The sequence below is a fragment of the Saccostrea echinata genome, unplaced genomic scaffold, assembly GCF_033153115.1.
Source record: "Saccostrea echinata isolate AGI-Se365-2 ecotype Australia unplaced genomic scaffold, CSIRO_AGI_Sech_v1 ptg000012l, whole genome shotgun sequence".
NCBI lineage: Eukaryota > Metazoa > Mollusca > Bivalvia > Ostreida > Ostreidae > Saccostrea > Saccostrea echinata.
This window is the reverse complement of record NW_026889761.1, coordinates 14586132-14730310: the sequence shown is the minus strand read 5'-3', so window position 1 is coordinate 14730310 and position 144179 is coordinate 14586132. Positions and strand designations below refer to the sequence as shown.

At 33.2% G+C, this 144179-nt stretch overlaps 6 protein-coding genes and 1 long non-coding RNA gene across 10 annotated transcripts; 3 read left to right on the top strand and 4 right to left on the bottom strand.

The window, feature by feature from the left end:
• Window positions 1-4227: 4227 nt before the first annotated feature.
• Window positions 4228-10146, top strand: LOC133185411 (uncharacterized). Its single transcript, XM_061320597.1, has 8 exons — window positions 4228-4311; window positions 4689-5538; window positions 5975-6103; window positions 6782-6969; window positions 7791-7849; window positions 8226-8416; window positions 8833-8948; window positions 9692-10146. Exons 2-8 carry the CDS (start codon window positions 4750-4752, stop codon window positions 9813-9815), a joined length of 1596 nt encoding a protein of 531 aa, XP_061176581.1. The 5' UTR covers window positions 4228-4311; window positions 4689-4749; the 3' UTR covers window positions 9816-10146.
• Window positions 10147-10686: 540 nt separating this feature from the next.
• LOC133185410 (uncharacterized) lies at window positions 10687-31383 on the bottom strand. 3 transcript variants are annotated; one of them, XM_061320594.1, is made up of 6 exons: window positions 31297-31383; window positions 23686-26087; window positions 18901-19017; window positions 17882-18094; window positions 14904-15080; window positions 10687-11760 (listed from the first exon to the last, which is right to left on the bottom strand). In XM_061320594.1, exons 2-6 carry the CDS (start codon window positions 26035-26037, stop codon window positions 11626-11628), a joined length of 2994 nt encoding a protein of 997 aa, XP_061176578.1. In that variant the 5' UTR covers window positions 26038-26087; window positions 31297-31383; the 3' UTR covers window positions 10687-11625. The 3 variants fall into 3 exon arrangements, with proteins under 3 accessions (XP_061176578.1, XP_061176579.1, XP_061176577.1); XM_061320595.1 differs by lacking the exon at window positions 31297-31383 and adding an exon at window positions 30607-30772; XM_061320593.1 differs by lacking the exon at window positions 31297-31383 and adding an exon at window positions 27003-27048.
• Window positions 31384-42675: 11292 nt separating this feature from the next.
• Window positions 42676-44433, top strand: LOC133185409 (soma ferritin-like). Its single transcript, XM_061320592.1, has 4 exons — window positions 42676-42894; window positions 43300-43446; window positions 43681-43806; window positions 44102-44433. The coding sequence occupies exons 1-4, from the start codon at window positions 42694-42696 to the stop codon at window positions 44237-44239; spliced, it is 612 nt and encodes a 203-aa protein (XP_061176576.1). The 5' UTR covers window positions 42676-42693; the 3' UTR covers window positions 44240-44433.
• Window positions 44434-50897: 6464 nt separating this feature from the next.
• On the bottom strand, window positions 50898-55059 carry LOC133185996 (uncharacterized). Its single transcript, XR_009720988.1, has 4 exons — window positions 54910-55059; window positions 54674-54784; window positions 53213-53307; window positions 50898-51001 (listed from the first exon to the last, which is right to left on the bottom strand). It is a non-coding gene; the product is annotated as an uncharacterized LOC133185996 (long non-coding RNA).
• A 1268-nt stretch (window positions 55060-56327) lies between these two features.
• On the bottom strand, window positions 56328-57497 carry LOC133185049 (uncharacterized). Its single transcript, XM_061320113.1, has one exon. The coding sequence runs from the start codon at window positions 57495-57497 to the stop codon at window positions 56328-56330; it is 1170 nt and encodes a 389-aa protein (XP_061176097.1).
• Window positions 57498-64365: 6868 nt separating this feature from the next.
• On the top strand, window positions 64366-125355 carry LOC133185407 (tyrosine-protein phosphatase 10D-like). The gene is made up of 25 exons (XM_061320589.1): window positions 64366-64508; window positions 72429-72462; window positions 72702-73091; window positions 74024-74287; window positions 74417-74689; window positions 78316-78537; window positions 85955-86047; window positions 86527-86711; window positions 89018-89210; window positions 93316-93486; window positions 93596-93736; window positions 101891-102021; window positions 102210-102317; window positions 103106-103181; window positions 107427-107535; window positions 113101-113187; window positions 114309-114390; window positions 114623-114725; window positions 115867-115943; window positions 116344-116478; window positions 118324-118449; window positions 120850-121001; window positions 121354-121498; window positions 121819-121942; window positions 123577-125355. The coding sequence occupies exons 1-25, from the start codon at window positions 64464-64466 to the stop codon at window positions 123690-123692; spliced, it is 3582 nt and encodes a 1193-aa protein (XP_061176573.1). The 5' UTR covers window positions 64366-64463; the 3' UTR covers window positions 123693-125355.
• A 5698-nt stretch (window positions 125356-131053) lies between these two features.
• Window positions 131054-139537, bottom strand: LOC133185408 (uncharacterized). 2 transcript variants are annotated; one of them, XM_061320591.1, is made up of 2 exons: window positions 139520-139537; window positions 131054-132613 (listed from the first exon to the last, which is right to left on the bottom strand). In XM_061320591.1, exon 2 carries the CDS (start codon window positions 132563-132565, stop codon window positions 131093-131095), a length of 1473 nt encoding a protein of 490 aa, XP_061176575.1. In that variant the 5' UTR covers window positions 132566-132613; window positions 139520-139537; the 3' UTR covers window positions 131054-131092. The 2 variants fall into 2 exon arrangements, with proteins under 2 accessions (XP_061176575.1, XP_061176574.1); XM_061320590.1 differs by lacking the exon at window positions 139520-139537 and adding an exon at window positions 137076-137099.
• Between the last annotated feature and the right edge of the window lie 4642 nt (window positions 139538-144179).

Here is a 144179-nt window from a genome sequence, read left to right as displayed (position 1 = left end):
TATCTTGACTTAAAGTGCCTTACTTAAGAGTCTGTAGTTGCATCTGTCTACCGCTGGTAGATTTCCAAACACACTCTGTGCTTGACCTCTCAAAGCAACGTCTAAGTACATCCCCCTCTCAGCCAGAGTCCATCTGTTCAGTTCTGCACAGACATCAAAGTGAGACTTAAAATCAGCCCATGACGAACTTCCATCAAATTTATCTGGTTTCACCATGGCGTTTTTCCGTTTGTCAGCCTGTGTAATATTCTCAGGGCGGCGTGTTGTAATGTTTGTCTCATTCAGCAAGGGAAACTCGTGCCTGGATGTACTAGCATGGTATGGTGTGCTCGTGATAGAAATCCTTTCTGGCTCGCCATTAACAGCTCTTCTTAAATCGCTAAGATTGTCAGGCCTAGTATACATATTTGGTAGGGTGCTCGTCCTAACAGTTTTTGGTCTTGCGCCCTTACTCGTGTAATCTTGGTCATCAATGGTAGTCCGCCTACTTTCAGGCAGTCCAGAATCTCTGGCGGCTGTCCTTGCTTGACCTTTATTAATACTAGTCTGAAGCCTACTTATTTCCTGCTCTAAGGCAGTCATCTCAGCATTCATGTCACTCTCAGACATATCAATAATTTTCAAAAATAAATTACTCGTCAAAAATCAACAAAGACAAAAAGATAACATATATAAACTTTAATGATTGAATGCAACCCCAAATCCCACCGCTGACACCAAATTTTTGTAACGTATTTACATTAATCACAGAGATCGTACCTGGTCAATTCCAGGGTTTGGGGTGTTCAACATTAACTGATTAAAAACTGATTGGTATAATTTAAGTGGACTGCCGAAATATACAAATATGTCCTAACCTTATCTAGGTAAACAATAATCAAATGGTGAATCAATATAACAATCGGAGGCAAGCAATGGTAGTCCTAACCTAACACTAATTAAAATAGAGCCCAGTCGCCCTCAGACTACCGCATATACTGTAGGATGCCTTATTCAGGACGGACAGTATATGTGATAGCCCTTCAACCACTACACTCACTGTAGGATGCCTTATTCAGGACGGACAATGAGTATAGCAGCCTGGACGGACTGGTCAGCCAATGCAGACGAGATCCAACAAACTATGGTTAGCCTCCATACTGGAGGTCAACCTCGTTTGTGGCAGGCCTCAACTGGTTTGGCCTTCCAATTCTCTCTCTAACTGTAAAACAGGCGAGGAATATTTAATGTGAATACTTCATTCACGGCACTCGTCTTCTAACCTTGGCTACGTCCGAAGAACAACTCCAGACGACTGCAGAGTCTCGGTATTTATGGGAAAAGAGTACCAATTATTTTCCCATAGAACTCTATACAAACCTTCTGCTCTCTCAGTACTCTACTAATTCAATTTCAGACAAATCCTTGGCACCATTTGAAACTTTATTCTGAGTGCACATAAAAAAGCCCGGAAAAAATACAGGGTCCCATGGCGTTTATAGGTCAAAATTGCAGTTGTTTACAACTTATAGCGATCGGCAGTAAATGACACTATGCCAAAAATATCAACCCCCACTCCTACAATCTCCCCTGGTATTTCTATATTTTCTGTAATATTCCTACATTCCATCATTTATTTCAAACATTAATATTTTTACTTTAAAATGAAAATAATTATATACCTGAATTCAGCCAATCGGGTAACACACACTATTCAGTACTCTATACTACTTTGTGTAACAAACAAAACCACGTGTACATCCGGGGATTTGGTACTCTCATTCCTATATGGATATACACGATTGATGTCACGTGATGTCATCAGTGACTAATTGAGAACTCTGCATGGTCGTATCTGAAAATTCCGGAATCATTACAGTTTTCTTTCAAGGTCAACATATCTTTCGTCACAACTTGAACATCTTTTACCAAGGCCATTCTGTTTAAAGTCTCTTGATTCAGAAGTTGATGAAAAATTCGACGTTTTGTGCATCCATTCTGCCAATGTCTGTGAAATTGCGTTCGTTCTTGTCTGTGAGTGGTGAGAAAGACTCAACATCATCAATGGTGACAAACAACAACAAAAGGAAACAGGATGTATTCATTGTATCACCCAAGTCGTATTACTGAATTTAATTCACACAGCCAGTTTTTACACTAAAATGTCTAAGTTGGCATTAAATATATATAATATTCTCCCTCTTGAGATAATAAAAATAAGCTTGCATAATCTGTGACTCGCCGAAAACGGTTATCACTACATGGTACAATGTCAGAATATGAAATCTCCACAACTGAGATCATATTTTATTGAAGAATAGAAATTAAGACCCTTTTAACCATTTTCCTGATAAATCGTGTTTAGATACTTTATTTATATTAAGTTGTCAGTAGTATTTTTGCACTTAATTGTCAATTTGAAAGACGTTAGAATGGTATTTCTATCGATATAATGCAAGGGAATTTAAACAAAATTTTAATTAGAAGTACCATTTTGATATACTTTAAGTATCCAACCCTTTACAAATCTGCTCTCAAGTGCTTTAATTGGCCATTTATAAATAGAACAGGACTGGTACTCTTTGTAAGTAGGTGGTATTGGTTAGAACATTACTTATAAACACTTATAAACAGTTTTCCCCTTTAAAATCCGGCCAGTTTATGCCCCTGTTTAGGAAGTTCGGCTTTTAGGATACTCTTTTTCTGCATGTGTGCGAAAAACTATCAAACTTAAAATTCTGGTTATCATTTTCAATTTTTTATTTGAAATATATACTGTTGTATAAGTATATTGGGATATTGAATTTTTAATACCTTATCGATCATACCAGCACACATGCGTTAATGTTTTTATCATAATACAGCTTCCAAGTACTGGAATAACATTGCCTTGAGGAATTTGGAAATAGATAATCTGTCCTCGAAAATGTTGAAAATAAATAAACTGTCCTCAACTGGAAAGAAAAATAAATACAATACAATATTTATTGGCGCAAACACAATCACAATAATTGGCAAAGACAAAATATATAAGAATCATCAATTGTTCACATATTTGATATTTTTTTCCTTGAAAAAAAAATCATCAAGTTCCTTTCAAAAGTTAACATATGATTATTGTATTTTTGGCAGTTGAATAGAAAATGAAATTCATCTTCAGTCTCTTAGACTGTTGCAGTGTTGCAAATATTATACACCTATTTACTGGCTATGAGGACAATAGCAAGTTTATCGTTCCCCAAGACAGCAACTATTTCCCGAGGCGCAGCCGAGGGAAATAGTTGCTGTCGAGGGGGGCGATAAACTTGCTATTGTCCTCATAGCCAGTAAATAGGTGTTTTATTATACCGAAGCCGACTTTACTTGTGTTACATCACAATCTGGATAAAACCAGAAGAGCTCTGAAATGAAAAGCGAGGGAAACGGAATGCTGCCGGTGAATAGTTTGATGACTAAATGTATTTCACCATGGGCTAATAGCACAAAAACTGTTCCACGGTTTAAAAAAAATAGCAGGTTTATTCGCCATATTTTTATATAGAAAAAATTCATAGAGGTATAATAATATTTAATATTTGCAACACTGCAACACATCTAAGAGACTGAAGATGAAACCGTGGAATAGTTTTTGAGCAAGTAAATAAGTAAATAGGTGTATAATATATGTCCTTACCTTGTGCTACGTACGTAACCAACCCCCCCCCCCCCCCTTCACGAAATAGAGCTTTGTAGTTGTGTGTTTTTTGGTTTTTGGTTTTTTTTGGATGAAAAAGAAAATAAATAATCTGTGTCTGATTATCTTGGAAATAAATATAAATAATCCGTCCTTCGATCACTGGCAGGAACATAAATAATCTGACTCGACAAAATTTGCCAGCCCCCACCCCCATGAATCAAATGGTCGCCCCCCTTAAGGACAGTAAGGCTGATTTTACTTGTGTTATTTTTTTTTACAATAAATTGAAAGAAATATCGACAAATAAAACTGTATATATTTTTTTTAAAGTCAAATGTCAATCTTTTATAAAACATTGTCGGCATGTTTGTCTTGAGGTATTATTTCGTGTAAAAAAAAATATCTACATTCGAGACTTGTAATTTAAGACTTTTTATTACACTAAAGCCCCAAACATGAGGTATGTTAGTATGTACAAAAATTTAATAAACATGTGGTTCGTTTTCTAATTAAAGTTATCCAACTTGAAGGAACTCTTCTATGTCTCCATAACTACTTGAAACAAAGGGGATTCATCCGATTCTTAGCACTATAACTATTTTTTTTCATGATATTTGGAAGTATTTACGGCTGAACTACAATGTAATAACGAAAAGGTGTGTTACTACATTGACAGTTTTATACGTTGAGGAAATATCATTTACTTTTTTTGCAAAAATCAAATGTTTACGTGATGTCCGAATTTCCTCTGCAATTTAATTTTTGCAGCATATATTAACTTGTAAATCTATAATATACAAAGTAACGATTAGAAAATTAATATTTTTAAGCTCGAACGATTTTGTTTTGTTTTTTTAAAGAGATTTTGTAAAAGATGTTACTCAAATTAATGAAAATATAGGCCTAGTCATAGGAAAGTTTAATAAATTTGATTCATTAGCCTATATTTTATTTAAATGTATTAAATCTATTATTAGCAGTTACTATCGTGATCACAATTTTTACTTTAATTGATGTTTACTTTATTTTTCAGATACATAACTACACCTGTAAATGAATTCATTCATTGAATTAAATTAAATTCTTTCTCGTGAATGATGACAGCGTATAATTTTACTTCACGTAAACAGCTGAAAAATCTACTGAATGATGTGGAAGGTGTTCAGAAACATGATATTCATTCATATGCAGGAGGTCACTTGAATGAAGCTTTTTTGTATAAACCACCCTCATCATGGGCAAGTAGCAAGTGGACTGCTGGGAAGGGTAAGAGAATATCACTTGTTGAAAAAAGCACAATCCCAGTTGCTAATGTAAGAAAATCTACCCAGAGAGAGGCCAAAATGAAGGAGACATTGTATGACTTCAGTGTGGGAACGACAGGTAGTTTACCCCTATATCCCAGTGAGATAAACATGGCTTCACAAATACGATACAAAAATGTGAAGACCCCAGTTAGTACGATTGGGACCACTATAGGAACCACAGATGACCGTCCTGAGTCCACAAAGAGGAATCCAAGTGCCGCATCTAAGAAGTCTATTTACACAGAACTCCAAGATGGTGTTTTAGTGGAAGAGCTCAAAGCTGAGGAAGTAATGTTGCCTGGGAACAGTCGGCGATCAAAAAGGCTACCCCCTATGGAAGAAGAAAATGAAGAATATGATGTTATGGAAAACATTCAGAAAAGTCTTCAGATGGACAACTTGTTAACCTTCAGACACCAGTTTTTGCCCACTCATCATATTGGGGTTACCAAAAGGGATCAATATGAAAAACTAAAATCAATGGAAGATCAAGTCATTGGATTAAAAGATGCATCTGAACAGCATGTACTATCTGGTGTGAAAGCTGTGAAACACTTAGAAAAAAGGCTACAGGAGGTAATTAGATTTTATGTAAAACACTTTAAAAGCTTTATGTAATAGAACTGTTAATGACCATCAATATTAACAATAGTAATAAGTACAATGTAATGGATAAACATGATTAACTGAAGTCCGGGACACATCTACATGTAACACGCAAAACAAAAAAATCTGTCATCATTAACTTAACTACGTCAGTCTCTGGGTTTTGAATTTGTAATTCTAAATACCATATAATGGTTATTTTCTGCAGTTATAACATTATGTAAATTACAAATTCTTGTGGAACATGTCCCTTTTTTTATTAAATTTCCAAAATAAATGCACTGTAGAATACATGATACATTATGATTTAATCATTATAATTTTCTCAGATTTTCAAACTGATTTGATAGATGTTTGATTACATGATGTACTTACGTCTGTCTCAATCTCTTTTATGTTTTTACAGGAGCTTGAGACACTTGACTTCATTGATGATCACAGACCCAACTTTCACAAACTCCAAGTTTATAGTAATGTTTTAGAGGATTTAATAGAAGAGAGTCCAACATTTTCATATATACTAAGGGATATAAAGGTACATAAACTTTTAATTAGTCTAGTTTTCTTTAAAATTTTCTAAACAGTATTAGTTTATGAAGAAGCATGAATCAGTTATGAAATATATGATGTTTATATCAACATATTTACATTACCAATACATTTTCCTTATGATTCTTTGCAAATTAGAGGACTGTTCATTTTCTCATGAACTACCATGGATTAGCATGAATATCTCTATTGTTACGTCATAATACCGTACTCGTAGTTCATGTCCTCATGAATCTTCAAAAATTAAATTCATTTCTTAAAAATATAAAATAGATTCTTATGAATTTTTGGGATAAACATCTGTATTATTACAGGTATATATAATCATTATACTTATATCTTAAAAAAACTCTACTCATAGATATGTTAAACTTTATCCTTTATTTTTTTTATTTTTTTTTCTTGTAAATGTGGGAAGATTACTATGTACAGTTTCCATTTGAAAAAGTGATCCAGTGGTGGATCCAGAAATTTCAGAATGGGAGGGTGCAGTACCTGGGGTGCCTTGAGCCTCCAGGTACTGCAGGGCAAAACCCTGATAGGTGCCCATGGGAGGAAGGGGGCAATGCCTCTGAAAGCTGCTGAATTTTGACAAAAGACATTAATATTTTAGTTTCTGAAGTTAATTGTGATTTCATAAATTTGCTTTAAAAATCTCTTTCAGACTGAATATGACAATTATATCTCCAAACTCCTTGACCAACAGTCCCCAGATCACACCAAGAAACTCCGAACACAGGTAGAGCTGATGGTGTTCCGTGGGACCTCACGCCCCAAAGAGCTGGAGGAAGCTGAAAACAAAGTGGTGAAGTTAGAAGATAAAGCCAAGTCCTTGTTAGAAAATAATGAGAGGTGGGGTAACATTGAAGCGCACAAAATGTATAATATATACCGGTATTTAACAGAATATTGGAATATGCTTTGTACTTTGCTTTGTTCAGGATCAGCTCACACTTACATTCACATGTAGATTCCTTAATGTATGAAGCAATATGTTTATTGAGTATTCAAGCAAAATGAAGAACGGTCTTTAGTAGAATTAAATTACTGAGAAAGTATGTTACTTGTTATATGCACCATATGACAATGCTGATTCAATTATTTCTCAATCATTAATTCATGTCACCTTCATCACGTTCATAAATTGTTCATAATTTATTTTTGGTGTAAAGTAATCACATTCGATTTTATACATGTCTGACTATTTTCTGGTTTTCTAATCAGTGCTTGAAGGAAGATTTAAATTTATTCCAAGTTTTGGCTCATACACATGGATACTATGTGTGTGTGTTGGGGGGGGGGGGGACTTTAAAAAATTAATTAAGATATTTGAACAGCATTTACAGTCTGCTTATGCATCAGTTTTTGCAACACTTGAATTTTTAAAAGTGTTTTACAAGTGATCTAAGTATTTTCATGCAAATTGATACAGACTAGTGATTTCACAGAAATATAGTAATCACAAAATAGAAGGAAACAACAACACTTAAATGGACACCTTTCATGAAGAAATCTATTCAATTAAAAAAAGAAAGCAAATTATATTTGTTAAATCAATGTCAATGTCAAATTCTTTATAAACCTTGTAATACCAATAAAGGAAGCAATTATAAACTTTCTTTGTTTAGGAAAGCTGACTTTGGTGACTTATCAGAATGTAAATGTAATTTTAGGTTAAGAAAAGCCTTACTGGAGGAGGAGGAACTGTTAGCTCGGGAGCCAAGTGAGCCAGGTAATAATCCCTCTCTCTTTCTCCCTCTCTCTCTCTCTAAGTTTATACATGTATTGGTATTTCCTCACTATAAATGTAACATGATTCAGCAAGAGTTGCAGAACTTGTTATTATACAACATTAAAGAAAACATTTAAAAAAAACTTTGTGTTATAACATTGTTTGAATGCATGAATAATACCTTTCAAGAGATAAATTTCAAGAACACTATTTTCACAATTATTTTCTTTCATAATGTTCTTTAGCACAAACCAGAACACTTAACATTGAATAAATTAAGTTGATCTCAATGAACCTAACCCTTCTCCTATGTAAAATGTTTCAGGGAAAAAAAGTCTACTTTTTTAAATTGAATTTTTAAAGTTATGCTTTATAGAACCAAGAATACAACTAGCCAGTGCTTACCATGAAGAACCCACAGCTGAACTTGCAGATGAAATAGAACATGTTAAAGCACTAATCCTCGAAAAGTTGGATGACCTGAATGCACTCCGCACAAAGTTACGAGAAGAGTATGTCCCCCTGACTGTGTGCACTCATTTGGAACAATGTATTAAAGAAACTGAGGTATGCACCACCCTATTAATAATTTGTTCAGGCATTTTATTGTACATGCAGGTGTAAAATATTTGAAAACTGTACCATTTCAAAATGCATGCCAAAATCATGATAGATAAACATCTTTGCTAGTTTTAAATTTTATATGAATGTGTGAACTGTTAAAGAATTGTACAGTCCTTCTTGTTGACATTTTTTAAGTTTGAAAAACTTTGCATCATATTGTACATGTTATGACTTTTTTTAATGTAAATTTAAGAAGTCATGTATAAATAAAGTTTACAATACGAGGTAAACTTTCATATAGCTCTGTCAATGTGAAAGAATTAGTCTGTCTCCTTGTCCTAGACAATGAAATACTGGTAAATGTTAAAACTGGTAAAAGTAAAGCTGAGGTTTGAAAATGGATTGTTTCTTTATAACAGGTAGAGGTTCAGAAGCTGCTAAAACAGAATGAATACCTGGAGAGGAGTATATCAGAAATGGAGACAGATTTACGGGAGGCTATTCAGGATGCCGACACCAGTGAAAGAGACGCTAGGTAAGGAATATAAAGTCAAACCTCTCGAACTCAATGGGACCGAGAAAAAACTTCAAGATACCTGAGAGTTCGAGATATCAAGGGTAAAATACTTAAAAAATACATGATAAGAACTTCCCAATCACTTTGAAATATCCATGGTATTCGAGATATCCGTGTTCGAGATACTGAAGTTCTCAACTGTATTTGCACAACCTCCTTAGAGAGGAGTAGCTGAAAAAAGTCTGGGTTCAACAGCCCAAAAGTTCATTTTCAGTTATCTTTTAGTTAAGGCTATTTTGTGATATATGCAGTTGAACTCAGTATCTCGAACTTTGATATCTCGAATACCATAGATATGTCGAAGTCATTTGAAAGTCCCATGCTTGAGGTATTTTACCCTCAAGATCTTGAACCCTCAGATATCTGGAAGTTTTTTCTCAGTCCAGTTGAGTTCAAGATAACAAGGTGTGACTGTTAGTAGAAATTAACTGTCTTTTTGTGTGGCTTAGTCCTGGTCATGTGTTTGGACAGTTACTTGGCCATAATGCAGCGTAACATATAAAATATCCACATCTCTGAAGATCCTTTGCTAGATACAGTGACTTTTGAACATGATTGTATTCATATTTTCAAGCTGGGCCATGAATAAAATATCATTAAATCATATTATGCATGAGAAAGCTTTTAAAAAATGTATATTTTTTTAAAAGAATTTCATATGATGTTGTTTGCTATCATTTGCACTTTGTTATTTTCTTCAGGCGCATATGGAGGAAAGTGAACTCTCGGAAAGGTCTGCCGCACATGCCCAATGAAAAGAACGGAACAACAGAAAGTGATGATGACGATGATGATGAAAGCAAGTGGAACTGGTACATTTCATAATACAGAACTTTGTCACAGAATTCATCTATCTAAGTGGTGTCACAAACTGCAGAAAGTCTAGTCGGAATAAATGTTTAATAGATTTTTAATCTGTTCATGTTAAAGATGCTTAATACATGTAAATGTAGCAGTACAACTTCCAGAACTGTCTCCACAGCATTATAACACCAGTTGTCAAAACCAAGTGACCTTTTAAGTATGTTTTACTTCATACTGCTGAATGCAATTATTTTATATAGATACTTTAAATGTGATATATTTCTGTAATTATTTTGTTTGTTATTGTACTGTTTATATTGAACTGTTGATTGATTGAAGATGAATAATTTATAATAAATATTTACAACTGACCATTTGTCTATTCAGTGTTCCTTTGTCAACAGAGCAAAGCAGTGGCGGATTCAGAAATTTCATAACGGGGGAAGGGGGGGGGGGGGGGGCAGTAGTATCATTTTATCAATATATGTACTAAACTGGACTAAACCGAAGGTAAATGCTTGTTATACAAACAAAAACAACATTTAAAAAAATTCAAACGGGGGGGGGGGGGGGGGGGCGCTGGCTCCGCCTTTGCAAAATGTACAAATGTACGTGCAGTAAATATTTAAATATTAATATGAACTAGGTAGTACATGTACATGTATCTAGTAATGATACCATGGACTCGGTGATATAACAGTAACTTAGTTCAATATTTTTAATACTTTTAATTAACTTTTTAATTCACACAATTTCATTGCATTTCTCTCATTGAAAATGCATGAAATTTTAACAATGTAACGATGAATATACATGATAATACTAATAATTAAGATAATTCCAATACTAAATTCAGTATCGATGTTATACAGTGGTTTAAATAAATGACAAATCATCAGAGAGAATTTATTGCACTTTCCACAGCAGATAATCTGGAAGTTTTTTAAATGGTCAATCTTCTCTTTATATCATTTACTTAGATTGTCAGGTACATAATAAAATATACTTCTTAGTAGAAGACAGTTGTAGACTGTCTGATCAGAAATGAAGTTTCTTTTGTAAAATACAAATACATCGTACATCAAATTACAGACAATGACATACACTCTTGTGCTTTGTAACAAACCAGTAACTCTATATATATTTTATATTTCTACCCTCAAAATTAAAAAAAAAATGTTATAAATTGAGTTTTAATCATCCTATCAATTGATATTTTTCCCTCAGTTAAATTACTAACATTCATCGATTAAGGATACATAACACAAACAAAAATTTGATGCATGGATTGATATATATATATTTTTTGACTGATTTTGAAAGAAAATGACATAAATAACAAATCCCTAAAATATTAAGAAATTGTAAGTTTTGTTTAAATTGATGCTTAAATATGCGACTCTGTTTCGTTTCTATGTAATTCTATACACATTTTTGCACCCATTTTTAACATTGTGACAAAATCTTACTATAAATTCCCCCACTTTATCTGGCAAACATTATTCAGACAACCTATCTAAATAGAAATCTATGAGAAAAATTTGCTGATTTCTGAAAAAAGTTTGTGTTATTTATCTTTAAGTTACAAATGATGCTACAGTATATTTACTTATCTAGAAAGATTATTGAATTGTTACCATGGTTACTTCAAGAAAATAAAACTTTTAGATCTTGGAGTATAATTGTGGTGTTGAGCACATGAACGTCTGTACACATTTACCTACGAAAACCCTATTCTACATGATGTATAGGATAATGTCTTAGGAATCACAATTCTACGAACAGAAGGTGCTATAAATAGAATCCCGTCACGCTTGATCAACTGAGTGTTTCAAAACGTCCTCATTTTCCTCTCTACTGAAGGCGAGGAAGCATATTCCAAGATTTCAAACTGTTTGGGTTGCTCCGACAACTGTCTTCTGTGCTGTCTTCCGATCTGTGAAATTCCATCCATTCTGAAGGAGGCCTGAAAATATAAACATTTAAAATGTGACAATAAACAAGCCATTTTTTCAGTTGAACACTGATAATTATGCATATCGAATTGTGTTCAAACAAAGGTTTGTATAATGTTTTATGTGTGACTTATTTTTGCCCACTTCAGTTCCCTCTCCATGCTCGGCGTGTGTGATGGAGGAAACTACCTAAACTGCTTCATAATTAATGTCGTGTTTTCTCGATCCTAATTAAGTTGTTACAGTAATTAGGTACATTTTTACTCCAGTGAAGGAAAATTTATACGTCACAGAATCCAGATGGAGTTAAGAGTCACAGTAGGGTGGTCGAAGACGGGGAGGTGCGTTGGGTGCAATTGCATGCCCTTTATTAAAGCTCAAAAATATAATTTTGAAACACAGTATATATTCATCTGTTAAAAACTTAAAAGTAATAGGCCTATTACTATTTATATGAAAAATGACTTTCAGAATGCACCAGACCTAAGTGATACCATGCATTTATAAAATTTTCCGACTTTGGGGAGAAAGTACCCCCACCGCACCCCCTTTCAAGAAACCTGATGACGGCCGAGATCGACTGTCTGTGATATTTCATGATGGTCGGAATCGAATGGCAAATACATCGTGATTAATGTAATGACATGACCATATTTGGTTAAATTTCTGAACGATATAGAATCGACTGTCATGACAACTGCTTTTAATTAAGACGCTAGTCAATTTACTCAATTAACAACCCTGTTAAGCCCTTTTTAAAATGCTGAAATATTGTGACACGAACTGTCATGCGATGACTATCAGAACGATACAAAATACTCTTGAGTGAAAATTCCGTGTACAAATAACAGAAATGTTGGACCCGCGCCTGAAAGAAAGGCCAATCGATAGATTTATGACCCCGAATAGAAGTCGAAAACACAAAAACAAGTCGTGCATAAAACAGATTCAAACAGAATTTCATATTTCATTGTGTAGAATATTCTGAACATGACTGACAAGGTTGCTTTTCCAGACATAAAGTATCCATTCGGCAGTAATTGGTTTCTCCTTTGCCTGATTTTATTACACTATGCAGTAAGCTACAAATAAGTAAGAGGTCCTTGGGCTATAATACTCACATGAATCAGCTAACCTTTCTGACAAATAAACGAATAAATTAAACCCATTCATACAGTCCTCTTTTTAATAATTTCAGTGACATCAGCAGTTTTATTCTCAATAGTAGTATATTCAATCGTGTAGTTTAGCTAACAAAAGTCCTGCGATTCATACAGACCTTTCAAATACATTTGATAATTTTTACCATAGGGTGTCCTAAAAAAATATGATATGATACACACTAAATGGTGATACAGGCATATATCAATATGACTGTGATACTACTGCGGTGCTGTTCATCCAGTGTAAAAAATTGACACCCCTATTGTGGCTCACTGTAGCCAAAAAGACCATGTCAAATGTGATTAAATTCGAATCTTCACTACCTTAAGTTTGTTTGCATATTAATATGAATGACTTGAGCACAGGTGTAAATTACGAGGATTAAAAAAATCAACATCATCGTTTACAGTAAATGCCAACCCCCTTTTGTGGCCTCACCATTGGCCTAGCTGGTCCATGATTTGAAAATTAAATCTAAACTCAGAAAGAAAGCAAAAAATCAAGTGTTGACTTTTCTGCTTCAGTGGTTCTTGAGAAAAGGAATTTTAAATGACCAAACACCGGACAACAGAAAATATATAATGCCAAACTGCTCTAATTAGACACGTAGGAAAGAGTTACAAGTCCATATTTACTGTACTCAGTGGATTTACATCATAAATCGACCTTTGACATTAGAATGAATCAACCAATTGGCTAATTCCTCATTGACAACATCTATGTAGTCTTTGAAGACCAGAACTGGTCTTCCAACAATCAGTTGGAATTTCAATGGGCATTAATTGTGCTCCTTAATTAGCCAATCTGTTTTTATATTCCTATGAAGCAGAATTTATTCAAAAACTTCTACATGAGAAGAAGAAAACACTTGCCCTCAACTCGACATTGAGATGTACTGATGAAGTTTTATTAATCAACAATAATTACTTCCATTCATATGTTGACTCGATATATATATCCCAGTGAACTCGAATTAAAAGACACCACATACATGTATACTAGTCTGCCTCATCTGTTTCATATTTGGACGATTTAACTAAAGATGATAAAGGCCAACTAACAACTAAACTGTATGACAAACGAGATGACTTCAGCTTTTCCATCGTCAGTTTTTCTTATTTATGTAGTAATCTTCCACTATCATTTGAATATGGTGTTTATGTCTCCCAACTTATATTCGATACCCAAGACTGCTGAGTACGATCAATTTTTAACCGAGGCAGGTTATTGTAAAATAAGTGATGTTACAGGGATTTCAACAACTCCGTTTAAAGTCAGCATTTTGTAAATTATACATTCGTTATGATGACCTTATTAGCAAATGCAACCTTTTATTGGATCGCATTTTGACTGAAATGTTTCCATACTAATTGTTAGGCCTTTGCTTTTATATTAAATTTGACTACGGAATATTCCGTCTACCTGATCAATACATAGAGCACACGGCGGATGGGACCAGTTGACAGGGGATGCTTACTCCTGGCCACCTGACCCCACCTCTGGAATTTCCTGGGGTTCATGTTTTATGCCCTGTTTACAGATTTGCACTGTTTGTACTAGGTTTTTTGATATCGATCATTGTTAACGTTCCTTATCTTTAACTTTTTCTTTTTGTCTAAATTGAAGAACCGGTCGAGGTAGCCTAGTGGTAGGGCGTTCTCTTTGTGATGCCCAAGTTCGATTCTCGCTCACCACCCGCGTCAAACCTATAAGACGTAATACGGTGACATCTTCATATGAGGGAAAAATTCCCGAATGGGATGTTAAACAACATACAATCAATCAATCTACATCGAAGATAAAATTAGGATAGCTGGTCAATCTTGACGAAAGTCTACAACTCCAAAACATTTTTTTTGGCAATATGAATTAATTTAATATAATAAATTTCATACGTAAATGGTATACATGTATTCAAAAAAAAATGTTCGAGTTCTTCATAATTAAAAAGTCTATAATATGGCCACATTAAAACATATTTTTTACTTACTTCTGATTCGGAATCTATCTCCGAACTGAGATCGAATTGAACTGTAGGATTGGCCGCTAGAGGGCGAACTGTTGAGGACTGTGACACCGTTGAAAGACGAGACATCCGGGAGCTTATAGATAATGTCCTTCGGCGAAATGGTCGTTTTGGTTCTCCATCCTCATCAAAATCTTCATCCTACAACATAATTTATTTTGCGAACGCATATAAAGCAAGAATTGGGAGTTAAGTGACCTTAAGTGACATAAATGGATTCGCCATAAATAATTTTTTTTTTTTTTTTTTTTTTTAACTTTTAGTTATAATTAAGTCTTTCTATCATATTTTTCAATGGAGCATAAAATCTAAAGGCATATTAAATGATAAATACCAGGGATGATAATAATAAAATAATATCTGGAAAATGCAGAATCGTATGCATGATATTGTTCCTTACAAGTATGTCAGTTATTACGAATTCATCTGATCAAAATGATCTGATGCCTTAATATCAAATTTGTAAAAAATTCAAAGCTATTTAAAATTATTTTTTAAATCATTTAAAAATGTCATTTTACAACTGAATATTTAAAGCTAAGTGTTGCTAATATCTTACTAAAGAACATATGTACTGTAACATTATGAAATAAATATGCTAAGTGTAAATATAAATATGAAATACATAATAATTAACACCACTTTTGTGAAATAATTTTGTTTTACAACAGATAAACAGTTTTTATGAATAAATTATTCTTTCTTGCAAAGAAATGTTCTGTCTACTTAAATTCAATACAAAATAGAATATTTTATATCTAATTAAACATATCGTGATATATATCGCATCGTGACTCAAATACTGTGATACGTATCGATATAGAAAAAGTTGTATCGTCCCGGCCCTATATGATAAGTCCCTGATTTGTTTATAGAATAGAATTGCATTATGCCCGAAATTAAAGAATTGCAATAACATATTAATCAAGTATGTTATTGTAATTCTTCAAATTTTAAGCATACAATTGTGAGGAAATTCAGTCTTGTACAGAGACCGTATCATATTTTAATCTAATTCTAACCTCAGTATAAGCCTTCTGGGAGTGAAATGAAAAGAAAATACTTTTCACCTCTAAATTTCATTTGAATATATTTGTCAGTTGTCATGATCCACTCACTTAAGGCGCCATCTTTCATGGAATTTAAAAAAAATATCTGATCAGATGTCTAGATGTTGAAAACTTGATCTAAGATTTAACTGAAACCTTCCCAACCCTCCACCCACTGTCTACGTGGAAATTCAAGAAAAAGTTGAAGTGTTTTGTACAATCTTCAGACGGACAGTGCACATCCTGCCCTTAATTCATGGTGTGAACATTTTCATTTATCTTAATTGTTGATATGCTTTTCAACACAAGAAAGATAATTTTCTGGTGATCTAACTTACCTATAGTTTAAGAATTTTACACTACTTTCAATCAATCAATCAAGTGAGTTTTGTCTTGTTTGTTTGTATGTTGTTTAACGTCCCTCTCGAAAATTCTTCACTCATATGGAGACGCCACCACTTGCCGGTAGAGAGCTGCAAATTTTGACCTATACTCGGCGTTCAGGGCCATTGAGCAGTGGGGGATGTTTTTCGTGCCAGCACTTACTGCGACACGGGACCTCGGTTTATACGGTCTCATCCGAAGGACCGGTCTCCACGTCCCACTCAATCAATCTTGAGAGAGAGAGGAACAAGAGAAAAAAAGTGTCCCTTTACTTTTATAGCAATATTAATAAGCCTCTTTGATATTTTCATAATAAACAAAAGGATGGTGTGTGTGTGTGTGTGGGGGGGGGGGGGGGTCATTTGTACGTTTTATTTTTTTAACTGCATACAAATGTTAAAGGGGGGTTGTCTTTTATATTGTAACGAAAAAGCACAACAAAACAAAAAAATAAATGATTCCGTAGACTTTGAACTTTCTTAGTTTGTCACAGAAGATGTGTGGTGTTTGCTTACTGACAATATTGGTATGAGAACAAACACATGTAGGCCCTACTTTGTTTTAGGCAGAAACATCATGTTGGAAGGTTTTGTATACGTGCATATGTACATAGGACAATTAAGGACCAGACACGCTGTGCACAATATACTCCTTATATCCATAGATTTCAATTCGCGCAAACTAAATTAACCCTCTCCCTGAAAGCTAAAGAGATATTTTGTTTTACTAATTTCATGTTTCCTTATTAAATATTACTCTTCCTTTTCCATGTTAGATCAAAAACCTTAATCAAGTATCTATCTTCCGTTCTTTTATAATTAGAATTTAAAATCCAATCAGTACGATCATAATAGTGTATATCGACCACATGAAATATAACCTTTAGATACCATTTCTAGGGTTAATTCTTTTACATTCTTCTGACTACTCTTTAAGGTTTCTTCTCATTACGTGTAATTTAATCTTTTCATTATACGTGTACTTTTTACAATATACGGATGATATGCTGTAATTTCATTCTGTACTTTCATCTTGTACTGTTCACGTATTATTTATTACTATTGAAAATTATTTATATATTTTCAGTGTTTTCTCCTTGTCCATAGTGCACTAAATAAATCTGTTTATTATCATCTATGAAAATCATGTAAAATTGTTAAGTATGTTCAATTAAAACAAGCATGCTATCTGCAGTGGGTTAGACATTGAATGAAAAAAACGGTAAGATTTTTTAAAATGGTCAACAACATGTATCACAATATCAGACTTTAATCTATGACCTTAACCTTGATTTTCAACTTTTTTATCTAAGACTGTAACCTTGACTTTGGGGTTCATGCTTTGAAAAGATCAATACGCTTACAACTCTTATAACCAGCTACTAACATTTTTCTGGTTTTTATGATAGAGGATATCAAGTCAATTTTCCGGTTTTAACAGACCAACACATACATACAAGTATGTTCCCTACATCTTTTCCAATTTTTAGTTAATGACGGATATATATACCGGATCATCCTCGGAAAGTATCATTGCGTTTTCCTGTTCCGCTGCTCGGCGCTGACGTGACTCCACAAGCAGTTCCCTGAACTGTTCCTTAAGAAAGTCAATTTTCCTGATAATTTTGGTTTCGCCTGCTACATGTTTGTGTTTTCCCTCAGATTCTAACTGAATTTTCAGATCTTGAAGCTCTTGTTGAATAAGCGACATCTTATGTTGAATCTTGTACGAGAAAAAAAAGTTTATGATTTTAATGGTCCTCGCTTGAAACCTGCCAGTTTTCCTATAACCATTTCTCACAAACAGAAATAATTTTTACAACATTATTATGTCATATCATTGATAAATGTGTTTTATATTCTTTAGATAATCAAGACAAACAAACGTCAGAATGTTATGAATCGAATTATTTACTGCCTTTTATCTTCTCACAATAATGTACAGCCGCCAAGAACAAACGAATTTTTCACTGATGTAGACTAATTCAAAGGAAAATACAGTATAAAAAACAAATGGCTAATAACAGAAGAAATGCCTTATACATCACAATCAAGTTTGTAATGACTTTTTAATGTCTACCCTACAGGAAAAGGCTTATAAAATGTCTCAAAAATTAGTGTCAAGGCAATGTTAGCAACTCTAACTCTTGATTAAAATTGTTATAATCCTTAGTGCATGTGTGTTGCGGCATTTGTCGCGATTTTAACTCATAGTTTTGTCTCAACTTGAAGAATATAATGACCTTGAATCGAGGTCTTACTGTAAAGGACAATGAGATGAATTCAAACTGGTGTACATTTACTTAAAAATGTGCTAGTTATGAAACTGAGTGGTAAAAAAAAATAACTTGAGCAGATAACGGTTTATCAAATCCCTTATTTTGTTAACAACTGATTCAGAGAGTTTTTATATACATGTATATTTATTGCAGTTCTTTCTATTATACGTGATAACGAAGCAAGGTATTCGTATTTACATGTACCACTTAAAGATAGAATTGGCAAATCATGAAACATTTATCTTTATACCTGTTCCACTGTTGGTTCTGCGTGGATTTCAGAGTCCAACTCAACTGGCTCAGTTCGTTTGGTCACCTGATCTCCAGGAATTCTCCGATTGGCCAAAAGTTCAGCAATGCAAGACATCTAAAAAAGAACATACGGCTTCATGAAAAAAGAAATGCCTTGAATTATTAATTATAACATTTTTTTTTTTTTAGAATTTGAGTAACAAAACATAACACCCTCCAAAGGAATAGGTCTAACTTGCTTAACGACTACTGTTTTCTTTCGCGGTCGCATCAAATTCTATTGATACTGGAAATGATGTAATCGGCACTCTGCACAAACTTACTGTAAGGATTCTTATTGATTTCAATAACTATGTCATCTTTTCTTCTTATTTTTATCTAATTATTACAATAACTTCATATAACAAGTATCTAGAAAAGGCTTAGCAATTACTACAATTTATAATATACTGCAAAAGTTCTTTGCTGAAGGGGAAATGAAAAAATGTAGACTACTACGTCTTAGATTTAATTACGAGCATACTAATTTTGAAACAATAAAACTAAATGCTATGAAGGGCGTTTTCTTGTTCTAGTTCAGCACAATGTCTTGAGTCTAAATCAGTGTTCCAATACAGTAAATAATCCAAACAATTGCTGGTTCCGCTTAATGTAAACCTGGGTGAAAGAATTTTGGGTCTACATGTAATCATGTATTTATCATCTCCCCTTCAGCAAAGATGATTATTTTTGCAAACAGAAAGGGCATAAATGCAAAAGGAATCCGAGTTTTCTATCCAAGACAATAAATGACACTAGGGCTGATGTCATTGGAGGCAACATGTGATGGATTTAATTAATTTAATTACTCCCTGTTTTGCAGACGTAGCTGGAGACGGGTTAGGAAGCTTCAGGATTGTGAATTTCCAATAAATCAAAACGACAAGTGCCAGAGTACTTGAAGTGCATTGTATTTCAAATAGATGTTAAAATCTTGATCAGAGAAATTTGCACCACATATATATCTTCAAAAAAAAATCCATCCCATCCAAGTATTTGGATTATAAAGAGCACACTTTATATGTCACCTCTACTGAAATTTAGAAACCATTACATAATGATTGAAATTCTTTTGATTGTTCAAGAAAAAAAGTATGAAAACCCAAGCGCTTTAGGATGGCGTGATTCTGATAATTTGTCACCTTTCACGTTTATAATTCAATACATAGCTTTCTATCACGTCAAGGATGAATTACTTTCACAAATACGTGGTTCACTGATAGATTAAACGTAGCTGTCAATCTAGACCCTCTAATTGACAACAGATTAATTACTGGTTACTCTTTACGTTGTTGTTTGGACTTCGTGATTCTATAAATAATATCAGGTAACAATTCTCAATTTGGTACCTTTTCTTATTTCAAACCAAGAAATCAAAATAAAAGGCCAGTTTTTTCGCTGGAAATTAAAATGCTGGATGGCGACTAGATAGCAAAAATAAATCCGACGGTTTTCACACGGTATTTTGAAAAGGCGGAATTTAAGATGCAACATTTGAAGAATCTTTTTTTTGTACCAATAACTGAAAATAGTCCTGGACGAATTCTTTGGACATAAGTTTTTGACAGGTGGTCGATGTCATGTAAATTTCTTTCAAATATTGCTTCTATTATAGAATTCAGTTACGTTGTTCAAGGAAACAATAAACTTCCCAATGTTGAATGCATGATGGAAGCCTGACTAAGGTGCAATAGAAAATAAGCGTCGGTGTCAGGTATCTGAACGATAACCAGAAACACAACTCAGAATCAGTCTAAGACTGGTACACTGACATTATGATAGCAATCGCTCTTCTGGATTGCCAATGTCTCCCTCTAGCGACAAAATTGTGAATCAAAAGTACAGTACCAGGCTAGTGTTTTCAATTTGTTTATGAAAACAATTCTTGATCTAAACCGATTTGTGCGCATTTTCTTCTCCGTTAATCATCCAGTAGAATGGAAAAAACATGTTGAGTTTAAGCAAATCAAAATAATTGTATACATAAACATATCGCTTAATTTGTTTGATACCCATCACGAACATTTGGCCTTGCCTTTTGAAAGAATTCGTAAAAATTGACATGCTTTGGAATCAAAAATGTTATTATCATCAACGTCGGTAACACAGGCGCTTGTTTGACTTTCTGTAATTTTTTTTAACCCATAGTATTATAATAATAACACAAGGTATCTAACTCCGATTTTCATGGAGTATCCCCCTCCCAGAATCGCAGTCATTTACGTATTATAATACACTTTCAGAGAAAATGCACTGGCAAACTGCTTATTACCATCGTCTTCTATGATAATTTATCTGCACAACCATATATGGCTTGTTTGTCTTTATTTTCTTCATAAACAGCGTCAAAACTCTGCTCGAAGACGGGAAAATTTTTTCACGCCAAGGAGTGGTATGTACTAATCTCTGGCGGAATATTTTCTTGGAATTTGATTGACTAAAAATTTGTTTCTAAAATTACATCGGAAAAAATCTTGTAATATTTTTCAAGAAAATAAAACGTAAACAAATTTTCTTTATTCACTGCAATATCTTAACACTGGAATTGAATTGTTAAACCCACTCATTTTTTAATTTGCTCTCTGCTCGAGATTAATGCATACCTTTTCAAGGTAGTAGTCGAATTTTTCAGTCGGCGAGCAGAGTTTTGACGCGGTTTTCGGAAATAAAAGAAGATGAAGACAAACATGTCATATACTGTTGTGTAGATAAATTACCGTACAAGACAGTTGTAATGAACAATTTGCCAGTGCATTTTTCTGAAAGTGTAAATGACTGCAATTCAGGGGAAGGGGTATTCCATGTAATTTGGAGTTAGATACCTTGTGTTATTATTACATGTATACTATGGGTTAAAAAATAATTACAGAAACAAGTACCTGTGGTCGGTAAGCATGATTATTCATCATGATGAAACAGTATTATTTGATTGGATATAGCACAGGAACTTGTTTCGTATATGGGGGTCACCCCCTTCTTTTTCTTTCCACAAGGTACCTAACTCAGTTTTAGGCATCCCCGCTTCAAGCTCGTATTTTGTTAATATATCAATCATTAACCTACTTTAAAATGACATCGTTCGCTTCGAGACGTTTTTTTTGTTTATTCCTCGACAATCATCTCGATATATTTTAACTTTTAAGACTTCAGATAGGATAAAAATTTCTGGTTGGAGTTATTCATGTAGGATAAAACCAGAGAGTTCCGAGTTTTCCATTCTTAGGTCTCTGGTTTTATCCTACATTTATAACCCCAACCTGAAGTTTTGTATCCTGTCTAAAGTATTAAAATATATCGAGGTAATTTTCGAGGAATAAATGAGTGGTTTACAATAAAGAGGCTCGACCAGAGATGTCTGAAAAAAGTCTCGAAGCGAACGGTGTCATTTTAAAGTAGGTTAAGGCCCGTAGGAAGCAATTTTAGTTTGGGGGGGGGGGGGGGGCACAGCCATACATTTTTCAGTTGACAGTTGAGGGGGCACTACCAAAAATAATTAATTTCCTGACAAGCAAAACCAAAAGGTCATCAACTACCAAAAATTCCTTGACAAGCAAAATTAAAAAAAAAAAAAAGAAAAAAGGTCATCAGACGTTTTTATTGAGGGGGCACAAGCATATAGTATCTATGTTTACTATAGTAATCTATATATCGGCAAATTTATTGGGGGGGGCACGGCCCCCCGTGCCCCCCTCCCCCGGTTCCTACGGCCATGAGGTTTATGATTGATATATTAACAAAATACGAACTTGAAGCGGGTGTGCCTGAAATTGAGTTAGGTACCTTGTGGAAAGAAATAGAAGGAACGACCCAATATACGAAACAAGCGCCTATGGGATGTAGTCTTTTAGCTTCTACGAATTTTTAAACGTTTATGGACTCTAACTTTTAGCTATTTCGTAGGTACTCAGCATTTCCACTTTCCTATTACCGGTATCTCCACAAATGTTCAGTTTGGAAGGTACAAGACTGTGGAAGATTCATCAAAATATTTCAAACAGAAAAACCTTCTTGCGTGTTTGCAGAAGATAGTTATATATCACATAATTAAATTTTTGTTTACACAAATACTATATATATAGCACCAGATGTATGGTGCTCAAGAAGTATTGGCAGTTTAGAGCAATACGCGGATTTGTGTTAACAAGTTCCTTCCTTTAAAAGTATCCAAACTGTTATAAAAGTATCTAAACTGTTATATATTTATCTTCATAACATCTCAATAGCATTACGAAATGAGTTAGGATTTCCTGTTTTTTTTCTTTCAGCGGGTTTTAGACAATCGATAAAAACAAATTCAGATGATGTATTTGCCATCAGGACCGCACTGGTATCGATTTAATATCAACTCAATTCTAAGTTGAAATGTTGATGATTTTTATGATTAAATGATGTCTAGAATGTAGTTCCCAAATGTAGCATTTCCTCTTGCAGTAATATCCACTGTAATTAATTCGCTGGGATTTATTTAGTGTTGCTGTTATAAATATTCATGCATTTTATATCGTGAACGTCCGGTATGTTATATTCTGTAGACAATTATTAATTGGTCCCCGCAAAGGAATCTATCTGTGAAATAAAGTTTACATATTCGAAGGAAAGACTACAGGTTCGACCATTCCTCAAAAGAGTACTCATTTTGTACCCAATTTATCAATTTTAATTTAATTTTTGAGCTAATCAAATACAGTATTATGTCTACATTCATTAAATATATACTAGTAGGTATTAAAATGTACGATCTTACCTGATAGGTAAAGTGTTTTGTGATAAGCTCTGGATTGGGTAAAACCAAGGGATCCGACATGACTGTCATCTTTATATGATCATCAAATGAGATGAAATTTATTGAAACACACACATCATCTAGTGGTGGGTTCCAAACCACCAATTCCTTGATCAGTCTTGACCCAAATCGTATTGGACCTTCGGGCCCAGGGAGATTGGAAATGATACACGTGCATTTATTCCGAACACGTTTCCAAAGACGATTGTAAAGAATACTTGGGAGGGTATATAGGGTCACAAATCTGATCCATCTAATGACTGAGAACAATGCATTATGATTCACCTCCTTCATGAAAGACTTCATTTTCCATAACCTTGGAATAGCACCTTCAATATTTGTCGGGATCGGAATCACCAAAAATGTATTTTGATTATTGTCGATTGAGTATTCTGAAAAACCTGACCGATAATGTACTGGAATGAGGCTGTGCATGTTATAAGGGTTCTCTACTCCGTTCAGTTGGAGATAGGACCTCAAAGATCCCGCAGCCACGGAGACAAGAACCTCATTTAAAGAAGACCGAGTTACTTGGCAAATTCTACGAGCATTTTCTAACAGAAATGGTTCCGACCATGATACAACTCTTTTACTTGAGCGAATCGTGTGCCGCCCATGGAGTAAATTAAAGTCCGATTTTGCAAATAAACACTCCTTTAGGAAAATAAGTGGGCCACAGAAGAATGATTTTACAGCTTTGTAAAATTTCCCACGCGTAGAATATTTTGGCACTGAGTATGTAATCGAATCCAAATCAGTCAATGAAGCTAAGACGCAATGAGCAAGAGATATTCCATCTGACAAAATAGGATGTACACGTACTAGCAGGATTGTGTCTTTATGATCCCCGTAGTTTTTCACCACTTGTATTTCCCACAGTGGTGAGTTTAGCGAAAGTGGTTTGGATGACGATTCAGAAACGAATTCAAGTAAATCCTCTTGATTCTCTACTCGACAAGGAGAAGAATATACATGGTTGTTGATTGTAAAGCTATGATCTGGAATCCACACCATTCCTGCACAAGATGGAGCAAGCTTTTTGGTAAATTTCGGGTATAATTTTCTCTTTAATTTATCTTCTGCGCATATAAGTCTTGCAGTTATTAAATCTCGTATACGATGAAGATCAAGACCGAATTCGATTATTAACAATGCTTGGTATATTGTTGTACTGTCATTTAGACTGTCCTGCCAAGCTCGCTCCTTCCTGGACAACTTAATACCACATTCACAACAAGTATTACAAGTACAACCACACGAAAACAGGGACGTTTTGATTAGGAAAGAGACAGGAAATATCACAATTAACAAAGCTGCCGTGGGGCAAAATAAAAGAAAAGCACCAATACTAAAAAACAGAGATCCTAGAACAGCCACACATATATTTTTATGATTCATTTGTTTTATACGTTTATAAGGGGCACTAGGAAAACCATGTTTTAGACCGTGTTTACTATATCCTTCCAATGCTTGGAATGAATAGTCACAGGATCCATCCATATCCACAGTTGTATCTGCGGACACACCATTGCGAACACAAGAAGCGTGACTACCGTTCTTGAAACCTGTCCTGAGAGGTATAGACGCTTCACTGCTATCTTCATCCGAGTAAAAATATTTCTGGTGGCGGGAAAACTTTCTGATAGACGGTTTGTTTTCAACATTTTGCATGTCATAAAACGTTCTAAAATGTTGCATGGATTTTGTTTTTCTTTTAGAAACCAATCTGGTGGTATCTGTATGCATGATTTGAGATTCGTCTGACGATATCGGTGAGTATTCACTGGTTGAATGTGATTGCTTGGATTTTTGATATGATAAATCTGATTTACTTCTTGTAAACTTTGATTGTGCGTCACCTTCCGACCGGTGTCTATTTCTGGAAGACGTCGATCTTTTCCCCGAAGAGATTCTTGTGCTTTCGTTGACGTTTCTAGGAGAAACATCATCCTTAGTTTTGACGTGCAATTGCTTGGGTGTTTTACGTCCACTGATTTCTTCTCTGGACAAGGATTTTGAATTTTCATATTTAAGTTTGTCCCTTTCTCTGGGTAAAGACGTTGAGCGACCTTTGTGGTTTTGAAAGTTTTGTTTTTCTTCATACTTAGGTCCGGATGCGACCTTGTATTCATTCGACTTCCCTCTACTTTCAATGCCTGCTCTAGACTCTGCCTTTTTTGTACTGTGTCGTTCTTTAACGGCGATCTGCCTTTGGTTAGTCGACCGGATGTTGTTGATTTCTATGGATCTTTGCTCAAAATTGTATTCTCTTTGACGGTTGCCATGGATACTTCTGGTTGTATATTCGTCCATTGATTTGTATTCTACATAGTGTCTGGATATATCTCGTCTCTGGACATCTTCTGCAAGATAGATTTAGGTATTGTATACTAAACTTGAATACAAAATAACAAAATTCTACAAGACCTACTGATAATTCTATCAATGAGTACTGATATTCCTATCAGTAAGTCGCAAACATTTTAACTGAGATGTTTGCTGGCGTATCACTCGAAAAAATAGTTATGTATTTCAATATTAAATGGCTAGTCGATAATAAACCAGTTTTAACTGGCAAAAAGCTCAATATGTCATCCGCAGCTTGATAAACTTCTTAAGTTATCAATGCAATAAATTAATGCCAATTTGTACTTATTTTGATCATTTAAATTCAAATAAATACTTATATAATAATAATTGGTTTTACTCGTAAATCACGATGTGTACCTTAAACGCACATGCAATAAAACTGTCAATATAATTAAACTTGCTAATAGAATACAGAGATTACACTGCGATGAAAATTATCTTACAAATAAGCCTATCCTTTCATAGAAACAAATCATAATTTTTAGGTACTGATATGTTACAGACCTGGAGATCGTTTGGTTTCAAGTATTATCCACACAACAAAGGCAAATTAAACTTGTAATACTACTGAGGGGAGAGGGTTCTGAAAAGTTTTTTTTTTCCCCATCAACAGTGCGGTGCATGTGCACCAATGTATACTTCTCTGTAGTACACGAATTAAACACTGCATGTAGACCAATGCACATAAAACTTTATATATAAGCATCACATTTTCTTAAAACTTAAATGTTCAAAGGATTGGTTCAAATTATAAACCATTTACCATCAGCAGTAAACACATTATTCACTTTATATTACATGTATTGAACACAAGATGCATCGACACATCCTTATACTCAGTTCTGAATTAAAATAGGAACACAATGAGTAAAAAAAAACGGTTGAACTTTTCAAGAATGGTAACATACCCACCACAAATGGAAAAATCCGGTTAGACATTAAAACTCCGTGCCTAGCTGACGAGTGAACATCTAACTTGTAACTATTGCTGGTTATTAGCAAACAATCTTTGAAATAGCGCTAATTTACTCTAGCAATAACAAGCCTAACTGCAGTACGACTATTGATTTTATGGGGTGTTTTGAAGAACTAAGCATAGAAGGCGGGGGGAATCCCTCTGGCTCAGTAGATGTATTCCACCGCCATATCGATTAATGGAACCATCGCTATATTTTTTTTTCACTCTGGAATGTCATCTTTGTTCTTTCTTTCGTTGCACTGGAAGTTTCATTGTTCTAAATGCGATGTTATTGTAGTTTTTCAAGTGATGTCATTCAATATTTCCTGTCAATATCTCGATTCAAAGAACTACTGCAATCATTCAAAAAAGACCCCCTCCCCAAGGTTTCAGTTACCATAAGATACAGTTGGAACTTTTTCACTGCATCTTGATTATTTATAAAAGTTTCCCTTGTGACTGAAAAAGAAAATACGTTTAACAAGTTATCAACAGCATAAAAGATGTCATAAATTTACAACTCCAAGCATGCTAAATGATAAAAGTAACCTTCAGCATTGTTGTTTAATATGTACAGTGCCAAGGCTGTTAAAAAAGCAAACAAAAAAAATGCAAAATTAAACTTCATTTAGGAAATAAATAAATGTGAAGGGCTTTTTTAAGATCCTATACCTCTCTCGGCGGCACTTACACTAAAGCCAACTAAAAATCCAATAGGCTTTCGTGTTTTTAAAGACTTCTTCGTGGTAAATCTTAATAATCCTTTAGAGTAATTCTCAGTCTTATACTATTTTTCCACTTTGAATTTCAAATATGTTTAATCATGTGCCAAGTATGGCTTTTTAAATACACACACAGGTAAGGAATCGAAGATGTTCATAGCGATGCTCCACTAAATTCTTCTGCGAACATTTGCCACTTTCTGCACTACATGTACATGTAGATGCCAATCAGGACACGCTTATAGACGGTTCAATCAAACAAGCATCCAAACACATTGCAATTATTGGATCCTTTCCCAAATGCCTCCTCAGACACCTGAGGTATTCACGTGGAAAATAATTTCCTAATGGGAAAAAGTGCACGTTTGCACTTTATTGTGATTGCAATAAAATCCTGCGAATCGCGATCAACTGCTGCTTCATACTCAAAAAGCTGAGTTTGTTTAATTTGAAATTCCTTAGTATAAAAATGATATTAGCAAGACAATCTATCTAGTTTAAGATTCCATTATAATAGGTTGACTTTAAAATAAAACCAAGAAAAAGACACGGAATCACAAAATTGCTTTTAAATTGACACACACCCTTTTTTACTTACTTCAGACTCAATACTAAATTTTTCTTAAAAAAAAAAAAACAAACAAACAAAACAAGCAACATAAAGCATTGAAAAAAGTTTTCTTCAGCTATATTTCAGGACAAGAGGACTCCTAGGACAAATATATTGAAAATTGGTAAATTGTGCAAAATATTATTGAGTTGTGGTAAAAACAAACATTACTCTGGAGTAGTTTTTAGAACATGTATACTCACACGTTCTTGAATTAAATCAGTGAACATATGTGTTGCTTAATTAATGACGTACGTATTGACACATTTAAATTCCAGACCACATTGCGAGTGTGTTCGTGAGTAAAACGTACATTGTCTTGATATTCATAAGTGTTAGGGTATCTGTTGGAAAATCTTGCGATATAAATGCTCTTCTCATCCTTTTGTGTAATATTCAGTGTGTAATATAATGTAGATTTAACTTCTAATCAAGACAGCAAATATTTTTGAATCGTTAAGTTGTTAAGGAGAGCCTCTTGCTATTTATGGGCAATTTATGAAGAAGCATTCTCAAACGACAACAACGGGTCGGTATATAGTCAGTCTCATCAACGGAGAATACCCCCACCTCCAGCCTTTCCCGGCCTAATATCACAAAGAAGAAAAAAGACGTAGAAAAAAATCACCACCCTTTTAAGTTCACACCACACAGAGAAAGATAAATTGATGAATATAAATATTTTTTCTATTCCTAATCGTGAATGAAAACATCAATCAAACCTTCTAGCTACATGCTATTTTATTTTCCCTCTCGACAATGAAACGCCAGACCACAGCGTGTGTTGCAGTATCTTAGAACTGATGGAAGTCGTTTCGATATACCGAGAATGTGTGTTATCACTTTCCAAAACGTATATTTCTCGTAATATCCATATAAACACCTTCCTATACATAGACACACTTTAATATATATGAATGAATTAGTATATCTTTTCTTTTTGACATGAAAACACGTGATGGCAGTTTTCCCGAAACGTTTGAATATACGCCTGTTTCTGATTACAAACTAGAATACATCTATCAAACCAACCGGAAATAGCAATTCTCAAGTAGGAGAGTACCACTTATCCAATACGGTACATTTGGTACCCTTCTATTCCCTTTGTAGAAGACGTCGATCTCTACAAGAAAACAGCTCAACATAGCACAATCAAAATCAAAAGCAATGCCCAAATTAATTTTATAACACTCATTCAGAAGAAAAAAGTATGAAAATTGTATAAATAGATAAAGATGAAGCTGAGAAGTCGGATTATGTTGGTGGGGAGGGGACATTTAATGCTCGATCGTGTGCAGGTGTGAAGATGTACACACAGTTTCAAAGATACCTATAAATCAATAGTGTGTGACCACCACGACATGATGATGAAATGATGAAGCTGATTGTAATCTTCAGACCTCATATAAGTATAGGAAATTACAAGTATAACTTCTTATTATGCCCCCGTATCGAAGATTCGGGGGTATATAGTTTTTGCCCTGTCCCTCCGTCTGTCTGTCTGTCTGTCCGCAAAAAACTTTAACATTGGCCATATCTTTTGATTGGTTGGAGCTATGGCGTTCATATTTCACATGTGCATTCCTTGTGACAAGACCTTTCTTTGGATACCACCATATTTGACCTTGACCTTGGAGTTTGACCCAGTTTTGCAAAATTTTACCCAACTTTAACCTTGGTCATAACTTTTGAACAGTCGGTGCTAGGACTTTAATACTTCACATGTATAATCTTTGTGACAAGACCTTACATTGGATACCAACAATTTTGACCCTTTCGCCGTGACCTTGGAGTTTGACCTACTTTTGGAAAACTTTAACCTTGGCTATTACTTTTGAATAGTTGGTGCTAGGGCATTCATATTTCATATTTGTATTTCTTGTGAGAAAGCCTTTCCTTGGGCACCATTATTTTTTACCATTTGACCTTGACCTGATGTTTGACTTACTTTTGAAAAACTTTAATCTTTTCCATATCTTTTCAATGGTTGCTGCTAGAGCTTTCATATTTCACATGTATATTCCTTGGTACAAGACCTTACTTTGGGTACCAACATATTTGATTTGCATTTGAGAAAGTTTAACCTTCGCTATAAGTTGCCATACGGGGGCATCAGTGTTTCACAAACACATCTTGTTCTTCAGTTCTTTTAGTTCATTTCCTCTCTTTTTCATGATTGAGAAATCTTTAACAATTATCATTGATCATCAGAAAATACTTACATCCACTGAATATTATTTCCTTTATTTCTTGAGAAAACCATTGTCGTTTAATATCAGTCAGTAAACACCGCTGAGCATATCACCTCTACAGATTTACTGAGCATTGGCTCTTCCATCAATGAAACGTACATTTACGTACATATCAATAATGCAATATTTTATCTACTTAATCTTTTTTTAAATGATTATTTGTACAGATAGAAATATAAACAATAAAATATTTTTCTTTGTGAGTACGGGAATTAACGTTGCAGCTACGCGGGTTATGCATTTTTTCTGCAACAGCTGCAACATTAACTCCCGTACTAACAACCGAAGAAAGCATTTTATTGTTCAAATGAGGCACCATTTCAACCAATGAAATAAATGAAACATCTTGCATTTTCTACCAATCACAAAAGAGAGAAGTTGCACAGTCCGCATTCTTCAAAGAAGACGGAAGCAATGACAACGGTTTACATTTATGTTTCTTGAGAAGTATGCGAATTTATGACATCATCAAAATATTTATTATACCATTTGGCATTCAAGGCAGGATTTTTAACTGCACTTTTGGGCATACAAGGATAAAATACAAATAATAATGGTTGTTCTATTTATACTGAATTTGATATACCCCCAGAATGTAGATTTTTTATATCTCGGGGAAAATTATCTACACACAGGTACCAATAATAAAAAAAAGGTTACCTTTCTGCCTGAATCTTACGTACTAGATTAATTCCGTTTGTTATTTGTAATACATATTCTCTCTAGATCTACTCCAGCTTCTAACAACACAATTTCATGTATCAGCGTTAAATATTGTTGATATTATATATAGTCATGCATAAAAAAGTGGGGGTCTGTCTACCATGTGTCTTGACAATTATATCTCCAAGATAACGGAAGAATATGTCGCTGACGTCAACGGAGTTATAGGTTTTCACTTGGATGAAAAGTTATGAAGGATAATGTTATTTATTAACTCCATGTATTAATTACAAATGTAGTGATTACCGGGAACGCTTTAGTGAATATGATATAATTTCTTACAAATTATACTTATTTAACTATCTAACCACTACTTGTAGTTGCAGTTACATGTTTATTTACTGAAATGATATTTTTAAGACAACTGGTATGCTATTCTATACGATAGGGGGTTATTCGTATCAGCACTCTTATACTTACAGAAGATGCGATATTTATAGATAAATAGCAAACTAAACAGATGAGAAGAGCCTTTTGCATTAATGGAGAATTTGCGCCTTTATGTGAATTAATAGTGTGATCAGGAAAAATCTCTACTTATTTTCATTTTTGGATAAATGGTTGACGTCACTTATGTCAAGTGACATAAGAAGTAAAGTTATTTGTGGCTTCTCATGACAGAAATTTCTAGGTAATGATGGCAATACCGTCCAACAATGCTACATTATATTCTTATATCATTACCAGCCCTTTATCAATATGTGATTTTTTCGAAAATCCTCAAAGTTTAAATTATATAATTATTTTCATCTCCTCATTTACATACATTTCCTATGATATGTTGATCAGTCCTCTTACATAGTCATTACAGACTACGAATTGCTTCTGAAATTACTACTATATTCTACAAAAATATTGGTTTTTGTAATGTATATCCGTGTACATGTAATTTCTATCTTTGGACAGTCCGTCTCTCTGTATGTCTGCATTATGTGTACATCGGATTCAGTCGAAAGGAGATTTTTTTAGAAATAGAAGAAAAAAAAAACATGTAATTTTTTTAAAGACCGACAGCCCGCAGTTCTGTTAAGGCCTAGATCACTCAATACCGATGAAGAACTTCCATTACTATTGCTTTTTTGATGTGTATTATGAGAAGTTTTCAATCCAGGAAATCATCTTCTTTACATTTCAGATTGTACACCTCAATTTCAGAAATGAAACAGGCTTTTCTAACAGGTACTATTCCTGTGCCCGACCATCTGTCAATCTCTGTGTGTAACAGCATATGCTACTGCCACTGACCTTCTGATTGGTTCTACGTAGGGGTCATAAGAGGTCATGAAGCACCACTGTCTAACATGCACCAGAAAAAAAGACATCTGACAGAAAGATCGCGGACTTCTCATTCACAAATGATTTTAATTCGGGTATATTCAACTTAAGCATGTAAAATTATCACAACGTTTATCGTCGATTTCAAAGTCAGTGCAAAGTGGTTCACTTTAGAACAACATGTTAATTAAGCGCAGACCTATAACCGTTGCTCGTCCTAAAGAAACCTGCCAATTACTAGATCATTATTCAAGCAAACATCCCTCAGTCGTGCGATGGTTCATCTCCTCTGCGAAAGCATTTACCGACAGACTCACAAGCCAAACAATACCTAATTATTTTATCATGTCTTAGTGTTCACATTCGTGTCTTCAATTAAGAAGTGATTCAGTCCGTAAAACATAATAATTTTCGTAAGCGCATTATGCTTATTTTTAGTCTGAAACGAAGTATCCAACACGGTTCGTTAATAAACACAAGTTCTTCCGATCCGGAGGCTTAGGTATTACCGAGTCGTATCAGTTTCAAAGATGCGTTTGTAAACCACAACTTTTCATCCTGATTGTTAGAGGGCTCAAGTATTATACACGTATCTTGTTTTATTAACTTTCTATTTCATTCCCTCCAGCATTTGAATTATTGGTAGTCGTACCGCTTTATTGTTACGAAGTATCATGTTTCTGGGTTTTTTTGCAAAATATAAACATTTGTTGTTCAGAGATTGTGTGCGTATGCAGTGTCGTTTCTGATAGACATTTTGTTTTGCCAAATATAAATCCGCAATACTCTGCGAAATAAAAAATCTGCAATATCGCTGTTTTGTAAACACAGAGAATAATGACAAATGCGTAGTCACGTTTGTTTGAAGAAAATAAAATACAATTGCTTTTCCAGTGAAAAGACATCTATCTAGTAAATTAATTATCTGCTTTTTATGATAGTGGAATAAACAAACAACACATATTTACCTTTAACAGATGGCCAGCGTTTTAACAAAGCGATTGTTGACTTTCCAAATGACAACACTCTGATTGAAACTAACAGCGAAAAGCTACTCACGTGTTCCGCAACATACAACCACTCGCTATAAGAATGCAATACCGATAGACATTGCTTGTTTTCATGGGAAACAACAAGCGCGTGTGCCAAGGGTAATATAGGCTTCGGTATCTATCATATCTGTTATCTCCAAGTATTTATGATACACGGTTAGGTTTTATCGAAGCCTGCGTTTTTTGCAAATATGAGCGATTTTTCCCCTTAGGAGACTAGTAGATTGAAAAGGAAGCAATTTTTGTGGAATCATGTCATTGGTTGATTTGTAGTTTAAACCCTTTTTTCAAGCTTCATAAGCCACAGCACTGTTGTTTACTAGTAAGAATTAATGAAATACTACGTTGTTTTTTTTTTGTGTACACAAAATTGTTGCAAGAACTGACAGGAAGGCTTCATTGAAAATTAACAGTAACGTGAAAGTGTTTGTGCCATGTGTCACGAATTAAAAAAAGATATAACCAATGCTAATCTGAAAGTTTTGTTTATTTTTTTGTCTGTTTGTTTATAGTAATGTATGCATATATATATATATATATATATATATATATATATATATATATATATATATATATATATATATATATATATATATATATATATATATGATGTACTGTACATATACCTATAAAACAAGTCTTATGTTCATATAAAATATTTTGGGTATTCCCCTACTTGTGTGTCTTTTCTATCAATCAAGCAATTCTTTCCCTCTTATGTATATGTATATTGTATTTCGTGTGTATGATCATAATCATTATATACATTTTAACAATGTACTTTCATTTTGCCCCATGAGGGCCCTTAATTGGTCAATAAACGAATTGAATTGAATTGTTTAACGTCTCTCTCGAGAATTTTTCACTCATATGGAGACGCCACCACTTGCCGGTGGGAAGCTGCAAATTTTGACCTATAATCGGCACTCAGGCCATTGAGCAGTGAGGGATCTTTTTCGTGCCATCACCTTTTGCGACACGGGACCTCGGTTTCATCGGTCTCCGCGTCCCACAGTAGGATTCGAACCCGCGCCTTTACTAAGGATCCTTACGTACTCCGCGACTGTTCTAGAGCGAACGCTCTAACCACTGCGCAACGCGGGCGACGTTTTTGTATACATGTATTTAATTTGTTTTGTATATTTAATTCAATTAAGAACAGGATTGCTTTAGTGCAATGTTCAAAATTATTTATAGGCAGCATAAAAGAATATGTTCACTAATCATAATTTGGACAGCAATGGAAAGACATTACACCCCAATTCAGATACTAGAGATTTATATTTATGAGGTAAATACGAATGTGAAAAGAGCTGTAAAGATCTTAGTTATATGTTAGTTAAAATGATGCCTTATCATCCAAAATAACTTCCTGTGCACTATATACTTACCACAAAATTTCTCTTTATCTGATTAACGTAAATCTATAATCTAACCCCCCCCCCCCAAAAAAAAAAAAACAAACAAACAAACAAACAAAAAACATATAACACATTCTGTGTCGTGGAATCCACGAACAGAAGAATATATACATCTCCAAGACAATTGCAGTTCGTGCATTACTACCATTTGCTGATCGAGCGATTTTTCATCACGTGATTCGTTACCACAATACCAAAGGTTTTACCTAATCTACCGTAATCTACCGTCGATTGACATCAAAACACATAATTATCTATTCCAAGAATCAATCCAAATATTCATAGCCACTAAGAATTGACTGACACGAAATCCATGCGTGTATATATAAAGGGTGTCCTTCCGGTGTATTCTGGCGATTATCTTAGCGTTCTGCTTCCTATCGCTGTCAGTCGAATCTTCCGCGGTTTAGAATGCGATATGAACCACCAGCAAATATGACAATAAGCCTGCATGTTGAAGCATTGGATTTCGCGAATTAATGCTACCCCCAAGAGAGTTATATCAAGTAATGACAGATATGTCATGATGTTTAACAACCCCTCATACATGATCTTTTCATTTGATTTACTAAGTTTTTCGTATATCCTATTTTTGTTCACTACACTTTGAATGATATAATCAAAGCTTCAGAGTTTTCACAGATGAGCCAATATGCATATCACACAATTTTATGTTCATAGAAAAATGGGGTGTGCCTCAAGACGGTGTCTATAAATGTTGTAACTCTTGAGAGGTAGAGGGGGAAAACATACATGTAAGTATCCACCTAGCAACAGAATAAAGAAAAACGAGGCAAAGAGCTTGTCACAAAGATAAACCTTGTTCAGTCAAAACTGTATCAGGCGATCTCTCTTGGGACATTTCAATGAGGCGGTACTTAACACGTGACAATATATTTCAAAATTTAGGTTTTCACTCTGATTAAGGAATATCATTTTTTTTGAATGGCGCAATTTGAAATGGTCAATGTACAACAAATTTTATTAAAAGACATAGAAAGGGTTAAATATACGGGGGGGGGGGCACAATTATGTATAATATAATTATTTTAATGCACTGAAATTGGTCAGTTCCGCTAAAAATCGAGACTAGCGAGTTGTTGTTTTGTGCAATATTAAAATTAGTAACAACTTACAGCGAGAGGCGTGGGTATGTATCAATATGTTTTTATGGCTTATACATGGCATCCCTGTCATACCTCACGAGGATTTTTTTTTTTTTTCATTTAATTGAATGGCTGGTGATCGTCGTATAATTGGCTCTCAGAGACATTCTTTATTCTAAAATCAATGGTAATTATACAGACCACGGAATTTTATGAATAATCAAATACATTATTGTCAACAGATGTTTCTAACGATACCGATTGCTGCATTTACATACACTTTTGGTACCAAAATGTTCCTTCATATATGTGAATGAATTACATATATTATGCCAGTCGATGTTCGTTTTTTTTTTTACTTCCTTCCTTTACAAGCAATAAATCTCAATTATTGACCTCATAACTATTTCATGCTTGAAATGAAAGAACAAAGTATTCAACAATTAATTATCGTGTGATTTCAATATAAACGATAATAATTTATTCTCTGTTTCTATATTTGTTCAAAGATAATTCAAATAATTCATACAAATGAACATAACTTGATAAGGATTAAAATAATTTCTTGCTAAACTTTCTAGACCCTTTGATCTTATTAAACAAAATTGTCAAACATATGGTATAAAACCATCATTGACGATGAAGAAACAAGGAATTGCAATGTTGTCAAAAGTCTACAAGTAACTAGAAAAGTCACAAAGAAGTACCTATACCACGTTGTCACACTAAAATATCTTTTAAATAGTGTAAAATGTTTATCTACAATTTCAAATACTGCATGCTTAATTCTTAAGCTAACAATACCCTGTCCTCTGCTTGTAAGGGGTCCCCTACTCCATTTCTGAATATGCAAGAATCTTTAAAATCTATAGTACTTTAATTTGGCTGCAAAAACCCAACCCTGTTCGTTTTTTTCCCGAATTTAATACCAAGGGCATCTATTTTGGCAATCAACGCATTGTAGAAACAACCATTAAAAAGGTCTGTAGGCCTACATGTTGTAGAAAATTTACATGATACTACTAAGGAAAAAGAGTTCAGTTTGTTTTGCAGTTTTTACAATATTATTAATGCACTTCTGCCGACTAATATGTGTGTATAATTATTTACATATTCTAACTGACATTGCAGAGGTACATCTTGTAGCATGTATAAAAAAGTGAGCATGGCTGCTTCTATACTTATTATGCCACTAAGATTTAATTTCTTTAATCGGTCTGATACTGGTCTGGGGAGGGGGGGGGGGGCGGCTAATAATAAATTAGGAATCCTGGTCATACATGTAAATCAAAATTTTCTTAAGTGAACTGCATGACATCCAATGATTGCATGTTACGTATCGCCAGAGGATGCATTCACACCTATGTATTCCTAAGGATTTTTCTTTTACACAAAAACATTAATGCCGCGAGACTTTAACGCGGTTTTGGTAATTAGTGAAGTTAATCAAGAATTATAAATGTCCTTGAGATAAAAGCGATGGTGTTTCTCCGAGTTTTCCTCCAATCAGGCAATGATAACTGAGCAGAAATAGTTTTAGGAGTATATTATATCTGCACAAGTCGTGAACACAAACACGTGTGCCAGTTACCTAGGGTTAGCTGATCTGTTCAGTTTCCGAAACATAATATCACTGCAAGCGCACTTAAAAATAAAAATTATCTGGAGGTTTTTAGGCAAGTGTCGATAATGATTTTATTGCCAATCTTAGATCATAAATCATTTGTATACAGAGATTTTCGCATTAGAAGTTTACAGACAATTGCGAATAATAAAAAAAAAATTAAGCGACCAAAGGGGAAATCTTTAAAAATGAAAAAAGCCGACTATTGCTCTACGAGCACTGCATTGGCCCGGCTGAAAAATGACCGCATTAAGAAATTACAAGAATGGGTTGATCATAATTATCTTGCTGTGTTTTAATGCACAAATGATATTGGATTCAATTTCAGTACTTAAAGACGTACAACACACTGGGGGAGATAACTCTTGCAATTTCAATTAAACGTTTAACTTGACGTCAAATTTGACGTTTATTATAAAGCGTCAAAATGACGACCGAATTGATCCCGACGTAATTAAAAGAAAATGGGATTAGGGACTTGATGTGGTTTCTTTAGAAATACCAAATCGCATCTTTGATTGTTTGCGCTTTTGATGTAAAACCCACCCCTCCTTCCATAAAAAGGGAAGAAAAGAAATTTCTTTAATTTTATAAGAAACTCGTATCCGTGATCAATATTAGCAGAACAATATTCTTTATTTTTTTATGATAAATTGCTTTCTTTTGTTACAGTTGGCTATGTAACATTCGCATTACCAGATCACGGGCCTATCTTAAAATTAAGAATTAGCCATATAAATACTCTTTTGTTCTCCTTTTAAGAAAAAAAAAGTTTTACGACCCGTTTCCAAAAGTTCACTGGTCAAAGAGGAACAACTCTAAAAATTTGGGAGATTTTCCCCTTCCCATCTTGAGTTATTTACTCCTGTTTGCCGATCAGTTATGAAGACACATTTACAATGAATTCTGATGAACTCAGGAACTGAAAACTATAATATATACTAAGTAAGTACCGAAAATGCAACAGAATTGTTTACTGAAATGGTCCGAATTAATGAATATCTTATATGCGGCAAACTGGCCATATCCGACCATCTAGATCTACGATCTACCTCTGTAAACAATTCTTATGGTGCAGATAATAATTTACATGAAGCACAACAATATACATTATTTAAATATCGATCATTAAACACTTACAGTAAATGGATACAAGTACTGAATTGCAGCTTTATAAAATCCTTCAGCTTCTCTGTAAAATCTCCACGAATAATGTCAAGATATTATTTTTTTCTTTCTTTAGCGGTTGACTCATTACAAGGTAGAAGGAGTGAATATATAATTATAACCATTTTAACATCAGGCTGTCTCACTCAGACATATAATATAATATATCCACACTATAATTATGCATGTCCTTACTACATAACAAAGTAAAAAAAAAAAAAAACAAGATGTGTTTGTGAAAAATTGATGCCCCCGTATGGCAGTCCAGGGGAAAGTTTAAAGTTTCTTGAATGCAAGTCAAATTCCAAGGCCAAGGTCAAAAGGTCGAACTTGTTGGGACCCAAAGAAAGATCTTGTCACAAGGAATACATCTCTGAAATATGAGAGACCTTGCATCAACCATTTAAAAATTTTAGTTTCAAATAATTTAGAAACATGCGATAAGTCCTTTAAAGTTGTTCAAATGTAGGTGAAACTCTAAACTCTAACTGTAAAGTATATGAAAAGCCCTAGCTTCAACCGATTTAAAGTGTTGGGCAAGTTTAAAGTTTTTGCGGACAGACAGACTGACTGACAGACAGGCGGTTGGATTGAGCAAAAACTATTTATATATGCCCCAAATTTTCGATTACGGGGGCATAAAACTGCTGATTACATAGATACAATATCCAAGATACATGTTGTAAAGCATGCATAAAACACAAGCGATGTAAAGAAAGATAATCCTGATAACCAAAACATGTTGTGGAAGGTTTTTTTTGCATGTATATACGTACAATGGCGTATATAAAGTGCCATATCAATTTTGCAGAAAAAAATAATATAAAATAAAAACCGTGTGAATTTTTTTTAATTCGTTGAACGATTTTTTAATTCGTTTGAACGATTTAATAAATCTTTTGAACGATTTAATAAATCGTTTGACGATTTAATAAATCGTTTTGTAAGATTCAGAAATTCTTTTGTACGATTTAGAAAATCGTTTGAACGATTTAGAAATCTCAGATAGGCAAGCTTGTGCTTTCTGTTTCCCGAAGTGAAAAGTATCTGGAATGTGACGAATTAAATTCCACCAGAAATGAGGAGATTCGATCGGTAAAATGTCTTACGTTGGCACCCTCAAGTGGCCCTGTGTACATGTATGCTTTGAATCAAATTTTGTGCTGATTTTACAAGCACTATTTAAAGTTTTTAACTGAAAACTATCACAATTTTAATTTCAATTGTGTTTTGATTTTTATATCAAATAAGGAGACAAATTCGGTTGTAACCATTCCATGTCCTTTGGTTGAGGGATCAATGCTTTTTACAATTATACAAACAGTTTGAGTGCTTGATTTCCAGGAGTAAAGAAGATCTTTAAAGATTGCATTATTATTTATGGTTTTAGTCCCACCCTTCAGGCCTCAGCGGAACGGGAACCATGAAATTCAAAAATTTTGTTTTACTTTCAGCGGTTCCAGAGAAGAAACTGAAAATGTCCAAATGTTAACGCACGACACACGATACACTGTAACCGATGAAAACAGATAGCAATGGGTCACTTGAGACAATCATGCGACCTAATAAGTAATAATAGGTGGCATCATTTGAAAACAGTTTCAAGAACCGCTGGGCCAGAAAAGACAAAATTTATCTGAAATGTTTCCGTATATAGTGTACATTCAAGTTTGTTCAAATTATATGGCGTACCTCTGGGGCTAAAGTGCATGGAACCACATTTAATCTATTTCTATATATATAGTAATAGAAACTTAAGATCTTAATGAGTTAGCAGTAGGCGCAAAAAAGGCCCTTAGCACTTAACGTAGTTTTTGAAAATAGGCCTGCGGCACAAAGAATGCATATTTTTCCCGTACTTTTGGCAAAATAATACAATAACAAAGAAATAAATGTGACTCACAACGCGGATCCTGGCATTTGGTCACATGAAATTCTGTCGTTTCTTTAAAGAGGACTTAGTGAGAATTCGTCTATATATATATATATATATATATATATATATATATATATATATATATATATATATATATATATATATATATATATATATATATACCCCCGGTATATATATAGATTGATTGATTGATTGATTGTATAAGTTTTATTTTTCGTATAGTGTGAAATTGAATAGGTTTGTAAAAATCATGGCCTTTGGCATTAGAATAGGTAGACAGGGGGTACGGGGGTATTGACATGGGAATATATGTCATTAAAAATCATCCTAAGAACACTTCAGATAATGTAGAAATCATGGTCCCTTGGTCTCGGGTGGGGCCACAAAGAGCGAACAGTTTTGCTTCTTCTATAAATTATATATATATAATTAATTGTGAGGAAGAATTTAAAATAAAAAGAAAAAATGAAATCTGGAATGTTGAAATCAGTAGGCAATATGCATTACATATACTTCTCAAGGAAATATTAATGTACATGTATAAAATTTACATAAATCAGCTTTATCTCTGGGTTAATTCCGTTCAATTCACGGTTTCTGTGTCAGATATATATTATACATATACATAGATATATATACACCAAATATGAAACAGAAACTATATATAAAATAATTCAACGACCATGCTTCACCAGTGCCTGTATATCTAAATATACATCGAACTTCCTGTATAATCATACAATACATGTACGTAAATACTTGTATAAATACATGTTATTGATCATCTCTCCCAATAGTATTTACAACTGCATGATGGAACCCTGAATCTATATGTTTTGATACTGTGGGATTCTTTAACTGCATGGCCCTAGAGATTTTAGTCTGGATACACCTTTTCATAGAATTCTTGTTATTTGTATGCCATATATAAATATTTTTTATTTCAAAATATCGCGTGAGAGAATGACATTTTAATCCTCGAATCACCATGCCAGGGTCATAATTTAGAACATACGTCACACTGTTCGGTTTAAAGTGAATTCGCTACCAGTAATTTGTGTGCAGAGAAAAAATCATTTCATTTACCACTTATTGAGCTTGAACATAAAAATATTTAGGGGATCAGATTGTATTATTATTGAGAGACCGTATAATTAATTGTAAAGCATTATGTAAGGGTAGATTAATGTGATTATTTTATTTATGTGCAATTCCATCTTTCTTTGTAGTCGACCATTGCACGATTAGTAAAAGTATTAATTGTTACAAATAAATATTTGAACCTGCTATACCTTTGCCTATTCAATGATTGTAAAAAATGTTGAAAAATAAATTTTAAAAAATTGAATAAAAAATAAAAATTTAAAAAGAGTATTTTGACAGTTTAGGTGTTTTGTTTTATTTTGTTTTTGTTTTGTTTTGTTTTGTTTTTGTTTTTGTTTTTCTTTTGTTTTGTTTTGTTTTTCTTGTAATATCAATTTCCCTCTCTTCCCTATTTTTGGGTAGTTTTTTTTTTTTTTTGGTTTTGTTTTGTTTTGTTTTTTTTTTTTTTTGCTTGTCGGATTTTTTGGGAGGTCGACCCCCCCCCCCCTTTCAATTTTGAAACCGTTGCTACAGGCCTGTGTGTTTTGGGTTCGGTGGTAACCTGTTTAGAGAAACTGGTTTAAAAAGTCCGGAGAAAATGTTTACTAGTAACGATTTCACATGGACGAATAAGTCATGTGGAACAGGGTCATTATGACGTCACCATTGAATATATAAACACCTCGGCCGGAAATACCGGCCATTATTGATGATTCCTGTGTTGCTGCGTCAGTGTACGTACGGACGGGTTTGTCAGCCAAGTCTTTCTAGGTCTTTTTTCCTCAAATTTTACACAGCTAGAACAATGTCTCAAAGTCAGCCTCGTCAAAACTTTCATGAGGAAAGTGAAGCAGGGATTAACCGCCAGATAAACATGGAACTCTACGCCTCGTACACTTACCAGTCTATGGTGAGTAATGCCCGGATGTTGATAATAATTTTAACACGCAATAGGTCTATTTGTTTTATTTTGGAAATGTTATGCCATGGAATGTAACAAGTTTCGTGTTAAATCCCCTTTTCATATGTTTCAACGAATCAGTTGTTTTGAATAGTTGTGTAACTTTGCTAATTGTAGTTCATGTTTGTACACGTGACTTCAGAATATCACGTGTTTGTACAAAGTCGTAACACAGCTATAGATTGTCTTACTTACGAATGGAATCTATGAATTTGAAATATATAATAAAAATAAATGATAGGTTTTGTCTTTGGAAAATACCTGCTTGCTCTCGAGATAATGGGAATTTATTAGAATTAATGAATTCAAAGTCCACAAGTTTATAATTTAAATGTGACTTTCTATTATCTGTAGGCAATGTACTTTGATCGGGATGATGTAGCCTTGCCAGGTTTCTCCAAGTTCTTTAGTGATTCGTCCAGTGAAGAGCGCGAGCATGCTGAGAAGCTAATGAAATATCAGAACAAAAGAGGAGGGCGTATTGTGCTGCAAGACATCAAGGTTTGTCAATATTTGTATAAACTTTTATTTGGGGGTCAGTGCCACTCATTGCTGCATGAATAGCTTGGATCTCGTCTGATTGTTTCAAATTTAACAGCAGAATATAAAGTCAACAAGTTGACTTGTTGAAATAAATAGATAAGAAATAGCTAACCTTAGTTGTTCTAAATGAGGCATTAATAAGTTTGTTATGGAATTTCATTTAGCATTAAAATGAAGTTTTGAATTGTATAGAAACCTGACCGAGATGAGTGGGGAACAGGTCTTGATGCCATGCAGGTAGCACTTCAGTTGGAGAAGAGTGTTAACCAATCCCTGCTTGACCTTCACAAAGTTGCAGACAGTCACTCAGATGCGCAGGTATCATTGATTTTTAGTTGCTTTAATCCTCTTATAAAAATGTCTTAAGGAATAACTATATGGCATGCGTTTGAATAATTACCATGGAGAAAGATGTTAATACAAATGATGATTATCACTTTCTCAAGGTTGTTAATACAAGTTAGGATTAGAGCTGTCTCGCAATTTTGAATTGTTGCATTGAAAGTAACAAACTGTTCAATTAAACTAAAAAATTTTGAAATTAAAAGAAAAGAAAAGAAAGGAATAGTCATGATATTAATTTTCTTAAAGCATTTGTTTTGTATTTATCCAGATGACTGATTTCATTGAGTCGAATTATCTTGAGGAGCAAGTCAATGCCATCAAGGAAATCTCGGATCACATTACTCAACTGAAGCGTGTCGGTGCTGGTCTGGGAGAGTACATGTATGACAAACAACTCCAGAGCTAAAATCTCCACACAAAGCCAGTCTCTACAAACAGATGTGTTATTTTATGATTTTTTTCTTCTGGACTAACATGATTTTTTTAATATGGAAATTTGAATATTTTTCTTTGTATTATTTAAATTTTATTAGGAGTTTTTGATATTTGACTGGCTCATACTTTGAAAAAAAAAATTCATTAAAAAAAGCAAAATTCTTATTTTAAGTTTTCTTTGTTTTCACTTATAAAGAATTGGTTACATTTAATGAAACCAACAAAAAAAATTGACCTGTCAGATATATTTTATGTTAGCTAGTGTTGAATTGGGAGTCAATCTCTTTATTGACCCAGAAAATTATCCAGAAGGCCTATTTGAAAACCATACGGAAGTATTTCTAAAATTGAGCAACGGGTGTTGGAAATGAGGAACGTTGTATAATGACTTGCACATTCTATACTACAGGAAGTAAAAATTTTTAAGCATGTTGTGAAAGGTAGTATTCCCTATTGGTAGTCCACAAGGTGAAAGGAACTGAGTTGGTTAAGTCAAATAATATCTGCTTAGAAGAGGAAGCTATCCTCTGTCAACAAAGTTGATAAAATGGGTATTATTACTGGCTTGTATGTGGCATGCTTAAAATCGAGCAATTTAAAAGATACATTTGACGTATATGACTTGAAAACAATTTCCAACTGGTACATGTATAATTTAGCGTAACCATTCCTCTGACCCGGCGGACTAGGGATGGTGCGAAAAATCGTAAAAAATGGATGCGAATTTCAAGCATTTTCTTCACTCTTCGTTCCTTGGCACTAAGAGGCTTCATTACAAGGGACAATAACCACCAATGTCCCGGCGTCCATTGTTTTTGTCCTAGGTTTGAACAATAAGCTTCATAACTTTAAAGTATTGAAATGCATTTAATTATTTACATGGAAATAGGATAAATGGATCGCACAATCTTATTTTATTATTTAAAACAGTAAGCCCTTAAACAAAACTGTGAAATTCATGACACCCTGAACTTCACCTAAAACATAATTGGATTTCGTTAGTCGCGTACAATGAAAATATAAATTATGTCGTTGATACAATCTTTTTTTTTTCATTATTTGACATGAACCGGTCAAACCGGAAATTATGAGATAGCCGATTCATGACCTTAAGGAATTTACTTGACATTTATCATATGTTTTTCATGACTCTACATCCAAGTTTCAAGTTTCCTTCCTTAAGCCAACTAGCTCATCATAGTAATAAGTACATACAGAGAGAGTGAACTTAAAATACATGCATAAAAACTGTGTTATACATCAATATTGTTTTTCCTGACAGTGTGGCAGTATTAAAAAAAATTGCCCAAATTAAAAAGATCTTTAACATTGTTAGTATTTCTCAATTGAATTAATTTAAAGACACTAGGGTAAGTATAATAAAACTTTTTTTCAAAAATCCATTTAAATACATTTCAGCACATATGGATGAAGTACTTAGACAGGGCAAGCATGTTCCTAGGACCGCTATTCATATAAACCAGTACCGGCAAATACGAGTACATTATATACTAGTAAATAAATCATCATATCCCTCTATTTATCTAATATGATTGCATATTTCTGCCCGCTTCATATGTACGATATTTTTTCTACAGATTATGTTGACACACAAAATAAATATGTCAGCATGCAACATTATACAATTATTGTTGTTTTTGAGGTCGATGCCATGATTTAGTCACCTTATAGGAGTACAAAATTCACCGAGCTCGAAGGGCGAGGTGAATATTGTACCTCGAAGGCGGCCATTAAAAAAAAAAACAAAAAACAAAACAATGATTCAATGTTGAATAAATGATACAAACTATAGTTAAGCAAACCATGTCATCTTTTTTGTTTATGTTTATTAAGGATGCGCGATTTTATCGGTATACCGGTATATCGCGATTTTTTATTGCGTGATACGTATCGTGATACGGAGACTAAAATACCGGTATTTGGTACATAACTATAAATTCCGGAAATTATTCATTTATTTGTTAAAACTATTGAATGACAATAACAGGAAGTGTAAAAAATGTTGAAAGCAGTTAAACAACGGCATCTAAAAATGCTTTATATTAAATAAATCAAAATTTAAAAAGTAAATATATGTCTTTAAAGCATATTTTTAAGAAATATTATGGAAATTCATTTGAAATTGTAGTAAAAATTATGTGTAAAAATATCACGATTTATCGTGATATTTTTGGGAAAAAATTCGTGATATATCACGATACGAAATTTTTGCCGATACCCATCCCTAATGTTTATGATTTGATTTGAACATATTTTATGGATCGGAAACAAGTTCTTCTCCAGGTGTTCGTAAAGTAAATACAGTTAGTACAATTGTCATAATAATAACATATAGTAAATAATATTGGCAAATGGCATAAATAAATTGAAATGTTAATCAAATCTTCCAGATTCATTAATGAATTTGTGAACTGATGAAAAAATAAAGCAGTTCATATCATAAGACAAACTGTCACTACCCCATAGCAACAGATGTGTGTCTGATAGGATTGTTTCTTTCAGTCTAAAAGGTTTGTCAAAAAGATTTTTTCCTGTTTTTATATATCTCTTATAAACAAAGGAAAAATGATAAACATCCTCATACTGACCACAATTACAATTAGGAGAATTTAGGAGAAGTAAAAATATTTCGTCCATAAAGATCATAATTTTGCAAACAGTTGTGTCTTAATTTGGTGTGAATACTATTGATAGTACGTATATCAAACGAGGAATATTTCGGAGGTTTAGTAATTATTTCTGTGATATTTTTCTTGAATGTATTGAGAGAAGTTGCTTCTCTGACTTCTAATTTCAGTGAGTTCCATTTTCGATTAGTGTCGGGTACAAAAGATTTTTTGTAATGTTCTAATCTGCTGATATTGGAACCTTGTAATCTTCACTGTTTCGTGTATCATCCAAAAAAACATTTTTTTTTTAATTTTAGGAGAAAAGATACTGCTTAATTGATTAGTGTGAACTCTGAACATAGTTATAAACTTAGCAGTATGATATGAGGCGCCGTTTTGGTATTTACTGCCAAAAAGTGATATCACCTATTCGAATAGGTGATATCACCTATTCAATTGGTGATATCACTTATTCGAATAAGTGATATCACCTATTCAGCTTCTGAATAGGTGATATCACCTATTCGAATAGGTGATATCACCTATTCGAATAAGTGATATCACCTATTCGAATAGGTGATATCACCTATTTGATTTGAATTGGTGATATCACCTATTCGAATAGGTGATATCACTTATTCGAATAGGTGATATCACCAATTCGAATAGGTGATATCACCCATTCGAATAGGTGATATCACTTATTCCTTTTGAATAGGTGATATCACTTATTCGAATAGGTGATATCACCTATTCAAATCAAATAGGTGATATCACCTATTCGAATAGGTGATATCACTTATTCGAATAGGTGATATCACTTAATCATTTTGAATAGGTGATATCACTTATTCGAATAGGTGATATCACCTATTCAAATTATTTATGAAATAACAACTGCTCCCAAGACTATAGCCTTTAATTCTCATTTACTTTCACTTTCGTTTTATAACTTACCATTCTTGCAGACAATGGATTACAGCTTCGCATTTAGTTTTAAGCACCCCAGTAGAATTTGTTTTTTTTTTTTCTTACAAATTATATTTCTTACACTTATCTATCATGTATACTATAGGAAAATTCAAAGGTTCTGTAAGTCTCGTTGACTTTCACTTTCGTTTTACAACTCCCGGGTACCTGAGCGTTCTTGGAGACAATGGATTACTTAAGTTGTAAGCATCGCAGTGGAATTATTAAACTTGTAGTTTGTTTTGATCCCCGATTGTTGCAAAGAAGAGGAGAAAGTGGATTGATAGATGCAGGTAAATAGCGTTTAATTGCTTTATTTTTTCATTACATAACGTAAACACAAGCTATTCCGAGGGGGCCAAGATTAGCCAACATACTTAAGCAAAAAGGGAAAATTAAATCGTTTTTATGCTAAAATCGTCTGTATTCAAAAGGTACGCTTATCTACAGATTGGTTTCATAAATTTAAAGCATTGACTTAGCTTACAGTGGTATAATTTGGAGTATTGGACAGGTATACATGAGTTTGGGATATTGAATGCGATGTCATTGAAAGCAAATAAAAAAAAATAGATGTACCCAAATGCATCGACCATGGGAATACAAAGTTGAATACCACGTCTATAACATATGATCTTTGTAGAAAACACATTCTTTTTTTTTTTTAATTTAATTACTACAATAAATAAAAATGGTCAGCTCATTCTGTAGGCTATAAGCTACCCTGTCTATTCGGAAATAAAAATGGTCACACACACTCAAAAAATAATCATTTTTTATTCTACAAAGAAGAAGGCATTTTTTCATTTACACATACAAACTGTATTAACCGCCAAGTTTCATGACCCCCCCCCCCTTCCCAATACTCCTACAATTATGAGACAGACTTTTTTTTTTCTTGAAATAGGCATTTTTCTCCATTTGTCATTATATATTACAGGGCTGCACAAGGTACTGAAAAAGGGACAGTGCTTTGAGTGAATGTGTTATCCATCTGCAAATGAAGCAGATCCCCCAGTTATTATACTCATGAAGAGTGTGACAACTTCCAACTTCCAAGTTGTTAATGACAGAACTCCATTTAAATCAGGTACAAGTTAAAGTTTAGGCTGCACAATTCTTTTTTACAATATTCAAAACTTAATAATTCAGGATCAAGTTCACACAAGCTCACATTCCATGGTTACTTACAGCACCATTATGCTAGATAAATTTGACGTTATGATACACTCATGTTAAATAGTCAAATTTGATTGGTTTAAAAAACATTTGTTAACAAGTACTATTACCATACTGTATGCCAAACATTACATCCCAATGGTTGAAAATGCATGACTACGGGTAACAGTATATACAGTAATAAAAAATGTTAGCTGTGCAGAATGTTTGCACATTCGTTTCACCTTGATGTTTTCTTTAAAATGCATTTTATGACAAGAAAAATATTACCTGTTTATTTTGGGAGATGTAAAACTCTTACCCCTTAAAAACCATTGCTGACCGAGGCGAGGTCAGCGATGGTTTTTGTGGTATAACAATTTCACGTTATCCTCCTAAACATGTAATATTTTTATGTTATATGTACTTCTATTTGTAAATGTTAATGACTGTGAAAAACATAAATATTTATAAATTAGTAAAATCAATTTAATGCACTATAAATACATAAAAGGACAAATTTGTACATAATTCTCTATGATTAGGTTAATTAGTTTATATAAAGGATGTAAATGGGCATGATATATCATTGTTAATATTCAAGAAAGTGTTAACTGTTTTTCTTGTAGATGCTCCTTTCCATCTGATGTTTTACAGGTTTTTGTGAAAAGTTTTCTTAAAAATGGCACCATTCAACCACAAATACTATGCCAGTGGAACTGTGATATCAATCAACTGCTTATGACACTGTTAATTGGCAGAGAAATTATTTTTTTTTTATTTGGGACAAGCAATCTGTTTCAAACATTTTATGCCTGCAAATTGGTACATGTACTTCATGAAATGCTTGAAGGATGCTAAAGGCTACTGAAATTCCAAGCCAGATGAAATTCAAAAGGATTGATACAAAAGTCATTTGAAGTTTTCTATTCTTAGTGATGAGTGTTTTTCAGGATGCCCTCTGATATCATAGCTACAACTGGTCACTGTCCTTTGTTAGTTACACATGCAGACATCTTATTAAGGCAGTGATATAAGTAGCTCGAAGTGGATGCTTTTTTGTTTTCCTCAGATTTATAACCTGGATTGATCTCTGATACAGTAATTTAAAGCCACGTCTTTTCACTGTCACAAAGTACTGAAATAAAAATAATTTTGATTAAAATATTTTTTTAAATTCATATCATTAAATTTTTAAGCTACAGAAATTCAAATTAATTACCTATTAGTAAATAGAAATCTTTAATTGATTAGCAAGCCTTTGCATTGTCAGATCCTTTTCTGAAAGGACCATTTACCTTTAACAATGTCAGGACAGGTGAGGCAACTGGCTGGTCTTCATGCTGGAAGTGCGTGTTAACTCTGTAATCTTTTTAAACAAAACCATCCAGTGATGTCCTAAGATTGCCAGATGAGCAGACATATACCTGTATTTAAGAAAGATTCTGTAACATGATATAGAATTTTTGCACAGCTTGACACACAACTGATGGTAACTTAGGTGCCTGCAAAATAATAAATCTGACACATATTTATTTATTTGATACAAATCAGAACAAAATTTGTCCTTTTACAGAACAAATTATTTTCATTATAAAGAAAAGAGAAATGCATATGTACTGTGTTAATATATATAACCTGTATAATTGGATATTTTTACCCCATTCTAATTTTTAAAATATTCACTCTTTCACCCTTGAAAACAATTTTGCCCTTTTCAAATTTGATCAGACACATTTGTGTTTAAAAGATATATGCTGCCTTCTTAGAATTTGTCCCGTTTTAAATTCACCTACTTGTAAGGAGGGCAGAATGAGAAAAATAAAACTGGGGCGAAAAATTTCCAGAACAAAGTACCATTACTCGCCTGCCTGTTGTACTATAACTCCTCCAGCCTTATAATATTCTATAATCATTGCTTTCATGCGATACCCCCCAGTGGATTGATGGTCTCTTTTCCAAATTATATGCACTTTCTAAAAAGAATGAATTTGTCAATTTATAAAATTTAGTATTACAAGTTAATAAAGACAGTAAAACAATGTTATCAACATTTATATGCAAATGAACCTCTGTATAAATCACTAATAAATGATTGACAACTTGTATGGAATATATCGAATACCCTTAATTTTGCATTTGGAAACTCAGCATTAAGGCCAAACAAAAAAATGTGTGGTTCCGGTTACACCTCCAAAAAAATAGGGTAGGTAGGGATTTTTTATTTTTTTTTTCTAGTACAAAATGATTTTCTAAATTTTTCTAAATAATACCTATTTCTTTTCGTTAGCATAAGTGAACTATTTTATGTGTAGAGTGTTAGATATGTTTTCTCTTAAGCATTTGTATTAGATATGTGCTTAAATGTGTGAATAAAATGTCTTGGGTATTTAAACAGTTGTTTGCTGATTCTATTCATTCGAGTTCATACTCATCTAGAAAATACAATGTTTGAAGAAAATCAGCATGAGCAAATTGAATTATTTAACTGTTATTTGGATATTATATTTTCTTTTTTAAGAATGTTAAGTGATTACGAAGATGATATGTGCTATCCTTGTTTTTAAAGGATTATATTAATTTCAGAATTGTATATTATAAGTAAAATTAATGGATATCTTAAGCATTATACATTAAATCTTAAATATAGATCATGATTTCTCTATTGGAATCTGCTGCGGAAGTCTTTATACAGGTATATAAAATCTAAAATTGTAGATTATAGAATGCGAAAAAACAGAAATATTTTGTGAAGAGCTGAGTATATAACTCATAACTAATAAATGTTTTGTTTATTTTGAATTCAGTCTTTTCCAACTATGGTTCAGAAAAGAAATGTTTTATTTGTGAATGAACAGAGTGAAGGAGAAAATAAGTGGCATTTCGATGTGGCGTTAAATATACTAGTCAACATTGGCAGGGAGCACCCTAGTTATGAATATGAAACATATTTTTAAATCAAAAATAATGAAAACACAATCTTTTCTTTTTGTAAAAAATAAAGTCCAAGGTGAACATCCTTTTTTTAAAATCAGTGTTTATAAATGAAATTAATTAATTACTTTTATCCAGAACAGTTCTTATTTTACTTAATAATAAATTCTGAACTATAAACTAGAAAACGGACATGAGAGTTCTGCTAAGAGCTGTCAGAGGAAAAGAATGTGACACCTACATTTTGTACAGTAATGTTTAAAACAAAATAAATCACCTAAGCAAGATGACATAGAATCATTCAAATTTGTCAGAATTACAAATATTTAATATTATTAAAATTTTAAATCCTTTCTTGAAACCTTTTTGCCTCATTGAAGACTTCATACTTCCAAGCTCATTTCTCTTATATATTGGTGTTTTGCAAGTTGACTTTATTCATGTAAAATCAGCAGTCTTCTTTTTCACTTTTCCTCATGAACTGTTTTTTTTTCTACTTTCGGTTTAAAAGAAATGATCCTGATATAAATTATTTAATAGTTTACAAGTTAATCTATCTTACACATTGGGCTAATTCTTGCGTAATCAATGCAATCAAATAAATGTGTTCTCATGTTATCTTCCCCCTAACTCCAAAAAACGTTACCTGGTCAGCTGTCTGTGTGCTTTCAAGCGAGAAGTGATTTCCTATCCTGACTTCACACCTTTGCGTGCATTAAATAATAAAGGGGCTAATCAGCATGCACTTGTTATAAACCAGCTGTAAACAGAGCAACTAACTGAATCTCGCCACTCTTGGGCATATTTATTTAATTTTGGCAACCAAAAAACAAACAAACAAAAAAACATGGCGCTGGAAAAAGGTATACTGCCACGCCATGCTAGCTTGCTTTAGATTTAACACCATCAAACACTTGCACTACGTGTTGAAACGATTTTTGCATGGAGGCCGCCATTGCTGGAACTAAAACTAATACCGAAGTGGATGACGGAAATCGCGGAAAATTCCGGAAAATAAATATGAATATTGCCGAAAAAAAGTTTAGGGTCAGGGATCTAAAATAGGGACGGTCAGGTAATGGGAACCACACATATTTTTTTATTTGGCCTAATAATATTCCATACATGATTGAGCTGTCACCTGATGAACCTTTAATTCTTTTCTATTTTTATTTTTTATATGCTTTATATGTATATGAATTATAAGAGTAAATGTAAGTCCAAAAACTTATTTTGTGACATCAATTTCATACCTGTATTTGAGTTGCCTTTTTGAGGATATACCGGGTAGATTATTCAAAGTCGATGTACATGTAGTCTTAGATGCTGCAGTTCTCTTGTACTTTAGCTATAAAATAAATCTTAATGTATACAATTGTATAAGATGAAAGAATATTTCAAACACTGCATGAAACAGACCAAAACTTTAACCAAAAAATCCTCTATAACATGCTCTCTAAACTGAAGAATATGGTCATATAATTGCAGTCATATGAATTTTGTTCAATGATAAATGCAGAGAGAATTTGCAGAATATATAAAGAAAGTTTTATCGTTGGGATTGGGAAATAAGCAGGTCTAGTACAATCTCTTAATTTAGCTATATAGCTTGAAATAGCTATTTAGCTTTATTAAGCTATTCAAAATAGCTTGATTTAGCTATTTATATGCAGTTTTTTCACAAAAATTATTTTGATAAGAAGTAGACAAAAAGTTGCATGTATTTGACTATTCATATAATAATATGTGCTATGGGCTATCGAAACAACAAGCAAAATCAAAGATAGCTCCAACTTTGCAACTTTTGATTACTTTTAAGCAAAAGATTAATTTCTATTATTTGAGTAACTGTCCACTACCTTGTGTGCATTGAGGCATGGATAAGTATGATTGCTTCTCATTGAATGTACTGAATTAATCAATTATCTTGTTGACCACAATTGGCCTCCTTTATAAATTCATTGAAGAAGTAACTGTATCAATTGCATATGTAGCCCAAAAACTTTTAGAACTTTGAGTACAAAGTCTCTTTTGTTTCTATTTTCCTAATTATCTTCCCTTGTTTAAGGGTCACAACCCTAGTTTTAGTATAAACAGAAGCCCTTGGCCCAAGGATACCCTGTGACAAATTTGACAATAATGGCCAAAGGGTTCTTGAGTTATGGCCCATATCCTAAAAAGTTTACGCACACCGCACAAATGGCCACAGCATTAGCTCTTTGGGCCTTTGGCTCAGAAGAGCTTAAAAAATGAACCTCTTACATTGATTTTTGGTCAATATTTTTTACTGTTTTTTGTATAGTTTTTTGATGAACAATGTACAGTATTTTCACCCAAATTCCTGTATTTTGAGGACTGCTGTACAGTATTTGGGCCTAAAAATTATCACATGTATGCAAGGAGATTTTAATGAGTGAGTTTTAAATGCATCAATTTCAGATGAGTTCAAGGTTGAGTATCATCACTGCACCAAGGTGCGACTTTTTGTGCATGCTGAGAAAAGTATACATTTAAGAAAAAGTGTGATAAAATAGCTAAATTAATTAAGCTATTCTGAACAGCTTAATAAAGCTATATATATAGCTAAATCAAAAGATTGTACTGGACCTGATAAGTGCTTTCAAACATTGAATACTTAAAAAAACTAGACCTACTGACATGCAACAGCTAAATTTTTGTTGATAAATGAAGCGTATTCTGAACAAATTATTTACCCATACAAAGGTGGTGCTGTCACAAGATGACGTTCGTACCCATCTGACACTTACACTACTCCTCCTTAATCAGCTGGTAATAACATCATTATCCTCGAATTCAAGAAAAATCTGTTAATAAATTAGTTGGAATGATGATAACAAAACTATTCTAATCAGATACAAATGTATAATATAAGACTTCTATTTCACCCAAGAATATCCAAGAAGCAGGTGACATTCTCGGACTTGTTTACCTGTACTTCGATCGAAATTCTCCTCCTACTTGCTCGCACCCAAGCTTTTATGACACTCAATTTATCCATCGTAAGTCGGAGAACCCTTCAGCTTTGTACAACTGCTTAAACTTTCCTTATACGCTTTGTGTAAACCATAAACATGCATAACCCAATACACATCATATTCATTTCGAATAGGTGATATCACCTATTCGAATAAGTGATATCACCTATTCGAATAAGTGATATCACCTATTCGAATAGGTGATATCACCTATTCGAATAGGTGATATCACCTATTCAATTTGAATGAGTGATATCACCTATTCGAATAGGTGATATCACCTATTCGAATAGGTGATATCACTTATTCGAATAGGTGATATCACTTTTTGGCAGTAAATACCAAAACGGCGCCTCATAGTATGACGACAATTGACACGAGGTTCCCACCCTGTCTCTAAGTAGAATGATTCTTTTGATGCTAAAGTTGGTAAACCTGTAACAATTCGTGCGACACTTAACTGAACTTTTTCTAGCCTATCCATGTCAAATAAAGTACAACCGTCCCACAGTACAGAAGCATATTCAAGAACTGGTCTAATAAATGTGATACACATTTTAGATAGTTTTTTTCTGCCAAGGGTGAATTTGAGTTTATTTAGGAGACCTAATTTTTTGTACGCACTGCTTACATCATTACTGATATATTCAGAAAAGCCCAATTCTACAGAAAATAGTAGAACAAGATGACGACGAGTCGAAACATAATCCAGTTGACTTTCTTGGAAATATAATTCAGGATATTCTTCTATATATTTCTTTGTGAAAAAAAAACCCATTTTTATCTTAGACGGATTAAATTTCAATAACCATTTATCTGACCAGTCACTGAGTATTTTTAAATCATGATTCAAGAAAATTGCAATATCTATAATGTACTAATCAGAGTGTTGTAATGAATTGTCGTCAGCGAACAGTCAAAGTAAGCTCAAACGTTCCGTTCAAACGGATTTTATTCCCCACTTCAATGCTCTTTATTGTACCTGCTCAAGAGATAAATGTACATGTGAATAACTGGTAAATGTAAACTTTACACAGAAAGGGGCTGCTGTTTGAAAGTGATAGGCTGGTGAACCGTTTTGATCACTGTGCCTGTACAAGGTACAACTGTACATTCCATAGAAAGTGAATGATCGCAGCTTATATAATCAGAATGAGTGAAAGGTCAAGGTAGAGGCTATAGCTTTATAGGATTATATAGTATAGGATACAGAATAGTGTAACTAAGGGAAGTTATTTTCACTGGGGAATCTCCTACTAAATTCACCTTTAGAATTATTTTTACTTTTGCCGTATACTTTCAGAATTTTATGGTATGAATAAATTCAAACGGTCAGCTTCCACGCAAAAATAAATAAATAAAAATATAATAATTAGGAATTGGGAAAATAATTAACATATTCTCCCCTTTTAATTGATCCTATACCATTTACTATAAATTGGCAAAGGTGTGATTTATAATTAAACAGTCTAGCAAGTATTATTCCAATCACTGATTGATCAAATCTGTGACAAGCACCAAATCTCTTTTTCCTCAAGGGACATCCGAGAAAAGATTTTGAATTTTTAAAATCCATACATCCGTATTGTAAAGCACATGATACCAACGGCCTCATAACCGCAGTAAGAGTAAATTCGGACCGCACAAATGCCATCCAGGTTGCTTCAAACTCTGGATAATCAAACAAGCACATTTCCTCCCCAAGAGCTGTGAATGTGCGTTGATTTGTTCGTACGGCAATGGAGCCCCAACCAGGTATAGCTTGGACCCCGACCTCTTTAGCGCCCTGAAAAAGTTTATCAAGGGGTCTTCCATTAAATCGAACTGAGGCATCTGTCCACATGACGAAATCGAATTCTTGCAACAGAAGTTGTATTATAAGCGGCTTCCAACCATATCCGCTTAAAATTCGAATATGATCCGGGAAAATATGGAATGGAAATTTCCTAACCTCACACCGGCAATGCTTTTTCATCAGTTTTAATTGCTTAGCATTCAGTCCCAAGTCGAACAATATTAATTTCATATCCGGGTAAATAGGTAAAAGATTTCTGTGGTAATCTCGAATCAATCCTTGTATTTCATGGAAGTGGTTAGATGACGCAGCAGCGGCGATTACTGGATAGGGTGAATTCGAATCGCTTTCTGTTAGATTTTTTATTCCAGCATCATCCAAATTTAACATTTCTAAATACTTCTTCGGTACATTAAAAGAGTAATTTAACACTTTGTAAAGATTTTCCTTAAAAGATGGATAGAAATCTTCACAATCGCCAGCACTGGTGTTCTGTCTGACAAAGGGGTCTTTTTCAAAGTTTTCCGTGGGAGCATTTTCAAACAAATGAATCATGTGATGCACCCAGTCTGAATCAACTGAAGTTTCCCTGAGTATTTTATTTTCTTTGTAATTCGGGGAAGGACTGTGATATTTATGGCTCTCTGTAAAACGGTCACTGTATTGATCATTTAATCCACGTTTCTCGAAATCTTTCCTGTCAATATGTCCAAAATCAACGTAATGCGCAATGTCTTCTTCGCGCATTAAGTGTGCATTTGAATTAATCACATTCAAACTTCTGTCATATTTATAAACCAATTCACAAAAATTTATCATCATTACAACAAAAATTATTGCACATATTATCGAAAATTGGTTCCTTCGACAAGTTAGTGACATATCTGAAGTGTTGTCCTCTCTGTTAAAGATAAAAAAAATCTCTTAAAACAGGAAGGCTGGCAACAGATGTAAACTGGAAAGGAAATAAAAACAATCGGATTACAAAGTGAAACGAACTTATAACAACATCTTCGTACTTATATAAATCAAGATTATACTAAATTGTTATAGCGGGAGCATGTTTGAATGTTTTACCTAGGTCTTTTTACTCAGTAAATGTTTTACTTAGGCACGTGTTTTTTTTTGGGGGGGGGGGGTTGCTTTCCCCATTTCTTTTTCCAAACAAAATATTTTACTGTTGAAAATGTTCACAGAAAGGCCGGCGGCACTCCCCCTTTTTCTTCCAGTATAGTGAAATCGACCCAGAAAATGTATTTAATAAAATTTGCTTGTGGAAAAAGTTGGAATTTAACCCCCACCTCCCCCAAAAAGCAAAATAGTACTATTTGAGTTTGGAATTTTTCAATTGTCCTCTTTTTTTCCTAGTGTCCTTTCTGACATATTTCATTTTATTTGACAAAATGAAATATGTCAGAAATGACACTAGTCAAAGATTTTTCAAGTAAGCCGTCATTTTTTTCTGACAACCCTCCATCCCCTCCCCTTGCAAAGAAATCACACAGCTCCTGTTGATGATACACTTAATACTTGATGAATAAAATCAATTTCTTTGCTGACATAAAGAAATCATACGAATAGATATTGTTTTATTCTTATATCTTATCTATTGCTGAATTTAAAATCACATTATTATTTCTTCTTTTGCGTCAGTTCATTTGTTATTTTTAAATCATGCACATTTGGATGACGATGATGAACAAACAATTTTTGTCAAACCTGAAATTATTTTAATTGTGATTACTAATTTCAATTACTCAAACTATAAGTCTTAAATAGTATTTACACGGAAATCGAATATCCAAGATGAAAATAACTTTAGCACTTACCTTTCACTAGTCCAAGTGTATAATTAGATTAAGGAATTTTCTCAGTGGTAAATGACTTCCTCATCAATAAATACCCGGTTATGTAGGAAAAAGGATGTCTACATACAGGGTGGCCCTAAGGCTCCATCGCCACAACTCTTACGTTCTGTTACCATCTTTGTAATTACTATGGCGATTGGGTAACGGTATCCAAACGCTATGAAACACGGTTACCCAAAAAAGGAGAAAATTGAAAAAAAAAAGTTTATTAATTTTTTGGCAGGTCTCAGGAAAATTTAATATTCGATTACTGAAAGTATTTGGTTTTATAAAATCACAGGTCTCAGGAATTAATTAAAATAATGAAAAGTTTCGATATGCTCCAAATAAAATCATGAATATTCATAACGCTGCTCAGTTAAAGTTACATTTATAAGGAGGTGGGCATAATAAACAGAATATCACTTGCAGATTCATGTATTCTATAGACCATCAATTCAAATGCAATACTTTCTATTGAATTTATTCATTTATTTTGTCTACATTCTGGGTAACCGATATTTCCATTGACACCTTATAACAGCACTGCGTATGAAATAGAATTGCAAAACTTTATGATATAACTGTAATAATTTTTTTGTGTCGGTATAATAAAACATTTAAAGTTTATCATTGAGGGAGTCAGCAAGATTCCAGTTCCCCTTGGCGCCTTGCCTTTGGAAATAGGCTTGCTATTGGGAATTATAGTCTTCCTGACCCCCTCAATGATATACTTTTACAGTATACTGACATATGCTGATACTCTAAAAAAAGTGGTAAGAAAATCTGCTATAAAATTTATTTTAAATAGAAATTTTATGATATTAATGAAACTTCAGGACACACGGTGGAGCCTCTTGATATAAGCAATATCGTCCAATTTAAACAGAATGTTTTCCATATCTCTGGAGAAGAGCCTCGTTATGATGATCCCCAACACTGATTGGTCAAATCTGTGACACGAGCCATATAACCAACTTTTCTTCTCAGGACACGTTATTTTTTTCAGCGCGAAATCAAAATCCATACAATTATATTGTATTGCACAAGAAACCCAAGGAAGCATTATGCTAGTCAAAGTGAAGTGATTTCTGAATATTGAAATAAAATGGCTCTCTAATTCGGGTCTATAAAACATGCATGGTTTTTCACCCAGTGCTCTGAAAGTAACAGTGTTTGTTCGTAATGCTATAGATCCTCCACCTTCAATTACTTGTATTCCATGGGCCACTGTTCTATGTATTAAATTGTCAAGAGGTTTTCCGAGGAATCGTACTGAAGAGTCTGCCCATATAACGATGTGGAATTCCGAGAGCAGGAGCTGAATGAGAACAGGCTTCCAAGTATTTGTTCGAACAATCCCGAGGTGATCAGGGAAATCTTTGAATGGAAATTTCTTTAACCGACAATTGCAATATTTCTTGATATGGCGAGCCTCTGATTTTTTCAAACCAACATCAAATATGATGAATTCCAAGTCAGAGAATTGTGGAGCCACATGGGCTTCCACGTTGCTAATAAAGCCTTGAATTTCTAAATAATTAAAGGAGCTTGCAGCAGATGTAAGGACAGTCTGTGTATCTGGTGTGTGATTAAGATTGGACTTTATTCCATTTTCATCAAGATTCAATCTTCTTTTGACAGTTTCTGAAATGTTCAAGGAGTAATTTCCAACCACATTAAGATTTTCTTCAAATGTTGAAGGGAAGAATGGGCATCTTTCAAAAACTCTAAAGATTGTTTTTGCCACTCTTGTCGGAAGATCAGGTACTTTAAAATGTAAAATACCTATTGTTATGCTTGAAGTGCAAACGAAGAAGATCGTTAATCGAATACGAAAATAACAAACTCGAGGACGACGAAGTCGTTTCATTTCTGATTTGAATTAATTTTCGAAAATCAAGACGGCATTGTTTCTAAAGAGATGATGATGGCACTGTCTACAAAAAAAAAAATGAAGTAAATAATGTTACAGAGGAAAAAAAAATCAATATCTAAAAAAAAAAAATATATATATACTTTGACAAGAACTTTACGACATAAAAACGTTCTGTATTTATGTAATGCAGGAAATCTCACGATTTTTTTTCTGCATTAATAACTAAAAATGTATGCCAAAACCTGTTAACTATCATCTCTAGTTTAGGGCCCTCTATAGCATACACACTATAACTCGTACCTTATGTTGAAAATAAAGCAGAAAAACTCAACATCTCTACATTATACAATAGATAACTTACTCAATGTCTGAGAAAGATTTTACATTAGTGTATAGAGAGTACTTAATTAATGGACTGAAATATTATGTCAATTTTGCTTCAAGCACTTAATAAAGATCGGATAAAAGGCTTAACTGTTTCTCCTTCAATAAGGCCTTAGGTATAAAGAACAATGTAAAGTATGTGTCGTTACATGTAAAATAACACAGTCCAAAAGTTTAGTTTGTGAGTACAGAATTCTAAAGACTATTCTATGTAATGTTTGGATATATACACATGCATTCGAATGCTTTCTTGTACTATCAGAATAAAACATGAATATTAGCTTTTGCTTGTATTCACTGATATTTTCTTCCCCGTTTTTTATATACTGTCTATTTGTTAAAAATTAATATATATATATATATATATATATATATATATATATATATATATATATATATATATATATATATATATATATATATGCAAAATTTAATGCAGGCATACTTTTCCAATGTACAGTGACATGTATATCGACTTCTAATTAATAGTTCATTCTTGTTCCCTTTTTCCTTTTACATATTTATTTGAGTTTTTGTCGTCGTGGACTAAATGGTATTTATATCATCGTTCTATAAATCATTCGCGAAGTGGATGAAACGTTAATGGATCTTCACGTTACAAAGATGAAAGAGGTAAATAACAGTTAACCATCAACCCTTTTTCCATACTTGGAGTTATTTCCATATTTGGAAGTTAGAGTCAAATTTTTCTTTGTAACTGTCAATCGCAACTTCTCGAGAAGCGGTATTTATGATATAAATTACGAGGACGTTTACTCTATCAGGGCCACCGATTAATTCACTTGGGAAAGGGGAATTTTCCCAGCTATCAAAATTTAACTTTAGGACTTGTTTGTGAGTTTTTCCATTGCTTTCATAATTTGCATACAAAAAATAATTAAGTTCCAGGGGTTAAACTAGTAAAAACAGAACAAACAAGCAAAATTCTTGAAGTCTTCATACCTTTTCAAGTTAATCCACCACTAAATGAGAGGTTACATTGAAATTTTGGTTTGTAGTAAATATACCCTGTCAGAATTATCTGTCTTCTTATCAAAGTATTTAAAGTTAAATGCCTCATCTGTCTTTCTCGTGTCTTAAAGATTTGATCAGGTCTAGCTAATTAGGAAACAATAGTATTTTTAAACATTTTTAAAAAAAATCTTTAGTGGGTTCAGAGAGGGACCTCTTCTGTCAAAGTACATGTATAATGCAATTTGAAGAAAATATAATTTATATACACACATGAATAGCAACATCCAAGGAAATCATTTCAATTGCAATAATTTACACGTTAGGAATTATCTGCAGAAAAAAGTCCTATTTTTCGATGTAAAGTGGTGATTCAATTTGTTTTACTGGTTTGTGAATACATTAATATAAATAATTCTAAATATAAAAGCAATCAAATAAAAAACATGTGTTTTCGTAAGTTGTTGAAATTGACTCTTGAATAAAAAAATCTCCTTTTTCCGGATGATTGAAAATTGTACAAGAAACAAAAAGAGAATCCTGTTTCAGCTATGATTTACCACTGTCAAGGGCAAATAACTTTTCCTTGAACTTGTCCACTGGTAGTATGGCGTCAATTGATCTCAAAACTTTGATGCACTAAGTAATATTAACCAATATGTCACAAAAAATTAAAGTGCTCTAGCACTTTAATGGCAAACGTTCTAGTTCAATATATATACCTTGTGAACACTATGAACAATCTCCAACACCTTTGTTACCTGCATGCTACTTGTGTTTCCTGTTACTGTTCAAATTAAATTAAAAAAAAATACTGTACAACAGTTATCAGTTTATCCACCTATATAAACGCCTTTATCTACTTTTTACTGACAGTTTCATGTAAATTTTATCTTAACGTTTTATGAACTCTGAGACGCCAACATTAATGTGCGCAAGAATTTCATTCAATCGCGAAAAAGAACAGGGGAGATCACTTTGTCACATATCAGCAATATGTGCTGTCGGTACTGTCTGGATCTCTCCTTATCTATGTTTACGAAATACTTTTGTTATGTTTTGTTTTAATTTGTATCCAGATCACTGATATGACATAAATGTACATGTATGCGTACAAGTAACAACTTACCCCTAGTGTTGCAAGCAGGTGTATTTGCTTATTTTGAATCAGGCTATAGCGAGAGAATTCATAAACTTTTCTTGCAATATCAAGCACAATTACATCTTCATTAGTGGTCATGACAATATTTCTAAAAATGAAATACATGTATTAAAGTGACCTTCAAGTACACTAGTACAAAATTTGGCAGGTATTTTTGTTGGGGGGGGGGAGGGGGGGGGGAGAGAAACAATGGATATGAAGTATTCATCTATTCTACTGGAAAAATAAAAGTGGCAAAGGGCATAAATCACATAAATCTTCCTATATTTTTCATATGATTGAAATGATGAATGATAAATGTTAACAGCTGCAACAAACAGCAAATGTGACATAACTGGTGTTTGAACTTTCTTCCTTCACCCATTAACACTTTACGTTATGGCTCTATATTTGGCAACAAGTTGATAAAACCGTGTTCTGTGACTGATTCAGAAAATAGTTTCAATTGTCAATTTGCAAGGAATGTATTATTTTTTCATTTAGTGCTGTTAGATATTTTCTAAAGGTATCTTTAAATTCAGCAAACCGATAAAATAGTGAAATGTTCATAGATCAATTTCTGTTAGTGATATGTTGAATATATGTTCATAAATACATTGTATATCTTGCATATCGAGAATTCGTGCTATACTCATGATTAATAACGACCATACCAGTAAAATCGGGTTTATACCTTCATAACCCCACTTCTTCCTGCTTACATGATTTATATGTCTTTCTTCTATGTTTATATTTTTGATTTCTTTGATTTTTTATCCAAATATTTATTATACCCCGGTATATTTGTATTAATTATTTCAATACTGCGAATTTGCTGGCTGGACAATCTTTCTGTGCTTTATAAACCACCAAATAGTAGTCCAAATTCTTTATTATGGCTGTAAAGTATACTTTCAATAAATTACTTAACCTTAATGACTGTATGTTATTTTGGTCAGTTAGTAACTACAGCGTTAGAGATGAATATTTATTAAAAAGAGATGACATCTGTACGTTAACAATCACATACATGTACTTGAGTCCTTTTTCCTTCTAAAAACTGGAGGAAAAAAAACTTTTCACAGCTTTGAAGAAAGCAATTTATCTGGGAAAGTAATAGTTCCTTTCATAGTCGTATTTTATCAACAAATACCGCGTATATGTGATCCGTAAGTATGTTCCGGTTTCCTCAAGTGAAGTATATACAATGTTAACGGCTGTCTTATCAAAAAATTGATGTGAAATATGATGGCCGAAATCACGGTGTAGAGAACTGTTGCAAATTATACCCCTCATAAATTATTGAAGTGTGTCCTACTAACACAATGCAAACAAGCAGACTATATTTTCAGTTATAAGTATATCTATTGAATATGAAAGTTCCATGAAACCACGTGAGCGAGGGCGGAAGTCAAATCCCGGGATAACAGGAAAATGAAGAAGAGGGGATTATGATTGTACATGACATGGAGTGAAACAGTACATTAACAATGTGGACTTTACGACAAGTTTTACTTTTGGTTATATTTTGTGGGGTGAGTATAACATTTAAATCTTTTCTCCATCATTGCAGCTCCGTGCAGTCCGGATCCAAATTTCAATTATTTTTAAACGACGCGCCCCGCGTTTCCTGTTTCGATAAGCCGGTCATTTTATTGAGAGTCATACATAATTTGTTTACAAAAAAATCAAGTACGGTAAAAAAGAAAACTAAAAATAGATAATGGACCAATGCAAATTTCACAGCCTAAGTTGAAAAGGCTCATTTTACATTCATTTTTCTAAACAGGAGGGAAAATGAATATGTAATTTTAACTTGACTTCGTCACTTTACATTGAGTCACCAGGAAATAACGAATGTAGCATACTGTTTTCATTGTACATATATGTGCAAAAAAACCTCTAAAACTCAATTTTCAATCTATATGCCTTACTCTCCAAATACTTGAAGATTCGTAAGTGTAATATTTACTGCTTTTGAGAATTTACGACGCATCCTTATTTTCGAAAGGTCATACACAAAATCTATTACAATGCAAAGCCCCAATTGAAGCGCATAAACACAATAATTATGTGCCCAAATGCTAAAGAGCATTTTTATTTCCCTCTTTTTTAAACTTTAATATAAAACATGGAAAACTAATCAACTATTTTACAAACAGCTGTTTGAGAACAGTCAGATTTAAATGGCTTTAAAAGAAAGGAAGGTAGAAATAAATGCATACCGACAGGGAAGTATTCTCATTACACCTTTTGTTTGTTGAGGAAGCGCAAGGAAAAAAACATATTATGTAAACGATTATCAAGACGATCTTTTACTTTTAAAGACCAATGATGGGAAGTCAGGAGACAATGTCAACATTCTTATCATGCAATATAAAGTAAATTGTCAAATTACACATTTCAACAGATTTGCAAGCAGAACAAATATTTGATAACGCCTAGCTGTGCAAAAATTTTAATGTTCTGTATTAAATTCATTGTTTAAATCAACCCTCCAATACCATATAAAGGACATAAGATGGTAAAATCAAAACTGCAAAATTATCGGGATTGGAGGGGGGGGGGGGGACTAATCTTGTACTTAAAACAATCTTGTTGAGCTTTTCTTCCCGACAATTGTAGAAATTAATATTCTTTATATCATTTGTAACTATACTATTTAAAATTTTTTATTGAAATGTAATTCTTTTTGATTACATGCATCTGACATACTTTCCATCAAAAACAAGGTGTCATTTACGACACGGAATTTACCGTATAAAGTTAAAAAGTGAATATTCAATTTGAAGAAGAAAACCATATTTAACAAGAAAGCTGTACCTATTTGCTGCAGAACTAATATTTAGAAGTTAAAGCTGTTTTTTAGTTGTTCTAGTAAAAAAGGGAAAGGGATAATATTTATTATACCACAACGAGGAAAAAGATTCAGAGTGTGCCACAATATCCACTTATAATTAGGAAGAACTTAATGCGCTATTTAATACATGATCACAATTGAAAATTTCCATTCTATTTATTAGACAGTCCTAAAAGTAGCATTTTCTTTTTTTCAATTACAGCTGTGTAAATAAAATATTTCATTTAAATATTCCTCTTCTTTTTCTAAAAAAGATGCTTCTACGGTATTTTTTACAAAGCTGCATATTTAATCATTTTATAAAACAAACGAGTGTTATGATATTTTCACGTATTTAAATGTATACAGAACCAGGCAACGAAATTGATTTTTTAGCAATTGTAACTACTCCTTCCCTCCCCCTCTTTCCGAGCGATATTTTCCCACGATGTTGACACGAACATGTATTGCTTCACGTATACATGTCTTTATACAGTGACACTAAACAATCCATTTCTTTTTAAAAGATGCCATACATAGAATGTAAAATTTCCCCTATATATATATATATATATATATATATATATATATATATATATATATATATATATATATATATATATATATATATATATCCAAAGTCTCTTCTTTGTAATAGAACAAAAACACTTTAAAACACTTTTTGAAATATTTCAAACGTGTTACCGGCCTTCATCAGTCGTGTTTATTTAAATGCATAGCAATTGAATATTCACTTTACATATATATATATAGTTTAACAGAGGATTTTCCTTTTTCCTCAGTTTCCTTAGAGTAGATAATAAAACTTTCTGCATGAAATTTCTGAATATACATCTAGTTACATCTTTTTAACACGTTTCAATACCCATACTTCCTAAGGAATGAATAAGCTTTATGTAAAAAAAAATAATTGTTTTTCTCTTTAAGTAGATGCAAATGTCATTTGATTTAGAGAAGCATAGAAACATGTTGATATAGGCTTTCTTCCTTAATGAGAAAAAACCTAGATCTTGACTGATATCAGCTACTTCTGATCAGGAACATTTATTACTTGTATATAAAAACAAATTGAGAGCATAAGTATGTTAAAAAAAGAAAAATAGTTTGTGTAATATAAGCCTAAAAACGTTGTCAATCCAGGGATTATATATACAGGATATTCCTACTTTTCTGGGCTTCATGTTTTACCCTATTCATGACTGTCTTGTGTTTGTATAGGGTTTTGGAGATTGATCATTGTTCGTTAACTTCACTTTTCATTGAATGTAATAGTGTTAAGCTTTGTGAGAATCTGTATTGAATTTTGTCTGAGAAAATGATGTATTTTTTTGAAAAGAATACATTTCCTCATTTAGGTCGCCCCTTTTCAATGAAGTTCGAAGGTGGTCCTTCTGTCTATTGTCTGCAAGATTTTTAAGAGTGCTGTGGACATATTTCTATTATTTAAACTGAAGGAAAAGTCTTACATTTAAAAAGTCATTATACCGGTATTTTAAGATGGATGAATAAAATTACTCATACTATACAATTTCTCTTCTATAGCCCATGCTCAATACTTCCAATGTAACATTTGATATATGTTGTAACAGTAAAATCACTCTCGTATAGCCCATGCTCGATACTTCCAATGTGAACGTTTGCTTTATATTGTAACAGACAAAATAACTCTCCTACAGCCTCCAATGTATGGTGTAACAGTAAAATCACTCTCGTGGAGCCCATGTTGATCCTTCCAATGTATGTTGTAACAGTAAAATCACTCTCGTATAGCCCATGTTCGATACTTCCAATGTGAACGTTTGATTTATGTTGTAACAGCAAAATTACTCTCCTATAGCCCATGATAATCCTTCCAATGTATTTTGTAACAATAAACATCACTTTACTATAGCCAGTGCTCGATACTTCCAATGTGAACGTTTGATTTATGTTGTAACAGCAAAATTACTCTTCTATAGCCTATGATAATCCTTCCAATGTATTTTGTAACAATAAAAATCACTTTACTATAGCCAGTGCTCGATACTTCCAATGTGAACTTTTGATTTATGTTGTAACAGTAAAATTACTCTCCTATAGCCCATTCTCGATACTTCCAATGTGAAAGTTTGATTTTTGTTGTAACAGTAAAATTACCCTCCTATAGCCAATGTTGATCCTTCCAATGTACTGTACGTGTACATAAATTGGCGCATTCAAAATTTAGCGCAGTCAAGGGGTATGGGGTTGTTTGCGTAATCATGAATTAGCGCTACACATGTCCGTGCCGTGTATTGTATTAGTAAATGATTTTTTAGCGGTATTCATGAATTAGCGCATCGTTGTAAACGCCAAAGCCGCTAAAATATGAAGCCTACTTTTTTAAATACACATACAACATGTTGTAACAGCACAACCACTCTCCTATAGCCCATGTTCGATATTTCCAATGTGAACGTTTGCTTTATGTTGTAACAGTAAAATTAATCTTCTTTAGCCCATGTTGATCCATCCAATGTATGTTGTAACAGTAAAATCACTCTCATATAGCTCATACTTCCAATGTGAACGTTTGATTTATGTTGTAACAGTAAAATTACTCTCCTATAATAATATCCCATGCTCGATACTTCCAATGTGAACAATTGATTTATATTGTAACAGTAAAATCACTCTCTTATAACCCATGCTCGATACTTCCAATGTGAATGTTTAATTTACGTTGTAACAATAAAATCTCTCTCCTACAGACATGCTTGCTCCTTCCAATATGAAAATTTGATTTCAGTAAAATAACTGTTCTAGAGCCCATGCTCTCTCCCTCCAGTATGAATGTTTGCTGTATATTGTAAGAATAAACTTACTCTAAATGCTCCATATTTGAAATTTAAACGTTTGACTTATGTTGTAACAGTAAAATCACTCTCTTATTCTCGATCCTTATTGTGTGGTCGTTTTCTTTACGTTGTTATTCTTATAACGCTTTTGAGGCACGCAATCAAAGGTAATGCCATCTAACTGACCGGTTGGCAGGGGATGTTCACTCCTCCTTGGCACCTGATCCCACCTCTGATGTTTTAGAGGTCCGTGTTTGCTCTGCTCTTGATTCGTATTGTTTGAATGGACTTTTGAGCTGGAATACTGTTCGTTATCTCCATATACTTCATCTTATTGAAGGTTACAGTATGTCATTGAAAAGTAGATGAAAGAACGTTTTGGGAAGAAAAGTAAAAATCAAATTATTGATCTGTAATCTATTTAGTCTTAAGCTAACATATTTATTTCTAAGGTTGCTGAATTCCATTTCTTTGAAAATATGATACTTGCAAAACTATGTCAAATTGGGTCAACAAGGATAAGCAACAATTCAAAATATAATTATTAAGCTACTATGCAAATATAATACTAGTATTCCCAATATAGAAGTTTTTGTTTTAGTTACTGAGAGGTTTGTTATGATCATAGTTACGAAAATACCCTACTTTTATCACTTTGCAGTTATCTATTTCTGATACCTATTTTTAACACAACAGGAGAAAAGAAACCTATTTTGACACAAGACTAATTCTAATTTTCCTGTCCTTCTTTCTTATTTCAAAGACTGACTACAACATTTGTCACGAAAGCTAACGAAACTAGTAATCTTTTTTTTTGTTTTTTTTGTACTTTATTTACCTGGTAAATCCCCAGGTTAATGCCAGTAAGAAGACCCTTTATAATGCTACCATATAGGTGAACACACATGAGCAATATAATTTGACCTAATTACTGTTTGTTTGTTTAACCTCCCTTTCGAGAATTTTTCACTCATTTTGGGACACCACCATTGCCAGTGGAGGGCTGCAAATTTTAGAGCTATACTCGGCACTTAGGGCCATTGAGCAGTAAGGGAATTTTTCGTTCCAGCACTTTCTGCGACACAGGACCTCGGTTTATACGGTCTCATCCGAAGGACCGGTCTCCACGTCCCGCAGTGGGATTGGAACCTGCAACATAAGGATCAACTCCACGCGAGCGATGACATTATTACAGGATCCTGAAACATCTTTAATTTACATTTACAAAGCAATGGTCTACCATAAAAGTGCAATAGAAGTTGTTATATACCATCGTGTTCGTAATATACATGTATCTAATTATTATACATGAAAGTCGACAGAAAATTTGAATTAAGCATGTTGGAAAGAGCATACGCCAAAAGAAGAAATATTGCAGAAGCACTTATACTTCACTAATGATTCACCACACCTTTCACTATCGTGGAAAATAAAAGTGTTTGAAATGAAAACTTCTTTAATCACTTTTAAGAGGCTCTAAATGTGCTTCATGTAAACTCATCAAGCAAATTAATAGTGATAGTTAGGGGTTAGTCATTCATCAAGGATTATAAGATGCACTTGAATCACGGTGATACAGACACGACATATCTATATGTATGTTTAATGGGGTTTCCGTTACTTAGTGTAACCATTCAGGGAAATAAGAAACAAACAAGGAGAAGATTAAGAAATTTCTACCACGAAAAACCCTGACATCTTTATGATCAAATTAAATACACAGCAAATTCTTATCTAAAATTTGTACTTTCAAATAAGTGCAAGAGAAGTTTCCTTATTTAGACGTCTACATAACTTAAAACTGAAGTACATACGAAATATCTTTGAAAGAAAGAAAAATCCTATCTATAAGGTATATTGTTCAAGTTCGCAGTATAAATAGCTTAAATTGCTGAAAAAAAGCTAAAAGAAATCTCTGATTTGATAGGAGGGTGAATCATACTGTGTAGGCCATCAATGATTAAGCAGGATGATACTAATTTGTAATATAGACTGTGCTGAGGCTGACGTATCTTACATCTTCCTCTCAAGTTATGTATATTTATTGCTTCCTTCGTCAATGTTCCATGTTAAATACAAAACAATTTCTGTTTTCCGTGACACAAAAGTGTTTATTATACTTCTGTTAAAATGTTTCCTATATAAAGTTAAGAAGGTAAAATAACTATCTTTATAGTCTCAAAATTTCCACACATAGCAAAGCTATACCCCGGGGTATAGTTTTTGCTATCCACCCCTCGGAAAATTTTCATGCAATTTTTGCCGCCAATTTTGATTTCCTGTAATCAATCTATAGACTTATGATGTCATCCTGACTTCAGTATCATTGTGACGTCATGTTTTTACTATCGAACTGTAGTATCAGGTAAACCCAACCCTCAGAAATTATGATATACATCAGTATAATAAAACGCTTATCCACTGGCTTTGACTGGGATAGCTCTTTCATCAAACCCTTGACAGGAACTATTCCCCTCGGGCAAGCCCTCGGGGAATAGTTCCTGTCGCGGGTTTGATAAAAGAGCTATCCCACTCACAGCCAGTGGATAAGTGTATATTATTATAGATAAATGGGGCTTGGATTTCGAAAAATCATTTTCTAAACAAAATTCACGTTTACTCTGTTTTTAAATTCTTTTTTCCTGCCTCATTTATGGTTTACATGTATTCATTCCGTATTTTGATACATGAATGGTGAAGATAACGAACAGTGATCAAGCTCAAAAGTCCATCTAAACAATACAAATTATGAGCAGAGCCAACATGGACTTAGCCTCCCCTGTCGACCTGTGACACCTTTCGTATTTTGATACATAGCGTTATTCTGCCTTGAAAAACTAGGAAACGTTTAACTGCAAGAATTATTGAACTAAACACAATACCCTTATACCAATATACTTATACATAAGTATATGTGAGTATTGTATAAGGAATACTGAGTCCATCAATATCATTGAAGTGTAAACTTGAGCAATACTTAACTCATCAGGACTGACTCACATACCAAAACATCAGCTCAACATTGCAAGCATTTTTATTTTAAGAATAAATACTTAATATAACTATTTGTTTCAAAGAGCAATTGTCAACCTTTTTCAAATTTTTTTCCAAGGCAGTTAAAGAAAAAAAAATTGTTCATGAAAGGCATTCATGATGAAAACGTTATATACTGTACAATTATGGAGTCCTTAATTGTTTTATTATATAGTCAGGATTTGAATAAATAAGACATTGAAGGCTGCATGACGACTCTATTTTCATTAACGAACTTCTGTCGTAGGAAAAAAAAAAATGTCCAGATTATAACTTCCGTGTTTTCCTTTTGCTGTGTGTAAGACAACGAAATGTTTGGAAAATAATCCTACGAGAAATTTGCCTAGAAGTTTTCCTGCTTAGATATACAGCATATACAGCTGGCTCCGGCCGTTGCAACCATTGTTTTCAACTTTGTTTTAGGTATTGATTGTGACGTCACAATGCCGCTGCACGCGCACTGACCCTCCGGTAAATACGGCTTCAAATCCAGTGAATATGTAGTATTATGAAGTGTTTGCGTTTGTATAGATTATGTAGGGACTATTTATAGACTATATAATAATATGCTTTATTTCCCCTACCTATGAAACATTCCATTGCATACTAGTTATTTAATATTAATATAACTTCATTTGCACATATTGCACTTTCCAGTGATGAACAAGCAAAATCATATAGGTGATGGCGGACAAATATTATTTGTTTTTATGCAGCATCATTTTATTATAACTTCTTAATTTTAGTGCCTCCCGTGTGGTTACAGCGAAACAACAGAAGGTAATTTCTTAGTTATTTTACTTAGATTTCTAATTTTATTATTCTTTATAACATCCTAATATTGAAATTAAATTCATAATGTTTAAATATAAAAAAATTATTAAATAACTGGTTTATACCACACTTCAGCTTTTTGTTAAGTTATGGTAGATTTTAATCAAGATCGTGTTAGACACAAATATTATGCTATGCCTATTGATTTGAGAAGGAATTACTTTTTAATTGAATAATCATTACAGGTAAAAACTCCACAGTTTCTATTACAACCGCTATGTCAAACTCCACAGTTCCTACCCATATGTCAAACTCCACAGTTCCTATGACAACTGAATCAGAGAGTGACGAACAAACAACAGACGTTTCTATGACAACAACACAAACAAATTCAACGAATATCACTACTGTATCACCCACCACAATGAAAATAACTACCATGGAAACTACCATGACAACGATGATGGAAACGACAACGATGTATGTTTCTACCACTCCACTTCTGCCAATTGTTCTAACTAATTGCTCCAGTAACGCTAACTGTACATTCCCGAATTCTGTGTGCAATACATCCGATGGGGTTTGCCAATGCAATTCAAGTTTTGTTCTTGTTGGAGAAAAATTATGCCAGTCAGGTTTGCAAAACATTTGTTAAACTTCAATATTTTTTTTTATAAATAAAAGAGATCTTAACCAATTATAAGTATGATACATGTTTGTTTAAAATCAAAATGCATGTCAAACGTCCTGAGATGGAAATCTGGAGAAAGTAACTGGTACTCTTTTTTCAATGGAGATGAAATTCCATGAGAAGGGCTCAGTCACTTCTTACCAAATAGCCCTAACGGACGTCAAACGGATGAAAAAGGCTGGCTAAGCGCAATTTGCTATTGATACGTTGATGAAAGTCGTCCCTCGCCACTTTTCGATGCTATTGCAATCAATGCATGAAGCGTATAAAACGGATAAAAACTGAACGGCTATCAGTAATATACCATATAAGAAACGATCAACTAACGGAATTCATCGTTTCAATAACGAAGGAACGAATGCGAAACTGACAAAACGGTTTTCGAACGGAAGACTAACGGTCGTGTGTGGCCATTTTCCTCGACCAGTAATTGCCCTGTTTTTACTCTTGTACAACGGGCATCAACGTACAGGAGAAGAAGCGCATGAGTTCCGTAAAAAAAGACCTACCGTACTTTAAGCGGACGTGTTGTTCGTTCCAAGTTTTGAACATGCTCAAAACTTAACGCTAGATAAATCGAACTTCACCGGACATGTCATGACGTGGAACTATTCACTAAATAAGAAACGGGCAAGAAACGTACTCGAACGGACGAACGGATTGAAAAATTTGCCATCCGTTTGATGTCCGTTAGCGCTATCCGGTAAATTGTGATTGAGCCTTAATGTGGAACCTCGTCCATTTCCAACGCTGATAACTGAAAAATACTGCTATATTTATATTGTGTTTTCCCTAATCCATTTAATCCATTTTTTAAAGCTCAATTGTGTTCTATATGACAAGTAAAAACACTGATTAAGATCATTTTCTTTTCAGTAAATGATTTTAAGGCCAACATAAGTGTTGAGAATGTTACAGAAACGTCAATATTAATATCATGGAATACGAAAAGCATTCCGGGTGTTGAAGTGTATTTTACCATTACATTTAACGATACAATGGTCAGTAACATAAGTACTCCTCACTTAATCGGGAAATTGACAGATGGAGAGGTGCATTCTATTCAAATCACATCAAATGTAACAGGGAGAGACATGAGAATGGAGTCTGTAATTTCAAAAGTAGAATATGTTAGAACAGGTAAGGTAACCGTAAATTAATGCAAAAGTGAATCAATTTTAGATATATTTCTTTGATGTCTTTTAATTTTAAAAACTTGTATACAACAATTAACATTTGCAATGCACATGAAAATTACACTTTTTACAGTTCCTATGCAACCAGACATTATTGATGATTCGCCATACAGCGCACCGAATGTGACGATTAGGTGGAGTCCAAGAAATATCGATTTCAGAGTGTTTTATATATATCTCATGGGCCCTGAAACTCCTATTGTTATCTCCACAATGGAAAAAAATACAACATTCACTGATTTAAAGCCTGGTACCAACTACCACTTTAAAATTCTTCAAGAAACTTTTGGTCCATTTGAAAGGAACAGTTCAGTTTTGATTAAAACTTTTCGAACAAATTCTACAGGTAAATCTTTTTCACTCTACGAAAATGAGATTGTAGTGCATAAAATACCAATATTATTCCAATGTCATATCAAGAACAATATTTACTCCTTAATCTTTCTACTGTGACGCATTTGAATAAATCAAAAGTTTTACTGTTTACAATGAGGATAAAAGAACGTTTTTCATAATTTACAGTTAACTTTCCCACAGGCTTAACAATTAGCAAAGTGTTCGGAGAGGACTATCTGCTGACTTATGAAACTATATTTTCTTTTAGCGAACCATTTAGGGGAAGGGTTGATTTGGTCAGGCATGGGATAATCGTAATCGAGTAATCGTAATCGATTGTAATGATAACTTTTTTCCAAGTAATCGACTGTAATCTGTAATCGAAGAGATTTTCGATTACTTGTAATCGTAATTTAATCGAGTACAGCTAAAATTTTCAATGTAATTATAGTTACTTTTTCAATTACTTTCGATTACTTTATACATAAATGAATGTTATTTTGGAGAATTATTAACAGTCAGTCACTGTTAGATATATTTAAAAAAAGTCACCCAGTGATATGTGTTGATTTCCAAACTTTTATTATGATGATCAAAAGTTTGATAATGTTCACAATAAAATTTCCATTACAGGCCTACTGGTCTAGTATTAAATAATTCAGAAGTATATTTCAACCATTTATTAATAAAATATACATATTTTTGTGTGTGCATTTTACATTTGACTCACTGTCCTCTTGGTGTATGTCCTTTTTCGTATTTCAGATGTTAAAAAACTTTGTCTTGTCATAAAAATATATTAAATAGCAAAAACAGATTTAAAGTGCTGTATTAGATATAAATAATATGGTAAAAAAAAAACTACATTGTATTTGGAAAAAAGAGGATGAAAATAATTAATATTCATATCTGTTTTGTTGTGCTTTAAGTAACTTTAAAATTTTAGAATCATTCTCATGTTTTCATTCAAAATTGTAAGGTTACTTGTTTTGTCAGTGAAAGGTTGTAAGTGTCTGTATTTTTAAAGACAGGGGGTAAGAGTCACTGTGTTTGTTTTTCTTGACTAATTGTCTGGGACATTCTTGACATGCAGATAATGAGGTGTGAGCTTTGACCTACCTATTGTTTAACTTTTATAATTGATAGTTCCATTGAAGACAAACAATATTATAAGAACAATTAATAGCTCTCAAAACACTAAAATATTTCAACATAGAATGCAATTGTGCTATTAGTTTTACTTAAAGGCACATTTAATTTACATGTTTATTAATAAGAGTTCTAAACTTATTTTTTCGAGAGAAGACAGGAATGTTTGATGTCTACTGCCAGGGATGGGCACGATTACTGAAAAAAGTAATCGATTAATAATCGATTACTTAGAGGAGTTTTGTGTAATCGATTATTAATCTATTACACTCATTTTGGTCCTGTAATCGATTGTAATCGATTACTTTGGAAGATGTAATCGATTAATAATCGATTACTTCAAAGTTTTTATCCCTTCAAATATCAAAGCAATATTTTAATGGTAAATGTTGATGTTATCAACTGAAGTTTGAATGTGTTCCTGCATCTTCAGTGCAGATTCTTTTAAAGTTTTATTCTGGCTAACATTCTCATTAAATGCCCAAATGAAGGATTCTCTACCATGGAAAGTGGAGACATGATTCCTACAATAAAATATGCCAAGGAATTAATTATTCCTTTTAACCTTGGATTTGAACCTCCATATTTATTGACTTGTTGCAAAAATTATTTCATATTTTATTGTGAATTACTTCATTAGAAGTATTTGGGCTGCCCGTATGTTGACAGTACACATTAAACATTCCTGTACGTGTCTTTTTTCAAAAATAATAAGTAAATTAGAACTCTTAGTGATAAACATGTACATTAAATGTATTTTTAAGTAATTAAACTAATAGCACAATTTCATTCTGTATTGAAATAAGTGTTTTGAGAGCTATTAATTGTTTTAATAATATTGTCTGTCTTCAATGGAATGAAAGTTAAACACTAGGTAGTTCACAGTTTACACCTCATTATCTGCAAATCAGGGATGTCTCAGTCAATCAATTAGCCAATTAAGATAAGCAAACACAGTGACACTCTCCCTCTCTTACAGACACGTATAACCTCTCACTGATATAAAAGTAACCTTACAATTTTGAATGGAAACATGAGAATCAGATTTTGCAAATTTTAAAGTTACTAAAACACAAGTTTGAAGTTGTTTACACATTTTCAGATATGAATAAGTATTTCCATCTTCTTCTTTTTTTTCGAGTACAATGAAGTTTATTTACCAAATTATTTATATTAGATACAGCACTTAAATCTGTTTTTGCCATTTATGATTTTCTATTACAAGACAAAGTTTTTCAACATCTGAAATATGAAAAAGGACATGCAGCAAGAGGACAGTGGGTCAAATGTAAAATGCACACGAAAAATCTGTATATTTTATTAATATTAAATGGTTGAAATACACCTCTGAATTATCTAATACTAGACCAATAATGCAAATTTATTGAGAATATTATTAAACTTATGATAATAAAAGTTAGGAAATCCAAACATTACACTAGGTGGTTTATATTTGATATTTATGTGTGACTGACTGCAAATAATTCTCCAAAATAACATCCATTTATGTATAAAATAATCGAAAGTAATCGAAAAAGTAATTATAATTACATTGAAAATTTTAGCTGTAATCGATTAAATTACGATTACAAGTAATCGAAAATCTCTTCGATTACAGATTACTGTCGATTACTTGAAAAAAAGTAATCATTACAATCGATTACGATTACTCGATTACGATTACCCCATCCCTGTCTACTGCCATCATGCAGGCAGTCCAAATCCTCCAAAACACAATAAAATATTAAATCATTTCTACAACCAAAGTCAATAAATATGGAGGTACAGATCCAGTGTCGAAAGTAATAATTTATTCCTCTCATGCTTTATAGCAGGAACCATGTCTCCACTGTCCATGCTAGAGAATCCCTCATTTGTGCATTTAGTGAAAACGTTAGGTCTAAAATATGAAATGAAACCAGAATAAAACCTTAGAGGAATCTGCACTGAATCTGCAGAAACACATTCAAACTTAGTGGATATCATCAACATTACCATATAACTTTAAATAATTTAATTTGAGGGGATAAAAACTTGGAAGTAATCGATTATTAATCGATTACATCTTCCAAAGTAATCAATTACAATCGATTACAAGACAAAAATGAATGTAATCGATTAATAATCGATTACACAAATTCCTCTCAGTAATCGAGTATTAATCATATGGCAAATGGTCAAATACCTTAGAGTGATTTGTGTTATATCATTTCGTCATTTACTGCTACGTTACGTGATCTTATGAATTGTTTTGACTATTCCTATTATGCCGTAGTTGCTGCTTGTTTTCAGATTTTTCTTATTTGTAATTGTAGTATATATGATTGAACAAGATTGATATATTATTATCATAAATAACTTTACATTTGTGCTCTATATAATTTTTGCATAAAATTCCTTGTTTGAATAAACTGATTAGTAAAGTTTTCAAATTACAGTAGGACATTATGTATGAAGCCAACATTTATATCGGTTCATTTTTTCTAGTACCGAATTCACCACTATATGTTGGTGCCACAGCTGGACAACGTAATATAACAGTAAATATCACTGACACTGATATGCCTAATGGAGATATCGTCCAGTATATCTTCAAACTTACTTACAAAGTCTATAACGACGAGGCAGTTCGACAGGACTTGACCATTCTGAAGAAGCGCGAGTCAGGCATATATATACTAAATTCACAGAATGCAAACATTGTTCCAGGTGAGAATTTATAGAATTAGTCAATAAGCCTTAGTTTAGAACACTTAAAATTCTAATAACAAACTATGAGAAAAATTGATCAATAGTAGGTTTCGACCATTTTAAAAGCTATATATGGTGAATCTGAGCTAAAAAATAAAATAAGATTGAGTGTAAATGAACATGCTATTTGTTATATACGTTCAAATTAAAATTTTCTCCGTTTTTGAACTTTTCTACAGATAAATTGACTTCAAACTGTGTCTGATATTTAAATGCGGAGTCGGTAAATAAATCGGTTATTGTTTTAAATGTCTAATATCTATGAAACGTGATTGATTTAAATTTTGTTATTTACAGGAAAGTCCTATCTTTATATAAAGTAATAAAACAAATAGAAAGATCTTCTTAATATGACTTAGTCAAAACTTATCAAAAATACGCCATATATGACTTTAAGTCATCCCATCAATTTAGAAAAAAATGAAGCAGTTGAAAGAGGAATATTAATACATGAATAAGGAACGTTGATGATAGACAAGCGGAGTTGTCCTACAGGTTTGTTGTTAGTTGGACATTATCGTCTATAACCAATAAAAACAGATGTTGTAATAAAGAAGACACAGACTTTAAAATTAAAATTAAAAAAACTAGTTTTTAATTTAAGTTGAATTGGATCGAAATGAAAAAAAGCGACTTTTCATTGTCAGTATCTAGTAAGCATAGGTGAAAAATACATTACGTATTTAATACTTACATCTTCATTCTGTGGGTCCTCATACAAGGACGTCAGTTACACACGTTTTTCAAACAAATGCTTGACAGATTTCGATAATGAGATACATCTGTATGATGTTCCGCATCAGGAAATGATTTTTTAATTTTTTCTTTGTACACATGTAGGCTATTCAGAGATCTTTGAGCAACATAAAGATTGTCTCTTTGCGATTTCTTAAAGCCAGGGGAAGTCGATGTAATTGTTACTGGAAGATCATAAAGCGCTTGTTGTGCGATGAAAAATTTGGATATCTGCACGTTTCATGGCGAATTGTTGAGATCACCAGCGATCTAGCATACACTAAAAGATGAAGTACAACCAAGAGTATAGACGATGTACTTCTGTAAAACAGAAAAAAGACCAATGAGAGATCATAGGCGTTCAAAACACGTTGATCACTAAGAGATCATTAGCAGTTCCAAAGGATCTTTGAACAATCTTTTTAGGCATTCTTTGATAGACCTTTTACCTTTGCGATCGTTAATAGGATGTTTTGGGTAGAGTTTTGGCTTTCAGAACCCATGGAGACTATGAATTCCCTTTTGAAATTAGTGAGAAATCAAAGCATTGGCTAGACGACCGTTTCAAAATATTTGAGAGATCTAGCAAATTTTGAATTGCACAGCAGTCTTTCAACAGCTAGTCGCCATCTCTGTGTAAGATGGATTTATGGTTAGTCAGTCTCTCAAAAAGAACGCCCATTGGTCTTTTTCTGTTTTACAAAAACGCAAACTGTTTTGAACGCTTGAGGATCGCCACCTCTATGTGAAGAGGGTTTATTGAAAGACTGGCTTAATGAAAAAAGTAAAAAATAACGAACAGTTATTGATTTAAAAAAATCAAACAAAACAAATGTGTGAACAGGACATAAAACACCATGGAACTCCAGGGGTGGGATCAGGTGCCTATGAGAAATAAACATCCCCTGCCCACCCTTGCTGTAGAGTGAGTTTTCCCCGTTAGTCAGACTTTCCCCCGAAAAACATGATCTGGAGAGAAACTTCCCCTGCCGGTCTGGCTCTACAGTGATAGTTCCGCCTGGGGGTAGTCTAACTTCTAACAAAGTCTAACAAAGTAGGTGAACCTCCGGGGAAGATTCACTTACCTGCAGGAAGACATACTCTACTTGCTGTAGAATCAGACATCCCCCATAGAAGGCCTTGCTCCTTCATTTACCCGTCCTTTTACTTGTACTACAATAAATTTACAATAAACATGATTAGGTGCATTAATTGATTTTTATTTAGCTAATTTAAAATGAGACAATAGAAAAAAAAACCTATCCAAAATGGCGTAAGTTTTTTAATTGGTACAGAGACAAAATGATTAGAATATAGTCTTGCTGTGGCCTTCAAGTCGACATTAAGATATATCGACAAAGTTTTATCAATTAACAATAGTTACTTTCATTCATTTGTGGACTCGATACATTCCAGTGAACTCGAAATAAGAGACACTACAGAGTCTGCCACATTTGTTTCATATTTGGATGTTTTATTGAGTATAAACGATTAAGGTCAACCAGTAACTAAGCTGTATGACAAACGGGATGACTTCTGCCTTCCCATCGTCTACTTTTCTTATTTATGTAGTTATACTCCAACATCACCTGCATATGGTGTTATGTCAACCAAATTATTTGATATATGAAATTATGATATCTGATAAAAGAGGAAGACGTCTAAAGTTATATACGTATTATAGAAAACTCTAACAAATAAAACGTGTACATATAGTTCATTTTTTAGCTCACCTGATCCGAAGGCTGAAGTGAGCTTTTCTGATCACATTTTGTCTTTTGTCCGTATCTCCATCCGTCTGTCTGTAAACTTTTTACATTTTCAACTCCCCCAGAACTTCAACCGAACTTGACACAAAGCATCCTTGGGTAAAGTGGATTCAATTTTGTTCAAATGAAGGGCCACGCCTTTTTTAAAGGGGAAATAATAACGAATTAACGAAAAAATAATGATATTTAAAAGAAATCTTCTTCTCAGAACCACTGGACTAGAAAAGAAAAAACCTCTCAAGACCAGCAAAGCCATGATTGATCATATTTATATGAAAGCATCCTCAGGTTGTTTAGATTCAAGTTTGTTCAGATTATGACCTCCATGTGTAGGGTAGGACCACAATGGGTGATCAAAGTTTTATGTAAGAATATATAGGAAATATCTGTAATAATCTTATTCTCAAGAACAGCAAAACCATACTTATAGTTATATAAATAGAGAAGCATCCTCGAGTAATGTAAATTGAAATTTGTTCAAATCATGACCCCTGTGAGTAGCATGGGACCACAAAAGGGGGTCAAAGTTATTCATGGGAATAAATAGGAAATAAATTTTAAAATCTTCTCTTCAAGAACAGCAAATCCATAACATTATTATTTATTATTATTAGTATCATTATTAATTAAGATAGTGTAGATTATTTGTTTTTCAAATCATGACCCCCGGTGGTAGGGCGGGACACAACTGGGGATTAAAGTTATACATTGGAATATATAGAATTTTTTTTTTTGAAATATGTTATCAAGAACGGCAAAGTCAAGACCAGTTATACATATATTTTAAATATTGACGCACCCTCACATAAAGTAGTGTAGATTCTATATTATTCAATCATGGCCCTCAGGGTTTGTTGAGGGGCCACAACAGGGGATCAAAGTTATACATAAAAGTATATAGGAAAAAATCATTTGAAATCTCAAGAACAGCAAAGCCATGATTAGTCATACGAATACAGTCATATTAATACATCTTCGGGTTGCTAAGATTCAAGTTCTGACTTGTAATTTACACGCACATGTACGTGTACACTTGAGTTTGCTAGACTTCTCTATTATCTCTTTCGAACTACATAATATTTTCCAACATAAGATGGAAAATATTTGCATATCCTAAATATACCACCATAAGGACATGTAATATGAAATGCTTCCATGCAAAGCATTTTTTCTTTAACAAACTTTCCTAAAACGCCTGACCCGTTGGACTCATTTCTTTTTTTTAGGTCATTCATTACTATCTGTTTTTGTCTTTGTCGAGCATTAGCATTGAACTTTTTTAGATTCTTCTCTGGAACCGCTGAACCGATTTCAACCAATTTCGGCACATAGAATCTATTGTTAAAGGGGAATAAAAATGACAAATTTCATGGTCCCTGAGGGCTGGGTATAAAAACGTTTAAAATTAATGTAATGTTTCTTTACTCCTGGGCATGAAACAAACTGTTGGCATGATTCTAATAAGCATTGGCTCCTGGCTGAAGGATTCTGGAGTCAAGGCGAGGCTCTATTGATCATATTGTGAAAATGCTTTCATTCTTTGAAAATCTTCCTCTCTGCTTCTGGTTATTTAGCAGAAAAACTAAGCTCATGCTTATAATGATCACGGGTGCCTAGTCCACAATTGGGAAATTCGTGGCCCCTGTGTAAGGGGTTCTGGTGTAAGGGCAGGACACTATCGGTCATAATATTGAAATGCTCTCACTCTTCTATGCTCTTAGGTACTTAGAATACAGACTAAATGCATGATTACAGTGTATGATTAGCAAGTGATTCTTAGAAAAATTTGAAATTCAATGCTCCTGGGTCAGGGATTTTTGAGTTAGGACAGGGTTCCTTTGATTTTATAGTAAAAAAATTCTTTGAAAAATCATTTTCTCTGCTCTTGAATAACTGTGTGGACGTTTATAATGAAAAATATTTTTTTTTAAATTGCGAAATTCATCGCCTGTGATACAGGTGTTCTGGAGTTAGTGTGAGGCTAGGGCATATATTCCTCTACTATTCGAGAAGTAATTCCCTTTATTTTTCACTTAATAGCATTGAACCAATATAAATGATGTAATTGATAGCCTAGGTAAATTGATTGATTGATTGATTGTATTTTGTTTTACGTCCCATTCGGGAATATTTCACTCATATAGAGACGTCACCATATACCGGTGAAGAGCTTCAAATTTTGAACTGTACATGGCACTCAGGGTGATTGAGCAGTGAGGGATCTTTATCGTGCCAACGGGGCCTCGGTTTTTACTTTCACTTCAAAGTGCCGAGCGCATGGCGAAGGAACAGTTGCTACTCATTTTTTATCGACTTAGGTCAGTCGCGGCCGAGTTTCGAACTCACGACCTCCCGATCACGGAGCGAGCGCTCTACCGACGGAGGTAAATTGAATAAAAATTAAGCTAATTTGTTTTTATAGATAGTGTAAAAAGTACTTTCAAAGATCTTAATAGTCAAGTAGATTTGTAAATAATGAGTGAATAAAAAGAGACATATACGAGGGTTGTCCCAAAATTCCATAGACAGAGCTCATATCTTTAACAAAATTAAACGTATCTCTCTAAAATTTTCTGGGTGGATGAAGTGTGTTATTGGTTGGTAAATTACTAACTTTTAACATGATTGCTTAAAGCCAATTCGAGTAATTACAATTTCAGTATTACTGTTTCTTAACACCCGGAGCAATCTCCGATGTCAAAAAAGATGCACTTAACGTCACCAATTTTGATTGAAGTGGTTTCACTAATAAAAGGAATCATTTTTTTTTAATTTATCATAAACATTATAGAAATAAAGCAAAAATATCTTAATTGCTGTGATGCGATTGGACATTAGAAAATACAAAGTATGCACATGCATATGTATCCAATAATAACGATTTTAAAAACCTCATGTCTCTAAGGGTTTTGATTTCTGTGCCTTCTCAAATGGAGTTGCAAAACGTCACTTTGACCACGATTCCGTGCCCTTTTCTTTGGGCGGTCTCTTATTTAGTTTCGCTTTTTCACAAACTTGGACAATTTTGATACACTAAGGACCGAAAGACATTTCCATGCGTACCAAACATTTATGATTTCTGCGTTTCTGTAAGAGTGAATTAAAGTTCAGAACATTTGATCACAGTCCAGTGCGCCGCCTGTGTCGACACAGGCGCCATTTTTCAGCTGGTCAGATTTCAAATTGGTGCATATAAAACGTTATAAAGTTCATATTAATCAAGGAATATACAATAAAATTGGAAGAAAGGTAGTTTACATTGCAATTTGAATAATATTAATTTCTTTTTTCGAAATTCTGAGTATTAAATACTTTTTCTTAAAATTCTAAATATCACATACCGATTTTAAATTGCAATTTTTGGGTACTGCGCCGCCTTCTTACATAAGACACTGTTTAAATGTATAATTTCTCAATTTTTGCCCATAAATGTATTAGATATTATCAGTTTTATATATGTACAAACTTTCATTGATTTATGACACCGGGTTCCTACAAAACTACGCTTGTCTACGGAATTTTGGGACAACCCTCGTATATATATATATATATATATATATATATATATATATATATATATATATATATATATATATATATATATATATATATAATTCAACGAAAATGAGAGGCCAATGTTCAGGGGGTGTACTCTGGGAACATTGTGTTTTATACCTAAGCACTATTGTAATGTTTGGTGATAGTGATGGAATGTAGATAGCACTGACAAAATACAGGCAAATTTCTGAGATTTTTCTGATTACCAGACTAACTAATGTGTTGAGCCCTGGTCATCCTTTTTCGTAGAGTTTATTTTGTATTATTGTATACATGTATTTAATTACCATGGATTCTTTACAGGGTTGTTTTTTATGTACTTAGTTGACCGTTAAGGTCCCTGAACCGCTTGTTTTAATTTGGTTATACTAGTGAACTCCAATTTGTACAAACTTGGTTATACCGTTTGGTACCATCAATACTAAAGAATGGCGATTCCCAACAAAACGAAACCAACAAGCTGATGCATCTCTTCCTCTAGTGTACTAGTGTCTAGTGTACTAGTGTCTAGTGTACTAATGTCTCGTGTACTAGTGTCTAGTGTACTAGTGTCTAGTGTACTAGTGTCTAGTGTACTAGTGTCTAGTGTACTAGTGTCTAGTGTACTAATGTCTAGTGTACTAGTGTCTAGTGTACTAATGTCTCGTGTACTAGTGTCTAGTGTACTAATGTCTAGTGTACTAGTGTCTAGTGTACTAATGTCTCGTGTACTAGTGTCTAGTGTACTAGTGTCTAGTGTACTAGTGTCTAGTGTACTAGTGTCTTCTAGTGTTGAAGCAAAAAGTCATGTAAGAGTGAGAAGAAGTTTGTAAAACATCAAAGGCATTTAACATAATTGAGGATCTCTTAAACTGTTCAATTAACTGGAAAACACTGAAAGCCTTTATATATACACCAGACGTAATGCCTGAAAGAATTGGCTGTTTTAGAAACTAAGCAAGTGATTGATGGTTAAATGAAATAACTTAATATTCGCCTTACAGTTTTATACAATTTTCTGAAAAGACAGGATGTACGGATTCAAATATTTCTATAAATATTACTTATATTGCTCTCTTACCTTTCTCTCTTAAATCTATACTCATTCAAAGACTAGTATTTTATTCTAATTATCGTAAATTTTACTTTAAGAATAACATGCCGATGACAGTTTCATCATCTAATATTTTGGTACAATGGACAATGCTAAATGTTTTGCTGTTACTGAAATCAATATCTTTGGTTATGGTGCATAGTTTAATGAAGTTTTTGTAAACCATCACAAACCTTCTTTGATATATTAATTAGATATTTTCAATGTTTCCTTTGTTCAGGTGTCGAGTACAACATATCTGTTTTCACAGTAAATGACCGTTTTAACAGTTCTTACAGTACCGATGTCACCGGAATAGAAACTCTTCCTGGCGGTAAGTAAGAATTATTGATATTATAACTATCTGACATTTATATAATGACTAACAGTAAAAATAAGTTAATGCATCTGCAACTACATGTATATGTTTCATGTAACGAAGATTAATGAATCAAAGAACCATGCTTCTTATACGAGCTGTTATCACTACAATTAAAAAATACGGATTCTTCAATGATTGATATGTGTTTAACATTAAAATAAAAAATAGATATCTTATTTTAGAAGAAATTTGCATATACACATGTACAAAAAGGTATATGTTCAGAATTGAATTATTTCTGATTTATTAATTCAAATAAATATTTTTAAAGAATTACATAAATAATTTAAAATTATATACATTCATGTCTTGAATATAAACAATTTCACATTTCCTGAACTAGTTCACAATTACAGTATAATACAAATATTGTGAAAATTAATATTGAATTGATTGTCAAATCTTGATGAAATTTGGAATTTATTTTTCAGTGCCAGGAAAAGTTAATGACTTACAACCTGCAGTATATAACCAGACCACAACTAGCAGTTTTATTCGCTGGGGTAGACCACTCATGCCAAATGGAGACATGGTTGCATATAGAGCTGTACTTAAAGAGGGTCCCGATATAACACAATGTCGGATATACTATTTCTGTGTTGACATATGTAATAATGTGAGTAACTACATTTCATAAAGAGTTAACATTTTGCATTCACTAAGATATACATCTGTGGTATTTCTATGTGACATATAATATAAGAAATACAAAAATATTTTGATTACTCAAAGTAATGTAACATTTGCACTTTTATATGTACACTTGTCAAAAGGGGTTAACCGACAAAACAAGAATCTTTCTGAATAATTTTGAATGACATAATATATACATGTTATATAAAAAGTGAAACTAATCAATTGCAAGAATTTGGATTCTCTATCCTTGCTAAATGAATATTACTAGAAACCCTTTTCAGTGATCATAAACTTTAGTTGTCCAACAATGCAGAAAACTGTCAAGGTATAAAAAAAAATCAGAAATTTACAGCCTCATCGAACATTATGTACCAGGGTTGTCCACAAAGTTTGTAGACAATTGCTACAATTTCTGAACGATGACCAATACAATACAGACCATGATTTAGTAAAATTAGTATATGTAGAATAAATTAAAAAAATAAACAATATTTTACGAACGTTATAGATGAAAATACTTTTACGAGGACTATTCGGAAATTATTAAGACATTTACTTTTACGCCAAAGAGAAAAGATGTCAATTCATGAAAATTTTAAAACATTAATTTTTTCAAGAACAAATAAAACAGATGTGCAAATTTTCTAGTTAATAGGATCATAGATAAGTCGTGATGAAACTTGCAGGTCAACGTCATTTAGTCCGTTATAACTGAATGTCTTTTGGCTCTCTGGTTGAATTATTTGTGAGAAAAACTATTAGCCGAAGGCTCAAGTGAGCTTTTCTGATCACATTTTGTCCAGTGTCAGTCTGTCGGTAAACCTTTCACATTTTCGACTTCTTCTCAAGAACCGCTGGGTGAAGGGATTTAAGTTTGTTAAAATGAAGGGCCATTCCCTCTTCCAAGGGGAGATAATTACAAATTAATGAAAAATTAATAACATCTTTTAAAAATCTTCTTCTCAAGAACAGCAAAGCCATGATTGGTTATATATATATATATATATATATATATATATATATATATATATATATATATATATATATATATATATATGGAAGCATCCTCAGGTAGTATAGATTCAAGTTTGAACAAATCATGACCTCCGGGGGTAGGGTGGAGCCACAATGGGAGATCAAAGTTTTACATAGGAATACTAGTACATAGAAAATAATTAAAAATCTTTTTCTCAAGAACAGCAGAGTCATGATTGGTCATATTTATAAGGAAGCATCCTCAGGTAGTGTAGATTCAAGTTTGTAAAAATCATGACCCCCCGAGGGTAGGGTGAGACCACAATAGGGGATCAAAGTTTTACACAGGAAAACATAAGAAAAATCTTCAAAAATCTTCTCGAGAACAGCAAAGCTGTGATTGGTCATATTTATATGGAGGCATCTCAGGTAGTGTAGATTCAAGTTTGTTTAAATCATGACCCCCAGGGGTAGGGTAGGGGCACAATGGAGGATCAAAGTTTACATAGGAATACATAGGGCAAATCTTTCAAAAATCTTCTTTTCAAGAACAGCAAAGCTATAATTAGATGTATTTATATGAAAGCATCCTCAGGTAGTGTAGCTTCAAGTTTGTACAAATCATGACCCCCCGAGGGTAGACTGGGGCCACAATAGGTGATCAAATTTTTACATAGGAATACATTGGAAAAATCTTTAAAATTTTTCACAGGAAGAGCAAAATCATGATTAGTCATAATAATATAAAAGCATCGTCAGGTAATGTAGATTTAAATTTGTTCAAATTATGACCACCAGGAGAATAGAGGGGCCATAACTGGGGAACATATTTATACAAAGGAATATAAAGGATATATCAATAAAAATTTTCATCTTTAGAACAGCAAAGTCATTATGTATCATATCAATTTAAAAGCATCCTCAGGAAGTATAGATTCAAGTTTATTCAAATCATACTCCCCCTCCCTTTCCAAACCACTTTTATATTTAAACTTTCCAATACTGAACTGTTTTCTGCTTTTTCCTAATCAAAGTTCTCAGGTGAGCGATGTGGCCACTGGGCCTCTTGTTCTCGTTGATATATCGCACAAAGCTTGCATTAGAGTACAGCTTAATTTGTCAAATCTTTACTATATTTATATTTTGAATAAAATTTTCGACTAATGATACATAGTCCTAAATGAAATGCATGAGTTTTGTTTCGCTGTCTTTACTTAGCGTAGAAATTTAAAATTCATATAAAGGGGTTAAAATTTGTGAAAAAGTTGTACCTAGTTTGTTTTTTAACAATTTAACGTTATCTTATTGTAGACACTTCTAGGTTCTCCAAATAACACTTGTCGTATACAAAACGACACTAGTCTTGAGGTAAACCAAAGAGAAATGTCCTTAGAGGTAATGAATCTCAGGCTTGGAACCACATACACAATCATTGTGATAGGATATACAACAGTCGGCCCCGGGGAAGATCCAGTTGAAATAACTGTGAAAACTCTGAGTAAAGGTAAGTTTTTTTATCCCCTCGCAACAGAGTTGGAGGGATATAGTAACGCAATTGTGTTTGTTGATGGGTAAGTTTACGAAAGTGACGTAATTTGCAGCGGGATCAAATGTTGCCTTGATATATGTATATTTTTAATTTATTCATCTATTGTTTGATCCTCTCATATTCCAATCACATAAATAAAACTGAACGAGGGGATAGTAAAATATAACATACAGTGTTTTACTTTTCGAAGTGTAAATTGTAATGAGTTGTGTGTAATCGGGTTCAATTTTTGTTAACATCATATTTAAAGCTACGTAGCTTGATTTTCCTACGTGCCGTGAAGTCATCAATTACAGGTTTACGTAGCCACGACTACTGTCGGCAATTCATTTACTTCTTTTCGCCCGCGTGGCGCAGTGGTAAGAGCGTCTACTCTAGAGTCGCTGAGTAAGGAGTTGATCCTTACGTCGCGGGTTCAAATCCCACTGAGGGACGTGGAGACCGGTCCTTCTGGTGAGACCGTACGAACCGAGGTCCCATGTGGCAGTAGGCGTTGGCACGACAAAGATCCCTCACTGCTCAATGGCCCTTTGAATTTGAATTGATTTTTCTGTCTGTAATCAGTAACAGAATTTCGAAAATCAATATTTACCTTTTTGTTCATTGAAGCAAGTCAAAAGTTGTAGTTAAACAATACTAGTTGTAAAGTATGGCACTTGAATTCGCTTATAACGTCGCCCGCGTGGCGCAGTGGTTAGAGCGTCTGCCTAAAGTCGCGGAGTAAGGAGCTGATCCTTACGTTGCGGGTTCGAATTCCACTGCGGAACGTGGAGACCGGTCCTTAAGATGAACCGCGATCCCGTGAAAATGTAAAAGTAAAAACCTGCCCCACACGATTAATATGTAATAAGAATAGCAGTTTTTGCTTTGATTTTGAGAGAAATTCTATATAATGACTTGGAATTTTATGTAGGAGCTGTGGCACGCAAAGTCTCAGAATTTCTCCAAACTCTTTATGATGAAAGCCTTTGATACCGTTATCTCAAATCAGGCAAAAATTGGTTGCTACGGGTCATGGTTACCATGGCAACATACCATTAAATTTGAAAAAATGGCATTTTTCAACATGTTCAGAATCTTATAGTTAACGTTTGCAGCAGTGCAAACAACAGGCAATGACTGTTTCCAAAAGTTGAAGGTCTGGTGTCTTATATGCATGATAAACATATTTGGGAAATCAACGATTATATACATTTCTATGGAAACAAAGTATTCAAAAGTAATAGCTTTATTCATTAATTTATTTTAAGTCATACACTCAAAAATAGCAAAAAAAATAGTTTGAAATGCAACCAAATGGTAGACAAGGATCTTTGTAACACATACCAAAGACGAAATGTGATATTTCTTATTAGTTGGCAATGGTCGGCATGGTTTTGATACCGCAAAGGGTATTAAAATTTATCCTCTGTATGGTTTAATCTGATCCTTTCTTTTTAAAAAACAGATTTCGATATAACTGGTGATCATTTTTAAAGGTATTGGTGTTGTCCTAATTTTCACATTTCAAAAAAAAATCAATTTAAATTCTTTGAATAGAGCATTGCTATGGAAATAAGCAGAAAAAATACAAATGAATCTATAAAAAGCTGAAAAATATTTTGTTTCCTTGGATACGTCATCTTGTATGTAGATTCCAAAAACTTTTATGATTGATATTTATGAATTTCAATTTCGACTACCACACAATCTCTAACTGGATGCAAGAAGCTACCAAATGGAGTTTAATATTGCTGTAAAGTGAGCAAAATCGAACATTTTCCCTTCTTGGTAACCAAAGTAACAGTGTTATTTTCTTCATCATACTTCAGCAATATATGATATTCAACTTTAATTCTATCAGATAAGTACTATTCAAGATAAGTCAAATAATATGTTTCTTGGTTAAAAGGTAACTAAATTCCTAAAGCTACAAAAATATCACTTTAAACCACTGGTACGTTGTTTCCATGGTTACTCTGCAAAGTAGCAATTAAACCCAATTTTCCTTATGTTGTCTGTGTTATTAGGTCCTAACGATGTACATATTTGACAGTCTTGAATTCCCATGTTTTTCCTTAGGATAGTAGCATTAACCAAAACTTAGCAACAAATTTTGTATGGCTAGAGTGTGTTACCATGGCAACCATGAAAGTTATTTTTAGAAAAATATTGTCAATACCTAATTGCTTAAGGTCAAATATTTTTATAGTTTTTCTTGAGTTTCTAATCGCGTTTGATCATGTTACACCTATCATTAGTGAATATTGACTATTTTTCAGCATTTCTCTCCATCTCAAATGTATTCCAAATATACCTATGGTTACCATTTACTTAGAGATATATTCTAAATATTTTCTTTGTAGCATAAGTGGCAACAAGGTTTCTTGTTTTTGTGAGAATGGTTTGTTTGTGTTTCTTAGCCTTGATTAGGGCTCAGTAAAGATTCAAAGTAGCTGAAATATCATTTTTTCAAACTTTTCTGGCTGTTACCATGGCAGCCAACACACATAGCAACCAAATTTTATTTGATATATGTTTCTGGTGTCAAGTTGTAATAATGGGCAAAGTTTCATTAAAATCGGTGACCATGCGTGGCAAAGATGTTTAAGTGGTTATAGAGAATAGCTTTTAATCATCATATCAAGACACACAAATAAAAAAAACCTACTGACAATACACTGAATATCATTCTGAATCTGTGCCATATCAACCGTTTGCACTCAAACAGTATGAACGATCGAGGAGAGCCGCTTATCTGTTTCTGATGTTGGTGAACCACTGATGTAATGAAGGTCATTAAAGGGCACGCGATGGAAATTTTTCTCTTTATATATTTCGCATTTCCGTTTATATATATATATACGAGGGGTTATCAAAAAGTTCGAGGACTGACGCGATAAAATTAATAATATATAGTCTTTGCTTACAAAATTTAAGCGGAACATAAAACAACAAAAGTTTAAGAAATGTTGAAAATTTTAGCTTGATACGTTGATAATTTGCCAAATTATTCTAAAATTAAAAAGACTTTATGTGATCACCCGGCGCTGTCGCCGTTTTGTGTCAACGTCCGCTGAACGTTATTGTTTCTTAATGTCCGCTCTCTCTACCTCAAACACTTATCTTGATGAGATTACCTGGAGTTAAGTAAGGACTTAAACCCGTCTTATTTATATGAATTTACAATGTCATGAGCAGCTGTTTTCAATGCATATAATATTGTAAATGGATCTTTATATGGGGAAAGATCCTCACTTGATTATGCCAGAATACTTAGCTTGTTGGAGTTCAATTTCTACCACACATGATCAACGTCACTTTTCGACGTGACTGACTTTTGACACCCTGACTACAAATCGACACTAACTGTGCATATTTCATCTCTCTGAATCTTTTTGGGCATTAAAAAACAAGTACTCTGAATGCATTTTATTTTTCTGTAGCCAGTTTAAACATTCCTTAGGTCAATATCAGTATATATTTCGCATTTCCGTTTATATATATATATATTTATCTCGAGGTTTTTTATATTTCTCACATATTTTATATATGTCGAGGTTTGTTTTTTCATATTTCGCATTTCCTTTATATATTTCGAGGTTTTGTTTTAACATTCCGATATCCATTATATACTGAGGTTTGCCGTATACATATAGATTTTCCTTTATATATTATATATATACAGATTGGCACAAATGGACTTTCGTGCATATATAATAAATGGGTATTGGATATTAGAGGAATACTGAAGGAACACAAATAAGATTGGCAATCGATTGCAATTTAGAAAAAAAATGAATTTAATATTATGTTCATCTGAAAGGTGGATGCAAATAAATTAACTTGTATTTACTTGGAAAGTCTCCTGCAGGTGAACATAGCTAAGTTTGATTTCTACAATGTAGAATGTCAGACTATTAAATAGCTAGGAATTATTCAGTTATAGAATAAAAGGTTTTAGTCATATAGTTCATGATATTTGACTGTAGCAAAAGCATATAAATTTCTCAGAGACTTATCTATATGATTACAAATGAATCAAAATCTCCTTAATTATATACATGTTTATATCTTTTAGTACCGGAAGTTGTAGATGATCGTTCCATTGTTGTCAGTTACCCTTATGATAACAGCGTATTTAATATTACCTGGAGTCCTCCAGAATTCCCTGGAGAAGACTTGGAGTATTCTGTAGTACTTAGAGATGAAATTAAAGGTCTAACACTAGAGCAGAAGTCAAACCTCAAAGGTAATATACTTTCAATATTATTATTTTTTTGAGTTTGATCTGAAAACTCTGCATTATAACCATTTATGACTTCAGGTTTTATGATAATTCTTTTTTTAAATACATTTAGTTCCATATTATCAGCCGGAATATGCGATTAGGAATCAACTTTACCATAACTACAACTACAGTGTCACAATTACACCAAAAACTTCAGCGGGAGAGTCAAAACGCGGTTCATCACTTTCCTTCCTAACTCCTCCACGTGGACGTAAGTAAATAAGTAAAAACGTATTAGTATACGATTAAGAGCAACGTCTTGTTTCCAAAGTATTCACCTTTCGCACACTGCATGTAAAAATTCTTAAATGAAATTACAAATTTATAATTTACAGTATATTTCAAGAAATTCACATATACATGAAAGAGTTATAATCACTCACGAATATTTGTATCAAACAGTTTTTGACTTGTTAAACAACATTAACATGGTCTTGTGTAAATTTCTTTGCATTATATATGGGAGTATTCTGAGAGGGAGGAGAGCTTGAAGTTCTGCAACATTGATAAGAGAGGAAAAATGTGAAGTAAAGCATTTAAAGGGAATTAATATACTTAGTATGAGTAGAATATTTGTGTTATCTTGAAATGACAATTTAAATAGAAGGTAGAATCAAAGCTTTGAGAAATGCAAGCTGTTCGTGTTGTTCCATTATTTATTACGTTAGAGAGCGTTATTTTTTTTCATAAATCACATTTTGGAAAATACTTAACCCGATAAGTTAATATTTTCAATGAGAGTACTATTAGAGAGAGGAGAGCTTGAATGCAACTGTCCTTTTATGTGAAAAGCAAACGTAGATGTGGTTAAAGAACTTCAAAACAAGCTCTTCATTGATTTTTAGACATTAATTTGAAACGAGCCGTATTTCTTATGCATAGAATCATCTTCATTCATACTTCTGTTATAGAGAGATTAAAGTAACAATAATATTTTACTTATTCGTCACTAGCTTTCATAAAATTATATGTCTCAGAACCTAAATTATCTACTGCACTTTTATGACGAAAAATTATTATTGTTTGGCCCAATACGAAAATATTTCTTCACTGCAAAAGTGCGCAGGAAACATAATCAAGTAACCCTGGTTAGACTTTAAACTTTGACAGAGTCTTTGAAAGATTATCAAAAAATATTCATACATTTTGCGTACTCCGATTCAATGTTGTTCACGATTTTTTCACCATAAATAAAATTCAGTGACGCTAACACAGACAAAAACAAAGATGCAGAAGATACAACTTTTGTCTTTTTCTCTCCTGGCAATTATACTGCACTCTTAGCTTCCATTAAACAGCAGCTTAATTTTTTTCAAAACTGTTTTCTTCATATTATTAATATAATGTTTTGGATTAATGATATAAATATCATCAAAAAATATCTTCTGATTTTTAACTCGCTATGTCTCCTTAGCTGATAAATTATTATTCATGTAAAGAGAAAAAATCTCCTGTAATTAATATATATATATATATATATATATATATATATATATATATATATATATATATATATATATATATATATATATATATATTATTGATGACAATTTCTAACAAACCGGTTAACCGATTACTTGGTCGGAACGATGTATCATGTTGTAAATTTTGAATTTACTAGGGGGAGGTAAATGCAAAATTTACAACATGATAACTGTTATCATGTTGTTAATTTTGCATTTACCCCCCCCCCCCCCCCCCAGTAAATTCAAAATTTACAACATGATAGATGGCAATCAGATAGAAAATCTGTAATCGGTTAGTCAAAAAAAATTAATTAAAATATATATAAATTTTTAAGGCAGTCTTCTTAAAATTCAATTCTAAAAAAGAAATTCCTACTTAAACGTTAATAATTTAGCGTTTTCATATATTTATTAGGCTGATTGGGAGGTAATTATGGCTAACCAGATTAAAATTTTGGGGTGATAGGTCAGTCTGAGATGTGTTAATTACTGTTAAAACATGTCTTTACCCACGACTGTCCTGTAATTCTTTAATGATAATAATCACCGTTGGTAAATTGGTATGTTTATCTTTTTCAGTTATAGATCTATCAAATTAAATTATGAAACAAACATTGTAAATTAAGTGATACAGTGTAGACTTAGTTTTAATTATGGTGACAATGAAGAATGAACGGTGTGTTCCCGTTTTGCACACATTTGATAATTAGATATAGAACAATAGGTGTGAAATATGTTTTGACAACAATTATAGTCTGATCTCTAACTGAGATTTACCTGGAATTACCTGTATTTTACCAATGTATTATACATGTAATATATATTTAAAAGAATAATCTTTAAAATTTAATTTGTTCAACCCAAATGAAGATGAAGTTGATAATTTAGACAGATATCGTTACATGTGTATCGCAGTTCAACCTGTTTTTTTTTTAATTTCATGAAGATATAATGAATGAGTAAATGAATTCAATCTTGATTAATAAGCACAGAAAAAGAGATATCATATGAATATAATTATAGATTTAACTAGTAATTTTTGATATTTTGATATTTTTAATGTTTTAACATAGTTTTTTTTTCCTATTATGAAATTACAAATATAAATCAAAATATCAAATGCAAAATTTAATCATTTTTCTTCCTATTCTTTCCGTAGATTCTCTTTCTCCTAATTCACAACTACATGCATATGTATGGTATAGGCTATAGCAATTAAGTAATTATCTTACTTGGACAAATTCCCGTTTTGCACACATTTTTTCAATACCTATAAAATTCAAATGTGTGCAAAACGGGAACAAACCGAATGAACTTGTCTGACATCCGCTCTGGAAAATTACCCACGATATATCGGGCATGTTTCATGGTTTTCTGAATTTTTTTCTTGTCCGTTGAAATAAAAATTATATGCATGTAGTATTCTGATCACGAATAAAGACAGATAGAATGTTTTTGACCTCTTACATCTACTTTAAAACTTATAGTGCATAGGGATAGAGCACGTGAAATAAATTCAAGAAAATGTGTAGTTTGATACGATTAACCGTTTAATCGATCAGAACGTTTTGCAGTTAACCGATTAGCAATTCTGTATTCGATTGCCATCCCTAATATATATACGACATTTTGTAATGATTCGAGTGTTTGATATATATATATATATATATATATATATATATATATATATATATATATATATATATATATATATATAAGCACTAAAAACCAACAACACTGTATATCCGAAGTGTCGGATCTACTAAGTAGATACAAGGTCACGGATGGAAATTTATATAAAGCACTAAAAATGACCAACGACACGAACAATAATAATTGTCAAATTTTCGGGACAACCTGTCCCTTCCTCAGGACAAAGAAAAAAGTTAAGAAGTCATAAAAACAAAGGAAATAGAGAAGCAAAAACAACTAGCACTACTACTAAACTACCAAACACTAAATATTTACAAGGTTACATGTTTAATTTGGAGTTTATAAACAGTTGTGAACAAAGAAATCCGGAGCGCTATGAATTGCGTCCGGTCTATCGGGTGTACTCGGTGAAGTGTGATTTACATAATTGAACGAATTAATTATCGCTAATTAATTACGGCCAACAGTAAATCGTACATTGTCTTATTCTCTCAAAATAGCGTAACTCTACATGATAAAAATAAATTAAAGAAAGATAATATGGAAGGATAATTTTGAAATATGAATTTGGATATATTATAAATTTGGAAATCGGAAAAAAGAAATAAACAAAAATGTGAGCTGTAAATATTTGGGTAGGTTGTTCCAGGATTATTAATACGAATTAACGGTAAAGTTTACGCTATATAGAGAGAATGAACTTGTTTGTTACAATTCGGGATTGGGTCTAGTTCACGTTCATCCTGGTGAAGTCATTAAGTTTGTTAATACCATTAGGGCGGAATGACTTCAGCCTGTGCATCCAGAACTTTTCCTTGCCTTTTCTCTGCGCGTCTGTCCATCTTGGATTATGGTCAATAACCACTACTGTCATGTCCTCCCATTTGTGACCTTCAAGGTTGAAATGTTCCCCAACGGGTTCATTGAGTTTTTTGGTCCTAATGGTAGAACGGTGATTATTGACTCTCCTGCGGAGATCTCCTGTTTCACCAACATACTGTTTGGAGCAAACTTTGCAGCTGATGAGATAAATGCAGTTGTCTGTTTGACAGGACAAATTCCCTAGTATTTTGTAGCTGCGGCCTGTAACGGGGCTGTTAAAACTGTCTGTGTCAGAGCTGTACTTACAGAGAAGACATCTTCTGTCAGAGCAAGTTTTAAAGCCCCCGTTAGGTAATGGATTGTCCAATCTGGTTCTTACTACCATGTCCTTCAGGTTCCTCGGGCGCCTGTATGCAGCCAATGGGGGCTCCTTAAAGACCTCTGCCATTCGTTTATTTGAGTGGAGAATTGGCAGATTCTTTTGAAGGATACCGCTGAGGTTCTTAAGGACGGGATGGTATGTGGTTACCAGAGGGACCCTGCCGCTATTGTCTTTTTCCTTGTAGCGTAATAGGTTTTGCCTGTCATGTCCCGCCATCTCATCAATAGCAGTTTGTACGGTGCGGGCATTGTAGCCTCTCTTGCATAAGTGGGACTTAAGGAGACCGCTTTGTTCTTGATATAAGGCAGGGGATGAACAGATGCGTCGAATTCTGGTGGCTAGACCCTTAGGCACACCCTTAAATGTGTGTGGGGGATGACAGCTAGTTGGCATAAGATACAGATGGGAATCTGTGGGTTTCGTGTGGAGACTGAACTCGATTTCACCATCAGTCAGGGTAGATGTAGTATCTAGGAATATGTTTTTCGAATTAGATACGTCTACTGTAAATTTGATAGACTGATGAAAGGTGTTGGCGAACGAAATGAATGCCTCGAGGCTCTCGCGACATTCCACCCACTTCATCTCACGCCTAACATAGGGCCGATCTCCAAACGCTTTCAAGAACGTTGGGAAGATATTACAAAGAGGTGTTCTAAACAATTGATGTCACTCTGTCTTTCTTGGGATATCCACAAGTTAGGACAATTTGAGAGTGATATCACTTCCTTAGAATCATCCCTCACTGATAGCATGTCCCAAGCTGATCTTGATGAAGCCCATAATATTATTGACACCTATAATATGGCCCTAACAAATGAACTCAACAAGACTCAAAGAAAGAAATTTCTCCGAGACAGTGTTCCACAGACCAGGAACAACCGATCAGAGGTCCGAGTTAACAAAACACGTAAACCCCGCTCGAGACGCTTCAAGCGCTTAACGACAATCGCGAGGGACGGACCCTCACAAACTCCTGACGTCTGCCCAGTGCTCAATAGATCTAGTGTTCCTCTCTCCGAATCGGAGACCTCACTTCTTTCCAAGGGGCTAAATTTCTGTCCCACGCCACATGAGGTCGACGAAAAACAAGTCAGAGAGGACACCCGAGCTTTCTTTCGGAGACTTCGGTTGAAGGAGCATTTTTCTAGAAAAAACTCCGAAGTTGACTCATATGACTCTTCTCAGCCACAATTGCACGAGCTAGAGGAACACAAACTCTATCGGCCAAAAAGTGACTGGGAACCTGCACCGGGCAAATGCGGAGCCCTTGAGTCGTATATTGACGCCGTGGAGTCAGACATAGAGAAACTCCTTTCAATGCCAGACAAGGCTCCCGACAATTTGAGTAAGGAAGAGAGATCCGCCTTACAATCATTAAAGAATCGGGATGACATTGTAATCAAGAAAGCAGACAAAGGCTCTACAGTAGTAGTGCTTGACAAAGAGACGTACATGGCGGAGGCCCATAGACAACTCTCAGACGAACGTTTCTATAAGAAACTGGACTCTGACCCCACTAAAGAATTCTCCACCGCCATCACCAAAACTCTTGACGAAATGTTTGAGAAAAACGAGATTGGTATCAACGTCTATGAGACACTCAATCCTATTGACTGTAGACCAGGACAATTTTATCTGCTTCCTAAGATACACAAAGAAGGTATGCCAGGTCGCCCTATAGTTAGCGCTATTGGACACCCCACGGAGAAAATTTCTGAATACATCGATTTACATCTCCGTCCACACGTAGAGAATTTGCCATCCTATCTCAAGGACACCACGGACTACATCAACAAGACGCCCTCTACTGGCCTTCCAGATCATACCCTTCTCGTGACTATGGACGTCACATCTTTGTACACCAATATTCCGCACGATGAGGGTATCGAAGCCTGTAGAGAAGTCTGGGATAGTAGATCCATACAAATTCCTTCTACCGAGTCCCTTGCCAAGCTCCTTGAACATGTTCTCAAGTATAACAACTTCATGTTTAATGGAGAACATTACCTGCAGGTTAATGGCACTGCTATGGGTACGAAAATGGCACCATCTTATGCCAATATTTTCATGGGCAGACTGGAACGCAACTTGCTCTTTCAAGCACCATTTAGGCCCCTTAGCTGGTTGCGTTTCATTGACGATATAGAGATGAAGTGGGTGGAATGTCGCGAGAGCCTCGAGGCATTCATTTCGTTCGCCAACACCTTTCATCAGTCTATCAAATTTACAGTAGACGTATCTAATTCGAAAAACATATTCCTAGATACTACATCTACCCTGACTGATGGTGAAATCGAGTTCAGTCTCCACACGAAACCCACAGATTCCCATCTGTATCTTATGCCAACTAGCTGTCATCCCCCACACACATTTAAGGGTGTGCCTAAGGGTCTAGCCACCAGAATTCGGCGCATCTGTTCATCCCCTGCCTTATATCAAGAACAAAGCGGTCTCCTTAAGTCCCACTTATGCAAGAGAGGCTACAATGCCCGCACCGTACAAACTGCTATTGATGAGATGGCGGGACATGACAGGCAAAACCTATTACGCTACAAGGAAAAAGACAATAGCGGCAGGGTCCCTCTGGTAACCACATACCATCCCGTCCTTAAGAACCTCAGCGGTATCCTTCAAAAGAATCTGCCAATTCTCCACTCAAATAAACGAATGGCAGAGGTCTTTAAGGAGCCCCCATTGGCTGCATACAGGCGCCCGAGGAACCTGAAGGACATGGTAGTAAGAACCAGATTGGACAATCCATTACCTAACGGGGGCTTTAAAACTTGCTCTGACAGAAGATGTCTTCTCTGTAAGTACAGCTCTGACACAGACAGTTTTAACAGCCCCGTTACAGGCCGCAGCTACAAAATACTAGGGAATTTGTCCTGTCAAACAGACAACTGCATTTATCTCATCAGCTGCAAAGTTTGCTCCAAACAGTATGTTGGTGAAACAGGAGATCTCCGCAGGAGAGTCAATAATCACCGTTCTACCATTAGGACCAAAAAACTCAATGAACCCGTTGGGGAACATTTCAACCTTGAAGGTCACAAATGGGAGGACATGACAGTAGTGGTTATTGACCATAATCCAAGATGGACAGACGCGCAGAGAAAAGGCAAGGAAAAGTTCTGGATGCACAGGCTGAAGTCATTCCGCCCTAATGGTATTAACAAACTTAATGACTTCACCAGGATGAACGTGAACTAGACCCAATCCCGAATTGTAACAAACAAGTTCATTCTCTCTATATAGCGTAAACTTTACCGTTAATTCGTATTAATAATCCTGGAACAACCTACCCAAATATTTACAGCTCACATTTTTGTTTATTTCTTTTTTCCGATTTCCAAATTTATAATATATCCAAATTCATATTTCAAAATTGTCCTTCCATATTATCTTTCTTTAATTTATTTTTATCATGTAGAGTTACGCTATTTTGAGAGAATAAGACAATGTACGATTTACTGTTGGCCGTAATTAATTAGCGATAATTAATTCGTTCAATTATGTAAATCACACTTCACCGAGTACACCCGATAGACCGGACGCAATTCATAGCGCTCCGGATTTCTTTGTTCACAACTGTTTATAAACTCCAAATTAAACATGTAACCTTGTAAATATTTAGTGTTTGGTAGTTTAGTAGTAGTGCTAGTTGTTTTTGCTTCTCTATTTCCTTTGTTTTTATGACTTCTTAACTTTTTTCTTTGTCCTGAGGAAGGGACAGGTTGTCCCGAAAATTTGACAATTATTATTGTTCGTGTCGTTGGTCATTTTTAGTGCTTATATATATATATATATATATATATATATATATATATATATATATATATATATATATATATATATATATATATATATATATATATCAAACAGTCGCATCATTACAGAATGTCGTTTTCAGTGAGAAATTGAACTGGTAGGAAATAACAATAAATAATAAATTCTTTTTCAAGGGTTATCCAGTAGGGTTACAAAATACAAATAATAGTTTTGAAACAAATTACAGATTCTATATAACAATCATTTTCAGAACTTGGTAGACCGCAGAATCTTAAAATAAAGATTTTGCGTTGTGACAGTGTTCAGATTGCTTGGCAAGAAGCTAATGTAGAGGCCCGAAATGGCCCAATAACTGGATATGAATTTGAAAATTCTTTGGGCGTAAGTTTCAAATAAATCTTAAAATCGACTGATCGTCTGTTAATTTTTGTCTTTGTAACTAGATATATTTTATTTATTAAAATAAATGTAACGTTTTTTCAGTAAATACTGTTATGTTATCTTTTAATGCATAGTTATAAATATCACAGAGCTATGAGGCATTGATCATGGAATAAACTTAATTGCAGGGAGAAAAATGGCAGTTCACGGTGCCTAACCCAAATTTTTGGTCCAGATCCAACAGAGAGTATTCATTTTTGTTGACAGTACGGGAAAAATCTCGGTATTCTATAACGGTTAGTTTGATATCATTAATCTTCTTGAAAATATATGAGGAATGAAAAATTGTTTATGATGTGAATGAAATATGGAGGTACCGAACATTATTCAAACTCAAAGTCCTTTAAAACAATACAAATCGGGAGCAGAACAAACACTGACCTCCAAAAAATCAGAAGTGGGATCAGGTGCCATGGAGGAGTGAGCATCCCCTGCCGACCGGTCACACCCGCCATGTGCTCCTTGTCATGACCGGGAAATAACGGAAAAATCTGTCGACGATTCAGTGTGAAAATAATGGCCTAACAATTAGTATCAGCTGAGAGATATACACCCCATACATGCAGGTGACAAGGGTATATTGCTGCATAAGTAAGGGAAGTTGACAATTGAAAAGTTAAAGTTATCACGTTTATCATAAAGCTTTGTTCTGTGGTTAGATTACCATTAGCGTCTTTTTCTAGTAAAATATCCGAATAAGAACAGATGTGTCACACTTTCTGGTATCTTTTATTTCAAGCTCACTGGGATATATCATGTTGACCTATGAATGGAAATAACTATTGTTAATAAAAAATACGTTGTCGATATAGCTAATGTCGAGTTGAAGGCCACAGCAAGAGATTTCTTTTTCTCACGCATAAAATTTTGAATAAATTCTGCTTCATATGAATACAAAAAGGTCTACTAACAATTGGTAATTGGTACCCATGGGAATTCCAACAGACTATTGGAATAGTTTTCATTTTCTCACCTTATTTACAAATTCAGAAAGTAGAAAAGCACTGTTCTCACTTTTCTTTAGATATATGCTGTGAGCGACCGTGAGGATCAAGAAGGTATAAGATATTCATCACAGGCATTCAGTACAGAGGAATGTCGTAAGTATTTTAATATTATAATGGTTAGGCCATCTTTAAAAATTGTTTTGTTGCCCTCTCCCGACCGACTGGCTAGATATGACTCAAAACTTTTTTTTTGACCTGCAGGAAGTAATTTTCTATGCATTCCGGAAAATAGACTTTGAAAATTCAGCATTGATTTTGACATTTTCTTTGAAAAAAAAAAAAATTCTCCCTTTCCTAACGACTCATTTTTTTCATCCTGAGTCGGGAGAGGGCAGACAAACATTGTTTTAAAGTTGGCCTTATGCTTGTTTGTGTGGAAAACTAACATACATGTACATAGTAAATAGACCTTAATTGCTGAAACTTTTGGAATGGTTTCTTAATGTATAATTTTTATACATATTTTGCAAATGTAAAAATTATCAGAAAACAAAAATACTAATAATTGTACAAATTAAAGTCTTCATATTAAATGTAATAACAGTCTCATTACATAAGATATAATTATTTTGCTAAGGTTCCCTATTTGATATTTATAACATTATGTGGTACCCGATCTTAACTTCCAAAAACTTTTGCCCAAGTGTTTCGAAGGTCCTGCCCCGAAACCACGAACTTTTAATTTTACTCAAATCTGAGAAGAGTAAACTTTATTTTACTTTGCTGAGTTTCAACTCAAAAAAGTCTGCCACGAACGTTTAGTAAACTCAACTCATCAGAGTAACAAATTTCTAGGTAAAACTCAAACTGTTTTAATGTTATAAGCGGCCTAAACACAATGCATAAAATAGGAAGACCTTTAACACCTTTCTCTTTCCATCTTTCCGTTGCATATATGCTTTTCTGCATCTTAACATGAAATTACAAGATAATAAGTTGTTGCAAAGTGTAAAATAACTGCAAACCTTCCACGTGCTGATCATAATACCCTGGATCTTTGTCACGGGCTAATGCCGATGATTTCTGCAGGCGCGATGATGGATATCACGATAAATGTGAAGTATTGAAAAATTATTCTTTTGTCATTTTCACCTGTAGCAAGTTCAAAACAAACTTCAGTACCAAATTTACCTAATTTATTCGGAAATTGCGATCATGTCGAGTTGCTTTTATGCATTATACACTTCCATGCTGGGGGGCACTTCTTGTGAAAAGAAATTGACTGTTTCACGATAACTGCGGTACTGTTATTTTGCAGGGCAAAATGATATATTTTGGTGAAATATGACGTAAAAGCAATTGTTTGAAATACGTCATTTAATTATCTGCCAGCAAAAACTCAGCCAAACGTTATTAATTTGCCTGCAAAAGAGTACATGTAGTAAGTACTGCAGTTATCGTGAAATGGCTAATTGGAAAATCTGATTAAAATTGACAAAAAGCTGAAATGTAGAAATGCAATAAGAACAATTAATGATTGGGACATAATATAAATCTTTTTAAAAATTATTTATTTATAACTTGATGCGTGCTATCAATAAGGAATTATACTATCGAAAAAATAACCCCTTATTTAAGGAATGTTTTTAAGTTTTGTGTGAATTATTGGTGTGTAAATCACACAGACTTGTCACGTAGGCATATTTCATGAAGCGCGCTAGCGCTTCACGAAAAATATGCCTACGTGCAAGTCTGTGTGATTTACACACCAATAATTCACACTAAGCTTAAAAACATTCCTTATATTTACATTTTACAAGTTTGAAAGCACCAATAATATACTCAGTATTTGAATTTCTTGCTGTCCTATATCGTTACATTTTATTAACGTCTCTGTAGCCTCATTGTGACGTCACTTTAGCGCGAGTTTCACCGTGTATATTTCTACGCGTGAGTATACACAAAAATGACTTTCAAATCAATTTCACAGTTGGCTTAGTAGAAAAACACAGCAAATATAAATACTTCCCATTGTGCACTTTCTAACCCAGCCACATATAGCAGTGGCCGATAATGACGTCATATTTTTCTTTGATGACGTTACGTCGTCCGTATACTCATGGAGAAATTGTCGAAAAAGAAGCGACACATTTTTGAAAATTTTGAAAGGTCTAGTCTAGCCAACAATAAAAGAGAGAGAGAAAGAAAAGGCATGGAAAGAGGGCAGGGAATGAGTATTCCTTACTGTCCATTTGACAAAAGCAATATGTTTTAAAAATGAAAAAAAAAAAACTATAATAAGTTATTACGAGGTGGATATCTTGTATATAAGAAAGTTCAAGAACTGGTATTGATAAATGGTGAAAATTGTGTGTCATTAAGATAATATTGATGAGGATTACAGCGTTATGATTTTAAAAAGAAAATGGGAGTTTGCGTAAAAATTATGTTGCATGAAATATAACATATTGAGCTGAAAACCTGCATTCTCTAACAGGTTGGAATGAATTAAGGTACTACATGTACATAATTTACTTAAATACTTGCATTACGAAAGCCTGTACATTAATCGACGAAATATGCAATCAAATCAAGGAAAATAAAAAAAATAATAAACTCGATCGGAAGTTTGTTTTAATCATAGAAACAATGTAATATTAGATATGTAGACACTTAATACATATAGAATATTACATACTAAAATCCAAAACCATGTGTTACATCAGCCCAAATGGCCCCATATCAGCAACTGCAGTGAAACTATGCTAAATTCCTTGGAGGGTGGACCCTGATTACAAGCTGTAGACTCAAGGTTTGACGCTGGGGGGCACGTAAATGCATACAATGTTTATATGTAGAATATATCTGAAACCAACAAAGCGAAAAAATTGGGGAGAAACAACCAAATCCAATAACAAAAAAGCCTGCTCTTTTCTGTTACCCTTTGCGACAAAGAGCAATGTATTTATTCTCCTCAGCTTTGTTTGATAGAGCCAGGTAAGGAATTAACTATACACATGTTATATTTTTTCAATGCATAAACTGAATTTCCTACTTGTATAAGTCCTGTACGGACACCTGATAAAAAAAAAATTGGTATGCGTGATATTTATTCACAAAATAGAAAATAATAAACTGTGAGATTAATTCAATGAGCTCGTTTTTAAGTATATATTTCAGAATACCAGTCTCAAATAATCTGGCATGAGAGAGTTCGTTAATTTGAAAACACGGGAGTCATGTACACCTCCAGACATTTTGCTTCTCAGTTACGAAACAAAACGTTGCATCACAAGCCATCAAAGTAGACAAACTATTTTTTTTTTTGGGTGCAATATGCAATCCATATTTTTACAAGGCGCCAAATTTAAATGATCGAAAAGACCAGTAAGCAAAATAATGATCCAAGATGTCCAAACAGCTCGATTTAGCATCCTGGTAATGGATTCTTTTGTTGAAAAAAAACCCATAGATTTCTCCAATATTCACTGCATAATTCTCTTCCGGTTGAGTTGCATGGAGTCAGAGATGAGCTGACAAGGTGGAAAAAAGGCCAGACATGGCTCGTAGTCGTCAGGCAGATTGGAAATTTTTATTTGAATATATAGCTCACACACTCCGACTGCTGAATTAGTCGCGAAACTTTTCGGGCTAAATCCAAATATATATTTTATGTGGGTCCCCCAAAACTCGTTGCCATCCTGATATTTTTCAATAGAGGTTGGAAAATTTTTTCCGGTACTTTTTACGATAAAAATGTCAGACTCCTTTGCACGAACAGCTGATTTGGAAATGGAAAGAGTTGCCAATTAGTTCGATGTTCACTGCCGGTAGAAGGAACCTCATGCATCGAAGAGTAGAACTACAAGAACTTAGAAAGTGGTGGCAAGGGAAAACTTCTCTGTGTTTTGTGGCTTAGGTTTTCAGAGATCAACCCCGCACATGAAAAATATTATGGCGGATCTAAAGCGATATCGCTGAAAAATCTTTTAACTTCAGACGAAACTTCCTAAGGATTGAACAGTTAGTCTAGGAGTCCTCATCATGTTCCAAAGGAGCACTCTCTTGGCAGCCATATTGGACTTTAGTTGACTTCTGAGACAGCTAGTCAGCAATCTCAGATATTCTGAGAAAAATTCAAGAAAAATCTCTCATTGAGTATAAGATTTAAGTTTCGTGGCACACTTTATTTAGTTCAACTCAGCGATTTGAGAAAAAAAATTCTTAGATTTAAGAAAAATATATACAGCCCTTGAGTTCGGCTTAAGACGTTCGTGGCTTCGGGGCCTAAAGTGATGTGCCACTGCAATTTATGAATTATAGTAAAGGTATAGGCCTAGCTGATGATCTTTGCTATTTCAGATTTTGGACTTTAAATTTCTATTGTTTTCGTTACAGCTGCGGATAATGGACCTGTGATAGCAGTGATCGTCATAGCATTTCTTATATTGCTAGGCATCTGTCTAGTGGTTATTATCTACGTGTATAGGAAGAAAGTCCGTGAAATGTAAGTACGAGAATAATGCCATTCATGTACTAAAGTAGGATTGTACAGCTTCTACAATTGTATGTTAATAAATTGTAGAATTTACAAATTAATAGTCAAAAGTCCTAAATGCTGCTTTTATTCTTTGATGAGGGATGATAAAACAGTTTGGATGAATTGTGAGGAATGTTATACTTAAAAATAATGAAAGAAGATCATAGATCCAAAGACATCGACGTAAACAATAGTATGAGCGTTCACTTAAAATCGCCTATATAAGCAGTCAAATTTGTAACTTTAAATTTGAGAAATTGAATTTAGAGTTAATTACTGCAAATATATGAACCTCAAAATCCATCTCGCTAGAGAAATGAACAAGATGTGTTTGTGAAACACTGATGCCCCCCTGTGGCAGTTTATGGCGAAGGTTAAAGTTTCTTAAATGCAAACCCCAGGTCAAGAAATCAGAAATGTTGGTACCCACGGAAATGTCTTGTCTCGAGGAATAGGCAAGGTCAAGGTCAAATGGTGCCCAAGGGAAGTTCTTGTCACAAGTGATACATATGATCATAAAATGTGAAAGCCCTAGAACCAAACGTTCAAATGTTATGGCCAATGTTAAAATTTTTTAAAAGTCGGTCAAACTCGAAGGTCAAGGTAAATGCCAAAATTGTTGGTATCCAAAGGAAGGTCTTGTCAAAAGGAATATACATGGTATGAAAGCCCTAACATCAACTGTTCAAAAGTTATGGCCAAGGCTAAAGCTTTTCAAAAGTAGGTCAAACTTCAAGGTCAAGGTCAAAGGGTCAGAGTTGTTGGTATTTAAAGGAAGGTCTTGTCAAAAGGAATGCATATGTGAAGTATGAAAGCTCTAACACCAGCTGTTCAAAAGTTATGGCCAATGTTAAAGTTTTTTTTTCAAAAGCATGTCAAACTCCAAGGTCAAGGTCAAAAGGTCAAAGTTGTTGGTATCTTAAGAAAGGTCTTGTCACAAGGAAAGCATATGTGAAGTATGAAAACGCTAGCACTAACTGTTCAAAAATTATGGCCAAGCTTAAAATTTTTCAAAATTGAAGAAGGTCAAACTCCAAGGTCAAGGTCAAAAGGTCAAAGCTGTTGGTATGCAAAAAAAGGTCTTGTCAATAAAAGTACACATGCAATGTCTGAAAGACCTAGCTCAAAATGTTTAAATGTTATAGCCAAGGTTAAATTTTTTTGAACAGTAGGTCAAACTCCAAGGTCAAGGTCAAAAGGTCAAAGATGTTGGTATTCAAAGAAATACCTTCTCACAAGAAATACACTTGTGAAGATTGAAAGCCCAAGCTTCAAGTGTTGAAAAGTTATGGCCAAGGTTAAAGTCTAATAAAATTTTGCAAAAGTGGGTTAAACTCCAAGGTCAAAAGGTCAAATATGATGGTACCCATTAATCATGGCTAAGAAAATTGAATTCGTAGCAAGGAGAAAAATTCATGACCACAAATTATATCAATATACATAAATTGTATGTAAAGTATATATAGGTCGGTCTGTTCTTTCTTGCAAATTTTACGCGTTTCAGATTGCCATACATTGCAATCAATTTTTCTCCTTGACATATGATAAGTAAAATATTTACGAATCAATAAATAAAATCTCTACATTTATACAAAGGCAAAAGAGGATTTTATTTAAAGAGTCTTTTCCAATCAACAAATCAAATATGTAATGCATAAAACCTTATCCGTGTTGTGTAGTTCTCTCTGAGGGCGTCTCATCTATGATTTGAGAGAAACTGGAAGGGTAGTCGACCGACCTCGACGGGGGCGTCTGCACGTAACGACGCTCCCTCAAAATTGGACTATATCGAGTTTGTCATTTTTACCTGGTTTTCGTCTTAATCGTGCAGATAGTATATTTTCCTGCATGAAAACCCCCGGATCCCGGTATCCAGAGTTTGTCAAGACGTAATTGAAACAATCACATTAACACACTCGACTAGCCTCCATACAGTTCTCATTTGTCCCCACAGGAACATTTGTGGGAGTCTCTGTACAGTATGGTAAGAGGTGTTGGATGCCCTTTGTAATCTGGAAAACTAACAACTGTCTTGTTGCAATGATTGATTGTTGTTTCACGTCCCATTCTAGGATTTTACACTCCTATAGAGAGATATATATATTATTATAACAGTAACTTGATCCGAAGAGCCGTATCACGTCAAGTTGACAGGCGCGGATCATCAGATCAAACGAGACGCGAAGCGTCGAGTTTGATCTGATGATCCGCGCCTGTCAACGAGACGTGATACGGCTCTTCGGATCAAGTTACTGTTATAATGATAAATTTATTATATACCCCTATACAACTAGCAAAATATAATAAAAGGAAACTTTTTGGATCAATTACATAATTTTTATCCATTAAACAAACCATTTTGTCAAGGAACTTTTTGATGCGCCAGAATAAAAACGTCATTTATCTGTGTACTACGTCATCAGTTTCAGAGAGGGGTGATATGGACTCAGAAAACCACAGTGTGGTGATCCGGAACGTCGGATCACACCGTCACGTGATTGCATAAATTCAACAGTAAAACTGGGTGAAAACAGTTAGGTATATAATAAATGAAGATAATGAATAATAAGATAAAGAACAGTAATCAAGCTCAAAAATCCATTTAACAATCCAAATGTGGAGCAGATAAAACAAAGACTTCACCATAAACAGGTGAAGGACTTCATATTTTGATTACTGTATATACTCGACACTCAAGGCCATTGAGCAGTGAGAGTACTTTGTCGTTCTAATGCATACAGTGACACAGAACCTCGGTTTTGGAGTTCTGATCCGAAAGACCCATGACTTTCACTTCAAGTGTCAGTTGCTTGGCTAAGAGACAGTCACTGCCTAATGTGTACGTCTTAGGTTTGATGCGGCGCAAGGTCTCTACATCACGAAGCGGATGACTTGTTGGATGAGTGGTATAATATCCCCATGAGAAGGATAAATGCACCGATGAACTCCTTGAACAGAAGAATCAAGGCTGTGATGGAAGCGCGAAGGAGCATAGGAGATAATAAAGAGTCTTTCAATTTAACTTTGGGGTTACCGTCAAAGGATTTTCTATTACTCATGATTTCTCATTCAAAATCTGTTGAGATCTTGGTAACTAGTTGATTAGATTGACTTGTTGATTAAAGATGCACTGAAAAGTTAAATAACCATATTGGGAAAAAATCATTCAAAAATAAAACATGAAATCACCTAAAATGTTAACCGTGCGTTTCTTTTTCCTACAGTATATACACTGTTTTGTCATTGGCAAAATGTATTGTTTGTTTAATTTGGTCTTTGATGTTATTTTTGATAAAAGGTGTATTCCTGCACCCGCTCCCCCACTGGTAGTCCTGTATGTTGGTTAAGCAACAAAGAACAGATCAAATATCGAACCCATTCTATATTTATCTACAAAATATATAAACTAATTTAATTCATGGGCAAAAGTTTTATTTCGATGTTACGAATTTAAGTTGGTGGCCACTGATGAATAAAACAAATCCCATTTTTATTCTACACAAGCCACTGTAGGAAAACCTATTACTACAGTTTTCTTCAGGATGTTTTCTTTCAAAAAGCATTGTTTATTTTCATCATTAATTAGCTAGCTTAATAGATAATGAAATTCATTTTCAACCCAATAAATTAGAATTGAGGCAAAGAAACAAAGAAGTTTGATTCTTCAGAGATTCTTCTAATGTTCGTCTATTATCGTTTTGTTTATAGACACTTTTAAGAAATGGTTATAATTTCCATAAGAAATAGACAAAGATTCATTCGAAAATTAATTCGAAAATGAAGAACTATGAACCAATTTAATCTATTTATTACGTCATGTCTTAAGCTTTACTCGCACTAATGCAAGATATATATTATAAATATTATCAGTAAAAAAATCCAGATATACCCCCGCTCCGAAGGAGAGGGGGTATATTTTTTTATCCTTGTGTGTCTTTCTGTCTGTCTGTAACAAATTTTAGTCACAGTTTTTCAGCAACTACTCATCGCTGATGCTTGAAATTTTAGCACACTCTTTGTCTAGGAATGCCATATGTTGGATTTATTTTTGTACAAGTCTGATGTCAACTTCCTGTTTATCTTTGCGTCTGTCCGAACCAAATTTTTGTCACAGTTTTCTCAGCAACTACTCAATGCTGATGCTTGAAATTTTATCACTCTTTTTCTAGGTATGCAATATGGAGGGATTTTTTTTGTACAAATCTTTTGTCAAATTCCTGCTTTTCTGTGCATCTGTCCGTAGAAAATTTTTGTCACAGTTTTCTCAGCTACTACTCATTGCTGATCCTTGAAATTTTAGCACATTCTCTGTCTAGTCATGCCATATGGTGGGATTCATTTTTGTACAAATCTGATGCCAACGTCCTGCCCCTCAGTGCATCTGTCTGTACCAAATTTTCCACACAGTTTTCTTAGCACCTACTAATAGCATACTCTTTGTTTAGGTATGTCTTATGGTGGGATTCATTTTTTTAAGAATCCGATATCAACTTCCTTTTTATCCATGTGTCTGTCCGTACCAAATTTCCATCACAGTTTTCTCAGCAAATACTCATCGCAGATGCTTGAAATTTTAGTGCACTCTTGTTTAGGCATGTCATATGATGTGATTCTTGAGAGCGTATATTCACATCAGAGCGGGGGTATTACTAGTGAGCATTGGCTCACAGATTTCTTGATATAATCGGTATGAATAAGATTTATTAGATATGAAATCTTTGCATACACCTCTCGGAAGCTTCTATCAATATTCTTAATAATTACAATTTTTTTTCCTCCGATGATTAAAATAATGTATAAAAACAAACAATGATTGCAATTCTTTTGATTAGTTTTTTTTCTCTTTTCTCCAGTAAATGTCTCGCACTAGATTCATTTTTCAGCATCCAATTTTTCGAGGATGAACTTCATTTTCATCTTTAGATAACAGATTATGTCCAAGATATGAAAGATGTTTATTCGTTCTTCGTTTATTTGATAATCCACTTTAAAAAAAAAAAAATCTTAACTTTAAAATGAGTATCTCTTTAATTGGATATATCCTAATTCAGTTCCCCGAGCGCCCTATTGAGTTTTAACAGCCTCGAAATGAATTTTATGTGCCCCAGCTTTTTCCTGTTTCCTCCATGATCTGTAAACCGTGCTGGTTATTCAAACATGCCAGTACGATGAGTATGTGGATTAACTATGGTTTCTTTAACAAGGTGGTACATGGTTTTCGGGTATGTCCTCAAAAACATTGCACAATTAATAATGTTTGTTACTTTTTCAATGTTATATATTAGTGATCTGATCTTCAAATATTTTTTCATTAAAGTGTTTTTTGTTTACGTTCAGTTTTAATTGTTGTATTTCCTATATTTAATTCGTCATGTGCTATAATGAGTGCTAGAGTAATTTTGAAATATCACGTGTGTGGCAATGAATGGATATTTAAGGAAGTGTTTAGATTAATTGATTTATCATACTTGGAAAGTAAATGACATGAGTATACACTAGTGTCCTGTTGTCATTTGCAAATTTTGTTTTTAGAGAGGATGTTTATGTTCATCCAAGAGGACAGTCGATTCCCGTGCTCAATGATCCTGATATTCCGGAGGAGGATATTCCCTTAGACAGGTAAACAGTAGTCAAAGCCAGAAATTGATATATTGAAATAGGATATATTCCTTGTACATTGAGAGTTTTATGTAGACGTGACTGAATTTAACATTTGTTAATAATAATTCCCATACTGGATATGATTATTTTTTAAGGAATCATATTTTTTTTCAATCCTTAGCGAGACACATTTAAATCACATCACAAAATACAGCGTACCTATCACATGTTCTAGCCAATCATAAAATATTTTTTTCCTCTGTGTTTGTCTTGCCGTTGCTTTTGTTCAACGTTCGTATCACCAATATTATACAGCTATTGAACGTTGAAAGAATTGAACGTTTAATCCAGCAACACCTTATCTTTTGAAAATAAAAATGTACTTAATGCCAATTTACAGTGGACTGGTTTTAACTGGCATTTATTGACATCGTCATCACAAATCAAGCGCAAATTTGGATTATCCAAAACTTAGGTACAAGTCTTCTGTGAATAATTGCCATGCACATAGAATTAAAAAATATATAATTGTTATATTTTCACTGTTCATATTATTCGTATGAAGCCGTATTTGTGATTATTTATGAGTACTGCGTCAAATTTAAAAACTACTCAATATTCGTGAATATGAGTAATCATTTTTGATTTAGATTTATTATCAATATCGAAATAATAATTTTACTATGAATTTGATGAGTTTTTAACTTGCCTCGAATACCAAGTTTTACTTACACTTAATGTGTTCTTGTATTGCCTGCAAAACGGGGAGGGGGACCTTGGGGTGCACTTATATGTCTGTCAGACACAATAATTTTACTTTGGTATTTAGTACCCTATATTGAAATGACTTTTCCTAATGGATAAGGCTTACTGATCTCGTAACCTTAATTTTGGCTTTTTCTATAATTTCGAGAAAAATAGTTATGTTGTACATCTTCCAATTCTGTGTGAAAAGTGATTTTTTTCCAAATAAATTTACTAGAGTTATTGGCCTGGAAACTTTGATGTTAGACTTTTTTTTCATTTTATTACTTCACGTTTAAAATGGGTGCATTCAAAATGTTGTTGTTCTGGCGACACCTGTTTTCAGGAAACTATAGTGGGAATGAATGAAATAAATACAATGTTGTATTTTGTAGGCCTTTTATTTTAAATGACGTCCAAAAGATTTTTGAAGAAAAATCAGCAGACTCAAACAGGCTCTTCCTATTGGAATATGACGTAAGCTGTTGTATTTGTATAGATATATCTATTACTATTATTATATAATATCTCCTGGTTAATTAGATTTCATTGAAGAAGTTAAAAAAATAAAACATAGGCCTTGCACATAGTCAATTACAAATAAAACTGTTCAATGAACGAGAAATGAGGAAAGCAAATGTACCAGAAATAATTTAGCACAGTTTTTGACTGCATCAGTTTTTATCCTATATGTGCATTTCAATTTTAGGACATTAAGAAACTTAGCCAGATTGAAGGTAAAAAACGAACAACAAATCACGCCAATCTAGACGGCAACAAGGCCAAGAACAGATATGTCAACATCCTAGCCTGTAAGCTTATTTAAACGTTACTAAATATAGCATCATCCTAGCCTGTAAGCTTATTTAAACGTTACTAAATATAGCATCATCCTAGCCTGTAAGCTTATTCAAATGTTACTAAATATAGCATCATCCTAGCCTGTAAGCTTATCTAAACGTTACTAAATATAGCATCATCCTAGCCTGTAAGCTTATTTAAATGTTACTAAATATAGCATCATCCTAGCCTGTAAGCTTATTTAAAAGTTACTAAATATAGCAACATCCTAGCCTGTAAGCTTATCTAAAAGGTACTTAATATAGCATCAACCTAGCCTGCAAGCTTATCTAAAAGTTACTAAATATAGCATCATCCTAGCCTGTAAGCGTATTTAAATGTTACTAAATATAGCATCATGCTAGCCTGTAAGCTTATTTAAACGTTACTAAATATAGCATCATCCTAGCCTGTAAGCTTATTCAAATGTTACTAAATATAGCATCATCCTAGCCTGTAAGCTTATCTAAACGTTACTAAATATAGCATCATCCTAGCCTGTAAGCTTATTTAAATGTTACTAAATATAGCATCATCCTAGCCTGTAAGCTTATTTAAACGTTACTAAATATAGCAACATCCTAGCCTGTAAGCTTATCTAAAAGGTACTTAATATAGCATCAACCTAGCCTGCAAGCTTATCTAAAAGTTACTAAATATAGCATCATCCTAGCCTGTAAGCGTATTTAAATGTTACTAAATATAGCATCATGCTAGCCTGTAAGCTTATTTAAATGTTACTAAATATAGCAACATCCTAGCCTGTAAGCTTATCTAAACGTTACTAAATATAGCAACATCCTAGCCTGTAAGCTAATCTAAACGTTACTAAATATAGCATCATCCTAGCCTGTAAGCTTATTTAAATTTTACTAAATATAGCATCATATGTTAAAAATGCACATATATCCACATTATATGGAATCATTTTAATTCGTGTGGTTTAATGTTTGGGATCAACCAAAAATTTACTGTTTCATGGGGACATAATTTCGTGGTAAACTTGTATACAATTAATTATTAAGATTTAAGGAAATAATACGTTGAAAAATAATTGTCCATGGGGATGTAAATTCGTTAATAGGGGTGACTGAATTTCGATATTCATTGTAGATGACCACAGCCGTGTGAAGCTTCATCTGATTGACGATGACCCATGCAGTGATTATATCAATGCAAATTTTATTGTGGTTCGTCTTCTTTTATTTTCATGGACTGAACACTATTCCTGTATTTTCAAATTCTTCATGCATTTAAATTAAGATGTTTTTAAAAAGCTAAGTCATATTTTGAAACATTTGTAGTTTGTTTCATATACCTTTGTAATTTCTCAATTTAGAAAGAAGTCATATATGTACATGTATTTTTGTGTCTTTAAATTGTTATGGATTTCTTATAAATCTAGATGGATATATTTTTCCAAAAATGAACAAGTTGCTCTGGATTAAATTTTATTCTTTATTTTGATTGATCAGACTTTTTATCTTATAAAAGTAGTCACGGATTTCCACCCTTTTGAAAAAAAGATAAACATATAACACTTAAAGTTTATATCTTTATCTCTTTCCTAAATCAATGTTGTATATTTAGGGTTATACCTACGAAAGAGAGTATATCGCCAGTCAGGGTCCACTTCCTGGGACGGTCAATGACTTTTGGAGAATGGCCTGGGAACAAAGTGCTACAGTTATCGTCATGCTTACTAAGTGCAAGGAAGGCAATACAGTAGGTCCTAATTAATTAATTATTAACTAGATACTAAATTCACTTTATCATAATGCATTCAAATCTTTCTAGATTTAAAACAATATAATTATATGTATCTGTAATGAAAAAAAAATCAAAAAATTCAATGGAAAGTTGGAAACAAAAATATTTTGTCTGAATAAATGTTTATTTATCCACTTTTCTATTCTAAAGTATACCACATATAGCACATAAAAGGTTTGTGACCATGCTATAATGGCGTTTCTCATAGCAATCGGTCTGATAATTAATGGAGTATGAACAAACTTTTTAGAATAAATATTTGATTAAAATTCATTATCATTGGAAACTGGAATCTGTTTTAGAGCGACTTTGGCATTGTAGAGGTTTGTAGAGCATCATTGAATGACTGCTTCTTACTAAATGTCACCAGCTTAAAATTTGGTTTTGTTTGATAGATTTTAGGTTAAAGTGCTGAAATTTGAATACTTTGTATACTTTCAAAAGTGGATTATCATTTTTCACTGATAAGAAAGGCAACATTCAATTTTAGGGGCTAAAAATATATTTTTCCTTATGCATTTTTAATTTCTTATTTTTCATTTGAAATATATGTCATAATCATTGAAAAATTCATACTAAAAATATATTGCGTATATTTAGCATAGATTGCATATTTTACATGCTAAAATACGCTAAAGTGGTAAAATATATATACATATTTTTTTTAAAAGTAGGTTAATATAAGTATTATAAGGAAAACTTGATACATAAACCCCTAAAACTATTACTGAAGCTTATGACTTTTCAAGAAGACTTAGTATGTATGAAATCTGTAGATTTTTTTTCATATTTGTTCCATTGCTTCCCCTCCTTTTTTGTTCTTCCTTACTAATGCTTTGTACATGGATTATTGTGTGGTAAATTTATAAATGTGCTATAATGATGTTATTATAGCAGTTAATCTAAATAAATTTAAATATCTCATACTTGATTGATTAAATCTTCAAATTATATAATATACCATAATTTATTACTCTGGTTGGTTGTAATAAACATAGGCAGTTTAAAGAGCGAATTGTCAACATATCGAGAAATACACTAAACTTTTACTTAACACATAAAAATGATCATTTTAATACAAATGGAGACATTGAAAGTAAGGAGTTTATTTTGTAAGGAATCATTTGTTTAATACACATATCAAATGACAGTTGTTATATTGAATCAATAATATCAGAAATGTTTGTAGTTCTGTTACAAATTTTGCTTGAAAAAAGTTCTTCTAGTATATGAAAGTTGTTAACGAAACGTTAAAACATTACTTTTAAGCTATGTATCTTAATATTATGTATAGATCATTAAACTATAAATAACCTTATAAAGCCTCTTCCACTTAAGGATTAGGAAGTAGGGATTCGGTAACAAATTAGTTTTGTTTAAACTCTCATGCTGTTCTATGCTGTCGGAGAAGAGAAGCTTTGGCCAAGGTGTACGTTTGGTATACATGAATACTCATCTCCGAAGAAAAAAACATTATGCATTCTAAGAAACTTAAGATTCAGTAAAAATTTCTTCAGTTTAAAATTGTTTGTATACCTAGCTTTTTTATTTTGTTTTTACTCAAAAAGTCTATGCTAAAATGATTTTGCAACTTTATTTTCCAAGTTCAGCTTCAACTGTGAAAATAAGAAAAGAAAAACCCAAAACAAATTTAAATAATTGTTTAAAAATTTATTGTACAGTAAATTAGGAAAGGTATTATAAAATCAAAGTGTAATCATTCACTCAATTTAACAAATACTGTAGTGTTTCAAAATCTCATACAAAGTTTTACATTCATTTATGGAAATTCACTTTCAGGACAAATGTGAGCACTACTGGCCAGATACAATAAATGAACCTAAACAATATGGCGACATCGTAGTTAACCTCATATCAGTGTCAAATATGGACAAATTTGACATTAACATATTCCAAGTATCACAGGTAATTTTTTATGCATGCGTAGATACCATTATTTGAGACATTTGTAACAGCGTGTTTTTTTTGTAAACACACAATACACTCATGCAAGTATTGTTTTCAAGGGGAAAAATCGGATTTGATAAAATTATATATTATATACGAAATAAACTGAATTATATAGAGCCAACTAACAACTAAATTGTATGACGAACGAGATGACTTCAGCTTTTTCATCGTCAACTTTCCTTATTTATGTAGTAATATTCCACAATCACTTGCATATGGTGTATCTGTCTCCCAACTTATTCGATACTTACTCAATACTTAAGAGCATGCTCTGAGTACCATCACTTCTAAAACCGAGGAAGGCAGATACTGACAGATAATTTGATGTTAAAAGGATTTCAACAACCTCGTTTAAAATCAGCTTTTCGTAAATTCTATGGTCATTATAATAACCTTGTTAGCAAATTTATCCTATCATTGGATCGTATTTTGACTGACATGTTTCATATCAATTGTTAATTGGGCCTGTGTTTTAAAACTTAACTTGACTACGGAATATTCCGTCTACCTGATCAAAACATAGGGCTTACGGCGGGTGTGACCGGTCAACAGGGTATGCTTACTCTTCCTGGGCACCTGATCCCACCTCTGGAATTCCAGGAGGTCCATGTTTCTTGCTCCAATCACAGATTTGTATTGTTTGTAGTTTTTTTTTTTATATAAATCGTTCCCTTTTCACTACTTCACCTTTTGATATGCTTGATGAATCCTTTTATACATTATTGATACCTATTTCCGGGTGATTACTCTCGTAACATAAAGTATGCTTGAGGAATCCTATTATACATTATTGATACCTATTTCAGGGTGATTACACTATTATACATTATTGATACCTATTTCAGGGTGAATACACTATTATACATTATTGATACCAATTTCAGGGTGATTACACTATTATACATTATTGATACCTATTTCAGGGTGATTACTCTCGTAACATAAAGTATGCTTGAGGAATCCTATTATACATTATTGATACCTATTTCAGGGTGATTACACTATTATACATTATTGATACCTATTTCAGGGTGAATACACTATTATACATTATTGATACCAATTTCAGGGTGATTACACTATTATACATTATTGATACCTATTTCAGGGTGAATACACTATTATACACTATTGATACCAATTTCAGGGTGAATACACTATTATACATTATTGATACCTATTTCAGGGTGAATACACTATTATACATTATTGATACCTATTTCAGGGTGAATACACTATTATACATTATTGATACCAATTTCAGGGTGAATACACTATTATACATTATTGATACCAATTTCAGGGTGGATACACTATTATACATTATTGATACCAATTTCAGGGTGAATACACTATTATACATTATTGATACCTATTTCAGGGTGATTACACTATTATACTTTATTGATACCTATTTCAGGGTGATTACACTATTATACATTACTGATACCTATTTCAGGGTGGATACACTATTATACATTATTGATACCTATTTCAGGGTGATTACACTATTATACATTATTGATACCAATTTCAGGGTGAATACACTATTATACATTATTGATACCAATTTCAGGGTGAATACACTATTATACATTATTGATACCTATTTCAGGGTGGATACACTATTATACATTATTGATACCTATTTCAGGGTGAATACACTATTATACATTATTGATACCTATTTGAGGGTGATTACACTATTATACATTATTGATACCTATTTGAGGGTGATTACACTCATACCATAAAGTATGCTCGAGAAATCCTATTATACATTATTGATACCTATTTCAGGGTGATTACACTATTATACTTTATTGATACCTATTTCAGGGTGATTACACTATTATACATTATTGATACCTATTTCAGGGTGAATACACTATTATACATTATTGATACCTATTTCAGGGTGAATACACTATTATACATTATTGATACCTATTTCAGGGTGAATACACTATTATACATTATTGATACCTATTTGAGGGTGATTACACTCATACCATAAAGTATGCTCGAGAAATCCTATTATACATTATTGATACCTATTTCAGGGTGATTACACTATTATACTTTATTGATACCTATTTCAGGGTGATTACACTATTATACATTATTGATATCTATTTCAGGGTGAATACACTATTATACATTATTGATACCTATTTGAGGGTGATTACAATCATACCATAAAGTATGCTCGAGAAATCCTATTATACATTATTGATACCTATTTCAGGGGGATTACACTATTATACTTTATTGATACCTATTTGAGAGTGATTACACTCATACCATAAAGTATGCTCGAGGAATCCTATTATACATTATTGATACCTATTTCAGGGTGATTACACTCGTACCATAAAGCATTTCCATTTCCTGGAGTGGCCCGATTTTTCTGCCGCCGTTGATTCAACTGTAGTTATTGACTTTATACAAACCGTTAGAACTCACATTACACCAGAGGTTAAAGGTCCCATTTTGATCCACTGCAGGTAAATAAGTAAAAACATTTAGCGATAAGAATCAAAGAATAGAAACGTTGATCGTAAAGAACACGACTCGAAAATACACCCAACACGAAATGTTTCTGCAACTAGTTCGTACAAATTTCAACACTTAGAAAAATACCCATATGTACTCAAGTCAGATTATACATTTATTAATGATTGAATTATCTTTGTATCATTCCTTTATCAAAAGAATTCAATGAAATTTTTGTAGTTTTAAAGGCCTTTTGTTCATGAAAATGGATATGAATTTTTTCAAAGTACATGTGAATAGGTTTTCATATTTTTAATATTATACTACACATTTGATGGCCTGTTTTGTTTTTTTCTCTTTTAGCGCGGGCGTTGGGCGCACGGGGACGTATATTAGCATAGACTATCTATTACAGTATGTACGGGATCACGATCTCAGTCAATCTGTTGATATTTTTGCCTGGGTTGTACAGATGCGCAAAAACAGAGTATCAATGGTTCAAGTAGATGTGAGTTTGCTGAACATTTTTTTCTTCTATTTTTTCCCTTTATGAGTTTTGAAATAGACTAGCAGAGTTCAATGATTTTGAAAAAAAAATCTTTTTCAAAGCAATTATGAGAGTAACCAAGATTTGTTTCCCCCAAAATAACCAAATTTTAAGATTAAAAAAAAAGAACATTCTAGCTTTTCAAATTCATAATAGTTCTCAATATGTAAAACACGCATTAAATGACAAATTTGATTAAAAATGTTTCGTAAAACCAGTTGGCAGGTATATTACGTGTATTTTGGCTTATTGTATACTATAGAATTTAAACTTATTTTTAGAAACAATACATATTTATACATCGAGCCCTAGTGGAGCTGGTAGAGAGAAAAAGAAATGGTCTTCTACAGAGTAATGATGAATCCATCCTTACTAATGAAATTGTATACGAGAACACTGCATTCCGTAAGTACACAAAAATTTCTTTTTATCTGACTCCTTGAGTCCTTTCTAGTAGATGAACTTTGCCCCTTCTGAAGAAGTCTAATATTCACGTATTGATAAAAAATTTTAAAAAAAAAATCTTCAAAGACTCAGATAGTATATTGTTTCTTTCCATAATTATTTTAAGGTCCGTAAATAACATTTATTGATCATGGTTATAAGGATGATTATGACCGAACGTGTCTGTGTTATATAACAAAATTCAATCAAACCTCCAAAACCTTTTCGCACTGTTTGTCAATAAAATTATTTTTACCACAAACTAAAAAAAAAAAAACATGAAAATCATTTAAAACTTTTAAATTAACATCTATTCACGTTGTTCATGTTAAAATAAATTTTTGAAGAATTGAGGACTATAATTTGCATGTTCCTATGTACATATTTAACACACAGGTGTGCAAACAGATTGAGTCAGGTCTGTAAAATTCATATATACACGTGCGTACCATATGACACTCAAGTTCATGAAGTGATAAATTTATACTTATATTCAGGAATATTTACTTTTTTCCTAAACAAATTAAAAACTTTCCAACAATTCCTCACATTAACATTACATAATATTATGTAGTCGGGAATTTAGGACGGAAGCACAGAGTGCAATTTGGCTATAAGGAGTAGATAGGCAAAAAAACTTAAAGAATAAAAAATCTTAATATGACAGCCATTACTTGCAAAAGAGGAAGTCAATGTTGTCGTAATGTTTGTAATATACCAGAGAATGACGTTTGAAATCATTTATGACTGTAATCCCGGGAGTTTTTCTCTTACATAATGATCTGTTTACTTTTATTCGTAATAAATAATAAAGTGTACTGTATTTCAATTTAAAGTTCAACAGTTTGAAGCAGGTGAATACTTCTAAGTACTTTATTAATAGTATTACATGTATGGAAGAAAGCTTAAGATATTCAGTGCATATTTGAAACTCTTCCAGAAAAGTATGCAGGCATGATTGTCTTCATGAAATATAGAAACTTGCTTCTATCTAAACAAATATTTGGAATTTGTCAATGTTTTATTTATGCCCAATAAGCAAACAGATAGGAAGATGCCTGGTATAAGTGCTTATTTTGATAAAGCAAACAAAAATATTGCAATGTACCAGCTATATATTCTCCTCAATAGAACAAATAAGATATTGTATTTTACTATTATATCTTCAAATAGGATTGAAGTTTAGCATATTTGTACCACAACTGCGAGACTGTAGCATGCATTTAATCGAATTTTAATTATACGCTGAAATAGCCATGGACAATATTGACAACTATGACTACATGAATTTATGTTATCATTAATCTGTATATTTAGACGATTATTAAAAAAAAAAATAACTGACGATCATTTAAAAAGTTTTTTCTCCATTTATTCACAGAGAGAAATGTGTTATTTTTTCAGCGGTTATCTGTCTATCAGTAGGCACTTTTAATGCTGTGAAAAATGTCCTTTCAAAAACATACCGTGTATATTAAATAAAAAAACAAAAAGATTTGTGTCAATTGACCATTTAAAATCTGACTATCTGAAATAATATGTACTATCACAAAAGCTATTTTTTCAATATGTCATTTTATTTATTGATTTTCCAGAGAGTGATGAAGATGATGAAGACGAGGAAGAAGAAGAGGAGGAGGAAGAAGAGCCAGATCAATTTTATGAAAACTCCATTACAAAAATCAGTGATCAACAACTCACGGAACTTTAGGAATCACGTGACTGGAAGTTAAAATGCAATGTGCTGACATAAATGTAGAGGTCCCCCAAAGTTATGAGACAAACATAGAATTATTTTGTTGATTATATGTTTTAGTCTGTATGTTGTTTTAAATAGAAAAATTGATAGCAATAGGCCCCCTTCCCTATTTTTGTAACGAATTCTATTAAACCTCCAATTTGTAGGAAAGTACTTTTCTCCTTGGAAAGAAATATTGCTCATTGTAACACTTATGCAATACGTACTGTATATATTTATTGATGGATATACTATTTAAAGCAACAAATTTGAAATTTGGCTGTTTTTTTCCTTTTTATTAATCTCATCAATTTTCTAGTCATCAGAGAATGTATTCATAGCTTTTCAAGCATTTAAAAATGTCATATAATGCGAATATGCAGTACTATTAATGCTAAATTATGTGTTTTATATGTCATTAGATATATCTTTTTCATTTTGAAATTCTTTAGGTATAAACTTGTGAATTTCTAGTTTTTCACCAAGAACTTGACAATAGAGATGGATTTTTAAACACAAAGTTTATGAAATTCATATATATTTTTTAGTTAAACATTATTACACGTGGAATTTAGAACTATTTATTTTTTATGTTATCTATAAGATCTAATGCCTTCTTTATCGAAGAAACAGCAAAATAATCTGTGAAATTTGGAAGATGGAGCTTCTTCTTCATTCTAGAATGTGTCAGTGGACCTGTTTAATTTCAGATGGTAAATTTACAATATTATTTTTCAATCGTTACACATTGCTGTAACAAATCTGGCTTTCACGTTTTTAACTTTAAGGAGGTAAGTAGGTAGTGTGTTATTATATCATTATTGGGATGGTTATCATGTCTCCTCCAGACATTCTACAATATCACATCTAGATTACTGGTTTCGAGACATTGAATTGGCGCAGCCATGTTTGAATAAGAGAAGTTAGTCAAATAGTATTATAAAGATTAAAGTGGACACGACAAAAGATATGTTCCAGTACAAACAGTTTAATTAATTTTACGTTTATTAGTTGTTCTGTATGTCCTTGTATAATTACTTGCATAGGTCATATAGTTTTTAATGATGGTAATTCCCATCATTGGGTTTTTATCCAAAGGTCCCAGTTCCCTAACCACAGAAACTAGCTTTTTTAATTTCGTCAATGTTTTGGGTCTCTTATGGGTTAAATGTTTAATGTGTATTTAAGATATTCCATTATATACTTGCTGCCTGTCCATTAAGAGTTCCTCTAAATAAGAACAGTTAACTATGCACTGGTGCTATTTAATGTGTCATTATATGACTCAGTGTCAAGTTTGTGTGTGATTGTGTATCGTTTTTCCATTTGGTTCAATATTGAAATATTTAAAAAAAACATGACAAAGGTAGTTATATGTGCTGAAGTTATGGATAATAATTATAGTCTTCTCTACTTCTTTTGACTTTCAAAACTATCTAGTCAGCTGATTGAAAGGTGCGAGTGCAAAGTATGCAACTGCTACTGATGTGCAATGGATATTTCATGTTGACAGTTACAATGTTTTGTATTAATATATTTTTTTATGTGTTTTTCTTATATTTTTTGTATGAGATGCTTTTTTCTAACATCACTGTTCTCATTTCCTAATAAAACTTAACATTTTATACATCAGTTCTTTGCTTGTATGTTTTGTGAGAACAGATATGTATTGTCTACGAATGGACTAATGCTACAATAAATTTTAAATTTGACACAAGCCTCAATATACTCTGAATTTAAAATTGCCGACCTCATAGACCTTTAGATTTAATGATCACAATTAGGGATAATTTTTGTATATACAGTGTACATGTACATATTTCATTGATAAGAAAAGCATGGAAACTTAGGTGAGCCTTGTGGCCTATCAGCCTCGTGAATTTTTATTTTCAAAAAAATCGCTTGTCCCCATCTACGTCAATGCAATCTTTGATAATGTATTACTGCTGAGTTAATTACATTTTTGAAACTTTCTCCAGGTTAATCTATTTCTACTGTATATGTACGTGATGGACATTTAAGGATAGATGGATTGATTGGTTGATTCCCGTTCGAGAATTTTTCATTCATATAGAGACGTCACCATATACCGATGAAGGGCTTCAAATTTCGACCTTTACTCGGCACTCAGGGCCATTGAGCAGTGAGGAATCTTTATCGTGCCAACGCCTGCCGTGACATGGGGCCTCGGTTTTTAAGGTCTTTTCCGAAGGACCCGCAACTTCAAGGTGATAAATTGGGAAATTAAGATACATCCCATCCTGACATGCCAGTTACTAATAAATGGGAATTATGTCTAAATATTCCGAGTATTCAACCCCCTACACATCTGCTATATTTTCAACTTCATTGAATCTGTTGCTATTAGGGATGGATTGCTTATTCAACATCCAACTTCTTCAGCTCATGATTGGAATAAATTTGAATCTACACTACCTGAGGATACTTCTATGATAATATGACTAATCATGGCTTTACTGTTCTCGAGAAGATTTTTAAAGACATTTACTATATATTCCTATGTAAATACCAACCCCCTCTTGTAGCCCCGCCCTATCTCCGGGGATAATGATATGAACAAACCTGAATCTTTTCTTGCCCAGTGGTTCTTGAGAAGAGGATTTTGAAAAGATGCCACCAAATTTCACGAATTCTTAATTATCTCCCTTTGAAAGAGGGCGCGGCACTTCCTGTGAACAAATTAAATCTCCTTCATCCAAGGATGCTTTGTGACAAGTTTGGTTGAAATTGGCGTAGTGGTTTTTGAGAAGAAGTCGAAAATATGAGAAGTTTACAGACGACAGACAGGGATGGCAATCGAATACAGAATTGCTAATCGGTTAACCGGAACACGTTCCGACCGATTAACCGGTTAATCGTATCAAAATACACATTTTCTTGACATATTTTTTCACGAACCTCTGTTCATATAAAAAAATAAGACAAAAAGACGTAAGAAGGTAGAAAATTTCTTTTTGACCTTGATCTGGAAACTACATGTACATATGTTTCATTTCAAATTCATTAGACAAGGAAAAATTAAGAAAAAAAACATTAAACATGCCTGAGAAATCAGACATTGATTATTTTCCAGAGCAGATGTCACACAAGTTCATACTTCATTGTTACCGTAATCAAAACTAAGTAGGAACCTGCACTTAATTTACAATGTTTGTTTAATAATATTTGATAACTGCAAAAAGATAGACATACCAATTCAGATTGCTCAACGGTCAGTTATTTAATTATGATATTATTTAAGAATTGCAGGACAGGCAGGGTAACGACATGGTGTTTAAACAGTAATTAACACTAAACAAACTGACCACTTACCTCGCAATATCAATCCGGAGAGGCATAATTACCTCCAAATAAGCTTACATAGAAAGATCTCTATGTGAAAACGCTAAATTATCATCCTGTATGCAGAGGAAGAAAGTAAGAAGGTTGCGTTCAAATTTTCACATATTTTTATTTATTTTCCGACTAACCGATTACAGATTTTCTAACCGATTAACATCGTACCGACCGAGTAATCGGTTAACCAGTTACAAACTGCCATCCCTAATATATATATATATAATTGGACAAAAAGTTAGAATGAATGAACCTTTTTCGTATCTCTGCTTCAATATTTAATAATATTAAGATTAATAGTGTCCATTTCACCTGGTAAAAGAATGAAAATCACATTCTTATTATCTTATTTAAAAAAAAACCAACAACTTCAGAACGCTCAAATATTTAGTAATGATAATTTGATTGACTTCCCTTTCTTGTTTGCTTTTAGGGTGGACAAACACGTCCTAGATTTTATCATTTGACCCCAGGTCCTATCCTGTTCGTTTATACATACAGCACTCCTGTCAAACTATAAACTTACTGACGCAGTGTATTCTGACGTTAAAAAGGAAGTTAGTTCCGACATTTAGATCTTGACCTTTCTTTAATAACTAATTTATATATTCCTACGGACGTGTATTAATGAAAACCTGACAGGTTGTAAATGTTATCATTTCGGTTATATTCAGACTTGCCTCTCTACTATCAGGTGCAAATTAAAACATTAAATTGTACCTACAGTTATGTAAATTAGGATCGTGAGGATCAATTCTTTTATATATATATTTTTAAATAAATGTATATCTCTAGAATCTGTTTTATTTTAATATTTAATTTAATGTTTTAGTTAGAATTGTTTGGTTAGTGTTTGTAGCATTGTTTTTAAAGGTGAAACCTTTTAAAGTTCTCCATTAAATATATATCAGCAATTACTGGATCACGTCTCCTATTTCTGCATTTTGTCAATGCATGGAATTTACGGGCTTGAACCCATATAAGCTTGAAATGTAGAATGTGGAATTAATCAGCTGACCTATTTCAGATTATGTAGCATAAAAAGATATTAGAGCATATATATTTGTTTATCGCTTAGGTATCCTAACAAATTCTATCAGGGTCTTTAGTAAACACATGACTATATTAAAACTTAGGTCAATGTTTATGAACGTTTTCGGACTGTGGTTTTAATTTCACAACAATCTATTAATATGCATACCATTCCGAGGTAAAATCTATTTTATTTATAATTTCCTAATAATAAAAATATCAATAAATACTGTGGTGAAAAGATGCATTAAAACAATAGAAATAGAATGACATTTGAAAATATTTTTTTTTTTTTACCGGACAAGTTTTTATTTTTTTTTAAAATTGATTTTTTATTAATTAAAAAGAAGGAGATAACTTGAAATGTAGGACAAGGAAACACAGCATCTGCTTTTAAGGTAATGGCTTCTGTTTTTATATTCAGCCGGTGGACTTTGTCAGGCGTCCTTCTGTAAACTTTTCACATTTTCGACTTCTTTTCAAGAGCCACTGGACCTAATTCTATCGAACTTATTTCAAAGCACTGTTGAGTAAAGGAATCCGTTTATTTAAATCATCTCTTTGGTAGTGTGTGGGCAGAATTGATCAAATTTTTCACAAGAAAAAATATAGAACAGACATTTTTAAAATAGCTGTCCGTGATTAGTCATATTTATATGCAAGCATTTTCAGAAAGTGCACATTCACTTGTTTGTAAGTCATGGACTTTGGAGAGTGAAGTTATGCTACAATAGGGGATAATACATTTACATAGGAAAATATAGGATATCGCATGGTGATGATCAGTCATAATTATACTCAAACATTCTCATGTAGTGTAGATTCTATTTAATTGAAATGGTGGTCCCCAGAAGGAGGGTGAGTCCAAATAAGGGATCAGATATCTATGAAAAATCTTGAACAAGAAGTCCATAGGCAATAATGTTTCACCTTTGCCCGGCTCTCCCTTATAGAAGATTTTTAAGAAAGAGTTTTTCCTTTTACATTCCAATAAAAATGTTGACCCCATACCTAAGTCCGAAGATGTCATGACATAATCAAACATGAATTCATAATACATGGGGATTCTTAAAATCAATATGACTCATTTGGTTTTGCTCTTCTGGAGAAGATATAATTCTAAATATGCTTCTCTATTCATGTGTTTTATGAAAATTTGAGCCCATCATTACTTTAAATCCATAGTATGAACAAACTTACAAATTACGAGGAAATGTTTGCATATCAATATGGCTTAGTGTCGCCTTATTGCTCTCAAATTCTCTTAATGTCCTTTATATTCTCGTGTAAACTTTTGATTATTCATTTGACCTATCGCGTCCCTTTTTTACCTATCAATATTAAAACATTTAATACTTGAGAAAAGAACTTAATTAAAAAGACTCTGTAAAATTATTACATTTGATATCCTATATTGTGACCCAATCTAATTGTCGGATGATGGTTTAAATCTGTCCTATATACTAGTATCTGGCGATACATACATGTTCTATAACATTCCTAAATGTGCATAAAGTTACAAAAAGTTTGTTCTAAAAAATCTTTGAGCAAAAAAAACTTTAAAACCTCGTGTTTTATTTATTTTCTGAATGCAGTTATTTGATTGGTCATAAGGATTAGCGCCTTGTTTATTCTGTGTATTTATAGCAATTCACGGTTATCGTTCTTGACTTCCATATTTGGAAATCGTCGAGACCTGATATATGGGTACCAATTGCGCCCCGTTGTTAACAGACCTAGTTTTGTATTCATATGAAGCAGAATTTATTCAGAATCTTATACATGAGAAAAAGAAATATCTTGCTGTGGCCTTCAACTCGACATTTAGATATATGGACGACTTATTATCAACTAACAATAGTTATTTCCATTGATATAACGACACGATATATCCCAGTGAGCTTGAAATAAAAAATACCACAGAGTCTGACACATCTGTTTCATATTTGGATATTTTACTAGAAAAAGACGTCAATGGTAATCCAACAACAAAGCTTTATGATAAACGTGATGACTAACTTTTCAATCGTCAACTTCCCTTACTTATGCAGCAATTTTCCCTTATTACCTGCATATGGAGTGTGCATCTCTTATCGATTTGATACGCAAGAACGTGCTCTATGTATGAACAATTTCTAAAACGAGGTAATTTATTGACAAACAAGTTGATGAAACAAGAATACCAACAGTCTTGTTTAAAGTCATCATTTCTTAAGTTCTATGGTCGATACAATGACCTTATCAGCAAATACAATCTATCATTAAGTCATATGCTGACTGACGTTTTTCATACTAATTGTTAGGCCATTAATCATACATTGAATTGTCGACGGATTTTTCCGTTATTTCCCGATCATGACAAGGAGCACACGGTGGGTGTGACCGGTCGGCAGGGGATGCTCACTCCTCCATGGCTGATCCCATCTCTGTTTTTGGAGGTCTGTGTCTGCTCTGCTGTATTGTCTAATGGACTTTGAGCTTGAATACTGTTCGTTATCTCCATATTTCATTGATAATGTAGCCTCCAAATGATGCACTGGTTTAGATTTTGTTCTGCCAATTTAATTTTGGTTACGCCGATATCATCATATGCGGTCAAAATTTTTCATGTGAATAAAAAGGGAAAAAATCTTCCTCTAAAGAACAGCAGGGCTAAAAGGACTCAGGTGAGCATTGTGACCCATGGGCATTTTTTGGGGATTCTTACAACGTAAATTTAAACATGATGATTTCGGCGGAAGAGTTTTTGGAGGACCAGTACGATGGGATTGCAATGCTTCAGCATCGCTGAATACCATGTACACAGATTTTAAGGAAGGGGAGGGGGTTAAGATCTTGATTCTCGCCATCTTGTTGAGGCGAAGAAATTTTTTTTACAAAATCAAATTTTCTTTTTAAAAAAAAAAAAAAAAAAAAAAAGAAAGAAAGAATAAAAGCAGCGTAAACACAGAACATGCTTTGAATTTGTCTAATCAATAATGTTTTCAAACATTCATGGCCTTCAATTTACAAAATAACTTTTTTGAGATCGCAGAACACTCTTTTCTAAATGCATGGCTAGTAAAGCTATAAATTAGTGGATTGATTGCACTAGAAAGAAGATAAGATCGCAGAAAAAGATGATAGAAATTTTTTTGCAAGTCATTTTGTGTGTTGTAAAATCCCTCGTTTGTGTAACGTATCACAGCTATGACGCAATACGGTACGAACGTTAAAACGTATGCTAGAGTCACAACAAACAACATGAAAGTAGTTCTTCCGGTATGATAGGTACGACCGTACCGGCAGATTTCACTCGGTAAAGTTTGCGAAGACACAAAGGAAGCCTGCCTGGATAAATATTTTCCTTTTAGTAGCGTGCTTCTTGGTGATTTCTTTCCATCAACATGGAGAGTGTTACATTCCGGCAAGCTTGCTGATCTTTTTCTGTGTTCTTGGGCGATTGTGAAGTTTTGCAACTCACTAATTCTGGACAGAGTTCGGCAAGAATTATCAGATTTTAATCCATTTACTTTAGCTGGCAATGAATCTACTGATCTGTTCATATTGTACTTATATTTCATGGTGTTATATGACTTGTCACTTGTAAAACTCTCCTGCCTCACAAGTCTTGCACTGAATTTGGTTCCCTTCCCAGCATTCAAAGGAATACTATCCTCGTCTATATTTGTTGTACTAGAATATGAACAAAGACTCGGTCTTCGTTTGAAAGTTACGACAGTACTCCAGCTTCTTTTTGGACTAAGACTACCGAATTGCCTTCTTTTATATATTTTAACTCCTATCAAAGAATATAGTACTATGAATGTTATATCGACAATCACGTTAGAACCTAACAAATACATTCCATACACGAAGGGATACACATTATTTTCACTGTCATGGAAATCATCATCAATGAGGCAAGTCTTGAGGGAGTACTGTTGTGATTTGATCGTCTGTGTTCCATATAGAAGAATACTAGGCCAACACGTGACTGTTGCTAGAGCCACTGAAAGAACAACTACAAATTTTGCCCGGGAAACGCTAAACGGTTTGGTTTTAAAGGAACACCAAATTCCAATAAATCTGTCAATCGCAATCCCCACGAGAACAACCGAAGAGGCGGCATTCATGAAGAAAGTCACAAATCTTGATGATTTACACAGAAATGGCGAATCAAATGACATGTAATTGGTAAGGAGATAAATCTCAGTGGGTAATGATACTATATTATTCAGTAAATCAAACCAGGCAAGAGCTAGGACAAACAAAGTAGATGGTTTTCTCCTTCGCCGCCATTTTGTGGTGTACACGTGACATACTAAGCAGTTTCCAGGAACTCCTATCAAAATGAGTACAATCACGTAAACAAGAGAAGGAATAAGATGGCGACTCAAAATATCTGCCGAAATTCTTCTACGATATTCCTCTTCCAGTTCCAGCAATGACGATCCGTTTGATGAAGAATTCTCCATTATAATGTTTTTAGCATTTATATTCTGTACACCTGCTATCCATTATTCCTGAAACGATGAGAAAATTTCAATTTATTCACTAGAATTTTTAAATAATAGAATCCATTAACGTTTAGAGCATCACCAGATTCAACAAAAATGTATGATAAGGTAATCTATGAAAGTGACACAAACTCTCCCCTCCAGTAATTATTGGCAAAAAATGAATTTGCAAACATCATGTTTCTTATTCATACAGTGATATATCAATTATTTTTAATCAATCACTTTTCGGTTGCCATTGGCATTTCACATTCTGTACTAATAGTCAATATCAATTAATAGTATATCGGACAATCCCAACAAAACACAAGAGGGAATTAATCACTTAGTGTGAGCTATCGATTTCGTATCCGTATATTATAATGTCTGAAACCAATTTTCTCAACAAGATTAACATTTCATAAACATACCAGTGACAAATCGCTGAGGTACCAATTCCATCCCTCGGGTTTGATATTCCTAAAGAACACTATCTGACCAGGTATAAATTCATACAATGGTCGGTTTTGGAGTTTAGGACATACGGTTTATTAAGGTCGTATATCGTGATTTAAATTACGTGACCTTGAAATTTAATCGGATAAATGATGTTTTCAGACCACTAGTTTAATATGTTACCTTCAAAGCGTCTCTTTTGTTAAGACCTAAAATCAACATTGAATTCTTTTAATCCAAATTCAGGGATTATTAAACGAGTGAAGATTAAGGTTTGAGTAATTTTAACATGAATACAAATATTCCTGCATGTCAAAGCTGAAATTCATATTATACAATCGAGGAAAAGATGATGTTGATTTAAGGACACTGCCTAGATTATCATTTAAGTACATTCTAAAAGAAATCAAACGAAACAATGTTTGAAATGCCTTTCATTTTGACGATTTGGAATAAAAGAATGTATATTTATATATAGAAATATAAAAACGAATTCTGTGTATTTTAAATTACGTGTGATTACTTTAAACATTTTTCTAGTATCTTTTTACTTTTCTTAACTTTTGTAATTTTCGAATGATCTATAGTTTTTGCCTCCTCAAACTAAATAAATATTTGAATATACTTGTGACCTTTACATCCGTTTGAAATCTTGCCACATTACCAATATTACAAAAAATTATTGCTCTGTATAGGGTCAAAGATATCTTCACGGTCCAAGAATTAGAAGGCAGGAAATCTATAGAGCTTCAGTAAACTTCTAAACAATATTCTGCAAAATTTCTCTTCATTTCTGTTATGAGCATATCTGAAATACATATTAGCTGCACTGTTTTATAGGTCTTAGGAGTAAAAATTTTACTGTGTATATAGACATTTGAGAATTTAAGCAATTTGGTAAAGCGAATTGTGCGAAGTTCAACACCTGAGATATCTTCATTATTTTTAATTTAGTCAATCCAAAATAAAAGCTGCAAATATCTAATGTGTGTAGAATCGCAGCGGAAAGTTTAGGGTAAATGTTAATATCAGACAGACATTAAAGCTGCAAATTACAATTTATGTGCTGTCCGTACTAAGAGGCATGGACAAAATTACAAGTTCGGCAATAGAAAAATATTTTTTCATTGCTCCCAAAAGGAGGTCACATTTTGTGTTTAATCACCAGCATTGCTAGATTTCATTTATTGTTGGAAATAATTTCACACAAAGATACCGTGTTACGGACACTATTGATGAGGTGAAAAAATTACAAAAAGAGGGTTCTATTTATTTTATATTAATTTTAAATGAAGAGAGTACATCTTCAATGTGTGAATAAACACTTTACAAAGTTTCAAAAATTGTAACTTATCACAAATAAGAAACCTCTTTACATGACACGCACTACTGACGGAGTGGCCTGTAGTTGCTTTGCAGCCAAAAATAAAAAAAACCCCAAAAAAAAACCTTACATTCCATAATCTTTATGGTCTAATAAGGTATATAATACGCAAATTTAATATCGTTTACATAAAACAACTAATGTGTTTTTACAATATCAAAAGATAACATATGTGTTTATTTGATTGGTAATATTTTTATATAAATCCATCACATTTTTTGTTTAAACTTAAGTTAATGATTTAAAGGAGACAAAATATTAGAAGCAAATACTTGAAACCTTTGTATGCCCCGTATCGAAGATATACCCCCATGAAGATATACCCCCATATCGGGGGTATATATTTTTTGCCCTGTCCGTCCGTCTGTCTGTTTGTCCGCAACAACTTTAACCTTGCCCATAACTTTTGATTGGTTGGAGGCATAACTTTCTTCTTTCACATGTGTATTACTAGTGACAAGACCTTCCTTTGCGTACCAACATATTTGACCTCTTGACCTTGGAGTTTGACCCACTTTTGCAAAAAAAAATTCTAAACTTTAACATTGGCCATACCTTTTGAACAGTTGGTGCTAGAGCTTTCATATTTCACAAGTGTTTTCGTTGTGACAAGATCTTTCCATGGGAGTAAATATTTTTGACCTTTTGACCTTGAGCTAAGAGTTTCACCCACTTTTAAAAAAACTTTTACTTTGGCCATAACTTTTTAATATTTAGTACAAGGGCTTTTAAATTAAAAAAAATTAACCTTGGTCATAGCTTTTGAACACCTAGTAGTAGGGCTTTTAAATTTCACAGGTAGGCCTATATTTTTTGTGACAAGACCTTCCTTTGGATGCTAACAATTTTGACCTTTTGACCTTGACCTTGGAGTATGACCTACTTTAAAAAAAACTTTTTACCTTCGCCATAACTTTTGAAAAGTTAGTACTAGGGCTTTTATATTTTGCATGTGTGTTTCTTATGAAAAAGTCTTCCCGTATGTACTTCTAATTTTGACCCTTTGACCTTGAACTTCGAGTTTTCCCCACTTTTATGAAGCATTAACTCTGACCATAACTTTGGAATGGTTGGTGCTTGGACTTTCATATTTGGTTTATCCATTGACACAAGTAATTTCTTTGGGTAACAACATTTTTTTTCTCTTGACGTTTACCTTGGAGTTTGACTTGCATTCGAGAAACTTTAACCTTCACCATAAAATGTCGTACGGGGGCTCAGTGTTTCACAAACACATCTTGTTTCATCATTGTGTACACCTTATTAAATGTAATAAACAAAGTACACAGTCATCTCTGATAGAGATCACGGTTTGATTACTTAAACATGTATCAATATTGTCTTGTTCTGAGAACACAACATGCGGTGCATATGTAAGAAGATAAATCACGTGATCAACAGAGCCTTATTCATACATTTTATTAGCATTGAGTCATACGTTAGTAAAAAAAATCGAAGGCATTCTTTTAAGAGGTCTTCATATGGTGACTTTTCCATCGATTTACTCTGATAATTCTGAAAGAACTTTATTTGTTGCTAGGCATTTGACGACTCCATATCACTTAATTTGCTAATTACAGAAAAAGATCCAAAGCTGCTCTAAACGCATTCTTTATGTCGCAGATTGATTTCCGACATTAGATATGCATGAAATTTGCGAATTTCTAAAGACTTAGTGTATATGAAGTTATTTGAAATAATCGCATAAAATGATTTAATTGCTATTTATATGTATTTCTTTCGTCGATAATTTCTTGTACATTATTAAAATTTCAATAGGTTGCTGCAAATAAAAAATTCTAACATTCGTTTTTTTCCTCACAGACACTCGCTAACTTCTCTTGTTATTTGAGTATCACATTGGTATTTAGCAGGGAACAATGTCTTTTTGAAACAACTTTAGAATCTCAACTTGGTTCTATGTAATTCCAGATTAATTGACCTGCAGAAATCAAATCAAGCAGATGGGTCTTATTGGGTCTTTATTATATACCTTTATCTTTAAAGGTACAAATACCAGCTCCGTACGTTAAGGTATGAATGTACGTTTCTGAAAGTTCTGTCGGCCATATTAAGTCAAATTTTAACTTCGTTTAGAGATTCTTCAACAAGCAATACTTGAGCATTGATAAGACGACTGTTTTAATTTAATCAGATATTTTCATAATCACCATGATTAGAGGCTGTTATTCGGCTAATATAAAAGAATATTAGATGTAAAAGTTCGTTTTGTGTTATGTTGATAGACAAAATATAAAATTCAGAAGAATTTAAGGAACGAGACTTTTCTGTAACTGAAAATCGATATGTGTGTTTATTTTTAATTGGAGATAATCTTAGGTTTAAATTGTATATAAAGTCGGCTATAAATAAACAGAAACAGAGAAAATTCAAGCAAAGCATTTTTTTTTTCAATATGATGTAATATTCTGTGAGAGAACTAGTTCTTGCTGAAATTGATTACTGAATCACATAATGCAGGGACACGAATAATGAGTCAAAAAATATATTTCTACCTGCTTCATTTGAACATGAATTAACAAAAAATAACGTTTTACTCTTTCTCATGAATGAATTCTTCAAAACCATATGTCAGTTTTAAATATATTTAATATTCCCAACAATCAAAATGAATTTGATTTACCATACCTATACAGGATTCCAAAACTCCATATAAATCCTTACAAACAAAGATACATCGCAGGTTCCAGTAAATGTTCTACCAAGTCTCTTTCTTTACTCCTCACTAAAATATTTACAACAGTGAAGGAGAAACTTCAGGAGTACTGTACAACAGTATATGGTGTAAATCAGACGTGGATACTTAAAAACTCCAAGGAACTTTTAGAAAATTTGAAATCACAAAATTTTAACAAAATCAATAACATCAAAACGTATAACTTTTCAACACGTTATACAACCATTCCTCACGATAAATTAAAGTCTAGGTTTTTGACACCAGAGACAGCTGCTTTTTCAATAAAAATGGAACTCATAAATATAATTACCTTGTCATCGGTCATTTGCAAAATTATTTTTTAAAAAACATTTTGGTTGTACACACACGCACTCTGAAGTTGATATTAAAAAGAATTTCGGATTGACAATATCTATGTAGTTTTTGGAGATCAGGTCTTTCAACAATCTGTTGGAATTCCCATGGGTGCCAATTGCGCCCCTTATTAGCAGACCTATTTTTTGTATTCATATGAAGCAGAATTTATTCAAAAACTTCGGCATGAGAAGTAAACACTTACTGTAGCTTTCTACTCGACATTTAGATATATTGACGACGTATTATCAATTAACAACAGTTACGTCCATTCACTTGAACACGATATATCCCAGTGAGCTTGAAATAAAAGATTACACAGAGTCTGACACATCTGTTTCATTTAAGGAATAACTGTCTAATTTTTTGGATTCATGATGTGATCAATCGAGTGGCTTGCGTGATAATTTGCATAAACGCCGAAGGCGTTTATGCATAAAATTATCACGCAAGCCAATCGATTGATCATCGTCATGAATCCAAAAAATCTGACAGTTATTCCTTATATTTACATGCTCCTGATTCTGCAAATTCCCGTGCTAATAGCCCCGCTTCTGTCTCTATTTGTCCCGCCCCGCACGTGATTTTTTTTAACCGCGCCTATCGATGAACCAGTAGATTTATGTAGAAATAAAGTATTTTTACAATTTGTAATTTTATCTCGGACAAAGACATTGGAAATGTAAATATATATGGATGTTTTTGGAGGTATGTGTTTGCTCTGCTCCCGATTTGTATTGTTTAAATGGACTTTGAGCTTGAATAATGTTCGTTATCTTCATATTTCATGAAACATGCTCTCCATTCACATTCAATATAAAATAGTACATATTGGTCTCTAATTTACATCGCGTTTTGCGTAATTTTGCACACTGTAAGTTATATCGACATTTCTTGGGGGTCAAAATGAAAACGACGTAATATACTGACTAATCAGAAACTTAATAGATTGATTGTTTGTTTGTTTTAAGCCCCTTCCGAGAATTTTCACGCATATAAACGTCATCATATACCGGTGAAGGCCTTTAAATAAATTTTCTCGGCAGTCAGGGCCAATAAGCAGTGAGTTTTTATCCTGCCAATGCCTACCGTGACACGGGATCTCGGTTTATAAGGCCTCATCGAAAGACCATGACTTTCTAGGGCTTTTGGCGAAGGAACGGTCACTACCTAGACGAGAAGACTAGTATTGTCTCCAAATCGATCTATCACCCAAATCTTAGTTATGACCGGGAAATATTTTGTAAGAATTTCATAAATTGAAACATTCGATTACTTGTTTTAAAAATACACTGTAAAAAACACGTTTTCAGCCTTGAATTAACTTTGTTAGAGTCTAGCATCCTTATGTCAAAACTGGTGAAAGTATATTGATCAACTATATGTGTTGTATATTAACGCGTGATTTGTACCGAAATCTTTAACTCAAAGTCCAGATTCATTACATGTCAAATTATTCATCCGAAAACCTTGCGCTTTTCCTAGAAGAATTGCGTATGTTGAAAATAAACGTGGGAAATAAACGAGGGATACGCGTGACAGTGATGTCTGTATCAATGTCACGTGATTATTATGAGTTCGAAAAGATTTATGACTTAAGTGGCATTTTCTTTGAAGTAATAGGTTGATTTGTTGGATTATCGTCCGTGATGAAATACACTAAAAATGTATCAGGTACATATTGGAAGACATTTGATGTAGATTTAATCATAAATTCGAAACGAAAACAGAATCAAAATAATACTGACAAAATGAGTAGATTGTCGTTAAATTAAGTGCATAACCAATGCTACATTGATAATTTGGGAAAAAGATACAAAAGATCAGTTTCTGCAGAAAGATTTGTAAATTTAATAAAGATTTTATTTAGAATTTAAAAATTACCAAAACGCTTACTTTTAAGTGAACCGATGATTCTAGGTTACTTTTTTTTAAATTTATATATTTCCTCCTGTTATATGGCATACATTCAAAAATGATTAATGAGAGAGAGAGAGAGAGAGAGAGAGAGAGAGAGAGAGAGAGAGAGAGAGAGACTTACCATGTAAAATTACATTATCCTTTTAGTATTCCAACAGTATGCATTATGACCTTATGTTTATCTATCCAAAAGCACTAATACTTTCATCTGTATAATCTGTGATTCATTTTTTCCTTTGATTTGGCGACCGAGTCTATTACCATTGACAGTATGGAGTTGTTATACGAGGTCTTTATGTATTATATTAGCGTGAAGGTTACAATCAATATTAACTACTGCATCCTTGGTACGGAGGAGTCTGGCCGAGAACAGTGCGGGTTGTCAAAAAAGAAGGATGAATCACCCGAACAATATCCATATATAGTCAAACAAAATGTTGCATCCCCTAAGAATCCCTTCTCAATTAAGTAATTCGCCATTACAATGTATGCGTGTCCTGATCAGCTTACAAGCAGAAACAGCCTTTGTATACGTTTCATATGTATTACGTAATCTACTTTTTATAGCTTTTTTTATGATTGTTATACAGGTCCCATGAGAGAAATTATTACACTCAAAAATATTAAACAATACAACATAAGCCCACAAATCGCAAACACCTCCAAATCAAATTAAACTTTGGAAATAATCATACGCTAAGGCATTGGCGTTTCCGGTTTAAGTAACGATACTTTTTGTAATATGATTTTAAAATCTTTTTAATGGAAACAGATAATATATAATTATAGGGACTGTCAAATCGTAAAATACAATGCATCTTCCTAGATATATTTTAACAATGTCATGCTCAACATGGAAGGTCCATAAGGGCCCATATTTTTATGATGTGAACGGATGATTTTTCTGCTTTTGAGTGGCATTTATCTTGCTTTCCTGAAACCGTGAGAATTCAAAACTTCTCGCACTGCTTTTACATCTCTATAATTTTCTAGTTGTATCCGCATTAATTACTATCCAAAGGTACACGAAAATTAAGAATTTTTATTGGTTGTTCTATTTTAGTATGGTAGGATAACTACGAAATTTACACTACTGGTCGTCAATTACATCAGCTAATTATAAGAACTGCCTCACCGGATTAAAAATATATACTAATTGATTTTTCTGCAAAGCTGTCAGTAAATTTAATGCATGGGTTCACAAGTGAACATACTCTAGAATGCCTAAGCTTATTTGCGGATTTAATTAAGATTAGTCAGCGTCCAGTGCCAATGAAGAAGGGTTGAAACCTGGAAATAAAGATCTGCTCCCCGAATGATTTATCTTTGTTAGAGTTCAGCGTGCAATTGTACAGAAATGCACTTTCTTTTTTTATTCTTTAATTTGATAAAAGTTTTCAAATTTGATTTTATAGACACGATATTATAAGAATTGAAACAATATGCCAACAAAATAATTTGATACAAAAATATTTGCTGGAAAGTATTGAGATTTTTTCCCCAAAAACATGAATAACTTTCCATCTATCTTTTTTTTCTTCAAGATTCCTTTTTTTTTTAAACGATGTGTACGAACTTGCGTATAACATACTGTAGGCAGTACGGTCAGCCAACTACAATATAAACCTCATGCATACAAAAAAAATGTAATAATTTCTTAAATAGCACTTTCAGTAAAAGTTTCATTGTTCTTTTCGAATTGGTTTTTAACATTCTAATAGAAGAAAAGAAATTTAGACTGTAATAATACTTTAAAATATAAAATTTCTGATTGCTTAAATCTCTGATACACTCTTACTCTAACCACAGTTATAATGGCATCGAACTATACCGGGTAATATCTTCTTGATGGCATACGTTTAAATAGATCTCATATATACATTCACGAATTACAGATAAGTATAATATTCGATTTAGTATTAGATTCATCCGTTTTTCACTCTTTTTTCCCCCTTCTTTAATTATTAATTCTTTTTATGAATTTCGAACAGTTATTTACCTAGAAAATAAAGATAGGACTTCCCTGTTTATTTGATTAATTATAAAGCCAATTTGAATTGATTCAGCAACCGTATAAAGTAATGAGATCGGTAGATAAACTATGTATTTTTTGTATAAATAATAATAATTCGACGTGAAACCATGCTGTCTGTAGTGTTTCCGTCACTGCATGTAAGTTACATTACATTTGTATTTAAAAAAAAAAATCTACAAAACTTACTTTGACTGTAACGAAAATATCCTGACAATCATCAGTTCTTTCCTTGGTGAAAAGATGAGCAAAAGATATATAACGTTCCACACAAGAGTATCCTTTGTGAGATCGATCCCATTTACTGCTGCTCAAATATTTAACAGCTAAAGCTCTTTTAGATACCAAGAGAAAAGACAGCAAACCCAGGCAAAACACACCTAGAACTTCCACGAATCAAGACTTTTGTTATATATTATGAATGAAGTCATGAGGACACAAAATATCTTTATATCAACTCTTCATCCTGATAAAAAAGTAAAAGGCTTTTCTGTCAATCATTCACTAGACAATGACCCTCCAATTACAAAGTAACGAACCTTAGTCCCCTAATGCAGTTACTTAGTAGTTAATTTCTAACCATTTCCTCGTAAAAGAATCGACAAAAAGAGAGAATCTATACAAATAATTGTCTTAATTATTAGAACCAAAGGGAAAAAAATCCAATGTCAAAGACATCCACACGAAACTCTAGATTTTATATAATTCTGTAAACATTGATAAAAATATCATATAGCTAATTTTTTTTACCCCTTTGTGCACTAGATCACCAAATGAATGTAATTAAAGTGCAAGTTTGGGTTTGAAAAAAAAGTCGATTTTCCTTTTGTGTTTTAGAATGTTCTTCATGTACTTTGCATTCCTAGACTACACTTTTGACCCTTAATAGACGATTTCTGTTATAAATATCAATATTTAAGGAAATCTAATAATTCATGCCCCAGTAACGAATTGAGAATATCCTCTTTTTTTTACATTCTCAACTGATGTTTACAGACTTTTTCCCAATAGAAAATGAAATTACCTATCCTGGCCATTTCCTAATTACTAGAACCTCCCATTGGTCACTAAAACACCTTAAGAAACACGAATACAGTTTTTCACAGAGATTGAATTAATGCAGAGATTTATCCACATAGATTCAATGCTACACGTGTTATTGCTTAAGTTACACACGACATGAAGCCAGAAGGTGAATCAGGATAAAGGGCAAACAGAAAAGCCACTGGTGCAACAAATCTGATATTATACCAAGATGCAATTTAGTCCAAAATAAACAATTCATGAGGATGCTTCAACATAAACGACATAATGCTTTTTCTCTTTCAAATAGGAATAAATATTTACAGTGGTACTATACCAGGAAAAAAAGCCAAAAACCAACAGCTGATAGAAAAAGATACAGTTGAGAGTTCCTTTGTATGTGACAAAATTAAAGTGGTGAAAAAATATCTAATGTTTTTGATATGCAAAAGAAACGCAATAGTAGACAGTAATACCGGGTAATATTGTTTAGCAAAAAAAAAAAAAAAAAAAAGAAAAAAGAAAGGTTTCGTCTGAGATTATGTCTTTTTTCGGGATGCTTCCCAGAAGACAATTCATGCGGTTCCGAGAATGGGTCAATATTTTTTCTCATTGATGATGAAAGAAAACAACATCTTATTCGTGCAATGTACTCATGTAAATTCAGTCATTATGAATGCTCAAATAAAGAAGACAAACGGCCAGAAACCTCATCAACGATCATGGCTCCATAAATCATTGATTACGGAAGCGTATATGTATCTTTAGAGCTGTTGCAAACCATTAACCTTTGTATATCTGCTTTAGTAAGTAAATGTTCGATATCCTGCAAATAAAGCAGTTATTTACAAGTAGAGTTATTTGAGTTATAGAACTTGTATTGGTGAATATTGCCTATTGTTGGCTGTATATGTATAAAGATGTAAATGCACTCCCAAGCTCGTGTATTTATAGAGTCAAATTGGGCAAATATTCATCAATATACATTCAGTAATTCTACAATATTCTGTCATTAAGATATAACATACAAAAATAAATGTATTTCAGGAAAACATCTACAAAATAACAGTTTGTGTGGTAATGATACGAAGTAAATGTTTAAAAAAAAAACCCAAAAATTTTATTTATATCACTCTGGTAATGCACAATGAAAAATTAAAGATGGATTCGCTTTAAATGATATTTCTTCTAATACTGATATTTCATCAGGTCTAAGTAAAGTGACAAATTAAATCTATGTTTTATTAACTCAAATTATATACAGCTATGCTTCTTAACCATGTACATTCTATAGTGGCAAGAGCAACGCATCTTTCTAATGAAATCTGACGATAACGAACATGCAGTAATCAAAAGTCTGATAAAACAATGCAAATTAAGAGTAAAGCAAACACGAATCGATAAGATCAGGTGCCATGTAGGTCTAATCATCCCTTGTTGACCCGTCACACATGCCGTGAGCCCTTATTTGCCTTGATAAAGTAAAAGGAGTAATCTGTAGTTAATTCAGTATAAACTTTATGGCCTAATGATTGGTATGAAACATGTTAGTCAACATTTGAACTAACAACAGGTTGTACATGTATTGACAAACAAGGTCATTATTATTTGCGAAATTTTGACCTTAAACGAGACTGTTGATCCCCTTGTATCATCAACTTATTTTTAGTATCCTGTCTCGGTTTAGATATTGTTAAAATTACTCATTTCATTCTCTTGTGTGTCG

Excerpts from the sequence above, each read along its gene's own strand:
- LOC133185411 (XM_061320597.1), top strand. The coding sequence starts at position 4,750 with ATGATGACAGCGTATAATTTTACTTCACGTAAACAGCTGAAAAATCTA. Across the intron at positions 7,850-8,225 it reads TCGGGAGCCAAGTGAGCCAG|AACCAAGAATACAACTAGCC; the intron begins GTAATAATCCCT and ends TATGCTTTATAG. Across the intron at positions 8,949-9,691 it reads ACCAGTGAAAGAGACGCTAG|GCGCATATGGAGGAAAGTGA; the intron begins GTAAGGAATATA and ends TATTTTCTTCAG.
- LOC133185410 (XM_061320593.1), bottom strand. The coding sequence starts at position 27,033 with ATGTCTAACCGGATTTTTCCATTTGTGGTGG. Across the intron at positions 15,081-17,881 it reads TACTTTCCGAGGATGATCCG|GATGAAGATTTTGATGAGGA; the intron begins GTATATATATCC and ends ATTATGTTGTAG. Across the intron at positions 11,761-14,903 it reads AGATAGATTCCGAATCAGAA|GCCTCCTTCAGAATGGATGG; the intron begins GTAAGTAAAAAA and ends TTATATTTTCAG.
- LOC133185409 (XM_061320592.1), top strand. The coding sequence starts at position 42,694 with ATGATTCCTGTGTTGCTGCGTCAGTGTACGTACGGACGGGTTTGTCAG. Across the intron at positions 42,895-43,299 it reads CGTACACTTACCAGTCTATG|GCAATGTACTTTGATCGGGA; the intron begins GTGAGTAATGCC and ends TATTATCTGTAG. Across the intron at positions 43,807-44,101 it reads ACAGTCACTCAGATGCGCAG|ATGACTGATTTCATTGAGTC; the intron begins GTATCATTGATT and ends GTATTTATCCAG.
- LOC133185049 (XM_061320113.1), bottom strand. The coding sequence starts at position 57,497 with ATGCGCGAAGAAGACATTGCGCATTACGTTGATTTTGGACATATTGAC.
- LOC133185407 (XM_061320589.1), top strand. The coding sequence starts at position 64,464 with ATGTGGACTTTACGACAAGTTTTACTTTTGGTTATATTTTGTGGG. Across the intron at positions 102,318-103,105 it reads AATCTCGGTATTCTATAACG|ATATATGCTGTGAGCGACCG; the intron begins GTTAGTTTGATA and ends ACTTTTCTTTAG. Across the intron at positions 114,391-114,622 it reads TCTTCCTATTGGAATATGAC|GACATTAAGAAACTTAGCCA; the intron begins GTAAGCTGTTGT and ends TTTCAATTTTAG.
- LOC133185408 (XM_061320591.1), bottom strand. The coding sequence starts at position 132,565 with ATGGAGAATTCTTCATCAAACGGATCGTCATTGCTGGAACTGGAAGAG.